The 144,179-nt window shown below is 44.6% G+C and overlaps 1 protein-coding gene across 1 annotated transcript; it reads right to left on the minus strand.

The window, feature by feature from the left end:
* Nucleotides 1–16,730: 16,730 nt before the first annotated feature.
* Nucleotides 16,731–64,664, minus strand: GALNT11 (polypeptide N-acetylgalactosaminyltransferase 11). Its single transcript, XM_075587890.1, has 12 exons — nucleotides 64,492–64,664; nucleotides 40,017–40,337; nucleotides 33,786–33,909; nucleotides 31,669–31,835; nucleotides 30,913–31,038; nucleotides 29,890–30,139; nucleotides 26,818–26,935; nucleotides 25,199–25,351; nucleotides 24,000–24,218; nucleotides 22,469–22,573; nucleotides 20,157–20,294; nucleotides 16,731–18,195 (listed from the first exon to the last, which is right to left on the minus strand). The coding sequence occupies exons 2-12, from the start codon at nucleotides 40,297–40,299 to the stop codon at nucleotides 18,064–18,066; spliced, it is 1,815 nt and encodes a 604-aa protein (XP_075444005.1). The 5' UTR covers nucleotides 40,300–40,337; nucleotides 64,492–64,664; the 3' UTR covers nucleotides 16,731–18,063.
* Nucleotides 64,665–144,179: the final 79,515 nt, after the last annotated feature.

Here is a 144,179-nt window from a genome sequence, read left to right on the forward strand (position 1 = left end):
ATGTGAGCATAATTGTTTATTAACCCCATTTCTGCCAGAATAGCCAGCAACACATTGCAGTGTAGTATACGGGTAACAACCATTCCTGAGAGATGGTCTCACATTCCCCGCCCCCCCCCCCCACCCTCTCTTGATTGTCTAAAATTCTGTCTAAAATATGATGTGTAGAAAAGAAGCCTCTTGTCCCTCCTGACTGTCCCAACACCTCACTATGGCGTTCTTATATGAATCGCTTTACCTGTTTTGCTGCAGACCATGCTAAGTATAGGAAATGTATGTGACAATACTGGGTGTGTTCACAGGAAACAAAATGCACTAACATTTAGTCTTGCTGATCACGGTCTGGAATCCGTGTCACCTTGGTATGATATGAATGATTACGTCCCAGTGACCTGGAGAGCCGCGGGAGGCAGATACGGTACAGAAGAGCACAAAGGTTTAAGGATGACCTTTTAAGAATAAATACATGTTAAGATATCACGTATGTCCTGAGTGAGCATTTAGATGCATTCACATTTTTTAAGTAACTTAAAGGTGTATGTGTGTGTGTGTGTGTGTGTGTGTGTGTGTGTGTGTATATATATATATATATATATATATATATACACACACACACACACACACACATACACCTTTAAGTTACTTAAAAAATGTGAATGCATCTAAATGCTCACTCAGGACATACGTGATATCTTAACATGTATTTATTCTTAAAAGGTCATCCTTAAACCTTTGTGCTCTTCTGTACCGTATCTGCCGTATATATATAATGTGTGTGTGTGTGTGTATATTTAGCCCCCTGTAAACAGCACAGGCTATACCTATCTTCCTCCTACTGTGGTAAGTCCTGTTAATGACAGGCCCCAGTAGTAATCATGGGTTTTCCCCCTTCCTAGCCCTGCCCTGAGTGGTAGATGCAGGCCCCTGACTCTGCTTCAGGCAGGAGACAGAGGGGAGGTTCTGCTGACATCATAAGGGGTGGGGCTGACTCTATATTTAGCAGCCAGCTCCCGTAATTGACTGTCCTGTTCTGACCGAGGAGTTGGAGGAGACAGTGCGGTCTCACCTGTACAGGAGGAGAGGAGAGACTCAGCCACTTTGAGTAGAGCTTATAGTATCATAGACCCAGTGGACCAATGCCCCTCACCCCCAGGCTGGGATGATGGGGAGAATCCATTCCCCACCCCGAGGATAACCTCGGAAGTGGGCTGCGGGGTATTGACGCCCCAGCCCAGACCATCCTGTCGGAGGAGAGACTTGGAGGCAAGGAGAGGAGGAGAGTGCATAACGGGACTTTGCTGTTGTTGTTGTGGCTGCTGGTCACTACATTTGGAGTCGCTGATCTGACAAATAAAGAGACAATACTTTTATACAAAGACTGTTGTGTGAGTCTGGAGCATTCACCCTGGGACCAGGGTTCATTCTTCTGTACGGGTCCTATCCCATATCCCGGGGAGTATAGAAGATTGAGGCGCTGCACCACTAAAGCATGGAGGCTACCACCCCCAGAAGCCTGGTCCTGTCTCCCCCATAACAACGCGGGAAGCTCGGGCCCTCCTGTTCCACGCAGGTATGCACCACCACTACGCATGAAATCTGCCCTCGCACCCTAGAGCCTGTGATACCATACACCTAAATTGCTGCAACCCTGGTCCTGACTAGCAAGATGCCCCACCCTGCACAGATGCCTACTAACAATCATATAAGTATATAAAAACTGGTATGAAACAGGATGATGGAGATATATAAAATTTATATACGTATTAATAATAAAAAAAAGTGAAAAATAGTGCAAACAAATGAATAACATATAATGTATCATAAATAAAAAATCTCAAAAATCTGATCATAAAAAATATAAAATGTTGAAAAGGAAAAAAAGTCTATGAAAAATGAAAAATAAAAATAAAATGTTCTGTGTCTGTGTGAGAAAAACCTTGAAAGGAAAAATGTGGTCCGGGCAGCTTCCTTCTTGGGGTCAACAACCTCCCAAACGATACCTATTAGAACAAAAGAAAAAGCGCCCGATCCATGTGTAAAATCTAATATAAAAGGTTTAATTTACCACGAACATAGACAATTGCACACTCACACTTTTTCAGTGTATTGATAGCGTTTTATGGGACAAGCCCATGCACCAGACAGACGTCAGACTGCCACTGTTTCCTTCCGTTCCATGTGGTTGTGTAAACCGCAAGGCTTTGCTGCTGCTGGTGTTACCGTCTCAGCGTCTCTCAGACAACACGGATGAGCAACTTGCGGTTCCTAGTCTGCACGGTTCTGCACGGTTCTTCCTCTGTACCATCAAGTGCATTTGTGATGCAGCATTTCTTAAATGAGGGCTCTACTATTGTTTCTGGTATTTTCTACCAAGCAGCGGACACCCATTCTGCAAGTTTTGATGCAGATGCCCTCTTAATTTTACCAGAAGGTGTCAAAGGCAGGTTTTCAGATAGCAACCATGCCTCATTCTCTTTTCTTAGATGATCTTTAAACGGTTTGTTCACAGAAACATCGAGGGGTTGAAGCTGGCTAGTCATGCCACCAGGAACAACCACCAAGTCACAGCGCATTCTGGCGAGCTTATTCTTTATCTGTTCAGATAAATGTCCACGAAATGCATCAAGAACCAACATACTGGGTGTGTTACGTAGGGCGCCTGGACGTCTACTCCAGACGATTTTTACCCAGTCTTCCATCAGCTCAGCTGTCATCCATCCATTTTTTTGTGCAAGCACAATTACATCTGTGGGAAAGATCTCATTCTTGGGTATGGTTTTGCTGTTTAAAATGATATAAGGCGGCAACTTTCGGCCATCGGCAGTAATGCATAGCATCACAGTGACCCGCTGCTTTTCGTAACCCGTGGTCATGATCTTGACCTCTTTAGCCCCTTTAGGATTGACAGTGTAATTTCTGGGCATATCGAAGTATACCGGGGTTTCGTCTGCATTTCCAATTTGGTTAAAATCATAGTTTTTTTTCTTTCTTAAGTCAATGACATATCGCTGGAAGTTAAGCAGCCTCTCTTGAAAGTCACCTCTACAGCCTCACAGCCCAGCTGATCGCGGGTCGCGCCGAGGGACATAGAGAGGGGGCGCGGTACTAACGCATGGGAAGAGGGGGTGCGGTACTAATGCATGGGACGAGGGGGTGCGGTACTAACGCATGGGACGAGGGAGTGCGGTACTAACGCATGGGAAGAGGGGGTGTGGTACTAATGCATGGGATGAGGGGGTGCGGTACTAACGCATGGGAAGAGGAGGTGCGGTACTAACGCATGGGATGAGGGGGTGCGGTACTAACGCATGGGAAGAGGGGGTGCGGTATTAACGCATGGGAAGAGGGGGTGCGGTACTAACGCACGGGACGAGGGGGTGCGGTGCTAACGCATGGGACGAGGGGGTGCGGTGCTAACGCATGGGACGAGGGGGTGCGGTACTAACGCATGGGACGAGGGGGTGCGGTACTAGCGCATGGGACGAGGGGGTGCGGTACTACCGCATGGGAAGATGGTGTGCGGTACTAACGCATGGGAAGAGGGGGTGCGGTGCTAGCACATTGGAAGAGGGGGTGCGGTGCTAGCACGTGGGAAGAGGTGGTGCGGTACTAACGCACGGGACGAGGGGGTGCGGTACTAATGCATGGGACGAGGGGGTGCGGTACTAGCGCACGGGAAGAGGGGGTGCGGTGCTAGCGCATGGGACGAGGGGGTGTGGTGCTAACGCGGGGGGGGCGGTACTACCGCATGGGAAGAGGGGGTGCGGTACTAACGCATGGGAAGAGGGGGTGCGGTGCTAGCACTTTGGAAGAGGGGGTGCGGTGCTAGCGCGTGGGAAGAGGGGTGCGGTACTAATGCACGGGACGAGGGGGTGCGGTACTAACGCATGGGACGAGGGGGTGCGGTACTAATGCACGGGATAAGGGGGTGCGGTACTAACGCATGGGACGAGGGGGTGCGGTACTAACGCATGGGACGAGGGGGTGTGGTACTAACGCATGGGAAGAGGGGGTGCGGTATTAGCGCATGGGACGAGGGGGTGCGGTACTAACGCATGGGAAGAGGGGGTGCGGTATTAACGCATGGGAAGAGGGGGTGCGGTACTAACACATGGGAAGAGGGGGTGCGGTACTAACGCATGGGAAGAGGGGGTGCGGTACTAACGCATGGGACCAGGGGGTGCGGTACTAACGCATGGGACGAGGGGGTGCGGTACTAGCGCATGGGACGAGGGGGTGCGGTACTAACGCACGGGACGAGGGGGTGCGGTACTAACGCATGGGAAGAGGGGGTGCGGTACTAGCACATTGGAAGAGGGGGTGCGGTGCTAGCGCGTGGGACGAGGGGGTGCGGTGCTAACGCATGGGACGAGGGGGTGCGGTGCTAACGCATGGGACGAGGGGGTGCGGTGCTAGCGCATGGGACGAGGGGGTGCGGTACTACCGCATGGGAAGAGGGTGTGCGGTACTAACGCATGCGAAGAGGGGGTGCGGTGCTAGCACATTGGAAGAGGGGGTGCGGTGCTAGCGCGTGGGAAGAGGGGGTGCTGTACTAACGCACGGGACGAGGGGGTGCGGTATTAACGCACGGGATGAGGGGGTGTGGTACTAGCGCACGGGAAGAGGGGGTGCGGTGCTAGCGCATGGGACGAGGGGGTGTGGTGCTAACGCATGGGACGAGGGGGTGCGGTACTACCGCATGGGAAGAGGGGGTGCGGTGCTAGCACATTGGAAGAGGGGGTACGGTGCTAGCGCGTGGGAAGAGGGGGTGCGGTACTAATGCACGGGACGAGGGGGTGCGGTACTAACGCACGGGACGAGGGGGTGCGGTACTAACGCACGGGATGAGGGGGTGTGGTACTAACACATGGGACGAGGGGGTGCGGTACTAACGCATGGGAAGAGGGGGTGCGGTACTAACGCATGGGAAGAGGGGGTGCGGTACTAACGCATGGGACGAGGGGGTGCGGTACTAACGCATGGGACGAGGGGGTGCGGTACTAACGCATGGGACGAGGGGGTGCGGTACTAACGCATGGGAAGAGGGGGTGCGGTACTAACGCATGGGAAGAGGGGGTGCGGTACTAACGCATGGGACGAGGGGGTGCGGTACTAACGCATGGGACGAGGGGGTGCGGTACTAACGCATGGGAAGAGGGGGTGCGGTACTAGCGCATGGGACGAGGGGGTGCTGTACTAACGCATGGGAAGAGGGGGTGCGGTATTAACGCATGGGAAGAGGGGGTGTGGTACTAACGCATGGGAAGAGGGGGTGCGGTACTAACGCATGGGACGAGGGGGTGCGGTACTAACGCATGGGAAGAGGGAGTGCGGTACTAGCGCATGGGACGAGGGGGTGCGGTACTAACGCACGGGACGAGGGGGTGCGGTACTAGCACATTGGAAGAGGGGGTGCGGTGCTAGCGCGTGGGAAGAGGGGGTGCGGTACTAACGCACGGGATGAGGGGGTGCGGTACTAACGCACGGGATGAGGGGGTGCGGTACTAACGCACGGGACGAGGGGGTGCGGTACTAACGCACGGGAAGATGGGGTGCGGTGCTAGCACATGGGACGAGGGGGTGCGGTGCTAACGCATGGGACGAGGGGGTGCGGTACTACCGCATGGGAAGAGGGGGTGCGGTACTAACGCATGGGAAGAGGGGGTGCGGTGCTAGCGCATTGGAAGAGGGGGTGCGGTGCTAGCGCGTGGGAAGAAGGGGTGCGGTACTAACGCACGGGACGAGGGGGTGCGGTACTAATGCACGGGACGAGGGGGTGCGGTACTAACGCACGGGACGAGGGGGTGCGGTACTAACGCATGGGACGAGGGGGTGCGGTACTAACGCATGGGAAGAGGGGGTGCGGTACTAACGCATGGGAAGAGGGGGTGCGGTACTAACGCATGGGAAGAGGGGGTGCGGTACTAACGCATGGGATGAGGGGGTGCGGTACTAACGCATGGGACGAGGGGGTGCGGTACTAACGCATGGGACGAGGGGGTGCGGTACTAACGCATGGGAAGAGGGGGTGCGGTACTAGCGCATGGGACGAGGGAGTGCGGTACTAACGCATGGGAAGAGTGGGTGCTGTGCTAGCACATTGGAAGAGGGGGTGCGGTGCTAGCGCATGGGAAGAGGGGGTGCGGTACTAACGCATGGGAAGAGGGGGTGCGATGCTAGCGCATGGGACGAGGGGGTGCGGTACTAACGCATGGGATGAGGGGGTGCGGTACTAACGCATGGGAAGAGGGGGTGCGGTACTAACGCATGGGAAGAGGGGGTGCGGTACTAGCGCATGGGACGAGGGGGTGCGGTACTAACGCATGGGACGAGGGGGTGCGGTACTAACGCATGGGAAGAGGGGGTGCGGTACTAACGCATTGGAAGAGGGGGTGCAGTACTAACGCATGGGAAGAAGGGGTGCGGTACTAACGCATGGGAAGAGGGGGTGCGGTGCTAGCGCATGGGAAGAGGGGGTGCGGTACTAACGCATGGGAAGAGGGGGTGCGGTACTAGCGCATGGGAAGAGGGGGTGCGGTACTAACGCATGGGAAGAGGGGGTGCGGTACTAACGCACGGGAAGAGGGGGTGCGGTGCTAGCATAGGAACAGATTCCCTTATCTCTGTTAAATCAGGGTTCATAATGATAACATCATGTTATCAGAATCACTAACGGATATTATGTTCCCGGAAGTTAACATGATTCTACAAAGCTAATTATATGCAAAGATAACAGCTGTTCGTTATCTCAGTATAGGCTTAATGCCACGTGACGTTAGCACTGCTTGGCGTTTGCTTCAAATAATGTGTCCCATCAAGACCATGAATGGGTATTTAAGTAAAATGTTTTAAAATAATTTTTTTTTTAAAGAGAGAGAAGACAGGAGAGGGAAAGAACCCCGTAAATAACGATAGATTAGTTCAATCATATCTAACCGTAGGACTTACACTTAATTACTCCTAGATAAGCTTTGACCTAACTAACATCTCGTCAAATCCTTGTATTAACTAGAATTGAGCTCTGTGTCGTTAGTAGCATATGGCAAGTGGATCATCAGGAAGCGCATACCATGTGGGAACATATAAAAAGAAAAATGCTTTTGGTGCAATATTGTGCAGACCACTGTCTGCACAATATTGCACCAAAAGCATTTTTCTTTTTATGCCCGCTTTTTATGCCCGCTCTGCCCCAAAACCGCACTAAGCCCCGCGTTAACTTCCTTTTCTTCTGTTTGTGCTCACACTGCTGGCTTTTTTTGCCGCCTTCGCTATTTTTGTTCCTAATCAACTACCCCCCAGGCTCACTAATGTCCGGAGCCTTCCGTGATCGAAATATAGGAGATACTAACCCGAAAATCGGCCTCAACTGGAATGTCATATAACTCTGACATCACAACCACCATGTCCACTGTTGGCTGGAGCTTCCCACCAACAAAATTGTCAACGAGGCATTAATAGAGGAACAGCCTCAGCCTGAATATCGAATATAGAACAAGTACGCTATTACAGACAACACTCATAATGCAAATAGAAACAAACTAATGTCTGGCGCACGGGGACAACAGGAGGTACGGCCACGGTGTACCTTCATAGTTGAAATAAAGTCTGTAAATAGTCTGGTGGTTGACCGGGACTTGGCCCAAAAGGTTCTGAAGCCCAAATCGGCTTGAGCCTCCAGCAGCGCCCGCACTTCCCACTCCAAATGGTACTGAAAGTCTGATTAGGAACTTTTCTGCTTAAAGTCCTGAGCTGTTCCGTGCTGTCTGCGCAAGGCTTCTGTGGGCTTGGAGTCACTTAAAACCCCTAGGACTTAGGATCTTGAGAACGTGGAAATCTTGGCAAAAACATTGAATCACCGGGAAGAAACCTGCTTGCTCTCTGGGCAGGCAACTCACTTTTTTATAACCTTTTCAAAGTCATCCCCGCAGTATTACAGCCAATCCGCAGCGTGGGAACGTCATCTCTATCCACTCGCACACTTTGCCAGGCTTGTGAAAGGTGGCACCTATGGCTTCAGCATGGCACTGGCCATGTGCGACAAATCCACCATCTTGCTTATTTGTCATGCACAGCTCCTGCACGGCTGGGGCCTCTCTGTCTATGAAGGTGATAGTTTGCCAGGGTGGCATGTATTTACACAACCATTTTATTTAAATGGCTTTCACACCCCTGGCAACCGGTGCCCCTTTAATCTAGGGACCTGGGGTTAGATTCACCGCCACCAAAGCCCAGGTGGCTAGGCCCCTCCCCCCCCCCTCACCCCCTGCCTGACAATGTATAAAGTTTAAACATATATTAAAACACTGCTGCTTAATAAAATATACTTTCGTACATTCTGCTGCTAAAATGTGTTAGTTCTTTGGTGTAGTAAATAAAGTGTAAATGAAACGGTTCCCCTTACACTAGCCTTTATTTCTTACACACAGCAAACTGGATCTTTAAATATTTTAACTTTACTTTCAAAACTCTCACAGCCTTAACTTAATACAATCCTGCTGGCGTAAACCCCCAAACCTTTATACTAGGTTCAGGGGATCTCGGCAAACACTGGGCACCCCCTCATTACACTGGGGACCCTGGTGTATGTTGCAGGGACACATTAACCCCTTCATGCCCCATTTACCTTTATTGTCATAATTTGCACACAGTCACAGTAATGCATACACAATACATGGGCCCAAGAGCTGACTCTCTAGGACCCCAAAACACAGTTCAGGGGCAACCAAGTGGGCTTAACCTTTATTATAAAGCCTGGTTACCCCCTCACTGTCACAGGGACACCTAACCCTCTCAAAACTATAGAACAACAAAAGGAGATGTCCCCAGCACTCATTGGGAATTGAATGAAAACACTGATCAGCAAATTTGCCAGAAAATATATAAGTTATATTGAAATTAAATATACAATACATCACTCGAAGGATGCTGCCATAATCTTAGGGAAAATCTATATACATACAAAAGCCAACAATTGTCGTGAAGGGAGGGGAAAGAAACAAAGGGAAACACAGGGAATAAGCTAGTGACAATAACCTGCCTGACAGCAAAAGGTGAAATAAATGTGATAAAAGCGAAAAGGAGCAAGACGCCCCTTCCTCTTCGGATAGCAGCCTTATACTGTCGAATCCTATCCTTAACGTGTTGTGTGGTTTCACCCACAACCTGATCCATACAGACATATAATCAATTTAGTCCTGACTGCAACAGGTCTTCCCTGAAACACCCTTATTATCATACAGACAACCTCATAATCTAAAGAAAATGATGGTGAGGAGTAAAGTATTCAGCAGTACAACTGAATGCGGGACAAGACCATGTCAGGACGCAAGATGCAAACACAGCGGACACAATACAAATACCCCACAGGAATCTGGAGTACAAAATCAAGGAAGGTTCACCTGTTCCTCCAGCAATGTCGTGTACCTCATCATGTGCATGAAATGCCCGGGGGGGCTGCTACTACATAGGTGAGACGGGACAGGGGCTAAACAAGAGAATTAATCTGCATTACCACAGCATCACACGCGGAACAAGAGACAGTCCTGTCGGCGAACATTTCACTGACTCTGGCCATAAGATGAACGGTTGGCCATTCCGTTACGGGCACGCGCAGGGACTACCTACACAGTGCAGCAACTAATTTGCACGGCGATCAGCTGCTCGCATCCCTGCTCCAGCCAGAGAGAGACCACAGCCGATACACACGGGCTGCGAAGGTCTCCTTGTCACGGGAGGGCAGGCCAAATACACATTTATATTTAAGGGATCAGTCACAAGGCAAAACAGGCAGTAAAATAAATTGCGGTTTATTCGGACAAGACCTCGCAGAAATACAAGAAACAGAGAATATACACACTTACGGGGGTCTGGGGAAGAGATCTACCCTTTCCTAGTTGCAAGGCGCCTGTTCAGCAAAGGCTTACCTTGATAGGACCTTGGGCTCCTGGACCGAAATCCAGCCTGCTGGCTAGGCCTCCCCATGCTTCCAGGTGTGAATAGCTCTTTCACAGAAGCATCAGAAGTGAGAGGCCTGCCAGCAGCTGCTTGTCTTCAGATCTCCAACAGGAAAAAGAGAGAGAGAGCTGCTTTTACTGCACGCTCTTATATAGGCTGAATTCCTATCTAAATCATTGAGGGGTGTAATAGCCAATTAAAGCAGGGATTGAAATTACGCATTCACTGATAGGAGGGATAAATTCAAAACTTGCCAATAGAAACCTTGCTTATCAGTTCTGAGATCCAGGGCCGTTTTCTTTTTCCCTGGCTCCGTGGTGTCTAGTAAGACAAAGACATCCCAATCTGAACATCCTGCTCACCAAATGGTTTCCCCCCTCTGCCATTCCTCTCCTCTTAGAACTATGGAATCTATGCAAACTAGCCAGCATATTAACCATATGCCTGTGCTTTCTGTGTAGAACCTTATATTAAACATTAAAACACAATATAAAGTACACTTCCTTACAGAATATACGCTGGGGAACCTTATACTTATAAGGGAAATAAATTGGGGAGATTTGGGCTTGGAAACCCTTTCTGAGCTGGGGCATTGAAATGCTAATCCACATGTAATCCACATGCTAATTCAGACTGCCTTTTGTCACCAACCTGGGTTTAAATCACAGGACAAACATAATACATTGCAGTTTTAAAACACAGAGAACCAACATTTGGACACAAGAGCTGACACTCTCAGCCCATACCATATGGTTTCAGGGGCAGCCAGCCGGGCTCCCCCTTTATTAAGGAAGGCCGGCAAAGCCTATCGCCACACTCCTGTTTTAGGTATTAGCGTTTATTCTCTGATTACAAGCTCCTATCATCATCACTATAGCTACCATAGAGTTATGCTATAACTGGTTGCTCCCATTCAATAATATGGGCAACAGGTTTTCACAATACCACACCGTTTACTAACTCTCTGTTAATCTAACTACATTATATTCATTACAGGGTACACTGCAGAGTTTGCCCCTGTCTGGTGACTTTACCTGGTGTGTTCACTATATACTATGCTAATTTGACTAAGGGGAAATATACTCCTACCAAAGATACTGAGCTTTCACGTATCCTGCACATATTCTTACCTTGCAGAAGCTTCACCGTCCTTATAAGGTCATCAACAGCTGGCTCTCTACATAGCATCTTATTATCTGTCGGTATGGGCTGAATGTGTCTGGGAACAAACTAGCTCTTGCTTTAATAGCCTCATACAGCAAGCAAGTGGCTTAATGTATATCCTTGAGAGCCACATACCATCTAAGCATGTACCAATAGATACATTGCTTTACATATTACCTACTTAGTATCGGATTACTATTGTACACACTAATTCAGCAGCAGCCACATATTACCTTATATGTACTACAATAGCTGGCACTTCATAAGTCACCAGGAGTATTCTCACACCATCTAAGTGCCCTGGGGTTTAACTAATTAACTACATATAAGCCCTCCTTTATTTGGCTAGTGGCAATATTAATTTATTAATAGCCACTCATCACATACATCTGCATGCACCTTGAATAGGTAGTGTCATGGGAGAGGGGGTTTGGCCCGGTATTAAAGGGGTTACACCCCATTTGGCCACCCCCTGCTCTCACTTGGGAAGCAAGGGGTTAACTGGACTGCGGTCCAGGAATGTGTTTTTACCCTGCTTCAGTCCCCAAATGTGTATTCCCCTGTAAATATGTATTGTTCCCATTCCAGTGTCTGCACCAACACATACACTGGGAATACTTGTAGATACTAAGAAATAGCGTTCCTAGAGCACCGTGCTCAGCTGTAGGAAATCACTAGATGCCAATCTAGTATGAAACCACTGAATGAGGAAGACAGGGAAACACCACTCTCTGCAAACACATGTGTAGTCTGTGTCTCATAGCATATCTCCTAATGTGTGGGGAACCTGTGCAGTAGGGCGAGTGTCAGTAAAAAATCTCTGACCTCCCAATGACACAATCAATAACGTCCCCCGGGAGAAAAGACACCAATAAGGTATAACACCCAGACCGTAGTGAACGGACTGGGGTACTCACAGTTGAGAGTTAACCTGTTTGGGTGAATCCCACGGCGTGCGTCACGTAGAGATGAACAGCAGAAGTATCCTCACGGGAAAAACGGAGCACAGCAAGTGAAAAATGAGGGGGCTAGATACCGGTTAATAAAAGTCATTTAATCCATGGTAGGCATCATGGCACGGGATATGTAAAAACCTCGGACGCGTTTCGGGCCATCGCCCTTTGTCAACGAGAATGTTTCACAGACTGCGGAGGGGAACTCCTATATCAGCTGCGGCAGCCGCAGTCTGTGAAACATTCTCGTTGACAAAGGGCGACGGCCTGAAACGCGTTCGAGGTTTTTACTTATCCCGTGCCATGATGTCTACCATGGATTAAAGGACTTTTATTAACCGGTATCTAGCCCCCTCATTTTTCACTTGCTGTGCGCCATTTTTCCCGTGAGGATACTTCTGCCATACACTGGGAATGATGCGGGAGGGAAAGGGTTAATAGTTAAGGAGTGATTATAGCCCTTTGTTCCATTTTCCCGCCTTTGCAGACTCCATTTTGCAGCTCTCCATAGGTCGCCATTGCAGCTCAATGCCATCCTATGGGGAAACTCGCGATTTTGGTCCATTTTCACCAGAAGACCTGCAGGTGGCGCCCGAGAGGAGGAGCGGCGGTTCCCCATTGTAAGTCAATGGAGCCATTCATTTCAATGGGGATTCCTCGACGCCGACCTCCAGGAACGGGTTGGCAGCCATCCAAACCAGAGACCGCAGAAGCGGATACAATATCTGAAAAAGAGCTTTTGATCAAGTTAGTTCAAGTTCAAATACAATTGGCGTGGGAAACTTTGGTTCTAGGGCACCCAGAAATAAAATTATTTTTGCCCCTAGACCCTAGGAACCCCCACACTCAACCACCACCGGGTCCGGGAATGAAGGACCCCCGTAAAGGGTTGCGCTCGCCACGAGGGTCGCGCCACTGACTCTAATGGGAGCGGAGGTCCCATTGACTCCTATGGCGGCGCCGGCCATATTGATTCTAATGGAGGAAAGCCGCGTGGCTTTAAAATGGCTAAGTCCAAAAGTGTAAAAAGGGTAAGCCCATATCTCCGGTTCTGTGAGGACCAGAGGGCTGGGATTTGGGTCGCATGTAGTCACTGTTCCGGCATGGCCATTTCCAGCCCTCTCAGATTAACCAGACGGAGTGTAGGCAAATGTGAAAATGGTAATTTTACCATTGACTTCAATGGCAGAGTTGCTCCATTGAAAGCCTATAGCGGAGCCCGTTGATTTCAATGGGAGAGTGAAAAGCAGAGATTTATTTTAGTTATAGCGGAGTATCCTGCATTAAAGTGAATAGGGGATTTTAACTTGTTTTTTGTATCTCCGGTTCTGGGGGTCATGGAAGGCTGATATTTGGCCACTATAGCAAGGGTCCTTCGGCATAAGGACCTGGCAAATTTCAGCCCGCTCAGACCCACAGAACGGATTATTTTAATATGTGTAACTATTAAAGAATGTATTGTATTTTGGGTCTGGTATAAAAATCCAGAGCCCATATGGTTTGTTAATGCTCAGGAGGGGGAGGCAAATGGTCTACAATAAACCCCCTGATCAAAGGCTCCCCCACCCTGCTTGTGTATGCTAGCACAAAGGAAAGCAGGACGTGGGTACTTGATGATAAGTGTTGTGTTTCACACCTTGGGACAAAGGGTTTCCTGGCCCAAGCAGACTCTCAGACGCCAGTCTTGTGGGAGGGGGGCTAGGGAAATAAGCCCGATTAGAATAATATCCACCCAGTGGGCAGGTATTACTGTGGCCCTCAAGTGAGGTGGCAAGGAGGGGTTGGGTGCAGATAAATGTCCTCCAATGACTTGCACTCAATGCCAGGGTATAGGAGTGAAACTACATATAAACAAGTGTAAGCTCTATGCCCAGTGGGCCTTTGTGTCTTTTCGTGATGTCTTCATCTGAACCTGTATTGCTGAATGAATTGCCAATCCTGTATCCTGATTGCTTCATTGTTCAACCCTTAAGTAAGTGCTAATTCTTGTCTGTTATTTGTATATCTTGTGTGTTCACCTTTTTTAAAGGAATAAACTATATTTATTATATCTAAGTCGTGTTCAATTCAACCCAGATATTTTGGTGTGTATTATCACTAGCTACCATGACAGGTAGATCATATACAGATGTACTTTTAGCACATTATCTAACTGTACATTCTTTTTCATGATCACATTTATACACCCGCTTTGAGGTATGCGGAACTTCACCATATATGAGTTACAATGGTAGATCTATAATGATCTTTAATAGGGAGATACATTTATTGGTATTCTAGTGTGGACACGAGTGTTTATTTCATTTATTTCAGCTACACAGCCAACCTGCCCACCCCCCCCCCCCTTATACCTAGTCAGACCACTTTCTAAGGGGTGACTGCATTACAGATCCCTTGTAGCTAACTGAACCAATCACTCAGTTACCTACTTTTATATACTGTGGATCCAGAGTGGCCAATACACTCGACATCGGATCTATAGTCAGCGTCTGGTGTCTGTACTTTTTAATCACCATTATTTTAATAATTAATATCAATAAAAATATTATCTTAATTAACTCATACCTACAGCTTTGGGAGGAAGAGTGCTTTAAGTTGGGTTTCTGTTCTCTGTACCATTATTACCTACCCATCAGAACCCGTCCCTCACAATTACATTATCTTATCATTTAGCTGCAGCGGGGCACCCATATATGATAGTATGTAACATAGAATGCACTGTTGACATTGGATTGACATAACATCTTTTGTCTGAAGATTTTAGGATCAAGAAGATTATCATCCATTGTTGGCAGAATTGCAGATACAATAAAGATTATACAATGCAACACCAGTTTTGATTTTTGAATTGGAGATTAGCTCCATTGAGTAAAACCCCTTTTCCAGATATAAAATAAATATAGTGGAGTTTCCGAGCCTCAGCTTCCAGTGTATTGTAATTCACAACAGGTCAACAACACCCGAGTTCCTGGAGGGTGGAAAAAAAATCTAACGATTTTAGACTTCATACCAATATGTGGATCAAGTTCATAGTGCACCTTATTTTCGCAAGTGTTTTTCATTCAACGTGTTTTGCTTGCTGGTATTTCCGTTGCTTTACAAGATGATCAATTGATGTTATGAGACCGGTGAACCTTTATAGGAGGACTGGCATATCCTTACCCTGCTTGAGAATTTGCTCTACATTAACGGCTGAAAAGAGCAAATTTCCCCATTGGTTTGTGTAATTCTCCTTTACATGGGTTTTACAAGCACTTTTTAATTCACATGCCTTTGTGACCAGGATTTTCAACTGGCGCCGTGAAGGGCCTTGATGTGACAATTGGACTTTCAGCTGCCCAAGTAACTAGCATGAAATTAGCAGGAGCTACTGTAAATGCAATTTGTCACACTAAGACACACTAGTACGTTAGGGTAATATAAATATATATTGTACAGCTGTTCAAAATGATAAGATTTCAATATTGTGCAAGCATTTAGAAGTATTTCAATGTATCTAAAATGACATTACAAGAAGCTTGGCGTCCAATACTCCTAAATGTTTACTGATCTGACCCCTTTGGAGAATGGTTCAAGAGCCCTGCTTTAAAGTTTCAGAAGGATTGAGACTTTGTCGGAGTTAACGTCAGTCAAAATCTTGTTTGAGATAGGCAATGGGATTTCTTAGAAAACCCTATCCATGGCACAAAATAATTTAACGTAACAGAGAACATGGTAAACTAGTATTAAATTAGAAGTTAGGATTTGCCTGATCCGAGATTACCTTGGCATGGTGGGTAAGCATATCGCACTTTAGCCAAAATATGTAACTAAAGTCCCAACGTAAATGAAATCGTAGAAACGATATCTATACACTAAACCTCTTACAATCAATGTTGTGTACTAGAATGCAGCAAGAACACAAAATAAAAACAGCTTTTTAGCCCAGAGCCGTCAGCATAATTTCTTTTATTTCAGACTTTATCTCCATAAAAAAAGCAATTTACATGATTTTTTCCCCCATCTATTAGTTCAATGCACAATGATAAGATTAGCCATTGTCTTGTCAGGAATTAGTACATGTACTTAGAGCCGTAACATACAATTGTAACGTTACTGTTAATGAGCATAAAATGCCAAGTACTTGAAGTGCTAAGGATTCACTTTTTCGTGGTCACTACACATTCAAAAACCAGGTGTTTGTAGCTCTCAGGAAAAAAAAAATGCTTTCTTGGCACTATTTAAAACGTTTAAGTTGCACAAAACGCACGGTTTTTGAATGTGTAGTACACACACACACACACACACAAAAACTAATCCTTAGCACTTCACTATTGTTTTGGAAGAGCTATAAGGTCGCAGGAGGCAGTAGTTATAATCTATTTTATAGTGAAACTTGGTACTGTAGCATATTTATAGTCAGGACTGTAGTCACATGAATTGTTACAGTAACTGAAAGCCTGTGATATAACAAACAGACATGATATTACTGCTAAATGCCTGTGTTCTTTTATTACTACATGCTGTGGTGATGGAGTGTATATTAACCTTTTTAGCAGCATGGAGGATCACACCTACATCTAATACCCCATGGCGAATTCCAGCACCATTTACTGGGTAACGGGGCCAACTGTTATAATCACCAGTGATCTGGTTAAATATGCAATTTCTTTATACTGGATATGACCCGTTTTAGTGTATTTCAGCTAAAACTGCAGAGGATGATAATAGCCCCTCTGTGAGCTAGCAAACATTATTTTATTAGACCATGGCTGCTTTGTTAGGGTTGCATTTCTGTGTATGAAGGGAGACAGCGGTCAAGTGAACACACGATTTTATACCTGCTATAAGGTGAAAGGTGAAAATACTATAGGTATATGCTACTAAAGGTACTAAAAGGAAATATGTTGGTGATCGTTTTCATTGAGCCAACACGAACCTCATTTTTAAACCTGTACTTTAAAAGACCTCTATAGCACAACATTTCCTGTAAAGAACTTGATGATACAATAAAAAGTATAAAAATAATTAAGATCCTGCATAAAAATAAAAAACTGTTGCATAAAACATAGTATAGTCTGAAATCACTGCAACATTCTTTCCGAAGAGGTACACAGTTGTGCTTGAGCAACATGCAATTATTATGCAGTATACAGAAAAATTACTTATGAGGTTGGCTTTTCCAACCCCAAGCTGGTAAACTTTAAAAAAAAAAAAAAACCTCATAAGAAAATATCATACTGCAGGCACATATTGATGTTTTATGACAATCAGGTAATAATAATTCCTTGACAGAGATCACTACATTCCAGCGGTTATTTCAAATACATTTTATACATGGAAACATTAGTGAAAATCTAGTTGACAATATATATTTTTTTCCCCACCTCTGAATAATTGGCAAAAATCAATGATATTCAATAACATTTGGACATCACAAATCTAATTCCTAAAATTAAATTCCATAAAAATGCATTAATCAGTGACAATGTCAATCATTTTTAGTAGCGATGCCTTTCAAAAATGTTGTTTAAAGTTAGAGTTCTGCAGAAAAGCTCAAATCACTTTAGAGAATATAACGCAAGTAACAGGATTTGATACTTGCCGACATAAGTTTAGTGTACTCCAATTAGCTCATTAAAATGTGAAATAAAATTAAAAACAGAACCATGAACAGTGTTTTAAAAAAGAAGCAACTTCTTTACATGTACCGAAAGGCAAGTCTAAACATTTAAAATATTTAATATACCATAGAACTCTATAGGCAAATATTTCCTTTTAAATTGCACTTCAATATGCAGATCCTAATTAGCAATGGCGCAGATGAATGTATTATGCATAACTGCATCTAAGCCGACAACCACTGCCAATGTGCAATGCCTACATGTACAATATTTCCATTAAGATACGTTTGTTAAAATAGCAGCATTGGGCTTGTAATGCCATATAGCTTCTTGTATAGCCTTTGCTGGCAGACAAACATTGTCCTCTTTGGGCCCATTGTAAAATAGCTTCAGTTATCCAGATGCCATTGTTGAGAAGGAGACCCATCGCAGATTGCCATGGAAACATATCCTTTATGGCTAAGTGGATCTACAAGCTTCATGCACTGCCCAACGGACACTTGGTACAGGCGGTTATTTTTCTGGGGGGGAAAAAAAATAAATAAAAATAAATGTTCTTTTCTTATTTACAAAATTAGACACTAAACAGGCAGCAATAAAAAGATCTCACACCTCATGAAAAGAAATACCAATAATGTATATAATAATACATGTGGAAAATAAAGTGACCCCTGCTTTTTTTCTATTTTCATGTTCGCTTGGCCCTAGAACTGTGAGATTTCTTGTGGATCAGTTTTAGGGGGGACATTTGGGTAGAAATACAATTATTTTGTTTGCAGGAGTTCGGGGGCCGAAGTTACAGGTAGTCCTTTAATTCTCCCTGGCGAGCAGGCATGATTTGCCGGTACGCGGGGTGAATTACACTGGGGCAAACCAGTGTCCCCCAGACTCTTGGATTTCGAGCCCAACTATCCCAAATCCATTTCCCGTACAAGTATACGTTCCCCCAATGTGTATACTTTAATAAAGTGTACTTCGTAAAGGTTTTAGACGTTTACTATAAGACTCTATACAGTCAGGGCATCAGCATAGACGTCGGCATGTCTGTATAGAGTCCGTAGTTCAAAGAGGAGAAGATGTTCAGAGCCGAGAAAACCATTTGGTGGGTGAGGAAGGGCGAATTGCCAAGTCCAGAGAACTAACGGCACCCTGTGTGGGACACGTTTTGTATCTGCCAGACTTGGTGGAGCCTTCCCAGCAGGTGGCAATGAGTTAGTTGGGGGAGATACAGCTCGTAGGCGCTTCTCCCATTGGCTAAATCATATTTCCCGCTCACCTGGCTTTGAGCCGGCTTGGCACGCCACCGACGTCAGCCCAAGGACAAGCCCCTATTCCTATTGGCTGGTGGGGAGGAATTCCCATTCTCTGATTGGTCGCTCCTCCCTCCAACCTCCATGCTAAAGATAGCTTAATGGAGTGTATGCAAGTCAGAGAACCAGTCCATCCTGTGGCTTGAGTCGATGAAGCTAGGGCGGGCTTTTCAAAGGTGCTCTGTCCGAAATAGCAGAGCAACCAGCTTCATTTTGAAGCTAGAAAAGCCTGCCTCGCAGAAACCAAGTCCCGTCTTTTGCGGCCAAGTTCTACAAATTGAAGTAGCGTTCGCGGTCAGGATTTCTTGCCAAAAACAGTTTCAGGAGTATCGGGACTAGGTCCCAGTCAGGAGTTGCTGCTGAATCTTGGTCCAAGATGTCCAGAACAAAGTTCCGATCAGTGTAAGCCCTTGCAAGCGGGCGCCCTGCACCTAGGAAAGGCTAGATCTCAACCCCCAGACCCGAGTAAGTGTGTATATTTCTGTATTTTATGTTTTGTTGTATTTCCTAGGTTTTATCCAAATAAACCCCATTTTAATTTCACTGCCTTGTTTTACCTGTTGAATGATCCCAAAAATATAAATGTGTTCAAAGACCTGGGCTACCAGGACACTAATTTTTTGACCGTTATGTCAGCTGTTGCAGAAGTCTGAATGAGACATTTGGTCGTGGCCATTTCGCCGTGACCAATTGGGCGCCGGCGCTTTGCCGCAACTCCCCCCATTCGCCACTTGAATCCCCGCCGCCTCCAAGGTAAGTTTTATTACGGATTAGGGGAGCGGGTTAATTTAAGGGGTTCTAGCACATAGGATAGGGAGTTAATTTAATGGGCTTTAGGGTAAGGCACTTACCTTAGCAGTGAAGTGGCCTGCGGCGGGGTGAGTCGTTGCAAAGTGCTGGCGGCCATTTGTTTGCAGCGAGAAGGCCGTAACTAAAATGTCCAAGACCGGCATAAGCGTGGAAAAGATTTTGACCAATTCTAAAATCAGCCGTACTCTGTCACAGAATAACATTCATTGGTATGGATTAGCTGCATTTCCCCCCACCACCATAATTGGATTGCACCCTTGTGATGGTACACGCATCCAAAAGTCATATTGCTTAAATGTAGCTGCCTTACGTACAAATACATACAGCAATGACTGGGGAAAATAGTTAGGTGACCCACTTACTCCAAGCACCCACTGCTGTGAACCTCCAGATCCATGGCATTTCATAAGACGAGGAGGATCTGAAGAACGGGTCTCGGACATATCCAAGCAAAGGAGATTACTTAAAATGAGCTCATGTTCTTCATTGTAAGACCATATCTGAAAAGGTTATCGAAAACAAAAATAATTTGTAGCTTTTTACTACTTTGCTGCCGGTGGGTAAAAGAAATGTAAAAAAAAACTGTACAGTACAGAAATACTCAGTCGCGAACGGGGCACACGATTCATATACGTGACAAGGATTAATACACACAGCTATCCAGCTGACACATTCATCTCCTGCAGGGTCCCTCAAATGCATAATATCTACCCTCATTATGTCACAATATATATCTGTATTCGCTACTACCAGGGACACAGAAAAATATTTTCTTAGTAAATAGGGACCAAGGACCCTAGCAATATGTATTTAGCACACACAAATCTATCGTAGCAAAATGTGTCTGAAAATATAATCCCTCTCTTCAAAATGTGCAAAGTTCAATCAAAGCCCAAAGTATTACTTACTAAACTTTAGATTTAATATATAAAAATAGTAGTGTGCTTAGATTACAGAAAGAGACAACTACAAGAACCTACTGTATAATAAATGCAGTTTCATCAAATAAAAAGGAGTAAAAATAGATTGAATTACGTTACTGCATAACATCAGATTGCTCGAAGTTGAAAATATGGAAATTCACATGTGCAAAAGACAAACAAACCCCTCTATGTTGAATTTCTAATTTCACATCTCAAATGCAGGGTTTATATTCTAAATTCCCTTAATTGAAACACAGCATAAGCCCACCTTCTGGGCGTAACCGTAAGCCCCCTTTCATCAATTTGCAGCCAGTAAAATGTTTATGACTTAACGGAAAAAAATAAACTTTTGAATAAAAAGCTGTTTGGACATATCCCTATTTCTAGAATACTTAGAATGCCATCTTCACTGTTGCGTGTGCCTAATTAAAATTCACGCATGAATATCAAACTTGATATTTTTAATACTGCGTTTGAGTGACAAATGGATAGCGCACATATGCAGCTTAACTAGTCTAGCATTTTTTTACTCAATTGAAACAGATGAACATGCTGGTTAAAAAATGTCGTTTTTAATCTTCTGCATCACGATACAAGATACTTTCAGTACAGAACGTAAAGCTAAATGGTGACCTGTTGGTCACCTATTTTTGCTGCTTACAGGGGGGAGATTTCAGGAATGTATACTGTAGTTTCCTTTGAGGCCAAATCCCAGGGTCTCCGGTGGATCTGGATACTATCACCGGACCTCCATAATATACACATTTCATTTAAAATCGCCAATCAATGATAATCCCAGGTCTTGCATGTCACCATCATCTTCTTGTTTTATGGGCCAATACATTCCTTATACCAATTAGCTTACAAAAATAAAAACAGGTCTTTTAAAAACGTCTGTTAACCCTTTGTTCAAGGTTAGTAAAATACTGTATATTGTTATTGTATTATCATGACTCTCCAACACAACATGTTGGATTTGCGCACAAGAGTGGTCTGCGAAACCTAAACTTATCTTCGGAATATAAATCTGACCACTTGAATTCCTATTCAATAATAATATGGGACCATTGTGCACACAATTTTTTTTTTAAAAATAAAATATATTTTACCAGGGAAAAAAAGTACATTGAGTTACCTCTCGTTTTCATGCGTGTCCTGGGACCAGAATATAACACACGTGTCTATATATTTTAATCGGTCCGCATGGAACTATTTGTGTATATGTTCGTGCTGAACCAAAATAGAGTATACTCAACCTAATGCAATTAAATAAACGGACATTTTAACTCATAACAGTAACAAGGCTTTATTTTGTTTATTTGGACAATGTTAATCAGATTAAGGGTGATTAGATATGTTTTTAATAAAGTAAACTGGTGAATTAATTTCAAACTTAATTGGCTTAAAAAGTTCATAAAAATAAAACCGTTTGTTCAGTTGGAGTAGGTGACATTTTTTTTAATTTGGTCTACAACTGTTTCCACAAGCCAACTGCGCAGGTATGTATTAAAAAAAAGAGAGAAAGAAATATACGTGTGTATTTGCTACTTGGGGACACTAAAGTGTGACAGCGATCATCACCCCAAGGTCGTTTTGTTTTCTCACGGTTCTCCCTAAAATGACCCGAGGCAGAGGAATGCAATGGTAGGTTATGAAATATTGGATCTTTCAACCCGTGCTTAAAATAAATAAATAAAATCTGTTTTGTAGTTATACAACCTTTAAAAAGAAATAAAACAGATGACACCCACCTGATCGGAATCATTAAAATCACACTCCTTTGCCACCACTAATCCTCCCTTATGACTCGGGTGACTCTGGGCAGAAAGACAGCGATTTGTTTGCAGGTTGATGAGCTTAAAAAAATAAAATAAAGTAAAAAAAGAAACGAAACTTCTTTTTAAACAGATAGCCAGACGCTTAACTGCAAAGCAAAGTATTTATTAGTAATGATAAACATAAGAATGACTGGTTAATATGGGAAATCTCCGGTCATGAAGATGGGGGAAGCTAATGAGGGAACATTTCAAGGACGATCATTTTTTCCTCTCCATAACACAAAATATCAAGGTGGTTTCAAAAGGAAGAGCCGGCCATGAAACATCGGTTACATGAGGTCATGATATTTTATCGTTTGCTGCAATTTGTGGTGAAAGCATTAAAACTGAGGCCCATGAAAAAGCTGAGATAGATTTCACTAGTTTGAGATATAGTGCGATAGTACAGCACATGTCCCATCCCTACTATACTCCCAATGTACTGGTGTGCACACATGCATTTAGAATATATAATTGATCACATTATTCAAGGGCAACTAAATGACATGACATTGTGTATCCGTAATGCCACACATACACAGGTATGGCTCTACTTTCCCAGACAGCATCTTTAGATGTAGCCTGCACCACAATGCCTACCAGGGTTTCCCCATCACAGAGAACTAGAGCTGTCTTTGTGCATAATTTGTCAATACCCACTTGGTTTTTCATGGCTCACCAATCACCATTTGCACTCAACCTGTACAAGCTCTGTGTAAAAGGTTCATAGGGTAGATATTAGTGCTTTTGGAACCGTGGAGGACTGCTACAGCTGGGTGCAGAAATGGTGACATTAATCTTTCCATGAGGGATTTGTATTTCAATAAAGACAAATTGCAAATGCATTGTGCAGTGTTTATTTTATCATGTGAGCAGACGAAAACAAAAAGGAAAAGTCCAGTGCAAGACAAGGTAATTTATAAGATAATGGATTAATATCAGATAACTCATCACATCCAGTTCTAGGAATATAGGGATCTGCCCTTGAGACATTTTGTCCTTGTGGAGCCAAGGAAGGCAGAAAACATAGTTAAGAGCCGAACAAGCAGAATCCCCATCACCGAACAATTTCAGGTTCAGGATATTTTCTTCTCAGTGTGCATGCTGCCTTACAATGGTGCCCATGAAACTAAACCCTCCTGCATATAGGGGCCTAAAATAGTATGAGTAAGTTTACCAAAAACATGTCACATCCCTGTACTTTGTCACATTTGTAGAACAGGATAATGAAAATATGCTTTCTAATGGACCATGTTAAATGTTTTCCTTGGAAACACTGAACGGATGGCACGCCCCCAAGTTTAGCTTTACATTTATAACTATAACTATATTGTATCTGCTTGCAGGCCGCTTTATGGCCATTCTAGTTTCCATATCTAATTCTAATAAAAGGATTGACAATTCATATTGAACATATAACCCAAGTCTTTCACATTTGTTTTGATAAAGTAGATTTGTTTCTTACCCTTCCGCGTTGCAAAATTTTTGGTCTTTTTGGGCCTCTATTAACAAAAACAGGTGGCTGAGCTTTGGCGTTGGGTCCAGAGATTTGCATCTCTGGGTATATATTGTCCAAATACCACTTAAAGGACTTGCAGTTTAATCTATTCCTTAAAGACAGGCGCTCGTTGATATCACCATAATTCCTGTTCCTCAGTTCTGGTCGGAGAGCAAAATACTGTTCCTATGTGGATGGGGAAAAAAAAGGGGGGGGGTAAAAAGGGAAGAGAGAGAAAGCATATTTCTAATCTATTCTTCTACTGGAAATAATGATGAAATATTTCATATATGACATTTTAACGCAAACACACAACTTCAGGAGGCATGAGCAAGATGCAATATTCTCTACTTGAGTTCAATATTCCAGTAGCTGTATTGCTTTTGGAGAAGTGTACATTTATTGCACTGTTGAATAGAAATCTATGATTTAAAAGCTTGCACACCCTAACCCAGTGTTTTACCAACCTGTCCTCGTGACCCACAGCCACGTCAGGTTTTTGAGACAACCACCTAACATGCCATTAGTATGCAGAAACCGTGCATTCACCTGGATGCAAGTGCATTGGTTATTCCCAAAACCTGGTATTGCCGTAGGTCATAGGGAGAGGTTTGGAAGACACTGCTCTAATCCATATACAGATGCAGTCTCCGGATCCAGCCCGTGTTCCAGGGACACTCCATGAGCTCTCCGCAAGCTGCCGGCGGGCGATTGTGCCTCCCCCCAAAACGAGACACATTCACCCGCTAATGCTTGAAAAAAAGCCAGGTGAATCGTGCGTGGCACAGATTCCCACGCCGGAGCCGCACGGAGGATCGGCCAGAACCAGAGATTTCATCCGTATAACGATCTGCGTGTCTTCCCTTCATTGCATCTCCTTTATTTGTTGTAAGATAGGACTGTGCTGTCCTGGTATCTCTTCTCACTAGAAAACGAGTTGAAGGTATGTGTATTTGTAACCCAGACATCCCATCGTTTGGTTTGTTGTTAAGCAGCAACATTAGGCCAAATACTTAGGTGTAAAAGACTTTAAAGGAGACAGCATCATTAGCACGTTAACTTTATCATCAAGGGAGCAAATAGAATACAAATACTGCAAACACACACAAGCTGTAGATTGCCTTTAAGTCTTCACTTTAACAACATGAACGGACTTTACTTCTTACTTTATATTCATCCATCCAGACATGCGCCAAGCGCAAAGAATTGTGGGCCATGGTGTCATGACCTCCAGGTGAGCCATAAGGACGTCTCTTGCGGAAAATATGCCCGACCCTAGAGCAGGGTATGATCAGAAGACTCCCGCCACACATCCAGATCTTCAAAAAAAGCATATACACATTGAAAGTAAACACAATGTACAACTATATTGAATGACCGGATTCACGGCTTATCACGTGCAACAGCTAACTCAGAATAAAAAAGGTGCCACTCGTTAATAAAAATCAAGTAGCCAGTTCTGAAGGACGTTCACAGTGTGTATATACAGTTTATATATTCCCTATAGGAAAAGAAGACTTGGCTCAAGAGTGAATACTTGCATCTAAAAGAGTTATGTTCAAGTACTCGTGGCGATAGGCTGCTTTCTTTTGTGACTTTGACAACATATCTACACTTTGCATGTGGCTTTAATAATGATATAGAAATGTGTCCTGAGTAATTGGGACGAGCTCTTAGCTAGTTTTTCATATTTTGCAGAACGGTTTACCTACCAACAGCACCTTTTCTTCTGTGTACCCGGAGTAATTGGTTGCTCAGTGCAGCATTACACACAACATTTTGCGATACATTTACTAAGCGGTGTTATTCCATACAACACCTTCCAGCCCATTCACTTGGGTAGGTTGTAAAGTGCCTTCCGGTGCCAGAAAGTCTTATGACATGGCACGGCTTAGTAAATATGGGCCTTTATACACACAACATGGGAACACATGGGGAGGACAAAAACCCTAATTCAAAATGCTGTAAAGGCACTTCCCCCTGCTGGAGAAGCGTTCAGCCCCATTAAATGGGAATGTAATATTTTTCAGCACAGGAAAGTGGCTTCCCTGCATATTCCATGTTCTAAGTGATTTGCTCAACATCAAACTGAAGTGTATGTAGCCCAGGCAAGAAATTAATTCAAGAGCAACGCACTGAAAGTGCCACCACCATTATTATTATTATAGCATTCTTTAACCATTCCGTTTGTTCCTACAATTTCTGACACCAAACACCAAAGCATACATCTACTGTACATGTCTCACACAGATTCTTTTGTGCCGGCTCCCTTATTATGGGTGGGGATACACACAAGACAATCACTTTATTTCAGCCATTTTTAATAGGCTCAGCCCCAAAGCTTCAGCTTGCTGATACAAAAATATATTTTTCAAACATTACACATATTGCAGGTGCAATTATTTTTCAGAAGATTTTTTTTTTTTAATGATTAGCTGTCCCAATTAATCAATCTTTAGATCAAATCCAATATATCGTCAACACTTCCATGAATAACGACTATCCAGAGCAAAAACAGATCAGGTGGTGGCCATGTAGTCACAAGAGAGAGGAAAAAACCCCACCCCCCTGAGGAGTGAGAGCTCTGCTATTTTGTCTATTCATTAAAAGCCTGCTTTTCTTTATTTAGTGCTGGTTAATCCTTTTTTTTTTTTTTTTTTGCTGTTGGATTATGCCTACTATTTAAATTTGCACACACGACAGATTAGGGCTCTTTGGATTTCTGTGTGTTCGCCTCCAAAGTTTTTACATTAAAAAAAAAAAAAAAAAAAAATCCAATATTTACCCGAAACGATATTTCTAGATTTTCTCCTCCCCAGATGTCCATGCCACCATCATACTGTCCTAGTGTATTAAAGTATTCTCTGTCCATTGCAAAAAGACCCCCGGCCATTGTTGGGGACCTGAAATATAGAAGACGGAAAACTTGGCTACTACATTATAACATGGCAATCTCACACGTAAAGTCACCCGGGAAAACATGCTCCATTACTGTCGGTGCACATCTCTGATACATCTGATCCCATCACTTGACACCAACTTCAACCTGGTCTCCCGTTTCCAGCCTCTTCCCTCTTTATTCCCTTCCACTTCCCTTTCAGTCTTCCTCTGTTACTGTCACTTTTCCCTCCCCAACTTCTGTCCTTTTTTTACCTTTCCGCCCTCTTTTCCCCCCATTCCCTTCTCCTGTTCATATTTCACCTTGTTCTTAAAACTGCCCCATGTTGTGCATTGAAAAAGCCCCCAAAACATTGCAAATTAAGAAACAGAATCTGAAGCAGCAGTTACTTGAAATGGCCAAATAAGTAATATATATTGTCCAAGGCCGCTGTGAAATAGGGTTTTGCACAACATGGTTCTGGAAAGTCAAAATCATTTCCACATTGCAGTACTAAATTTATAGGACTAAAACCATTCAGCCAACGAAAACCACAAAACATTTTCCAATAATCCATCCAGCTAAAATATTCAACTTGTATCTTTCTTGTGCAAAAATAATCCCTTAGATCCCACTGAGAATCTAACATTTATTAGTATTATAATACAATAACGTTGCCAGTACACACTAGGTGACCCCATTAGCCGCTTGTGGGACCTGAATGCATTCCTGTACCTTTCTATTCATCAAGAGAGTCAAGTCGGGAACGGCTTCATGCTTTATAAATTGTGGTGGTTTATACACCAGATCTGTACGGACAAATAAATACAAACACAATGGTCCTGTGTTTTATATTTATTTTGTACACTGAAGAGCTTCTTGAGTTTTTAGTTTTTCTTCTAAACATACCATATTTGTAAATAAGTTGCCCGCCAAGGCCGTTGGGGAGGTCTTGGTTTAGAACCAGTGACAGCTGCATATAACCTCTAGCACACAATACGGTTCAACCTTGCAGGGACAGGAGTTTGAGTGTATATTTTCTGAAATGCACTAATGGTGTGACACCCGTTTTATCTGGCATGCTGGATTTCTTTATAGTCAAAAACATTTTTGAAATGTCGCAGGTTAACACACAGTACGGCAGCACCTTCTCCACTGTGTACCTAGGGAGCCAAGAAACCCCCGGAGCTGAAATTAATGCTGTTGCGCTCCTGAGATCCCCCTCCTACCTAGACACGTAAACAAACATTAAAAAGGAGGAAGGGTTGTGGGGGGCCGGGGGAAAGGCAGAGTTATTGGCACCTAGAGAGAACTGCTCCTTTAAGTTTTCAATATCACATAGTATCCATTCGCAGTATTGGTGAGCAACAGGTAGCCCCCCTGCAGCCTGCTCTCCCTTTCTCCCCAGTGCAGAGGGAGTGGAGATGTAGCAAGTTCAGATCGTAGCTTCTTCTCTCGGCTGCCTAATGACAGCGCTAATCACAAATTGTAAGGAGAGGAGTGGGACAGTATTCACTATGCCACCATTAAGAAGCCGACTGGAGAGGATGGGGGGGAAGCTCCTATCCACTGCTACAGAGTTGTATGCATGCGACAAAATGTACAGCCCTTCAGTTCTTGAGGTATATCATGTTGCCTACCATTGACTTGCAGGAACGGTTTAAAAATGGAGGATTTTCAATTTTTAAAAAATATATATTATTGTTATTAGAGATGCAAGCCAACTGGATGAACATTTCTGTACTGTCAGCTCTCCACTTATTAATGGTGCTGAAAAACTTCTGGCACATGTACTGATTGTTGAGTGCAGGATATACTATAATTAAGGTGATCTGCATTTAGGGGACACACAGCTATTTAAGGGAGCTAAAACAAAAAAGTGTGTGTATTAATAAATAGTATTTGTGATGGTGATGTGTTTAATTAAAAATCAAAACACAATTTCAGTGCCAAAAACGCAAAGATGTTTGACTTAAAAATGCGTTGTTTAGCTATTTGCACTTCTATATTTATAGAAACACTGAATTCCGTGTGCCAGTCAGTGCGTGAGTGTGCCAGTCAGTGCGTGAGTGTGCCAGTCAGTGCGTGAGTGTGCCAGTCAGTGCGTGAGTGTGCCAGTCAGTGCGTGAGTGTGCCAGTCAGTGCGTGAGTGTGCCAGTCAGTGCGTGAGTGTGCCAGTCAGTGCGTGAGTGTGCCAGTCAGTGCGTCAGCAAAGAAGTTTCACTTAAAAACAACATTGGAAACATGTTAAGAGATTCTTGCATTTAACATGCATCTTTGGGCCAGAGATGTGAACACAATTGTACTGTGGAATATGTTGGCAAGTTATGAATATCACCACAAGCATGTCAGCTTTTTTTTTGTGATGCAAAGACTAAAGGAAAGTTTAACCATTACAGATGCAATGCTGGATGCACCCAATTACTCCTGGGGTAGCTACCTGCCCTGACTGCTCCAGCAAAATCACAACAACTACTCCTCGCTGTTACCACTGGAGCAAAGTTGATGTTAAAGCTCCTTCATACAGTACCTTCATGCAAAAGACCGCATCACTAAAAGTGTCAGTTTTATTATATATTAACATCATAGTCCCCACATACTCCACATAATACATATTATTTATAGTACTGTATACTACACACCAAACTAAGATGCACATACAAGTCTATGTATGAGAAATGTTCATGGGTTAGAGAGAGGGGGGAAAAAAAGCTTGCAAAATACTGATTTATTGATATCACTATAATAATTTACAAGCTATCAAAGTCAAATTAACACAAACTGAAGTTATTTTTAGCTCATGTACAATGCACTATAATGCAAGACTTCCCAAAATTGACAGGACATTCGGAAAAGATTGAATTACAGTTTAAACGTTAAAGACTATAAGCCGATAGAGGAAGGAATTCCATTCTATAAAAGGTTTTCCCTTGCACACAAACACAATTATATATATCTACAGTAACATAGTTCGTTTACCTAAACGGAGCAGTGGATCCCTCAGGCCCTCCTAACTCTGACAGGGGAACAGGATCCCACTTAAAGTGCAGACCCCAATTAAAACCCCCCCGTACGACCGGAGAGGAGGTGTAGATTAGCGTGTCGGCGCTGATGATGTCAATGACTGGACACACCACCGTTTTGCGGTTGTCCTTGATGGGCGCAAGCAGCGGTTGTAACCACATCTCATTCACCTCACAATGACTGTCCAGAAACACAAGCACCTCACCTGAAATGAAAGGGTTTGGGAAAAGGTAACGAGGTGAACAGGAGAATACTGAATAAATAATGAATGCCCGAGGAAGCATTCCTCCAACAAAACAGGAACAACTGCAGATACACAAACCTTTGCAAGAGTTATATTGTGACAAGTTTAAGAAATCAGCTTCGCTTGTGTATAAATGAGAATAGAGGGGAATGCCCTGGACCGTCTCTGGCACCCTCACTAAACGTCTTTTGGTCTGAAATTGTCAGCTCCGTCTGTTTTGCCGTTTAATCAAATAAAACAGATGTTTGAAATGTTTAATCACTTCACATGACCGGTGCAAAATGCCACCATCTTGTATTTTTATCTGGGTTTCCATGTCTCACACACATACAGATGCAGCCACCAGTATTAGAACACTTACATGTATCCGGGAAATTCTGGGGCAGTCTCACAGTAAATGCCTCAACATTCTTAATGGCCCATCGGATTGACACAGCAGGAGGTCCTTGCAGTCCCATTCAAACTGAATGGGACCCCTGCTGTGTTAATGCGATGGGCCATTAAGAATCTCAGAGAAATATTGAGGCATGTTGATGCATTTACTGTGAGACTGCGCCAGAATATCCCAGGTACATGTAAGAGTTCTAATACTGGTGGCTGCATCTGTATGCCAACTGGTCAAAGCGGTTGAAAAAGGAACATCCCCACCAAGCGGATTTGATTTATTTATAGTATACCCGATGTCTAATAAAATGATGAATAATAACAAGATCCCTTGCGATCAGCCTGCCTACCTGTAGCATGAGATGCCCCAATCATCCTCCCACGAATCAGCCCCTCTCGCTGCTTGTTTCTCACCAGTGTCACTTTCTTGGGAAGGTTCTCTTGGATATAATCATCTAGTCTCTTTTTAAGGTCATCTGAGAAAGGAAAAAACACAAAATGGAAGAAAAAGCTGTGCTTCATACCAGAGACCAAGGATGCAACGTAAAGTGCTAAAATGCCCTGCAAGCCCCAGGAAAATAATAATGATATAAATAAATGAATGCCCCTGTGGAATAGAACCATTTAGAAGTAGGATTACTTTGATAAAAGGGTAGAGATAAAGATGCTTTGTGGACATCAATAAGATCCATTCAAATGCCATTAGGGAACAGTTCATGGATGTCAATTTGATCTACTTCCTTCAATAACGTCCACGTTTTAACAATAAGCCAGAAGTTGCAACAAATACAATGGGGCTGGCCAAGTGACCAATAGCACTGATAACCCACATTCTTGGCATGCCCAAACTGATCACTGAGCAACGACTACGTATTTACCCTGTTATACAAAAGTACCAAACATATGCAGTTACTGACTCCTATTGTCTGTATGCCACCCACCATACTACCTTCTCCTCTAATGATGCCAGTGTTTACCTTCACAATTGTTGTCACCGATTTGATATCAGTATTTGACAGTTGTATTATTATGCCTTTACTAAAGACTAATGCCTGTGACCGCCTGTATGAGATCTGCATTTCAACAATCATAATGATGATACTCACCTAACTCACTGTTATCATCTACCAATACGATCTCTTGCAGCAGGTGAGGGGCTGTGCGGTCCAACACGCTGTGCACAGTTCGCATCAAAGCCGAGAAGGCTTCATTATAAAAGCAAATTACAATGCTGGCAAGGGGCAGACCAGCAGGGTAGGTCTTTTTAGCACACCTGCCAAGAAAACAACAAAGTACAATTTCGGGTCACAAGGTCTGGCTTTTTCAACATTGCAAAACAGATATTTATGTTGCAATCTGCAAAAAAAAATAAGTTTAATGGTGCAACAAGATGTAGGAACAAATTAAAGTGATATGAATAACTGGTTAAAAAAAAAACAAAACTATGTAGGTGATGTGAAAATGAAAATGAAATAGGTATACATGTATTACAATCTTTGAAAGCTTTCCTTGGGAAGAATGAAACATTGCAACCAGACATTTAGAGCAGGTTTTATGGTTCTTAGCTTCGCGATTCTAGATGGACATTTGATATGAGATGTGTGTACAGCCTTGTTGCTTTTGGTTTTAGAAATAAAAAAATAAATGCCATGGATTGGTCCTTAAATAGAACTGCTGCTGGGAGCAGAACCTATGGGGAAGGTTCTACAAAGTTTTAGAACTTGGGATACACGACCACCACTGAAATAAGCGCCGTGTTAATCACCTTACAAAATAGATGTTATAAAAGGTTTATGGCGTGCTGAATTCAGGAAAGTGTACAGTACAGGCATACCCCGCATTAACGTACGCAATGGGACCGGAGCATGTATGTAAAGCGAAACTGTACTTGAAGTGAAGCACTACCTTTTCCCACTTATCGATGCATGTACTGTACTGCAATCGTCAGATACGTGCATAACTGATGTAAATAACGCATGTGTAACAGGCTCTATAGTCTCCCCGCTTGCGCACAGCTTCGGTACAGGTAGGGAGCCGGTATTGCTGTTCAGGACGTGATGACAGGCGCATGCGTGAGCTGCCGTTTGCCTATTGGGAGATATGTACTTACTCGCGAGTGTACTTAAAGTGAGTGTACTTAAAGCGGGATATGCCTGTATTTGTATTTTTACCATTTGATGTGTTTCTCACAGTCTTCAGTGCTTTTATAAATAGAACATGCTTAGTCCTGGACGCTGAAGGGTGGGAAACCGGGATATGTAGATTGTGCAAGGGTGACATTGAATGACAGTTATGCAAGTTCATATCTACTGAAGTGTATTCAATATGATATTTGCCAAGAAAACTCACATTTAAAAAAATAAAAAATAATAAAAAATACAAATTGAACTACACTTGGTGTTTACCAAAAGAGCGCAAAGCACCGAATACTGGCAATAAACATTTTATCTGTAGTAAATATATGAAAAGGGCAATGTAGCAGCTTATCAAAAAGAATATAAGGGCAAACAGGAACATTTCTATGATTGTGTATGATATTCAAGGCTCAAAGGGATGGAGCAGCTGGGCCTGCAATGTTTCAGTATGCATCGTAAGCTGACAATTGCTAGTTACAATGCGACCGATGGAAACGTTCCCTTAATCTGTGTGCTTCAGCTGTTACACAGCTTTACTGCTCTGAATCTCACAAGTGACACATAGCAAAAAAGAAAGAGAAGAGAACAGGCCTGGAAACATTATCACAGCTGCTCCTTACCTGGCACGGCTGTCACTGATGACAAAAATGGACCAGTCTGTTGCTCAGTGCGTATGTAATACATAGAATGTACCCACGGTGGTAAAAGTTACCCCCTCCCAACAATCAACATGGAGCACCCCAAGTAAATAAGGAAAGCCTCCAACAGCCTGATTCTGTGTTATCCAAAGTGGGCGTTATAGGCGGTCTGTTTTTTTTTAGTATCCCTACGTAGGCGGATTGTGTGTGTGATGCATAATCCTGATGACTGGACCTGTTAACCTGTTTTAAGAACTATTAAATTCCACCCACTGGGATCCATATGATAAGCAACATGCATCAATAAATAGCTAAAGCAAGGTGTTGAAGACTCCAGTGGTATTTAGGGGGGGGGACAACATAATATTTTATTTAGCACATGTTTTCAGTGCCATCTTTAAATGCCAGTGAATGCCATGTCAGAAAACACAGACAGTATAAAGGGCATACTTGGGGTCTCTTGTATCTGGCACTTCTCTATGGTAGCCAAGTCGATTGCTAATCAGCATATTGAAGGCATGCTTCTGATAGCCCACATCTCTCACATCCTGATCGCGCTCATTGAATATCATGCCTGAAACAGAATGGATAACAAATCAGGTCAGCAATCCGAAAACTATAAAAACTCATGCATGCCGGCACTTGAAATAGCGATACATTCCTGGGTCTAAAACAATGTACACAGGGCTGGAGTAAATGCTTCGGCTCTGATAATGATACGGAGTTTGAATCTGGGGAGCCTGGTTAAAATCCACATAAAACAAAGGGAGCTCTCACCGCTCAGTCTGTATAGCACAAATGTGGCATTGCAGGTGCACCTAAGGGAAAATAGAGATAACTCAGAACAAACAGAACGATTCCCCAATGAATGCACTCAAAATGATGAAGTGAGAGTAAATGAAAACTTAAAATGACTATTTATTCAGTATAATATTGTAAAATATAGTTTGTACAGAGGGATGTGGTTATTTGATCCAAGACCACTCCCTTATGACACACCAATTAATCATTCCAAATAATAATTTATAAGGAAGAAAGACCCAAGGAGACACTAATCTGTGTAATACCTAATAGTTTGTAGGCTAGCACATACAAGGATTAAATCCTGAGGAAATAAATACAGCAATCAGTATTTTCTAAACTAACGGATAGGGTACTGTAGTACCCAATACCAGTACTGAATCCAAAAGGATATAATCTATTGCATAAAGTGTATGCCAAAATTGGCAGACCTATGATTCAAGACTAGTGTGTCGTGAAGGTACAAATGTGGTACGATGCATGGTCACTAAGCGAACTCAGACTGGTGAGAAATAATCACCTGCACATATAATCATAACACAACTGATAGATGGGTGAAGAACACCCTGAGAAGAAGGGATCCTATAAAGGGCTAGCATAAAATATGCAGAGAAAACGCCCTGAGGCACGGTTCAGTGACCGTATCCAGTCCAATAGGGTGACTTTGGCTACTTGAAACATATTTAACTAGCAACAGTTACCAACACTGTTGCAGCTTCTCAACTACTTGTATCATAATTACGATAAGTTCAGACCCAGGATCATCATATATATTGTGGGTAATATTAATCCACTGAACTTACTTGATACTTGTATCTGGGTTAGCAGTATCCTTTGGTTAACCACTTCCACTATACAACATTAAACCAAAGTGTTTTATATAACCTTTTTGCCAGCCTTTGTGTCTGGCTGTTTGACTTGTGAGCTGTAGCCCACTACAGTTCACCTACTTTTAAGCAACTTCTCGTTGCCATACAGACTGCATAGCATAACTGTGTGTTTTTTTGGGTACACATCCATGGTGATCCAGGTTTATTGTCAATTATATATTGTTCACAATAGACAGGAGGCTATAACTGGATACGGTCACTGAACCGTGCCTCAGGGCGTTTTCTCTGCATATTTTATGCTAGCCCTTTATAGGATCCCTTCTTCTCAGGGTGTTCTTCACCCATCTATCAGTTGTGTTATGATTATATGTACAGGTGATTATTTCTCACCAGTCTGAGTTCGCTTAGTGACCATGCATCGTACCACATTTGTACCTTCACGACACACTAGTCTTGAATCATAGGTCTGCCAATTTTGGCATACACTTTATGCAATAGATTATATCCTTTTGGATTCAGTACTGGTATTGGGTACTACAGTACCCTATCCGTTAGTTCAGAAAATACTGATTGCTGTATTTATTTCCTCAGGATTTAATCCTTGTATGTGATAGCCTACAAACTATTAGGTATTACACAGATTAGTGTCTCCTTGGGTCTTTCTTCCTTATAAATTATTATTTGGAATGATTAATTGGTGTGTCATAAGGGAGTGGTCTTGGATCACTTCACCACATCCCTCTGTACAAACTATATTTTACAATATTATACTGAATAGTCATTTTAAGTTTTCATTTACTCTCACTTCATCATTTTGAGTGCATTCAAGGGGAATCTTTCTGTTTGGTCTGTGAGTAGTCCCCTTATTCCTATTTGCACCTTATGATTTTCATTATTGTTATATATTATTCTACTGTTACTTAAGCTGATGCGGGAGCTTTACCCCCTTTCACCCATTCCCCCTTTTTATGGAAAATAGAGATAAAAGGAATTCCCAGAGGGGAAGGAGAAAACCAAGCCTCTTGCTCAATGCACAACTACTGAAGAAATGGGCACAGTTGTAATGGTGTGTATGGTTAACCATTTAAGAGCGTTTTCCAGCAGTTATGAGTGAAAGCAAAAATGCTGCGTAATCAGTTGAAATGGCATAAACTATAAAATAGATATCGCAGGTAGCTCGCGAAACGGAAGTGATTGCGCTATAATACGTAGTTGCTATTTATGGACACGTGTACATATCTTTAAAAAAAAAAATTTAAAACACTTTTCGGATAGTCTATCGGATATAACGGCACCTCCACAAGAAAGTATTAGCGCTTTGTGAACGCGCTGGATTAGTAGTTGCTGTATAGCAGTCAGTTTATCACTAGTGTATACTAGTTAGTGACTGCCTAAAGTACAAGATATTCTCTTAGCAGTAGTGCTGTTCGGTAGTTGAGAGAATAGTAGGTTCTGGTCAGTCAGGGATAAGGATAATCGTGACCCTAGATTTACGTACAGTATATCGCTGTTTAACAGCCACACTGAGAGTGCACGTTACTGCATGCAGGGATAGGAGTTGAAAGGTCCCAGAGTGGAACACTCTACTTATTATCCTACTCACTCCCTACTCCCTATACAGCAACTACTAATACAGCCACAAAGCACTAATACTGCTTATGGAGGCGCTTTCTTGTTCAACCGACTATGCGAAAGCGTTCATTCTTTACGGTTTATAGGTATGTATATTTGTCCATAAATTGCAACTAAATACAACTCAACCCTGTTATAGGGCGATCCGCTACAACGCGGTCTGAGCGTGGCTCCAGAGATTTGAAAACCTCTATTTTGCCGCACGAGGACTTACCGGCATCTAGATATCTCTCCTCTTTGCAGTCAGCTCTCTCCTCACTTCATAGGGCTGTGTCCACGTGCTCACTCCTCTGTAGCCGTCAGCTCTCGTGTGCGGCGTCGCAGAGGAGGGTCACATGACACAGCACACATGCAGGGATCGAACTCAGGACCTTCCATATACTGGTACCAATGCGTTACCTCTACACCACAGGCTTGGTGTGACAAGACAAACCCTATGTAGAGGATAAATATATTTATAGGGTCTGCTATGTCACACCAAGCCTGTTGTGTCAAGTCAAGTGTATTAGGACCTTCCATATACTGGTACCGAGTTCGATCTCTGCATGTGCATTATATAAAATGTATTAATGTTCAATTCCCACATGGTGTAGGTGTGTGTGTGTGTGTCCGTTAGCAATAAAGCATTGAATTGAATGTTTAAAAAAAAAAAATAAGTGTGTGTTGTGTCATGTGACCCTCCACTGCGACAGCGGCAGAGAGGAGAGCACGTGCACACAGCCCTATGAAGTTAGGAGAGAGCTGACAGCAAAGAGAGAGATCTAGATGCCGTTAAATCCTCGCGCGCCGAAATTTTAACGCGACCCCCGGTTATAACGCAGTCTCATTTTGTGGTCCCCAAGGACCGTGTTATAACAGGGCTCAGCTGTATTATTGTGCAATCACTTTAGTTTTGAGTGTTGTTGAAATCCCAGTGTTCGCTCCTTCACCTTGGGCAAGTCACTTTCAATTTGTATGCTCATCTGGGCAGGGGTGGTGTCTAAAAAATGCTTCTGCTCTGCGTACCGTGCACTATACTGTAATTGAAGTGCTTTGAGTCCCATTGGGAGAAACGCGCTCTAAAAAGTTATTATTTAGAAGAATGTAGCGGATCAGAATCCTGCAGCGGAGGACAAGAATGTGTGTACGGATGGGTACGCAGGGGCGCAAGTAAACCTGTACCTTAGTTTGCACCTTGGGGTGACAGACTAGTTTATTATGGCACGCCCCATTTTGGAACGGCCTCCCCCTTTATGGGAAATACAATAATTTAAATATGACTGTGTATCCCTAAACATCTACTGTGCATTAGCCTTTGCCGTTTTCTGCATTCAAATCTAATCACGTAATCGGTTGAACATAGAGAAAACCGCAAACGTAACAGGGTGCAGAAAATGTGGAGAAAATATGTGGACTAAACACAATCTCAATAATTAATTACTGGTAGATCAAAACAAAATTCCCAAAACATGCATGTTAAGGACTTTAAAAAAATCACTTCCTAGTTTGTATTGCTGCATTAAAGCATTACACTGAATTGTGTTTACGGTGACAGGTACAATACATTAGGTTTTTCTTTAAAATAGGGAAAAGCGATTTCTTTTTCCATGCACCAATACAATAACCTGGCAGGAATGGTCATGTCTATTTCTACAAAATTATGCCAGTCACAAGACACCACTTCAGTCTGTTGCAACTAGTTATGGATTTTCATTCCTTACTATAGAAACCAATAGTGCCCACTCTAGCATGGTACAGCACCATTAAATTGTTTTACTTTGTGTACCTGGTTTGTGGCCACTACCATCTTCACATTGCAAAACCAGTATAACCTTCCTCACACAGACCAAAATGGCCAAAAAGCTGTCTGCGAGTAGGTTTTACTGACCATGTGCTGAAAAGCTGTGTAATACGGCAGGCATAAGTTTATAGGGCACCATGTCAAAATAGACAAAGTAAAAGTTTTCATGTCCTTACCCAGAATCCCTGGCTGCAGTAGAAGCACTGTATGCTGGGAGATAATGGGGGAAAGTAGGGTTGCAGACCTGTCTGAGACATGTGAATGTGCTCACAAGTGATCTTTTTATTTGCTATACATGATTTTAGAAGTATTCAAGAAGCAAATTTGAAAAAAAAAAGACATGCTGTATATTAGTATGATGACTAAAGTCTGCTACGGAGAACACTAGTGCCACTTGAGAAGCACTAAACATCACAAGTAAAAAAAAACAAATTTAAATCATAATTTGTTGTCTATCTGAAGACTATTTTCTCTCAAAGGGGAATACCAACATAGCAGGTCAAAACAAAGCCGTTTTAAATAATGTATCAGTGTAATTGGCTTAAAATCACCCTTAAAGTAGCAGGGATCCACTGCTCCGTTTAGGTAAACGAACTATGTTACTGTAGATAGATATATATATTTGTGTTTGTGTGCAAGGGAAAAGAGTCTTTACTCTTTGATAAAGTCCCACCTCGGGACGAAACGCGTCAGTGTTTTTCTGTGATGTGCAGCATGTAATTCATTAAAGCTGATTTTATTTTATCCTTTTGGCTGAGCTCCAAGTTGCTGTGACCGCCATCACCCTATTTTTGTTCCTGTTTACAATCGGCTGGAGCACGCAGGCTTCTCACTACTACTTCTTCCAGTTTGTATTTTGGCGCCACCCCCTCGAGCGTGTAGACGCGCCGGAGCGCACTGAATGCCGGGACAACCTACGCATCGACAGCTCTACCTCCTTGCAGGAGACGGCGTTTGCCGGTTTGGAACCGGCTGGAGAGTCTACACTGCTATCGTGTCGGCGTGACGCCACCCCCTCGAGTGTGGAGACGCGCCGGCGCGTATTACATCCTGGGACCAACAGGTACATGACAAGCTCCTTATTCTCTCAACAAACAGCATCTGAGCTGCGTGGTTACCGACTACAAGGATTATACAGACACCGGGGTTGGGTAAGGGCAGCAGTTTGTAGTTTTTATTGGTTTCATGAGTGAGGTGTCTGCGGACACAATCTCTTGCTTCTATCTTCACTCTGCTCACTAGCCCCCCACCCAGGGTTAGTCTATCTACATTTTCCTTATTATGACTTCACACATATACACACATACATTATATATACATTATATATACATATATATATAATATAGTAGTGAGTTGCCCTACATTGACCTTTGTGGATTATAGGTTAAGACCAATTAGCCATATATGTGATTCTAGTAGCATCAGATATACTGGGTTTATTCCCTCTTTTTTCTACAATCATAGTAGGGATAGGACGTTAAATATTTTGAGATTTCAAGATCAAAACGTTTTTCATCAACACTTGTCCCCCACACACCAAAAATGTGGAAACCATTTATACAATCTTCCCTTTGCCAATGTCTAGGGTTCCAGTATGGCTACCAAATCCCTGAACGCCTGCCTGCCGCACTTGCTTACCCATTTCTGGGGAGAGATCTGCGTTGGTCTCTGCAGGCACGCCAACATGGTTTCCAAGCGAGTTCCCGACATTGCCGCTGCGAGGGCCATCAGGTAATCCGGCCGAATCACGGGGGTGGACTTTTTTCGGGAATGGTTTGTAGGGTTCGTGCCCCTTGATGGGCACATGTCTGAAACCCTGACTTTCCTCGCTAAAGTTGAAATAAATAAAAAGCAGAAGTGTCCAGGTCACGGATGTGAAAAGGCACCCACAGCAGAAACAGCGGAGTGCGGCACTGCCCATTGTACACCTAGCATTGCTGGAGATCCATTCTCAACTCCCTGCGGCAAGAAAGAGACGGAAAGCCAAGTATTAGGGACGAGCACAATACAGGCAAAGCTGCACTCTACGCTCCAATGTCACAATGCTGCCAAAATGAACAAAAGTTCAACTTAATAAATTACTGATTAAATACAAGGTAACAGACTTCGCAGAATAGAGAAAGTCTTTAAAATATTAATAGCTTTAGCTAGAGATTTATTTATTTGTAAAATATTTTACCAGGAAGTAATACATTGAGAGTTACCTCTCGTTTTCAAGTATGTCCTGGGCACAGATTTAAGACAAATAATACATGGTTACAAATACAGTTACATAAATGAGCAGTGTATACATTATATACAAGACATTGCATGCACAGTTAAAGAAAATATATATTATGGGCGTATGAAACAGTTACAGACCAGATTAAAATGTGAGACAGCCTTAGATTTGAAAGAACTTAAACTCAAACCATAATCCCAGGTATTTAAAACTAGTGACAGGGGTTAGGGTGGTGTTAGCGTTGGTTCTAATCAGGAGCTCAGTCGCTGGAAGCTTTAAAAATTTAGTCTTGGTCCCAAATACCATTGTTACAGTCTTGTCAGTGTTTAAAAACAGTTTGTTTTGGGAAATCCAGTTTTCGAGTCTCAAAAAGTCAGACTGAAGTATGTGTTCAAGGTCAGAGAGGCTATGGCTGTGTGCATATAGGATTGTGTCATCTGCATACATGTGTATTGAGGCTTCCTTACAAGCTGTGGGAAAATTAAAGCTGCAGTTCATGCAATATCCTGCATGTGTGTTTTTTTAAATAAATCAGTTCCGTTTAAAAAAACAAAAACTTTGAAAGACCAATTTTCTTGTATTCTATTTTAACAAGCATGCTTGTTCCTATAGCAACGATTTACATTCCCCATATTTAAAGATGTCGCCAAACTTTGCCGATCAATAGACGGAGAACGAATTGACCGGCAGCTATGCAGATTTTTTAGGTAAGTAGAGATTGCCCACATGAAACTATTGAAGTTAAAAAAAAAAAAAAAAAAACGGAGCCTGAACTGCAGCTTTAATGAACACTGAGAAGAGTAGGGGCCCCAGAACAGATGATATCCAGGGGGTTGGAGTTAGAGCCTAAGATGGACACATGTTGGGATCTTCCTGATAGGTAGGACTGAAACCAGTTTAAAAGCATGTTTCCCTATTCCAGAGCTCTGGAGTTTGTTAAGCAGGATAGCATGATCAACTGTATCAAAAGGCTTTGCAAAATCTAGGAATACTGCACCAGTGAGATGTCCCCGTTCCATTCCACACTGGATTTCATTGCAAACTTTTAGCAGGGTAGTTACAGTGGAGTGTTTGGGACGAAAGCCAGATTGGAATTGGCTAGGGAAATTTGTCTTAGTATAGTAAATCGCTTAATTGGGAGTGAACACATTTTTCCATGACTTTGGATAGAATTGGGAGAAGTGAGATTGGCCTGTAGTTTGAGACAGTGTTTTTGTCCCCACTTTTGAAGATTGGGACAATTCTGGCAGTTTTCCAGGTTTTAGGGATATTGTCTGCAGACAGGATAGAGTGGACTATGGAAGCAATTGGTTTGGCAATGGCTGGGGCACCAAGTCGTAGGAACCTAGATTGTAGTAAGTCAGGTCCGCATTGGCTGCTTAGTTATAGTTTGAGGAGCGCTTGTGTAATCTCTTCAGGAGGACGGCCAAATTGAAAATTGTGGGCAGTGTTGGGGCTATGTGGGTACTCCCAGGATGAGATTTGGGTTTGTGGTTTGGGCTGCATTTCGCTAATAAGTTACTAGCACACCCCACAAAGTAATCATTGAATGCATTTGCAATGTCAGTGGGGTTTGTCACGAGTAATATCCCCCTTAGTGATATTACTTGGTTGTTGATGGTTAGGAGGCGGAAATATATTGTTGATAACCTTCCAGAAGTTAGCTGGGTTTGATGTATTTTGGTGGAGATTGTCAAGAGTAATATTGTGCTTTTGCGTGCCTTGTTTGCCTTTTGCACATGTTCCGCAGGCATCTGTAGTGATTGAGATCCTTGGTAGTGCCAGTTACTTTGTAGCTTTTCCACAAGGTATCCCTGAGCTGGTAGAGTGCACCAAGGTCAGTTGTAATCCACGGAAGGTGGGCCCCCCGTACCCTTATTTTGCGTAGTGGAGCATGGGTATCACAGAGTTTTAAGAACTCGGATTGGAAATAGTCGAGCGCAGAATCAGGGTCGGGAATTAAATAGATTCTGTGCCATGGGCAGTTGGTAAGGTCATCCAGAAACTGTTGTGGGTTAAAGTTTTTAAATGTTCTAGTGAGGAGAACTTTAGGGCTTGAATGGGGCGGGTTAATTTTCCTTACACAGTACACTATTGCATGGTCACTGAAAATATCAGGAAGGATGCCAGAGGATTGGATTCTGCTGGGGTTTGAGGAGAGAATCCAGTCTAGCAAGGAATGGTTGTGCGATTTCAGGTTTGTCCGTGTGGGTTGGGAATTGAGTTGTGATAGGTTAAGTGACTTGAGTTGTATCTGGTGTGTCGTGTGATGGCCGTGTGTCAGAGGGACTACTGCTGCCAAATCTTTTCTTGCAACAATGTTATATCCCTGCTTCAGCACGGGTGGCTCAATCAGTCCCTGCTTCAGCACAACTGGCTCAGTTTTAGACAACCGCCTGTGCTGAAGCTGGGATATCCAGAAAACTTGACCTGTTGGGGGGGTGGGGGGCGCCTTGAGGACTGGAGTTAAGCGCCCCTGTTATAGTTCATGAAGGTTCAAACTTGGAGTATGGCTAATTTTAGCAGCAGTGTACATCTTATACAGGACTATTAATATTTAACCTGGCACCCAGGAACCCGTCATGATAATCTTTGAAATGCAGAAAATTCAAAACCCCGGCGTGAGCTTGGCTCAGATAAATGAAGGCCCCTCAATTAGTTTGCCATGGCCATCTGTTGCCAACCTGTGTGTGTCATGGCCAATATGTGAGATCTCCAGTAATTCCCAGGTTGTGAAGTCATTATTTGTAATGTACAGATGCAGCGGCCGTTAATCGAACATTTTACGTTTGTGTGCTCTGCTGTATTCCACGCGGCATTCACGCTGCCAATCACACCAGGCTCCCCAGTGTTTACCGCAGTTGATAGGTTTCAATGTGATGGTTTCGGATTTCTTTGGGTGCAATTCTTTGCGTATCCGCCAGGTGGCAGAAATGAATGAATTGTAATGTGTACAGTACTGGGCTACTGTGTCAATTTGCGATTGACCTGAGATTTTTTTTTTAGTATTTTTCAATGCTGTATAGCCCCGGTCCCCCCTTTAGTCCCCTCACCTCCGCTGCGGAAGGGAGCGAGGCTGGGTAGGTTGTGGGGAGAGTCTGGGAGCCGCCAGCGGAGCTCCAAGGGGAGCAAGAACTCAGGACGCCGGCATCTTGCATCTGCGTGCGCATGCGCAGTGTCTTCTCCTAGCGCAGCAGCCATTACAAATAGCGCACATGCGCAGAAGGTAGCGCAAGCGGCGGTCAATAGGGAAAGGCTCTGTGGGGACTACATGTCCCATGAGCCTCTGGGGCAGTGAGTCACATGGCGCGAACCAGCCAATAGGGCTGTGAGAATCCCCTGCTCAGCTATTGATAAATTTCGCGGGCAAAGAGACGCCAGGCAGTCGGAGCAGGGACATCAGAGGGTGTAGGTGCAGGGAGACAGTAGGTTCCTGCACTAGGCCAGAGACCCCCATTAGGCCTCAGCTAGGCCCCGACTCACAGTTTATGGTTGCTTCAGGGAAGGCCCCTTAGATAGGGACGCTTCCCCAATTACTGTCTAGTGTCAGGGACACAGTGTATGTATGTATGTATGTATGTATGTCTTTATTTGTATAGCGCCATAAAATGGACATAGCGCTTCACAGTAGTAATACATGTCATATAAATAACAAATATAAATAACACATCATGGGAATAAGTGCTTCAGACATACTGTAAAAGTAACATTAAGGAAGGAGTCCCTGCTCCGAGGAGCTTACAATCTAATTGGTAGGTAGGGAGAACGTACAGAGACAGTAGGAGGGAATACTAGTAAGTGCGTCTGCAGGGGGCCAAGCTTTGTGTCATGTGTCCATAATTATCCAGTGCTACTCATATGCTTCTTTAAGCAGATGTGTCTTAAGGTGGGTCTTAAAGGTGGATAGCGAGGGGGCTAGTCGGGTATTGAGGGGAAGAGCATTCCAGAGGTGTGAAGACAACGCACGGTGATTGCGGCCTGTGGTCTGGGTCCAAACTACCTCCTTGTGAGAAACTGCAAGGTGATATTACCCACACCGTAATTCACCCGACGCGGAGGCGGACGCCATCGTGGATCACAACGTCGGATCAGATGGATCATCTCTGTGTTAATCTGCATCACCTGGGTGCTGGAGCTCCCGGGCAGGTACCCAACTAAGTGCACCAACACTTCACAGAATAGCGCTTTCTCCTACACTTTGGGTGGGCCTTGACATTGGGAAAAGGGATATCAGGGTATTGGTGCCTGGCACCCAATGTACTTTGGGGACACTCACTGGTAGTATCAGGTTGGGGCCTATATTACTGTGTGGTACAGGGTACCGATATTATTGTGTTCAGTAAGGGTTGTTAGTATATACGAGTGTGCGTATTATTGGAATAGTTCCTGTAAGGGGCTTATCCCACCCGTTGGAATCCCTTGCAGGTGGAGGCGCTGTCACCAGACAAATCAGGTACACCCCAGGCTCCCAGCATTGGAGGTAAAGGCCTCCTGTGAGCCACAGGTAACACACCACACACTCACCGTATCCGCCATATCTCCCATAGGGTGGGGGAAAGTGCGTTACAGCTGATTATAAATCAATATTCATTTCTGATATGTATTGGAAAAATTCTACTTAGTGGTCACAACAGCTGCAGAAATTAGCTAAAAAAAAACCCCCGATACAAGAACAAATATGAGAGCAAGAGATCAGAAAACTTGCACTAGTTATAGAATAAGAAAAAAGAGGCAACACCATGTAAGAGGAAACGCGAAACAAGAAAAATACAGCAGTACAGCCAAGAAAAATCACAGAACATTATGGTTCCTCAGCATTTTACGGAAATGGTCAAAGAAACTCAAGTGTTGCTTAATAACTCAACAGAGCCTCTTTGTTTTAACTTATGGGTCTGTACGTCAACAGCCGAGAAGTAAAGGGTGGAATGGCTCCAGTTTCATATTTTGACTGAAACCAACAAAGACTGCATACTGCATGTGCTATGAATCCTTCTGGTGAAAACATGTACAAAATCCTTGTGTATTTTTCGAACGTTGTGTCAACTATGATGAAATATTGGTACCAATACCCTAACGCAAAAAAAATGGTAACAAATGGGAGTTGTGTACTTTAAATATGGTGACACTGAAGAAAACCAGGCTCGGAGCAGCTATTTTAGACTCCCAGGCCATGCTCTTTTACAGACCAACTTCTCAATGGCAGCAGCTACAGCAGGTGTGCAGTTTCCCACTGGAACATGGCAGGAGTGTGTTTTGGAGCAGCAGGTTATGCTCCCGAATATAACTCCACTAAAATGGAACATATTACAATATATGGCTACACGGAGTACACTGTCATCCGTTGTAAGCTCCCAGTGTCAGGCCCCGCCCTCTCTCTCCCCCTCCCCCCCCCCCCCAAAAAACCAAACCATTATGGGCTCCTTGCATACAGGGTCTGTGCACGTTAGTAAATTTCTATTGGTCAACAATTGAAGTTAGTGATCCCTCCTGCACCTGAAAATGACGAGTCTTAAGACTGTTCTACCTCCATTAGAGGCTAGGAGAGATTTTGCAGGTACAATAGTGTTAGGATTTGCAAAGGAGGGGATACCTTGGCATGGTTTGCAAGCTTGAAATGTTTGGCCAAAGAATTTAACTAAATGACCCTCACAGATATATAACTATATACATTCGTCATATTGAATACACCTCTGAGACTTTGTCTTTTGTTATATTACATGAGGTCATAATCCCAGTAGCACTGACATATATATGGTGTGGTGGGTTTGGGTTCTGAGCTTACAGGGTCTGTGAGTGTTGTGTGCCTGCGAATTATTACAGCTGCCGACTTTGGCTGCTCAGCTTTAACACCACCTATATAACTCCTACAGCAAAATAGCAACTTCCCTATTGCTTATTGTGAAATACAGGGCAATACGCCATCCTAACACAATGCCTTACTAGACAAACCAAGTTGTGTGTTGAGTATAACACTGTGTAATTAGAATATAATAATTATGTCCTATGTATGAAGCAGGAACCTTTAGGGGAGAGGTATACCGACATGCAATACCAGTATAAAGAGTTGTATTTAAAGCTGCAGTTCAGTCTTTTTTATTTTTTTACTTCAATAGTTTTATGTGTGCAATCTCTAATTACCTAAAGAACTGTATAGCTGCCGGTCAATTTGTTCTCCATGTATTGATAGGTCGAAATTTGGTGACATAATTAGTGAAGGGATCTGTTTATATTCTGCTTGTCTGTCAGTGGAAGCTCATGAATATTCATGAGCACTCCTGCACTGACATGTGCTAGAGGGAGGGCAGGGCTGACAAAGGGGTGTTCCAGGGCTTGTGACAGGACATGAAGGGGCAGTGCCTTAGCAAATGGCAGTTAAAATAGAATACAAGAAAATTGGTCTTTCAAAGTTGTTTTTTTTAAAACAGAAAATGCTAAAAGTATTTTTTCTTACTACAGAACTGATTTATTAAAAAAAACACACATGCAGGATATTGACTGAACTGCAAGCTTTAAAGTGACAAGGGCTGGAAATATGACTTCTGAAACACCAGTAGCTACTGAAAAGATTGATATATGCTAAGAAAAGACTGCTTTACCTCTAGTGACCTTCCCCAATAGGACAAGACCTAAGCTTCACTAAGCTAAAAAGCTGCTCACAAATCCAGGGTTCTACAACACAGCACTAATGTTCATTTGCAATGCAAGTTGAGCCTCAGCCTATCCATCATGCTGCAGGTAATTACAAGCATTCAATGCAAACCATTTTACCAACAATCTGCTTTCAGACAGAAGCTCGGGTAAAAAAAAGCTGTGTGTGCTGTGCACGCGCATAGTAAGTGAAACTTCTTTGACTTTTGTCACAGAAATTGTATTTGTATTGGTGATGTTTTAATTAAAAATCAAAATACAATTTCATTGACAAAACGCAAATAAATTTGACTTAGAACATGCGTACACATCCCTTGTATTTGCACTAAGCGTGAATTCCTCGTGTTTGTGTGTGTGTGTGCGAGTTGCTGTCTGATTGATACACTGATTCAGAAGACATCAAAAGTTGGTTACTTTAACAAGCTAAAGGCGTACTATTAGTACACACAATGTGAGTTCATATACTATATAGTTATAGAATATATCTCTATATATACAGTATTACAGTGTGTGTCCATTTCTCTATTTCCTCATAATATCCTGCTACCCGTGAGCCGGGGAGATATTGGGAATATCCTGTTGTCAGAGAATGTATGAGAAGTATACTGACATCAGACGTTTCTAAACAGTTTGGTTAAACTGATTAACCGAGATGCCCGTTTTACCTTACTAAATGTGAGTGCATTACCACCTCTATCTATATCGAATACATACAGAATTACACTATTGTGTTCTTTTTCTTTTATTTCCATATCATCTGGATGAGAGTGTGCATTGGATCCTCCTACTCTACGCCATCCTCGTGGTTGAAGAACCCACCTATCACCCTCTGCTGCACCTACCAATTTCCGCTACATCTTTAAATTGGGACTATAAGTATCCTATTTATATTCACAGTATATTTTTTTGCGCTCGTTTTTTCTTTTCAATCTGCTTTCAGGTCAATAAAACCACTGAATAGCAGTCTGCATGTGACTCGAGAGCTGCCAATTTTTACAAACCAAACTCTTCAGCTTTCACAAATAACACTTTTTTTTTTTAAACATAAAAATGGCCCAAATAGTATTTTAGAACCACCGAAGAGAAAGATCACTACATTGCATCTTTCAGACCCTAAAAAAGAAAAAAGCCTCAGCCTGCAAGTGAACCGCAAAATGTCAACCTCTGGGTATATGCTATATTTTATTGAAAGGTTTGTCTCAACCGCTTACACCGAGTAACTCATTTTCCCACACCTCTGGAATTCCCTTCCCCTCAATATCCGAATAGCACCCTCTCCATCCACCTTTATCTTAAAACACACCTCCTTAACGAAGCATACGAGTAGCTCCGTTGCTGATACGTTACACCCAATACATAAACATTGGCCCATTGCAGACGCACTTACCAGAACACCTTCCAACTGTCTCTGTACAATGTACAATCAGTCATACTGAGTCTCTAATTGAGCCAGCTATGCTGAAGTAGGGATATCCTGAAAACCTGGCCTGTTTGCGGCCCTCGAGGACTGGAGTTTGACATGCTTGCTGTACATCCTTCCTACTTACCAATTCGATTGTAAGCTCTTCGGGGGAAGGGACCCCTTTTCCTAAATGTCATTTTTATGTCTGAAGCACTTCTTCCCATTATGTGTTATTTGTATGATGGTCACGTGTATTACTGCTGTGAAACGCTATGTACATTAATGACACTATATAAATAAAGACATACATACGCCAATATCAATAGAAAATGCTACATAAATGCATAATAAAATCCAAAGTTATTCAGGGTTCTGACAGTTAATTCTTCCCGTGGGATGGAGTGTCCATTACAGATTGTCTCGAGTATGTTCGAACACTCATCTGTAAAACAGATGTCTGTGCATTTGACTGTTAAGCCCTTTTCAGGCTGTGGGAGGATGACACTGGTCACACAAGGTTTACAGAATGTATGAGGCTATAAACCAACATGATGAGCATATGAGCTTTTTCAAATCAATCTTCTTGTAAATAGGAAGGCCGCATTTCATAATATTAAAATAAATTAGACCAGATTGACCTTTTCAGAGCAAAAACATAGGTAACAATATACTTAAGACGAAAAACAAAATAAATTGTTAGCAGACCTATATCTATCAATGTACTATATCTATAGTAGGAGGCTTGAGGGCACACAGCAGCCTGAACCAGTAGTATTGATTTGTTCTACCCAGCTATTCATGGACTCTGAACATCTATCTATTACTATTGTTATCAACCCTCGTTACCCCACTGACGAGTGATACAATTTCACCAACAAGGTTTATGTACTCATTGGTATGTGACTGTATAAAGATTAGTATGCATTAGAGGTCCCTTTTGTTTTACTGTGCTTGAGGAGCTTTTTTTTTTTTTAAGCTACTCAGAATAATCACAAATTAAATACAAATACATAGCAGACGGCACAAACATTCACTATACTCCTCCAATGAACTGTGACCCGCTCAGTTACACAAACATGCAGCAAACGGACCAGTGATGGAACCAACCACCTTTACAGGTCATAAACATGCACTTTACCCTCAAAGCGACTACCAGACAGACCGTCATCGAGCTACTGTAAGAAGGCGTCTTTTTAAATACACTTGGATAGGTTAAGGCAGTGATGACAGAGAGACCATTTCCTTTCCCCAGGATAGTTGTGTGTCAACGTCTCCCCACTAATCTAAGGCAGAACTCATACACTCCGCTTACTTGCGAGTACGCGAGCGCTTACCGGGCCGTGCGGCTGTAGCACAAGCGATCTCTGCTCAGTGTTTCAGGGGATTGGTGTGTGGCAGAGGCGTGGCTATGACATAATGGAGCTGGTTCGCTGTAATTGGAAGAACCGCTCACGTGACGCGGCCGCTGCTTAAAGACATTTTATGCCTTTTCAAAATGCGGTCGCACCATCGCGCTGTCGTGCGCGCACTAGGAGCGGCCTCTAAGGGATCCTGCAATTTGTGCTTGGCGCATGCGCCATCGCAGAGTATATGTTCAGCCTAATTTTTGTGTCTGTGTTAAACGGAAAGAAACTGCAATGGGTTTGGTTCTAAGCGAAAAATGCTGAAATACATTTAAGGCATCACCAAGCTTTAGTCCCTATGTAGCAGAACTTGAGGATCCTCAGAGTTGTAAAGCATTGGAGTTACTAGCTGTAATTATTACATGAAGCTCAAAATATTTATTTGAGACGTCACCCCCGCGAAATCCTTAGTCAATTTTGTCGAGTGTCCCCACTTGTTCAAACTTTAGACCAGGGGTGCGCAAACTTCTTGAGCTGCGATCCCCTGCCCGGCAGCAACAGCGTTTGCGCCCCCCTCTCCAAGGACTCTGCGTCAAATGACGCCACAGGTCAAATGACGTCACGTCACCCCGCCTCGTCATTTGACGCCGCGTTGCCGAAGACCCGACAGAGAGCAGGTAAGGGAGTTAGAGGCCTCATCCGGCATGTAATTTAATTGCCTTGGGGAAGAGCGCAGGGCCTCTAACTGCTGCGCCCCCCCTAGAAATTCTTGCGCCCCCCAGTTTGCGCACTGCCGCTTTAGACAGTATTGAGCTGTGGATTTGGTTGTGCTTAACATTCATTTAGAAAGAGTGCACCAGGAATAAATTACTACTTTAAAACATATTTAACAGGCTGTTAGATATTGGATGGCACGGATTTGGCAGCCGATCTGCCTCAACACCCAAGCAAATATGTTTCTTTGCTTTGTCTAATGATTAAAGCATGGGCCCCCGAGGTCAAAGAATACAGCCTGGCTGTATGCTTTTACAGAGGGATTTAAGATATTCAACACCACTGTGAACAACAACGCTTATCTGGTCCAACTGATTTTGAACATTTATAGGGGGAAAAAATTAAGCAGAGGCTACAACGTCTGAGATTTGATATGTCATGTGTTGTTCATCTGAGGTTGTATTTACCTAATTTTTAGACTTGCTAAGGAACAGATGATTGTTATTATATCCTGATATGTAAAACCATAGAATTCAAAGAGGGTGTACAGGCAGTCCTCGTTTTACAACGCTTCGCTTTACAACGAATGGCTTATCCAACGCTATGCAATGCATACCTATATTCATTTTTACAACGCCAAAATGGCTTATCCAACGCTCTTACGACGCTTTGCAACGTTGTGTATGTGTGTATATATACAAATTCACATAAACAACATTGCAAAGCGTCGTAAGAGCGTGTATATATAATATTATACTATATAATATATTATTTATTATGTTATATTATATATATAATACAGTATATACACTATATAATTTATGTGTGTGCTGCATATCTTATTGCCTGCATAAAATATTTGGTGTATTTTAGTGTTAAAAATGCCTTCAGGAACGGAACCTTTAATTTAAACAGTGTTCCTATGGGAAAACGTGTTTCGCTTTACAACGTTTCGCTTAACAACGCCATTTTGAGTAACGCATTGTGTCGGATAACCGAGGACTGCCTGTACTTTCTTTTTCACACAACTGTTTAGGTATTTCACGGTGTATTTTTGTCACATTGGATGTTGCTCTGGACTTCTCACTTTTAGGATTGTATCAATTCGTTCTATGTAGTTTACAGAAATTGGGTTTTAGACTTCTCCATTTGATAAATTCATCGAAAGCACCTACCAAGCTTGAGTGCATGAAGCAAAACTAAAATTTGTATCAAACAGTAGGAGCAAAAAAACAAATCCATCCTTAAGAACCTCCACTACATAGCAAACTTTATTCTAAAGCCCAATATAATAATACAGCTGAACCCCGTTAACGCAGTTAATGTGGACCGCATTATAACCAGGATCGTGAAATGGCTGCCACGATCAGCGAGGACTTACCTGGCACCTGCAGCTCTCTCCTCTCCCTGCTTCATCAGGCTGCATAAATTATAATAAAAATAATTTATAAATTATACCATACCTTGCAGGAATTTAACCCATGACCTATCATATGCTAGTAGCAATTCTCTAGCTGCTACACCACAGGGTTTGTGTGATGAATCTGACTCTATAAACACACTTAACATCTATTGAAGTGATTGTCATAGTAGATGTTAAGTGTGTTTAAAGAGTCAGGTTTATCACACCAACCCTGTGGTGTAGCAGCTAGAGAATTGCTACTAGTATACGAAGGGTCATGGGTTTGATTCCTGCATGTGTATTATATAAAATGTATTCACTGTTGGGCTGTTATTGGTCAGAGAAGGGTCATGTGACCCTCCTCTGCGCTCGAAAGTAAAATCGAAAGCCGAGCTCGTGGACGCAGCCTGATGAAGCAGGGAGGGGAAGAGAGCTGCAGATGCCGGGTAAGTCAATAAAAGCATTGAATGTTATTTTAAATTTTTTTTTAAAAAAAACACAACCCCTTGTAGATGTTTATAAATCGGGAGCCACACTCTGACTGCGTTATAAGCAGATCTGCATTGTAGGGGGTTGATCGCTGGCTCGGACCTGTTAGATTCATCTCTAATAAAAATTAGAACAATGAAAAATAAGATGGATACAGCCCACCATCCTGAAACAACTAACCCTCTCTCCAACACTCACTGCGTTGCTCCATATAACTGCATCATACATCAAGCGAAGCACAATCGTGCCAAAAGTATCTTGCCACACTGGAGTCTATTCACCAAAATGCAAGTCCTTCAAGTGAATAGTTGCTTACAATGGATAAATGAAGTCATAAATTATTGACTAAATGCCAGCAATATTAAGCCACATATGCCAAATATTTTTCTTCATTAAAATTTTAAAGTCATAAAAAGGACCTGTGTACACTAATAAAAACGTCCACCAGTGTCCTCCGTTTAATCTTTTCCTTGTTGATTGAGCATTGTCATAGACAATGACATAGGATCACATTGTTCAATAAAAAATAAAACACTGTGTACTCCACGCCCCTCTACCACCAAAGTCTATATGCCCCTGAGCATGTCATGCTCTTTGTTTTTTATAAACTTTTAGTGCAGCAAAAAAAAAAAAAATTACACACACACACACCACACTTTCTTACAATTAATGTCTTTTCTCCTGGTCCCTCCATGGCAGTGCAAGATAGGAGGAGTTGAAGGTAGGACACAGAACACCTGAGACGTATATAAGCCCTCATACATTGCTCCTGGTCAGTTGTATATCTGTCTAACAGAGCTTACTGTTCACAGATACATACATCTCTCAAAGTAAAAAGAAATAAGTACGAGGAAACGCAACAAAATGTACCACAAAAATCCTTAAGACAAAGTAGGGCGGGAACTAGATATGAGCCGGCATTGAGGTACCAGGGGAAGTGAAATTAACGGTAAGAAACGTTTCAGTTTTCTCTCCTGTGCCTCCATATCAGCACAGGACATGAGGGAATGTCCTTAAAAAACAGCTTCTGATTGGGAGACATCCAACCGGGAATGCCTTGTAAAAGCTACGGAGTCATGACCCTGTGGTGGTGGCTTAACAAACTTGATCTGCTGATGTATCCTGCTTTACAGCCCAAGAAGTGCCCTTGTAGAATGAGTTTTGATGGCACCTGGGGGTGAGTCATTCCTGAGGCCTTGTATGCTTTTCATAATCAGGATCTTGATCCAACTTGCTATTGCAGCCTTAGGTCATTTTACCCTTTGTGATCCTGCAAATGAGATAAAAATGCTTCTGGTATTTCAGAACTCTTCTGCTCTAGATGTGTACGTCTTCAATGCTCTCACGATGTACAACGTATGCAAATACTGCTTCCTTTGGATTCATAGGGTCAGGACAAAAAGACGGAACAAGGATTACTTGATTAATATGGAAATGTGAGTTTTCCATGGAACAATAAAAAAAGGTGTAGTACGAAGAACAACTTTATCTTGATGAAAGGTGCATAATGGTCTATCACAAGATAGAGCTTGAAGTCGGTTCACTCTTCTGGCCGATATAACGGTTAGAGAAATGGCCTGTAGATTCAACCACCTAAAGAATACAGTGGGTAACGGTTCAAAAAAGAAGGTTTCTACAAAGCTTGAAAAATCAAATTTAGATTCCAAGGAGTAACTGGATCCCTCAGTCTGGGTCTTATTTTCACAAGGTCTTTGATAAATTCCTGAACATACTTGTGATTAGCAGTTGGATCTTGGGAGATTTTTTTTTTTTAACACCTTCCTAATGCCGACACCTGAATCTTTCAGAGGAGAATGGCGGGGGCCTTTATCAAGGCCTTCTTGAAGAAAATCCAGGATATTAAACTCTGGATTCATGTGGTTCTTAATGCACCAAAACAAAGATTCTCCAATCCCTATAATAGATTCTGACCCTAATCAATGGATCTGCCACTTGTGGCAAGAGATCATGGCGTGTTATGATCGCCCTCAGTCTCCAATTCCCACCATTTGAGAAAAACCCATGTCTTAGTAGTGAGATATATGCTCTGTGACAGGTCTCGAGTCCTTGTTCCAGGCGAGCAAAACAAGGTTGTGCTGCAGCTCTTAGGTGGAAGAGGACCAAGGGCACTACATCTGCAGCGGTCACCCTGTTTCCAGCAATGCCATATATTGCTCAGCTGTTGGGAGACGACAGGAACGTATGTTTTGACCTCTATGACGACTCACCATGTCTGGTGGGAACAACATCGAGTCGAACTTCTTCCCTCAAAATCTGAAGCATTGAGAAGGATTTAGGTCTACTCTTTTAGTAATTGATCAGTCACCCCAGCTTTTTTTTAGAAGTTGTTCTACTAAGCATACATGACAAATAAAAAACAAAAAGCCCCAATGCAACATCCAAATGATAAAGTATATAGTTAAATACTTATCTGTTCGACTTTTTAAAGTATAATGAAGACATTTCTCCCCCCATTAGACAGGTAAATGAGAATGTTCAGTGTTAGGACCTGCAAAGTGGTCATGCTGTGATATGGCTGCAGACTTAGAACGCCTTGGCCAAAAGGAGTTTAACTAAATGACCGTGCGTGTTTATACATGAAAAATGGCCTCTGTTCTCGAGCTTGCCCTTAAAAAGGATGTTATCTAAATAAGGGACCAGAAATATCTGCCATTGTCTGATGCCATTGTGACTGCTAGTACCATCATAACACACACAAAGGGCTGTGGAAAACACAAAGTGCCAGAAACGGACAGCCCAACACAGAATCTCTGGAGAGCCTGGTGATTAGGAATATGCAGGTAGACAGCATTGAGATGCCTTGCCGCTACGAAATCTAGTGGTATTATAATGCTGATAATTGACCTCGGGGGATTACATCTTGAACTACTGTATCTCTTTCTGATGAACTTGTTCAGATCTTTGGGAGGTCCAGTACTGGACAGAAAACCCTCCTTTTTGGGACCATGAACAGGATGTAATAAAAAACTTTTGCCTCTGACATCTGGAAACGTCTATAAATCCCTTCCTATTCTAGAAGATTTGATACAGTAGGCACTGTTTCAATGCTTGCATTTGTGGATTTGGAGGAATGGTAAATGCAAGAAGTCTTGTGCTTTGGAGCTTTTCTACTAATTCTATGACATAACCGCCATCTATAATTTGAAGCACCCAGCAGTTTGTTGTACTTTGCATCGATTCCTTCCTGAACCACCTGAGCCAGCCCCCAGGAAGGATACCCGCAGGATTTTAGAAAGGAGAGTTTTGGGGAAAGGACTGGCCTGTGCCATATCTGTATCTGCTTGAATACTTTGAGGCTGTGCTCTCCTGCTTGATAGGCACTTGGCCTGTGGATCGTCTGGTCCCTCAAATGGACTGCCTCTTGCATCTAAAAGGAAGATGGTTTCCGTATTTAAACCTGCGGTAAAAAGGATCCTTTTCTTCCAAGAATTCTGTTTATTATGGCCTCTAGCTCCTAGCAAAAAAAGTGCTTTCCCCAAGAATGGTATAGAAACCAATTTGTTCTTGGAGGAAACATCTGCTGCCCACCGCTTCAGCCAAAAGACTGTGTGTCACCACCAATAGTGCTGACGAAATTGGCAGCAGTCTCGTTCCATCAAAAGGAACATCACATAGGAAATCCAATTAATCCAATAGAATTTCGTGACAAAGTTCCTGCCTCTATAACCTCTTGCAACTTGGACAACCAAATCTTAATTGTCCTGGCTAGGCATGCAGCTGCTAAAATGGGTTTGTAGGTGGTCCAGTGTAGTGTAGGGCAATTCCAGATAACCTTCCATCCATTGGATCGCTAAAGGATGTTGCACACTCCAATGGACATGTCATTCATCTGTTGAATCTGGCTACTGCAGAGTCCACTGTGGGTTGGTTTTCCCAATGTTCTTTATCCTGCTCCTTAAAAAAGGATACATCCTAGCAAACGTGTTTGTAGTACCACTCGTTCCTATCAGGATATTTCTCGTTGATCAGCCTGTCAATACCTTCAATATTACAGCTAGAGCATTCCTCCTTTGCCGAATAAGAAAGAGGTGGCGAATAAGAATACGTCTGATTCAATATCAGAATCTGCTCCAGAACTATCTACATCTTCAATGTCATCTGTCATGAACGATTGAATGAACCGTGAACGGTTTCCTACTTCAAATGACAACCATGGATGCCTTAAAAAAAAAACACCATGTCAGAATTCTTACCATCTGCGCTGGCGCTAGAGCAACCTCAACAACCCATGCAATTAAGAGGCCAAGGCCAGGTCCATAGTGCCTTCTCCCGTGCACGGCCGTGACGTTACCCGCTTGAAGCGGGTGCTTTTTGGCCATGGTACGCGCGCCGTCCATGGGCGTGTCTAGGGGCGTGCCAGTGACGTCACGGAGCTGGCTCATCCTCATTGGGTGAACCACTCACGTGCCCTGTCTGTCGCGCGGAGAAATCAGTTTAACCAATTTCTCACAACGCGCGTCCCCTCCTGCTTCCGGAGCCCGCACGCCACAGGACGTGAACACTGCCTTAAGGTAGTCTGGTCGCACAGCGTGCGGACACCTCCGCACGGTCTGCAGTACCATGGCCCCAGCCTTAGATATCATCGTACATATTTCAGTAAGGGCTCAGGCTTATTGCCAGAAGGGGATCAAAGGGTTAATGTAGACATAAGAAAAGACATCTCCAGAGCAAGTACAAGAAGAAGATAACAGAATATATAGAAGAGCGCGCTCAGCTCACTAATTTCCCTCCTCAAAACACTGTACCTCCAACCAGAAGGGGAAGAAAACACCTCCTTGTAAGCTCCTCGCCAGGGACTTTCCGGTCCCCACCTCCTGAAGCGCTATGATGACATTAGCGCCTATGCTTGATAAGGGCCTTGTGGCGTCATTGTGGGGGCAGAAGCACATAACGTGCAACCCTTCACCCGGAACCAGCTCGCACCCCACCGTGCAAGGCTGTGTGGTACACAAGGCCTGCAAAGCTCAGAAGGCAGGCCATGCTGAAGACTCCAGAAAGAGAGAGCCTTTCTGCGACGGAGATGGATTCTATCGCTAGATTGGCAGCAAACGGGTGGAGGGCGGTGCGATGGTGGCCAGTGGATGCGCTCCATCACTAGAGGACTCCTGGAGCACATGGAAAGCAGCTCCATAAGCAAGTAAAAAGAAACATGTCCACCTCCAGCATAGATAAATAGAAAAAGCAGGGCACTACGGATTTAGATAGTGAATTTATTGCCAATAAATCGTTGTTTTGGCCTCAGTAGGCCTTTTGAGTGCCACTCATTCTTGAAAAAGGCCTGAGGCCGAAACGGCGATGTATTGGCAATAAATTCCCTATATCTAAATCCGTAGTGCCCTGCTTCTTCCATATTGATTTGGAATATCACAGATATCCCTGGAACAGGAGCACCGGTAGTTTTAGATTTTTGTTTTGTGTTTATAGGTGTGAAGCATTTCCCTATTCACCTCCTAATAGTACATACAACTAGAAGGAGGACTTGTATAGATCTATAAAAGAGTCAGGTGTTCTGTGTCCCACCAACAACTGGAAGAAACATATCCCTCATGTCATGTGCTGTCAGGGAGCAACAAGAGAGAAAAACCCTGATTTTCTTAAGCTCTAGCTTCTGAAGTTACCATGGCAACCTTTAGGAAGCACTGGGCTCAGAGGAGAGCTCCATTTTAACCTTTTAAGACACTCAATATTTCAAACATCTCCTGAAGGGAGGATTTTAGAAATAAAAAAACAAGGGAAAGTGTGAGAAAATATCTTTTAAAAGTTAAAAATAAAATGCAAATAGTTATCAGAACGTACTGCTCCTGTAACAATCAAAGAGATGCTTCTAGTTTTTGTATGCATGGCTCATTTCATAGTGTGGAGAGACTACACCAGTGTTTTCCAACCTTTTTTGGTTAAGGAACCCCAACCCTCTCCAATTTATTTATAAAATATTTTACCAGGAAGTAATACATTGAGAGTTACCTCTCGTTTTCAAGTATGTCCTGGGCACAGAGTTAAAACAAATAATACAGTACATGGTTACAAATACAGTTACATAAGTGAACAGGGTATATATACAAGACATTGCATGCACAGTTAAAGAAAATATATATTATGGGTGTATGAAACAGTTACAGACCAGATTAAAATGCGGGACAGCCTTAGATTTGAAAGAACTTAAACTGGTGGTGGATGTGAGAGTCTCCGGTAGGTTGTTCCAGTTTTTGGGTGCACGGTAAGAGGAGGCGGAGCGGCCGGATACTTTGTTGAGCCTTGGGACCATGAACAATCTTTTGGAGTCTGATCTCAGGTGGTAGGGGTGAGGAGCTTGTTCAGGTAGCTGGGTAGCTTGCTCATAAAGAATTTAAAGGCAAGACAGGAAAGGTGAACTTTGCACCTAGATTCGAGTGATGACCAATCTAGTTCTTTGAGCATGTCGCAGTGATGTGTGTTGTAGTTGCATTGGAGAACAACACGACAAATTGAATTGTAGAGGGTGTCAAGTTTGCTAAGGTGGGTTTGAGGTGCTGAGCCATATACTATGTCTTCATAATCAATAATTGGCATTAGCATCTGCTGTGCGATACGCTTTCTGACCAGGAGACTTAGGGAGGATTTGTTCCTGTAAAGTACCCCTAGTTTGGCATAGGTCTTGGTTGTCAGGGTATCAATGTGCACCCCAAATGTTAAGTGGGAGTCAAACCATAAGCCCAGGTATTTAAAACCAGTGACAGGGGTTATGGTGGTGTTAGTGTTGGTTCTAATCTGGAGCTCAGTCGCTGGAAGCTTTAAAAATGTAGCCTTGGTCCCAAATACCATTGTTACAGTCTTGTCAGTGTTTAAAAACAGTTTGTTGTGGGAAATCCAGTTTTCGAGTCTCAAAAAGTCAGACTGAAGTATGTGTTGAAGGTCAGAGAGGCTATGGCTGTGTGCATATAGGATTGTGTCATCTGCATACATGTGTATTGAGGCTTCCTTACAAGCTGTGGGAAGATCATTGATGAACACTGAGAAGAGTAGGGGTCCCAGAACATAGCCTTTGCAGGACACCACAGGTGATATCCAGGGGGTTGGAGTTAGAGCCTGAGATGGACACATGTTGGGATCTACCTGATAGGTAGGACTGAAACCAGTTTAAAGCATGCTTCCCTATTCCAGAGCTCTGGAGTTTGTTAATCAGGATAGCATGATCAACAGTATCAAAAGCCTTTGCAAAATCTAAGACTCCTGCACCAGTGAGTTGTCCCCGTTCCATTCCACACTGGATTTCATTGCAAACTTTTAGCAGGGTAGTTACGGCAGAGTTATACACCATCCAGACTCTTGCGTTCTTCTCAAGGATGTCTTCTTTCTACCCCCTTTGTATCTAAAGCCCTCTCCCGCCTTAAACCTTTTTCATTGACTGCCCCTCACCTCTGGAATGCCCTTCCCTCAGTACCCGACTAGCACCCTCTCTATCCACCTTTAAGACCCACCTTAAGACCCACTTGCTTAAAGAAGCATATGAATAGCACTGTGGCTATTCTGAACACATGATACATAAAGCTTGGCCCCCTGCAGACGCACTTACCAGAACTCCCTCCTACTGTCTCTGTACGTTCTCCCTACCTACCAATTAGACTGTAAGCTCCTCGGAGCAGGGACTCCTCTTCCTTAATGTCTAAAGCACTTATTCCCATGATCTGTTATTTATATTATCTGTTATTTATTTGATTACCACATGTATTACTGCTGTGAAGCGCTATGTACATTAATGGCTCTATATAAATAAAGACATACAATACAATAGCCAGATTTGAATTGGCTAGTGAAATTTGTCATAGTATAGTAATCGCTTAATTGGGAGTGGACACGTTTTTCCATGACTTGGATAGAATTGGGAGAAGTGAGATTGGCCTGTAGTTTGAGACTGTTTTTGTCCCCACTTTTGAAGATTGGGACAACTCTGGCAGTTTTCCAGGTCTTGGGGATATGGCCTGCAGACAGGATAGAGTGGACTATGGAAGCAATTGGTTTGGCAATGGGTGGGGCCCCAAGTCGTAGGAACCTAGATTGTAGCAAGTCAGCTCCACATTGGCTGCTTAGTTTTAATTTGGGGAGCGCTTGTGTAATCTCCTCTTCGGATACTGGGCCAAATTGAAAGTTGTGGGCAGTGTTGGCAGGGGGTGGGGCTATGTGGGTACTCCCAGGACGAGATTAAGGTTTGTGGTTTGGGCTGCGTTTCGCTAATAAGTTAGTGGCACACCCCACAAAGTAATCATTGAATGCATTTGCAATGGCAGTGGGGTTTGTCAGAATATTATCCCCCCTAGAGATATTACTTGGTTGTTGATGGTTAGAAGGCTGGAATATATTGATAACCTTCCAGAAGTTAGCTGGGTTTGATGTATTCTGGTGGAGATTGTTTTTGCGTGCCTTGTGCACATGTTCCGCAAGCATCTGTAATGATTGAGATCCTTGGTAGTGCCAGTTACTTTGTAGCTTTTCCACAAGGTATCCCTGAACTGGTAGAGTGCTATAAGGTCAGTTGTATCCCATGGAAGGTGGGACCCCCGTACCCTTATTTTGCATAGTGGAGCATGGGTATAGCAGAGTTTTAAGAACTCGGATAGGAAATAGTCGAGCGCAGAATCAGGGTCGGGAATTAAATCGATTCTGTGCCATGGGCAGTTGGTAAGGTCATCCAGAAACTGTTGTGGGTTAAAGTTTCTAAATGTTCTGGTGAGGAGAACTCTAGGGATTGAATGGGGCGGTTTAATTTTCCATACACAGTAAACTATTGCATGGTCACTGAAAATATCAGGAAGGATGCCAGAGGATTGGATTCAGCTGGGGTTTGAGGAGAGAATCCAGTCTAGCAAGGAATGGTTATGCGATTTCAGGTTTATCCGTGTGGGTTGGGAAATTAGTTGCGATAGGTTAAGTGACTTGAGTTGTATCTGGATTTTGTGTTTTTTAGGTGTCAAGCCAATTGAAGTTGAAATCCCTAAGAACTAGCAGCTCACTCTTCTCATTCAGAGAGGAAATGGAGCCAAGAAACTGGGTGATAATCAGTCAGGGATTGTAGAGGGGCTTTAGGGGAGCGGTAGATGCCAGCAAGCAAGATGGGCTTAGAAAAGGGGAGCCAGTTTTTGCCAACTAGAATTTCAAAAGAGGGTGGGCTTAGCGCATCTGAGATCAGACGCATTACAAATTATTCAGAATTTGGTACAATTTCAAAATGACCTGAAAATTACAGGGAACCCTTTAGGAATGCACAGGGAACCCAAGGGCCTGGTTGAAAAACACTGAACTACACATTCAAAAATATCTTTCCAAATTATTTTCAAACATAATTTTAAATAGCTTTCTTCCTATGTACTCAGCAGTTATTCTACCAAACCCCGTTGTGTGAATACTACAAAATTAACAATAAATCTAATGTTAATGAAAAGCCAAATGTATAACCATGCTTTATTAACACACCCGGGTAATTATCACCTACATGTAATGTCCACTCAAAATCCCGTCTGCCAATTGTGGCATTGCTCAGTGTACCTGCTGACAGTTCCGCGACTGGTCCCAGCCCCACCCCCCTAACCAAATTAAAAAGTAAGCTACATTTCGTAGTCCAAGGCTGCGTCCATACTATGGCAGACCGCACGGACACGTCCGCACACCGAGCGAACAGACTGCCTTAAAGCAGTGTTCGCGTACATGCGTCGTGTGGGCACGTACGCGCACAGGCAGGCGGGGCGCGCGATGCGCGAGAAATTAGTTAAAACTTATTTCTCAGCGTGACAGGGCGGTCCCATGAGCGGTTCGCCAAATGAGGTCAAACCAGCTCTGTGATGTCACAGGGAATGCCACCACGGCCCGGGAAAGCACCCGCTTTCCCTCAGCCTCCGAGCGTCCCTGCACGGGCTGCGGCACCATGTCCGCAGCCTTACAAATCTAACTCGCTATTTCAAAGCATCCAACAATGACAACTAAATAACGTGCAACTTATTGCTTTGTAGCATGTGGCCATTTGCACCTGTGCGGTTTCTGCACAAGGTACACACAACCGATTTCTGTTATCTACAGGAGACTTGTGATAGTCTCCCTGCCACATATGGCTCCTGTGCCACTTGCTTGTTTCCACGCACCGCCCTACATAATGAGCACATTGTATATAGCACATCGCTCCTCTCCTTGCATTTCCCGGTGCCAAATCAGCACTGCATACATTAGGGGCTGCCGTCCTGCCATTACTGTATGCATCTCCTGTACCAGGCGCCCATGATACACGAATGCGAGTTCCCCTCCCCCTGCTTCATACTGCTAATGACATGGCTATGTCCCCCCCGTTGAACACAGCAGGCTGCTTTTGCTGGACTACATGTCTCCTGCCCCCTGCGTGCCCCACGTTTTACACGTCTCTCCTGCCCCGTGCGTGCCCCACGTGTTACACGTCTCTCCTGCCCCGTGCGTGCCACACGTCTCCTGCCCCGTGCGTGCCACACGTCTCCTGCCCAGTGCGTGCCACACGTCTCCTGCTCCGTGCGTGCCACACGTCTCCTGCCCCGTGCGTGCCACACGTCTCCTGCCCCGTGCGTGCCACACGTCTCCTGCCCCGTGCGTGCCACACGTCTCCTGCCCCGTGCGTGCCACACGTCTCCTGCCCCGTGCGTGCCACACGTCTCCTGCCCCGTGCGTGCCACACGTCTCCTGCCCCGTGCGTGCCACACGTCTCCTGCCCCGTGCGTGCCACACGTCTCCTGCCCCGTGCGTGCCACACGTCTCCTGCCCCGTGCGTGCCACACATCTCCTGCCCCGTGCGTGCCACACATCTCCTACCCCGTGCGTGCCACACATCTCCTGCCCCGTGCGTGCCACACATCTCATGCCCCGTGCGTGCCACACATCTCCTGCCCCGTGCGTGCCACACATCTCCTGCCCCGTGCGTGCTACATGGCTCCTGTCCCAGGCATGCTACACATGTTACATGTCTCCTGCCCCATGCATGCTACATGGCTCCTGTCCCAGGCGTGCTACACACGTTACATGGCTCCTGTCCCATGCGTGCTACATGGCTCCTGTCCCAGGCGTGCTACACACGTTACATGGCTCCTGTCCCATGCGTGCTACATGGCTCCTGTCCCAGGCGTGCTACATGGCTCCTGTCCCAGGCGTGCTACACACGTTACATGGCTCCTGTCCCATGCGTGCTACATGGCTCCTGTCCCATGCGTGCTACATGGTTCCTGTCCCAGGCATGCTACACACGTTACATGGCTCCTGCCCCATGCATGCTACATGGCTCCTGTCCCAGGCATGCTACACACGTTACATGGCTCCTGTCCCATGCGTGCTACATGGCTCCTGTCCCAGGCGTGCTACACACGTTACATGGCTCCTGTCCCATGCGTGCTACATGGCTCCTATCCCAGGCATGCTACACACGTTACATGTCTCCTGCCCCATGCGTGCTACATGGCTCCTGTCCCAGGCATGCTACACACGTTACATGGCTCCTGTCCCATGCATGCTACATGGCTCCTGTCCCAGGCATGCTACACACGTTACATGGCTCCTGTCCCATGCGTGCTACATGGCTCCTGTCCCAGGCATGCTACACATGTTACATGTCTCAGGCATGCTACACATGTTACATGGCTCCTGCCCCGGGTTGTCACAGTGCTGCCGCCTGTGTACATCTCACAGCATTGTCCCCTGTGCCAGCCTGTCACAGGGCCAGTCTGTGTATGTGCCCCCTGCATAGGGTTACACGGAGCATCCCTCCTGTCTGTGCTCCCTGTATAATAAGGTGACACTGGGGCTGCGTCTCATAGTAACCATAGCTTCCCCCCTCTCTGCGTCTCCTCCTCACACTCCCCCCATCTCTCCCCCCTCCCGTGCCTCACACTCACCCGGCGGTGCGGGCCGGCGCGGGCCTCGCTCAGTGCGGCATCTCCCCGCTGTATCCTCCCGCAGTGAGGCGGCCGGTGCCAGCTCAGTGCGCGCTCCCGCGGAGGGATACACACACACACGCAGCTCGCTGCGTCACCCGCCTACTGGCGCCTCCGGCGGGCGAGCTCTGCACCACGAGCACGTGTCGTCATGACGGCCCAGCACGTTTACGTCACTCATTCCTCCCTCCAACCTGTCAGCCCAAACGGGCGTCTCCCCACTCCATGCCTATCATTGACACGGCGCGCTGATTGGGCGGCCGGTAGATCAGGGGCGGGGTCAGAGTATGAAGCGGCTCCTTTCGGTCCACGTGAGAAGCTTTGCAACTTGTGCTGCAGTTCCAAGGCTGAGTCCCCCTTTCCCTCCTCTATCCCCCCTCTCCCTTTCCCTCCTCTATCCCCCCCTCTCCCCTCATCTGCCCCCTTTCCTCCTCTATCCCCCCTCTCCCTTCCCTCCTCTATCCCCTCCTCTGCCCCCTTCCCTCCTCTATCCCCCCTCTCCCTTCCCTCCTCTGCCCCCTTCCCTCCTCTATCCCCCCTCTCCCTTCCCTCCTCTATCCCCCCTCTCCCTTTCCCTCCTCTATCCCCCCCTCTCCCCTCATCTGCCCCCTTTCCTCCTCTATCCCCCCTCTCCCTTCCCTCCTCTATCCCCTCCTCTGCCCCCTTCCCTCCTCTATCCCCCCTCTCCCTTCCCTCCTCTGCCCCCTTCCCTCCTCTATCCCCCCTCTCCCTTCCCTCCTCTATCCCCCCTCTCCCTTCCCTCCCCCTCCCTCCTCTATCCCCCATCTCCCTTCCCGCCTCTGCCCCCTTCCCTCCTCTATCCCCCCCTCTCCCTTCCCTCCTCTGCCCCCTTCCCTCCTCTATCCCCCCCTCTCCCTTCCCTCCTCTGCCCCCTTCCCTCCTCTATCTCCCCCCCCCCCTCTACTCTCAGCCCTGCTCCCCCCTTCCACCTCTCTCCGCTAAATGTGGTGGCGATCTGGGGGGCGCCCCTGTAAACGTGGTGGCGGTCTGGGGGGCGCCCCTGTAAATGTGGTGGCGATCTGGGAGGCGCCTCTGTAAACGTGGTGGCGGTCTGGGGGGCGCCCCTGTAAACGTGGTGCCAGTCTGTTGGCGCCCCTGTGATTGTGTCTCTCGCTGTAATCCGCTCAGTGTTTATTCTGAGTTCTCAGACAAGTCCACGGAGCTGCAAGTGACAGCACATATTAAGACAGACCCTCTCCACCCCCCATTGGTCAGAGCAGGTTCATGTGATCCTGCTCTGAGCTCCAAAGACAAATTCCCTTGTCTCCCCAAACACCAAGCTGGGGAGAGCGTACGCGCCCGCAGTGTGAGCGTCGACAGAAGGATAAAGATTTTAATACCGCGCTCAGCGCCAGTGTGGACTCAGTGCGTTCTGTGACGCGTGCCTGGCGGGGGGGGGGGGTGGCGCGTGCACAGCGCTAACCGTGATCTGCAGTCTGAGGGGAGAGAGGGAGCTTGCGACGGGAGGGGGCGTGGTCGGGGAATTGCGGCGGCGTGGCCATTACGTCACGCGGCTGGTTTGCCCTCATTGGGTGAACCGGCGGTGGGGGCGTGGCCACGCCTCCGTCGCAAGGTTTGAACTCAATTTGATTGAGTTGTAAAAAACCTTGCAGTACGGCGCGGCTGCACCTTCAGCGGGACGGTGTCTACTGGACCCAGCCCCATTGAGGGGCGGTGCTTACACGCACAGCGCACACCGCGCCGTGCGCAGGCAGGTACTGGAACCGCAGCCTTAGGTCCCGTCCAGGAAGCGCTCACGCTGGCCGCTCTGAAACACATTGAGGCAATGTGTGTGGCCAGCGTGAGCAAGCGCCTGCGCATGCTCGGCGCTTAGATGCTTGCAGAGCAAGCAAATTTGATTTTGCCGCTCGCAAGCGCGTCACGTGAGCGGTTTGCCCAATGAGGCGAACCAGCTCCGTGACATCGTGGCCACGCCCCCAGACAAGCCACTAATCGCCCGGCCAAGCAGGGCGCAGCGCACGAGCGCCAGCCCGCTCCCTGCTTGGCCGCAGCCTTAGATCAAAGTGATATCTAATGCCCAGATGTGTTCGTGGTTAAAGGGCAGTATCTCGTGGGATTAAAGTGAATTGATGCATCAGGAATGCCTAATAGGTTGAATTTCAAAGATTGACACAATTGTAGTATTTGTAATCTTTTTTTTTTTTTCAGACTTCCTGACTTTTTCTTGATAGATCTGGTGCAGTTCCCCCCTCCCTTTTACAGCAGGAGGACTGATAAATCACACCCTTGGTGCAGTGCAGAACGACCATATGGGTAACCAAGGTTGCCACCATGCCGGGTTTGAGACTGAGACTACGGGTTTTTCGCACCCAGATTACTCGGTCCGTTTCCTAAGGCCTCGTTCAGGGTGCCGGCTTCGGAGGAGGGGCGTGCTTATGTGCGGGCGGACGTTCGATACAAATTGTTTAAACTGAATAGCAGTTTTCAGGGTAGCAGCTGCCCTGTCTCCGAAGTACGGAGTTGACGCTTTCTACAGTTTCAATAAACAACCCAAGTTGTTTTTTGAAGCTGCAGCAGCGTCACTGGTACTTTGGCAGCCAATGAAATCATTCTTGAGAATGATTTCAACACAGCAACACCGATCCCTAAGCTGCTGTCTGTCGCCCCGCCTCCTGAAAGCTTGAAAAGGTCTGCTGGGGTTTATGTGCACACATCGCCCAGCAGACTGACGCCCGCACACGCGAAAGCGCGCCCTCCACCTCCTGTCTCTGGCACCCTGAACTCAGCCTAACACAGAAAGGATCAATCCAGTCGCATACCGACTGTTGCTGCCTTCTTCAATGAGGATTCCGTCAGTCTTTCATGTTTCCTTACTCAAGACAGTTGTCCAGAATGTACACTCGGTTCCAGTTTCACCTACTTCTTCTCACATGGTGCAAGGTCAACCCGAGTACGAGATACAATCCATTCTGGACTCCAAGTTTTCAAGAGGTTTGTTGCGTTCTTGTACATTGGAAGGGTTTTGGCCCGGAGGAAAGATCCTGGATTCTGAGCCACCGTGTTCACGCAGCTAGTTTGGTCCGTATCTTCCATTCAAACTTTCCAAACAAACCATCATGGAGTCGTCCGGACGTCGCTCCTAAAGGGGTCGCGGGGGGGTACTGTGAGGATTCACCATTCTGGCGACTGGAGACCTTCTCCTCACCTGAGAACCCTTGCCACGACAGACGGCCAGGATGCGCGATCTCATGGTCCTGTTACGCGCGTGGAGTGCGCGCAGTCAGTCTGTCCTCCTGCGGATTCCGTCTCGAAGCGCCGCCTCCGCACAGGCGTGCGGCACGCTCGTTCACCCAGCCTCTCCTCTAACCTCCTTCCCAGTCTCCGCCCCAGCTCCTGTGACTGGCAGGCCCGACGCGGGAGTGACGCACGCACCGGACTCTGCCCCCCTGACCCCGGTGATGTGCACGGATCAGTGCGCGCTCAGTACCGCCTCCAAGACTTGATCACGCTCTGCAGAGGGGCATGCGCGGTGCGCAAGTGACGCGCGACCAGGTCGCCAGTCCTCCACGTTGGTGACGCACGCAACACGTAGCTCTGCCTCCGCTTCTAATCTGGCTGTGTCATAGGGCACACCTGTGTTACCCAGCAGCCTATCGGATTCCCCTCTTCTGCTCCGCTCTGGCTCTTCATTGGTTGATGGCTCCTTAAATATCTGCCTTGCTCATTCACTCATTGCTGAGCATAACCTTGTGTGACGCTGTGCCTTGCTACATCCCTGCCTTGTACCTTGTTATATCCTGCCTTGTTCCTGCTACTGCCTGACCCCTACTTCGTATCTGGACTCCGCACCTCTCCTGACCCGGCTTACGTACGACCATTCTGAACTCTCTACTCCTGACCTCGGCTATCCTCGCAACGATTACTCTCCACTCGCCAATCCTGACCTTGGCAAAGTACCCCAACGATCCGCTACTCTCCAATCCAGACTCGCCAAGTATAAACGACTACTCTACCTTCTATCCTCGCGTCGCGTTTGGTTTGTGGTGAGCTACGCATTACAGGTACCTATACACCAAGTGCACCAACATGTAAACCTCGCCTAGTGGGCAGCGCTGTCTCACACATTGGGGTTGGGTGTGGTACTCTCTGTGGACACGGTGAGGGGGAACACGGTGGTGGGTTAAGGCCCTGTGAGGCGAAGGGGTAGTTGTACCAATTAGTAACCATTAGCGCGTTAAGAGTTATTCCTGTGCCAGTAAATTTTATTGTTTTATACACAGTGTGTGATTATTGTTATCGGGTCCTGTGAAGGGCTCCTCCCACTACGCTGGGATCCCTCACTGGTGGAGGCGTTGCACCGAGAGTATTGTATTATATCACCCGGCTCCCCGTGGCGGAGGCTTAGGCCCCTGTGAGCCAACAGGTAAAGGTATAAGAAAAAATCGGGGCGCTTACTGTCGTGAGATGCAATAAAGAGATAAGTAAATGCACAATACTACCTTACAGTAGACCCCTATAGTTGCTGCCACTGAGGGCCACTCTTGGGGTATCAAAATCCTGATGCTCATCCAAAAGGATCTACCTGGATCCTGTAAGGGATCGGGGGACACGCGCCTCTCAGCGGGTCTCCGTCACCTCTGCCTAGCTGTGAAGGGGGGGAGGGTCCGAGCTGTGAAAGGGGGGCAAAATCGCACATGTGAACGGGGGGGGGGGGGGTGGAACACAGCTGTGAAGGGGGGAGGACCGGAGCTGTGAAGGGGGGGAGAACAAAGCTATGAACGGGGGGGAATGGAGCTGTGAACGGGGGGGAATAGACCGTTCGGGGGGGGGGGAATCACCGATGTGAAGGGGTAGGACGGAGCTGTGAAGAGGGAGAACAGAGGTGTGAGCGCGGGGGGGATGCTGGAGCTGTGAACGGGGGGGGGGTGCAGCTGTGAAGGGGGGGCCGCATTCATGTGCAGGGGGGGCCCAGATTGCTGTCAACGGGGGAGAAACAGACAGGGGAGAGAAAAGGGAAGGGGGGAGACGGAAAAGGGGAGAGAGAGAGCAATGGGGGGAGAAAGAGAGAGAGAGAGGGGGGGAGTGGAGAGGGGGGAGCGGAGAGAGAGGGGGAGCGAGAAAATTAAATCCCGGCCAACGCCGGGTATATCAGCTAGTCTATATATATATAATTCACAAGTGTTCGTTATGCTCCGGGTCTCCTACCATGATTTTTTCCCATTCAGTCCTTCTGTACATTGATAGAAAGCTCTACACAACTAGTTCCAAAAGTGACATCTTGTGCACATGTGCAGGGCAGTGTCAGTCGTCATATAAAACTGGGTTGTATGTTTGGGACAGGGCTTTTGATTGTCTAGGAGGAGATTGGAATGAGCATGTCAGCGTTTTACAGACTGAGTATTATCACTACATATGTAGCAGACATTATTACTCTCATTAACGAGAGCTAAAGCTCAAAATAACGTGTTAAATAATACGTGTTATCTCCGTTACCATTGCTTTCAATAGCACTACCGTTAAATAATGTTCCAGCATTACCGCAACTCATTGCATTAACGCAGCGGTGCGCAAAGTGGGGGGCGCGACCCCCAGGGGGGGCGGGAGATTGTGCTTCGGGGGTCGCGGGCAGTTGCAGAAGCCCCTTGCTCTTCCCCCAGGCATTTAAATTAAATGACGGGAGATCGCATGAGGGCCCTGCAACTGTTTACTTACCGGGATTCAGCCGTCTGTGTTGCGTCGCCACGGCACCATGTGACCTGACGTCACACGCCCACGCAGCGTCATCTGACGTGGATGAAGATAGGCAGGGGGGAGCGAAAGCCGGGGGCAGAGAGACTGGGGGGCGCAGCACAAAAAGTTTGCTCTCCCCTGCATTAACGGGTGCAGTAACGCCTGCTAGCTTTTTGCGACGCAGAATTCAGAAGGTAATATGATCTAATTTGGGGAAAGCAAGAAAGATTAAGATCATTATTTAATCCTCTGAGTTTTAATGTGTCCTGCTCATTATTCTACCGGACTTGTTTTTGTGAAGAAGCGGAAAATGTCAATTCTACGCAACAATTTGGTACTGCAGATACGGTGCTATTTACAATGTTGCGTTCTTTATGTTTCTTTCTTCTCCCTTAATATTATTCTTTTAAACAGTGTAATACTGCTGCGGCGCATCTGAGTCTAACACATCACCGGTTTGTCCCTGGCTTTTTCCTGGAATGCGACGCACTTCACCTGGAGCATGCCGCGTTCATTTTGCGTTCTCAGCCACGGGTCATGCGTGGTTGACGCGCGGTTGATGCGTTTATTGAGAATGGTTCGGATTTAATAGGTTGCAATTCTTCGCATGTCCGCCAGGTGGCAGATATTCATGAATTGTAATGCGCATGAGCTTCAGTAATGTGTCGACTTGCAGGTGTTTCGTTTAAAAAAGATACCACAGTGTGCTATTGTAACTTGGCATTGAGACTGAAGGAAGAGGTTGCAAAAATGTATCAATTTAGGCTTTTCATATTAAAGAAAGACAAAGACCAGTTTCTGTTAGAGTATTCTCCAGAGAGCCGCCGCCATGAGTGTTCAAGTGCAGCCAGTTTTCCAAAAACCCGACAGAACTTACGCGTATTTGATATGGGCCGCGATTAATGCAACAGATGGCAACAGTTGTTCAAATTTATCAGTATTTTATCGAAAACTATGACTTTTACAAATTTTCGCCAGCTCCTCATACGTGGAAGCGTGCAATAAGGAAAAGGTTATGTAGCGATCCCTGTTTTTATCATATTGAGCCACAATTTATTGGAGGGTATTGGTGTGTATTACCGGCTTTTTCCTGTATCTATGATCGTGCAGACGGCAAAATGCGAAGGGTCGTGTTAAAACCAACTAAGAAACGACAGTCGCTGCCAAGCAATGCACCAGCACCGGCTTCCAATAACAGTCCCACCGTCAGTGACAACCCTCAGCCTGAGACGGATTTCGCGTGCAGTTTCGATCAAGCTTGCATGTACCTAAGCAATTTCCAGCCTCATCAGCTGACTACAGGTGGACTAGTCCCGCTGCAAACTATCAACGTGGATGATCAAGAACGCTGGACTGGCAGTGGACCGGCACCGGCGCCAGCTGAATGGGAAATTCTATGGTGAGTATTGTTGCCGTATTATTTTCTGTGTTTTGTTTATTTTGACAATACAGTATCAATATTGGTGCGATTCAAAAGTCAAGCGATTCTCCTGTAAGCAATATTATTGGCTGAGCGGCTTCTACAGTACTGTACTGCAGATACTGAACTATTGGTAGAACGCTAGGCGCATGCGCATTGGAACCTTCTTGAAACGCATACAGTATGCGTGTCATTACATCGACGGTAGACGCATGCGCATGTGAACAGGAGACGCCCCCCGAGAAAATTATTGGTGGGACTGGCTGGTAACTTCTTTAGACCATTACAGTAAAACTTTTTTCTTTTTGTTTTTCCTCAGAAAAGAAAACGGCTAATGGAGGGATTTCGATGGATAATATCGCTTTGTGTAACAATGCCTGCACATTGCTGAATCGGATTTAAAAACCCACGTACCGGAGTCTACAGTTTAGTGGCTGATGTACACTATGCTGATGTTTACAATACTTTTTTATAAACAGTATACTGTGTAATAAACACGAAAAAATTTAAACTATCCATTTATTCAACATGTATTACAGTACTGTACATACAGTACGAGGTAGGAAAGGCGGATGGTCACTACTCCTAGTAACACTACAAGCTAGTAAAATAAAATTACTTTATTAAGAAAAAAAGGTAGGACATCATAGTAGAACCACTCTAACGCGTTTCATCCCTAGCATGGGACTTTATCAAAGAGAATATGGTTCAGTACACAGACACAACTTATATACATGTGAGCCACATCTGATTGGTCAAAACCAAATTGGACACAGCAGATAGTAATAAACACATGAAATGAAAAACATATTAACACTGGCATGTCTGTGGTGCAGCGAGAAACTTCATAACATATGATGAACTATATAATCTACTAACCAAAAAAGGGGGGAAGGAAAGAAAAATAAAAATAAAGATTATATATAAAGATTAAAAACAACGAACATATTATAATGTCAAATACCCAAATGTTGGAAATTCTAAATAAGGAAAAAAGGAAAAGACTATCATGGAAGAAAAGAAGAATAAGAAAATAATCATGGGAGATAAAAATCAACAATGCATAATTGGTACCATTAGGTATTAATGCAATTGTACAGGTAAGTACAGATAATACAGTAATACAAATAGGTATTATTCTTAATAAAATACATTTCATAACTTATTCAAGTTGTTCTGTTATTATTTCCTGAAATAGCAATAAGTAGCAGAAGGTATTATACCAATGTCCGTAGTAAATTGATATAGACATAATACAGTGTTTTATAGTATTATTCATACCTCTATAAAAAATGTTTCAATTCCCAATCGGAGTTCATTCCGGAGGGATAGAGAGTATTGAGAGTATAAATCCAATACATTTCTTTCTGATTTAATGTATTCTCCCTGTTACCGCCCCTGGGGTGACGGGGTATATGTTCAATGGCCATAAAGGAGAAATTGCCAATACCTCCTCTAGGGCATTGGGTGAAATGTCTGGAGACAGGATGGACCAAGTCTTTCCTCTTGATCAGACGGGTATGTTCAGCTATGCGTAACCTCAAGGATCTAATTGTGCGTCCCACATATCTATGGCCGCATGCGCATAGAAGAACATATACAACGAAGGATGTATTGCAATTCAAAAAAGTCTTAATATAAAACTTCCTTGACCCATTTGAATAGGTTATAAATTTAGAAGGTAATGCGTATTGACACATTGAGCAATTTGCGCATTTATGGAAACCTTTAGGTATGGTGCTAATATTAGCAGTTTTTAATTTGGAGTCAAACAGACTAGGAGAAAGATGAGAGGCTAGGGTTTTTGCCTTACGGAAGGTAAATCTAGGGCCACTAGATAATAGAGGGCCAATATCCTCATCAAGGAGAAGAGTATGCCAATGTTTAGATATTATCTTGGAAATAAGTTGAGATTGAGCACTATAGGTAGTTACAAAGAATGGAGTCTGTGTATTTTTAGAAGATATATTGTTAGAATTAGTTGCTTTCAAACCTGTTCTTTGAATCAAAGTATCTCTATCCATAGAGTCAGCTTTATTGAATGCTGACTCTACGTCTTGTGTGGAATAGCCCCTGGCTATGAATCTGTCAAACATTTCTTTTGATCTTGACAGGAAAATGTCATTGGTAGAACAGAGTCTTTTTAGTCTCATAAATTGAGAACCAGGAATATTCCTTATCAATGAGCGGGGATGACAACTCCGCGCATTGAGAAGCATATTCCTGGAGTTCTTTTTGCGATAAATGTCGGTTTGAATAAACATCTCATTGTCAATATACAAGGTTAGATCTAAATAATGAATGTGATTAATATTGTGCTCATATGTGAATTTGATATTATAGTCATTAGCAGTGCTTGACAAATCACCCACAAATCTACTCGCCGAACCAAAAAATCTACTCGCCACCTAGTCCCGCCCCAACCCCGCCTCTAGTCCTGCCCCTAGTCCCGCCCCCAACCCCGCCTCTAATCCCGCCCCCAGCCCCGCATTTAAAAAAAAACATAAATGAAATAAATTGAATAAATTCCTAGTAAGAACATTCGTTTTTGACATAAGTTTATTTATTGTATTACATTATACTACAATTAGTCCTTGGTGTGTGTGTGTGTCTGTATGTGTGTATGTGTGTGTATGTGTGTGTGTGTGTGCGTGCGTGCGTGCGTGCGTATAAAAATGTAAAATCAAGAAAAAAAGCCAGATGTGAATGACTAGTTCCCTGCACTCCTTAACCAGTGCCTGGACGTCCCCGCTTCACAATATTTAAAGCAGCAATCCCGCCTGGAATCTTACCTGATCCGCAGTCAATCAATGTCCAGGTACCTCATTCCCGCAATGTTATACATTGAAGTGGATGTGTTCCCTACCTGTCTTCTGGGTTAGGGAGGGTTCCGATGTCTCCTGTGTGAAGCTTGAGTCAGATCTGGAAGAAAGCAGTATAGGTTATTTCGGTGTAGTATAGGGCAGTTAAGATATACAGGGTAAATAAGATATCCAGATCCAGATTGTGAGACGGAGAGAGAGGGTGAGAGAGACGGAGAGAGAGGGTGAGAGAGACGGAGAGAAAGGGTGAGATGGAGAGAGAGGGTGAGAGAGACGGAGAGGGCGAGAGAGACGGAGGGAGGGCGAGAGAGACGGAGGGAGGGCGAGAGAGACGGAGGGAGGGCGAGAGAGACGGAGGGAGGGCGAGAGAGACAGAGGGAGGGCGAGAGAGAGGGTGAGAGACAGAGAGAGGGTGACTGTGGGGGGATGGGGTGACTGGGTGGGATGATTGGGGGTGTGGGGTGACTGGGTGGGGTGATTGGGGGTGTGGGGTGACTGGGTGGGGTGATTGGGGGTGTGGGGTGACTGGGTGGGGTGATTGGGGGTGTGGGGTGATGGGGGTGTGGGGTGACTGGGTGGGGTGATTGGGGGTGTGGGGTGACTGGGTGGGGTGATTGGGGGTGTGGGGTGACTGGGTGGGGTGATGGGGGTGTGGGGTGATTGGGGGTGTGGGGTGACTGGGTGTGGTGATTGGGGGTGTGGGGTGACTGGGTGGGGTGATTGGGGGTGTGGGGTGACTGGGTGGGGTGATTGGGGGTGTGGGGTGACTGGGTGGGGTGATGGGGGTGTGGGGTGATTGGGGGTGTGGGGTGACTGGGTGGGGTGATTGGGGGTGTGGGGTGACTGGGTGGGGTGATTGGGGGTGTGGGGTGACTGGGTGGGGTGATTGGGGGTGTGGGGTGATTGGGGGTGTGGGGTGACTGGGTGTGGTGATTGGGGGTGTGGGGTGACTGGGTGGGGTGACTGGGTGGGGTGATTGGGGGTGTGGGGTGACTGGGTGGGGTGATTGGGGGTGTGGGGTGACTGGGTGGGGTGATGGGGGTGTGGGGTGATTGGGGGTGTGGGGTGACTGGGTGGGGTGATTGGGGGTGTGGGGTGACTGGGTGGGGTGACTGGGTGGGGTGATTGGGGGTGTGGGGTGACTGGGTGGGGTGATTGGGGGTGTGGGGTGACTGGGTGGGGTGACTGGGTGGGGTGATTGGGGGTGTGGGGTGACTGGGTGGGGTGATGGGGGTGTGGGGTGATTGGGGGTGTGGGGTGACTGGGTGGGGTGATTGGGGGTGTGGGGTGACTGGGTGGGGTGACTGGGTGGGGTGATTGGGGGTGTGGGGTGACTGGGTGGGGTGATTGGGGGTGTGGGGTGACTGGGTGGGGTGATGGGGGTGTGGGGTGACTGGGTGGGGTGATGGGGGTGTGGGGTGACTGGGTGGGTGGGGTGACTGGGTGGGGTGATTGGGGGTGTGGGGTGACTGGGTGGGGTGATGGGGGTGTGGGGTGACTGGGTGGGTGGGGTGACTGGGTGGGGTGATTGGGGGTGTGGGGTGACTGGGTGGGGTGATTGGGGGTGTGGGGTGACTGGGTGGGGTGATTGGGGGTGTGGGGTGACTGGGTGGGGTGATTGGGGGTGTGGGGTGATTGGGGGTGTGGGGTGACTGGGTGTGGTGATTGGGGGTGTGGGGTGACTGGGTGGGGTGACTGGGTGGGGTGATTGGGGGTGTGGGGTGACTGGGTGGGGTGATTGGGGGTGTGGGGTGACTGGGTGGGATGATGGGGGTGTGGGGTGATTGGGGGTGTGGGGTGACTGGGTGGGGTGATTGGGGGTGTGGGGTGACTGGGTGGGGTGACTGGGTGGGGTGATTGGGGGTGTGGGGTGACTGGGTGGGGTGATTGGGGGTGTGGGGTGACTGGGTGGGGTGACTGGGTGGGGTGATTGGGGGTGTGGGGTGACTGGGTGGGGTGATTGGGGGTGTGGGGTGACTGGGTGGGGTGATGGGGGTGTGGGGTGACTGGGTGGGGTGATGGGGGTGTGGGGTGACTGGGTGGGTGGGGTGACTGGGTGGGGTGATTGGGGGTGTGGGGTGACTGGGTGGGGTGATGGGGGTGTGGGGTGACTGGGTGGGTGGGGTGACTGGGTGGGGTGATTGGGGGTGTGGGGTGACTGGGTGGGGTGATTGGGGGTGTGGGGTGACTGGGGGGGTGGGGTGATGGGGTGTCTGACTGGGTGGGGATTACTGACTATGACTGACTATGACTGACTGGATGGGGGGGGTGACTGACTGGGTGGGGGGGGGGGTGACTGACTGGGTGGGGGGGTGGGTGACTGACTGGGTGGGGGGGGGGGGGTGACTGACTGGGTGGGAGGGGGGGTGACTGACTGGGGGGGTGACTGACTGGGTGGGAGGGGGGGTGACTGACTGGGTGGGAGGGGGGGTGACTGACACGGTGGGAGGGGGGGGAGAGCCGCACAAGCCGCGCTAGCACCGGAGGGAGGGGGGAGTGACACACAAGCCGCGCGGGCACCGGAGGGAGGGGGGGGGAGAGCCGCACGAGCCGCGCAGGCACCGGAGGGAGGGGGGAGATACACCCGAGCTGCGTGGGCAGCGGAGGGAGGGGGGGGAGAGCCGCACGAGCCGCGCAGGCACCGGAGGGAGGGGGGAGATACACCCGAGCTGCGTGGGCAGCGGAGGGAGGGGGGGAGTGACACACAAGCCGCGCGGGCACCGGAGGGAGGGGGGGGAGAGCCGCACAAGCCGCGCTAGCACCGGAGGGAGGGGGGAGTGACACACAAGCCGCGCGGGCACCGGAGGGAGGGGGGGAGAGCCGCACAAGCCGCGCTAGCACCGGAGGGAGGGGGGGAGTGACACACAAGCCGCGTGGGCAGCGGAGGGAGGGGGGGAGTGACACACAAGCCGCGCGGGCACCGGAGGGAGGGGGGGGGAGTGACACACAAGCCGCGCGGGCACCGGAGGGAGGGGGGGAGAGCCGCACAAGCCGCGCTAGCACCGGAGGGAGGGGGGAGTGACACACAAGCCGCGTGGGCAGCGGAGGGAGGGGGGGAGTGACACACAAGCCGCGCGGGCACCGGAGGGAGGGGGGGGAGTGACACACAAGCCGCGCGGGCACCGGAGGGAGGGGGGGAGAGCCGCACAAGCCGCGCTAGCACCGGAGGGACGGGGGGGGAGTGACACACAAGCCGCGCGGGCACCGGAGGGACGGGGGGGGAGAGCCGCACGAGCCGCGCAGGCACTGGAGGGAGGGGGGGGGGAGAGCCGCACGAGCCGCGCAGGCACCGGAGGGAGGGGGGAGAGACACCCGAGCTGCGTGGGCAGCGGAGGGAGGGGGGAGTGACACACAAGCCACGCGGGCACCGGAGGGAGGGGGGGGGAGAGCCGCACAAGCCGCGCTAGCACCGGAGGGAGGGGGGAGTGACACACAAGCCGCGCGGGCACCGGAGGGAGGGGGGGGGGAGAGCCGCACAAGCCGCGCTAGCACCGGAGGGAGGGGGGAGTGACACACAAGCCGCGTGGGCAAGCGGGAGCACCGGAGGGAGGGGGGTGAAGCACCCGACCCACGCGGGCAGCGGGAGCACCGGAGGGAGGGGGGAGAAACACCAGAACAGTACAGTATATATAAATATTTATTACAGTGCATTAAATTCCCCCCCACCTCAAGCATCTGTCCACATCCTCTCCATGACCGGATCAGTGCAGGTCTTGTAAGCAGGAGGTGACACAATTATACAGGAGGATATATAGGAAGAGGAGGAGGAGCAGCAGCAGACACACGCGCGCGCACCCCCAACCCCCCCCCCCCCCCCCCCCCCATTACTTACCCGTGCAGAGAAGGAAGGGCGGTTTGAAGTCCTGGCAACTCCAAGCCGCGTCACAGCCAGAGGGATTTTTTTTTTTTTGCGAGCAGGGGATTTTGTTTTTGCAGAGCAGGAGAAAAGCTACTGGCCACGAGCCAATATCCGATCGCAGCTGGCGAGTTGGCGACCGGGTTTGTCGAGCACTGGTCATTAGTATTTAAATAGTGAATAAATGAAAATAAAGAGTGCTCATCACCATCCCAAATTAATATAAGATCGTCAATATATCTCTTATAAAAGATGATATTTTGACGAAAGAGATTGTTAGAGTGATAAATAAATTGTGCCTCCCAAAAACCCATAAACAAATTAGCATATGAAGGTGCAAAACTCGTGCCCATTGCAGTGCCTAATTTTTGTAAATAAAAATGTGAATCAAAAAGAAAATAATTGTGCGTGAGTAAAAAGAATATTGATTCTTGTAAAAAAGTGCAATGTGAAATTGATAATGTGGATAAATCGAGAAAATATCGTATCGCTTTAAGACCGTGGTTGTGATCAATAATGGAATACAGGGAGGAAACATCTAATGTCACCCACCTGTATTCCTTGTGCCATGTAACAGCCTGTAATTTGACAATGAGATCTGCTGTATCTCTAATGTAGGAAGGAAGTAGAAAAACCAGGGGCTGTAAGAATTTGTCCACATACCGCGATAACCCATCTCCCAAAGATCCAATGCTCGCCACTATTGGTCGTCCAGGAGGGTTGACTAGCGATTTATGGATCTTTGGGAGATGGTGGAATACCGGAATCACGGGATGTGGACAATTCAGAAACTCACATTCCTTGTAACTGATAACATTTAGAATTCTCCCGAGGGACAACAATTCTGTAAATTCTAAGGCATATTTTGAAGTAGGGTCTTCTTTTAAAGGTTGATAGAATTTAGCATCATATAGTTGTCTTAATGCTTCTTGTTTGTATTGGTCAGAGGATAATACAACCAAAGCTCCCCCTTTGTCTGCATTTCTTATTACAATGTTATGATTTTTCTTAATGGAATCAATTTGTTGAATCTCTGTATATGTCAAATTGCCAGTATTAACATTGGAATAGGAAAAGCCTTGGGAAAGTAATTTTAAATCTCGTTCGACCAAATGTTCAAACGTGGTTATGGATGGGCCTCTGTTGTAATTTGGGCAAAATAAAGATTTTTTTCGATATCCAGAGTCTTCAGACCCAAAGAATGGTTGAACAAAAGTATTTAAAGGCTCTCCTTGTGACTCTAACAAATTTTCCATGTCAGTAATAGCACAATGTTCTTGGAAATTGAGTAAATTTATGGTCTTATTATCAAGTTGTGAAGATTCTGAGGGAACCACATCAACATCTGTGCCCAATAAACGATTTCGTGTGGAAAATAGTTTCTTTAAGGAGAGCTTGCGAGTAAATTTTTGGAGATCAATTACTGTTTGGAATAAATGAAAGTTCTGCGTGGGGGCGAACCCTAAACCTTTGTTCAAAAGTTTAAGCTGATCCAAGGAAAGATCTACATCTGACAAATTGATAACATTATCAGGGGAATTTATTCGTATTTCTTCCTCTTGGATCTGCCTCTGCTTTCGTTGTTTTCTCTGGGACCTTCGTGTTCTCCTTGGCCTCTGGGGTTTGACTGTAAAAAAGCCGAGGAGGGTTGGCCAGATGATTTTGGAGCTTTGGACTGAAACATAGTAGTTTGAGCTCTAGATTCATAGCCCGTTGCTCCACGATCATCCCTAGAGTGTCCTGTAAATCTATCAAAGGACACTGATTGGGACCTTGCCTCGTAATCTGAGACATCTGAGTCAAAACTAGACGTCTCCCCTCTAGTGTTCTTTAAGATAGATTTGTTGGGATTATTATTAGACCAGTTTTTTGACTGTTTTTGTTTGCCCCGTGGTGTACTGGAACCTATAAATTCCTTAGTAGGCTGTGGTTTTTGCCAACAGTATACTTGGCTTTTGATATAATCAATGCGGTCTCTCTCAAATTTAGAATGTTTTTTCTCACTAATAGTCTCTTCAATAGAATCCACATTAGAAGAAAGAGTTTTATCATTCTTGATAAATTGATCCATTTTGGAAAATGGTTTAAGCTTATTTTGAAGAGTCGCTATTTCTTCCATAAGTATAGTTTTTTCTGATGTTTTATGTTGAATAATCAACTCCATAAGCTGTATGGAACATGTATCCAAAATTTTTACCCATTCTTTCTCAAATTTATTACTAGTGAAACCAAATGAGGGCACCTTTTTAATGCGTAGACCTCTGGGAATTCTATTAGATCTAATATAATTCTCTAGTGAGGTAATATCCCACCAGAGTCTTATATTCATAACAAGTAATTTTTCCAATTTTACAAAATAATGTGTCAAATCTGACGGTTCATCACAAGTGATATCTAAAATACCATCAAAAAGGTGCGCAGCTTTCCTGGAGCGTTTAGTGTTATCTCCACAGGAACGAACATATGTATCAACTTCTTCTTCTAATAAAACAACAGCATGATCTTCAATAGATTCTTCCATGATAATTCAGTTATATTTTAAATATCTTAATGAAAATAGATTAATGAAAAAATGTAGTAACCGCTTGTGTGAATTATCCTGTAAAGTAAATTGCAAAGGAAATCTGTAAGTATATATCATAAACAATATCTTGATAGATTAAATGATATCATATAAATATAATTATAATAAGAGTAAATATTATATGATGAGCAAACAGAAAAAGTCTATAGTAGAAAAAATGGAGAGTGAACTCCAATGTTCCAATGCTGCAATCATATAAAACGCAAAAAAGAAAAATGCAATCACTGTCCAGGAGTAACTAGGAATGTCTTTAGGCAGGTGTGAGATAATAAGTATAATGAAATAAAGTCAAGATGGCTATGAAGGTATGGGCACACCAGTCGGGGGTTAATATGCAAATGTGAACCAAAGATACAAAGCAGTGAGACCGCAGCCACATCAACTATTGATCAATAATAGTCCCAATAATGCTAACCTGACCCGACTGGTAATCCTGCCACCTATTCAGCCGTGTATTGCAATGAAGCAAAAAATCCCCTCCAACCTGTATGAGGCAGGGGAATCCCAGCTGCAGAGGAATCAAAGAACCAGGGTGCTCCTTTGCTGATCTGCCGATGGACACCGCAACTCATCTGCTGCCTGGCGTGTATGCCAAACCCTCAGCTCACCGATGTTGATGACGTAGGGGCTGCGTCTCCGAAGGCCACGGCCGCGCTGTACTGGGGTCCCACGGGTGGTGCGATCAAGCCCATAGATGACACTGGGGCTCCATACCTCGAGGCAACCAGCCGAGCTGTGACTCAGGCAGATGACGTGTAGGCCGTGTCACAGGGTTCGCCGGCTGTGTTGCACTGGGGTCCCCGGGTAGAGCGCTCCAACCCTCCGATCACACTGGGTCTGCCTCCAGAAGGAAACGGCCGTGCCGGGACTTAGGGTACTGCATGCAGGGTGTTGCTGTAGCGCAGATTAGCTGGATACCGCCTCCGTTCAGTGTTGATAGTAAACACCTGTAGCCTCAGAGACTGCTGTGTGCTCCATACCAAAAAGGTAATACGAGGTAGGAAAGGCGGATGGTCACTACTCCTAGTAACACTACAAGCTAGTAAAATAAAATTACTTTATTAAGAAAAAAAGGTAGGACATCATAGTAGAACCACTCTAACGCGTTTCATCCCTAGCATGGGACTTTATCAAAGAGAATATGGTTCAGTACACAGACACAACTTATATACATGTGAGCCACATCTGATTGGTCAAAACCAAATTGGACACAGCAGATAGTAATAAACACATGAAATGAAAAACATATTAACACTGGCATGTCTGTGGTGCAGCGAGAAACTTCATAACATATGATGAACTATATAATCTACTAACCAAAAAAGGGGGGAAGGAAAGAAAAATAAAAATAAAGATTATATATAAAGATTAAAAACAACGAACATATTATAATGTCAAATACCCAAATGTTGGAAATTCTAAATAAGGAAAAAAGGAAAAGACTATCATGGAAGAAAAGAAGAATAAGAAAATAATCATGGGAGATAAAAATCAACAATGCATAATTGGTACCATTAGGTATTAATGCAATTGTACAGGTAAGTACAGATAGTACAGATAATACAGTAATACAAATAGGTATTATTCTTAATAAAATACATTTCATAACTTATTCAAGTTGTTCTGTTATTATTTCCTGAAATAGCAATAAGTAGCAGAAGGTATTATACCAATGTCCGTAGTAAATTGATATAGACATAATACAGTGTTTTATGGTACTACTACTATGTTTCAGTCCAAAGCTCCAAAATCATCTGGCCAACCCTCCTCGGCTTTTTTACAGTCAAACCCCAGAGGCCAAGGAGAACACGAAGGTCCCAGAGAAAACAACGAAAGCAGAGGCAGATCCAAGAGGAAGAAATACGAATAAATTCCCCTGATAATGTTATCAATTTGTCAGATGTAGATCTTTCCTTGGATCAGCTTAAACTTTTGAACAAAGGTTTAGGGTTCGCCCCCACGCAGAACTTTCATTTATTCCAAACAGTAATTGATCTCCAAAAATTTACTCGCAAGCTCTCCTTAAAGAAACTATTTTCCACACGAAATCGTTTATTGGGCACAGATGTTGATGTGGTTCCCTCAGAATCTTCACAACTTGATAATAAGACCATAAATTTACTCAATTTCCAAGAACATTGTGCTATTACTGACATGGAAAATTTGTTAGAGTCACAAGGAGAGCCTTTAAATACTTTTGTTCAACCATTCTTTGGGTCTGAAGACTCTGGATATCGAAAAAAATCTTTATTTTGCCCAAATTACAACAGAGGCCCATCCATAACCACGTTTGAACATTTGGTCGAACGAGATTTAAAATTACTTTCCCAAGGCTTTTCCTATTCCAATGTTAATACTGGCAATTTGACATATACAGAGATTCAACAAATTGATTCCATTAAGAAAAATCATAACATTGTAATAAGAAATGCAGACAAAGGGGGAGCTTTGGTTGTATTATCCTCTGACCAATACAAACAAGAAGCATTAAGACAACTATATGATGCTAAATTCTATCAACCTTTAAAAGAAGACCCTACTTCAAAATATGCCTTAGAATTTACAGAATTGTTGTCCCTCGGGAGAATTCTAAATGTTATCAGTTACAAGGAATGTGAGTTTCTGAATTGTCCACATCCCGTGATTCCGGTATTCCACCATCTCCCAAAGATCCATAAATCGCTAGTCAACCCTCCTGGACGACCAATAGTGGCGAGCATTGGATCTTTGGGAGATGGGTTATCGCGGTATGTGGACAAATTCTTACAGCCCCTGGTTTTTCTACTTCCTTCCTACATTAGAGATACAGCAGATCTCATTGTCAAATTACAGGCTGTTACATGGCACAAGGAATACAGGTGGGTGACATTAGATGTTTCCTCCCTGTATTCCATTATTGATCACAACCACGGTCTTAAAGCGATACGATATTTTCTCGATTTATCCACATTATCAATTTCACATTGCACTTTTTTTACAAGAATCAATATTCTTTTTACTCACGCACAATTATTTTCTTTTTGATTCACATTTTTATTTACAAAAATTAGGCACTGCAATGGGCACGAGTTTTGCACCTTCATATGCTAATTTGTTTATGGGTTTTTGGGAGGCACAATTTATTTATCACTCTAACAATCTCTTTCGTCAAAATATCATCTTTTATAAGAGATATATTGACGATCTTATATTAATTTGGGATGGTGATGAGCACTCTTTATTTTCATTTATTCACTATTTAAATACTAATGACTATAATATCAAATTCACATATGAGCACAATATTAATCACATTCATTATTTAGATCTAACCTTGTATATTGACAATGAGATGTTTATTCAAACCGACATTTATCGCAAAAAGAACTCCAGGAATATGCTTCTCAATGCGCGGAGTTGTCATCCCCGCTCATTGATAAGGAATATTCCTGGTTCTCAATTTATGAGACTAAAAAGACTCTGTTCTACCAATGACATTTTCCTGTCAAGATCAAAAGAAATGTTTGACAGATTCATAGCCAGGGGCTATTCCACACAAGACGTAGAGTCAGCATTCAATAAAGCTGACTCTGTGGATAGAGATACTTTGATTCAAAGAACAGGTTTGAAAGCAACTAATTCTAACAATATATCTTCTAAAAATACACAGACTCCATTCTTTGTAACTACCTATAGTGCTCAATCTCAACTTATTTCCAAGATAATATCTAAACATTGGCATACTCTTCTCCTTGATGAGGATATTGGCCCTCTATTATCTAGTGGCCCTAGATTTACCTTCCGTAAGGCAAAAACCCTAGCCTCTCATCTTTCTCCTAGTCTGTTTGACTCCAAATTAAAAACTGCTAATATTAGCACCATACCTAAAGGTTTCCATAAATGCGCAAATTGCTCAATGTGTCAATACGCATTACCTTCTAAATTTATAACCTATTCAAATGGGTCAAGGAAGTTTTATATTAAGACTTTTTTGAATTGCAATACATCCTTCGTTGTATATGTTCTTCTATGCGCATGCGGCCATAGATATGTGGGACGCACAATTAGATCCTTGAGGTTACGCATAGCTGAACATACCCGTCTGATCAAGAGGAAAGACTTGGTCCATCCTGTCTCCAGACATTTCACCCAATGCCCTAGAGGAGGTATTGGCAATTTCTCCTTTATGGCCATTGAACATATACCCCGTCACCCCAGGGGCGGTAACAGGGAGAATACATTAAATCAGAAAGAAATGTATTGGATTTATACTCTCAATACTCTCTATCCCTCCGGAATGAACTCCGATTGGGAATTGAAACATTTTTTATAGAGGTATGAATAATACTATAAAACACTGTATTATGTCTATATCAATTTACTACGGACATTGGTATAATACCTTCTGCTACTTATTGCTATTTCAGGAAATAATAACAGAACAACTTGAATAAGTTATGAAATGTATTTTATTAAGAATAATACCTATTTGTATTACTGTATTATCTGTACTTACCTGTACAATTGCATTAATACCTAATGGTACCAATTATGCATTGTTGATTTTTATCTCCCATGATTATTTTCTTATTCTTCTTTTCTTCCATGATAGTCTTTTCCTTTTTTCCTTATTTAGAATTTCCAACATTTGGGTATTTGACATTATAATATGTTCGTTGTTTTTAATCTTTATATATAATCTTTATTTTTATTTTTCTTTCCTTCCCCCCTTTTTTGGTTAGTAGATTATATAGTTCATCATATGTTATGAAGTTTCTCGCTGCACCACAGACATGCCAGTGTTAATATGTTTTTCATTTCATGTGTTTATTACTATCTGCTGTGTCCAATTTGGTTTTGACCAATCAGATGTGGCTCACATGTATATAAGTTGTGTCTGTGTACTGAACCATATTCTCTTTGATAAAGTCCCATGCTAGGGATGAAACGCGTTAGAGTGGTTCTACTATGATGTCCTACCTTTTTTTCTTAATAAAGTAATTTTATTTTACTAGCTTGTAGTGTTACTAGGAGTAGTGACCATCCGCCTTTCCTACCTCGTATTACCTTTTTGGTATGGAGCACACAGCAGTCTCTGAGGCTACAGGTGTTTACTATCAACACTGAACGGAGGCGGTATCCAGCTAATCTGCGCTACAGCAACACCCTGCATGCAGTACCCTAAGTCCCGGCACAGCCGTTTCCTTCTGGAGGCAGACCCAGTGTGATCGGAGGGTTGGAGCGCTCTACCCGGGGACCCCAGTGCAACACAGCCGGCGAACCCTGTGACACGGCCTACACGTCATCTGCCTGAGTCACAGCTCGGCTGGTTGCCTCGAGGTATGGAGCCCCAGTGTCATCTATGGGCTTGATCGCACCACCCGTGGGACCCCAGTACAGCGCGGCCGTGGCCTTCGGAGACGCAGCCCCTACGTCATCAACATCGGTGAGCTGAGGGTTTGGCATACACGCCAGGCAGCAGATGAGTTGCGGTGTCCATCGGCAGATCAGCAAAGGAGCACCCTGGTTCTTTGATTCCTCTGCAGCTGGGATTCCCCTGCCTCATACAGGTTGGAGGGGATTTTTTGCTTCATTGCAATACACGGCTGAATAGGTGGCAGGATTACCAGTCGGGTCAGGTTAGCATTATTGGGACTATTATTGATCAATAGTTGATGTGGCTGCGGTCCCACTGCTTTGTATCTTTGGTTCACATTTGCATATTAACCCCCGACTGGTGTGCCCATACCTTCATAGCCATCTTGACTTTATTTCATTATACTTATTATCTCACACCTGCCTAAAGACATTCCTAGTTACTCCTGGACAGTGATTGCATTTTTCTTTTTTGCGTTTTATATGATTGCAGCATTGGAACATTGGAGTTCACTCTCCATTTTTTCTACTGTACATACAGTATGTGTCTTCTATACAGTGCCAGTACATACAGTACAGTACTTTATGTGTCTTCTATTTTTTTTAATACTCTTGTACTGAGCATGCCTAAAGTATACAGTACAGTATGCCTGGACAGTAGTGTACATTCTAGAAACACTGTATTTTGTTACAGTAGCAAAGGAGCCAATGGAACAATGTAAAACAAATCAACATGTTCTTTTATTGGTGGAGTAAGTACAAAAACATTTATTTACAAATACTGTACAATGTAGAAACATTTTAAGTGCACAGCAATTCAAAACATCAACAGGTGTATGGTTTACTGCTACAGTTGTGAAAACATTTATGTTTAGATGGGATGGTGAGCACCAGTACAGTCCTCGAGGGCAGCAGACAGGCCCAGTTTTCAAGACAACCTTGAAAACCGTGCCTGTTTGCGGCCCTCAGGGACTGGAATTGTGCAGGTCCTGTGTGTGTGTACAGCAAGTTAAAACATTTCTGTATAAATACAAGTTAAAAAACACACAACAACATCTTCTTTATTTAAGTACAGCAGGACAAAACATGTACAGCACAGTTCAGCACAACAGTAAGGTCTTACAGTTCCCGTGATTAATCCAGAAAGTCCACCACATTGTCCATCCATGGCCGATTCCTTGCATGGCGCAAAACGCCATTAATGCAGTCTCGAACGCCTTTCATTACAGGATCTGTAATTGGATAAAAGCGCCGCATTTCATCCAGAATGTTCTTTCTTAAATTGGCAGGAAGCGCCTTTTTTACGCGATTTCTGTCGTAGTTCACTCTGAAGGCCCAGTCACAGTACAATGAGTAGGGAACATGGTGCTTAAAAAGTAACAAGGCATACTTGTGGGGTGCACCAGCACTCATCACCCTATACTTCTCCCTGAGCGCCGGTGGCAGATCGCACAGGGTGATGTCGGGCACCGTATCGATGCGAGCGAATGTAGGTCTTCTGCGAGTGGGTGTGCTTGAGGCGACGGGCGATGGTAGGTTGTCTGGGAGGAAGCTTTCCTCCGGTCTAGGTCGCCGTGTTGTCTCCTGGCGTGGTCTTGACGGGGTTGTCATGTCCTCCTCAACGGCATACATGTACACTACATCTTCTGGTGGAGGGGGTGCGCTTGGTGATGGATGGGGGTAGATGCTCCCATTCATCACATCCATGTCACCACCCTGCTCCGGCGTCGGGGAAACAGGGGCATTAACACCAAGCAAACGATGTATACCCGCTATGTCAGCCTCTATCTTCTCCATCCGTCGATCCATCCGTTGATCCATATGTAGCATCCGTTGCTCCACATTTTGCATGTTCTCCAGAAGCAGATCTATCTTTGCTAGCACAATAGAGTTCCCGGGGAGATCCACACTTATCCCATTCATCATCCGGTCTAACGAGCTGCTTCTTGTGCATGGCGTGTGGACATCTGGGTGGATGGGTGCAATGGAGGATGAGAAGGGGGGAGGAGGTGACCTGTGGATATCCGGTAGAGGAGAAGCGGCAGCATCGTCGAAGAGGGATGGAGAAAGTGACCTTTGGATTTCCGGGCGAGAAGCAGAGTCGTCTAAGAGCAAAGGAGAAAGTGACCCATGGATTTCAGAGGCAGCAGCGTCGTCGGATAGAACCGGAGAAGATGGCCTGTGGGTTTCCGGGAGGGTGGCGAAAGCGTCGAGGACGAGGGGTGGAGAAGACGGGCTGAAGATTTCCGGGACAGCGGCAGCAGAGTTGTCGAAGCGTATGGGAGGAAGTGGTCTGCGGGTTCGATGGGTTGGCTGCGTCGAGAGTACATCACCGTATATCTTCTTGACATACAGTAATAAGGCTGACGTCTATGAAAACCCTTAGCCTTTGGGGTCAGCAGAAGGTTTTCTTTATTGTCCTTAGCCTGTCGCTTTTGCCTTGGCGTGGAAACGGCAACCGCCTTTCGCTTTTTCTGCATGACAGGCACGGCAGAGGCGAGTGGGTTCCTGCGTCCGTAGAATCGGGGTTGCTCCATGGAAGCAGGTGGCACAATGCAGTATCTGGACAAGGGCAAGTTCAGATAAAGGTCATTGAGTGGTTTGCTATGCAAAGTGTGTAACCTTTTATGCAGGTGCTGAAAGTGGGCGTACTCTAATATGAGTCATTACCGTATAAATACACCATCCATTTTGTGGATTCACTGCACATTGAATACACATCGACTAAACATCGAATATACATTCTTGTGTTTGTATTTCTTTCTACTCGCAGCAATGCCTGTTAAAAAGATTTCCAATGATCTGAGCATGCGAATTAAGGAGATGTACACGAGCGGACACCGAAATGCTGCTATCCAACGCTGGTTAGCTTCTTCTGGCCTCGTTGTGCCAGCAACCACCGTAAGCTATCATGCACACGGAAAAAACAGAGAACGCAAAAGGGCACCATGGGTAACTAACACGTAAGTATATTTATACAACTTAAAAAAAAATTATATAAAAAAATGTACTGTACATCTACAGTACTGCATCTAATAATTTTGTTATTTCTGTTGATTTATATTACAACAGTATATATATTTTGTATCTTTATATTTATATTACAACAGTATATATATTTTGTATATTTATATTTATATTACAACAGTATAAATATTTTCTATATTTATATTTATATTACAACAGTATATATATATATTGTATATTTATATTTATATTACAACAGTATATATATTTTGTATATTTATATTTATATTACAACAGTATATATATTTTGTATATTTATATTACAACAGTATATATATTTTGTATATTTATATTACAACAGTATATATATTTTGTATATTGCTGTATATTAAGAGAACAATATATTGTATCCTGTTGATCTACTGTCTCTAATATTTTTACTTACCGGATTGTTTTTCTTTACATTGTAGGGAGACAACTCTTCTGGTGGACAAAATAAGTGAGCAGAATGATGAGAAGAGTGCATTAAGGGTCAAATACACTCTGCAGGCAAATCACAATGTCACTGTATCCGAGACCAGCATAAAGAAGATTAGACGCAGCATTGGATGGAAATATGGACGTGTGAGGTTAGTACTGGATAGTACAGGAGGTAAAAGTGTTGTTTAGGAAACTACTGTACCGCTAAAATTATTTATTCCTTGTCATTACAGAGCGTACCCCATGATAAGGGATACAAACAAAATCAAAAGAGTGGTCCAGGCCCAGGCATGGATCGACAGTGGGGAGACTTTCCAGGATTGCATCTTCACTGACGAGTCTACTGTGTCGCTGGAGAGATTTGCAAGCTTTGCATTCCACAAAAAAGGCCGCATATCTTTGAAGCCGCGGCCAAAACACCCCGTGAAGCTGCATGTGTGGGGTGCCATCTCTAGGCGTGGACCAGGATGCATTGTCATCTTTGAAGGTAAAATATACAGTATGAAATATAATGTAGCCTTATGCACTGTACTTTACTAGTGTAGCCTTACTGTATGCACTGTACTGTACTATTGTGCAGTTTTTTGAGCACTTTTCTTTTCTTGCTATAGGAATCATGAATTAAGCTTTCTTCCAAGACAACATTGTCCCTGAGATAGTGCAATACATCACACGCGAGTTCCCGGATGGTCACCGTTTCTACCAGGACAACGATCCGAAGCACACCGCGTCAACAGCACATATCCTTGAGCGCGGTATCAACTGGGTGAAGACGCCAGCGGAGTAAGTGCGGTAACCGTTTCTCATTTTTTCCCCACTATTTTTACTGTGTACTGTATCTCTTAAACTAATTGTCCTTTTTTCCAAATGACAGATCGCCAGACTTCAATCCGATCGAAATGGTCTGGCATCAGCTGAAGGACCATATCCGGAAAGTGGCGAAACCCTCCAAAAAGGACGAGTTGTTGAAAAGCATAATGAGTTTTAGGAACGATGTATTGACCGTGGAACGCTGCAATAAATATATAGACCATATTGCCACTGTGTTGCCCATTGTGATCGCGCGTAACGGGCAAGCATCAGGAAAGTAGTACTGTGCTGTAGTATTGTAAGCACAGTATGATACAAGTAAGTATGGCACAGATTTTTTCGTTCCTAATAGTCAGAGTATACGGTACAGTAGGTACAGTTTTTTCTTTACAGAGAGAGCAGCACCAGCCATCTGGTTACATAGTATTTAACAGTAGTCAGAGTATACAGTGGTTCCAGTATAGACTAGTTTGACAGTAGTACAGTAACTGCCTACTAACTGCTAAATTTGTTTCTTTCCAGAGAAAGCAGCACCAGCCATCTACAGTAGTACCACACATCACACAATGCCATAATACAGTACGCACATAACTGCACTAATTTTTTGTTTTCTTGTCATTTCAGGAAAAAAGGGTGGCCTGGGGGGAGGTGGGGTGTTGTGTCCAGTCTAATCTGTTTGTACAGTAAAATGTACAGTATATAAACAGCAGTAATGATGTACACAAAACCTCTCCTCTCTCAATGAACTACTGTACTGTACACAGAATGAGGAACAAGATAAAGACGGAAAAGATAATATTACTATATATATACTGTATATTATACATTACAGTATATATTATTAAATAATAGTCTTTTAAATGTGCATTATTCATGTTTCCCCATGTTTTACAAATGTTTTCTAAATGTTTATCCAATTTCAATCTTCCAAAAGAACTTAATAAAGACTGCATTATGTATTATTCATGATTATTTTTATATTTGTATTTTTTGGTTCCTGATAAAATAAAATAAATATTTATTCACATTTTCCTGCTTGTCATAATCATTGACAACAACCACAGTACACCAATGAATAAGAATGAATGACAAAACAACATGAATCAGTTAATGGTTTTTTTAACTCTCAATTCTCACAATGCTGTGCAAATCGGATTTACATTTCAAAATCGAGAAGGGATTTTCCAAAGCGTTAAGGATTAGAGTACATGCAGGCACAGTGAGGCGATTGACGCTCAGCAAGGGACAGATTAAAAACATAATGACTGTGGAGGTGTCTATCGATGAGAGTTTGTGTGTGCGTGGGGGAGGGATGAAGGATTAGAGTAGAGTAGAGTACATAGAGTAGAGTACAGTACAGTAATTTCAAAAGGCAGTTCATCATAATACTGTAAATTGATCCCTACACTCCCCAAATACAGTACATAAAAAGCACACAAATCAACCATGTGCAGGCAAACGCACAGATTTAATATCGTAATATCAAGATTGTTTTTGCAGGCTTGTGGATAAAATAACAGTTAATAAATCATAATTAAAAAAGTTTTGGGGGGCACTCAAGCAAGCACTGGTGGGTGAAGTTACAGGCGCATGAGCAAGAATCAACTAGCTCCCATCCGAAAGAGGATTACACACAGGCGCACAGAGAGGTGATGCTCTGTGCAAATCAAATTCAAGAAGGGATTTTCCAAAGCGTTGCCGTAAACAAAGCCTCAAAATTCCCATCTCAAAGAGAATTACACGCAGGCGCAGTGAGGCTTTGTAGCTCGGCTATGGACGGATTCAGAACACAATGGTAAGATTCAGTAAATTAACGACTCTGGAGAGGGGGGGGTTGGGTGACTCATGCGCAGTAAGCAGCTAGCTCCCATCTCTAAAAGGATTACACGCAGGCACAGTGAGGCTTTGTAGCATGGCTATGGACGGATTCAGAACACAATGGCAAGATTCAGTACATTAACGACTCTGGAGAGGGGGGGGTTGGGTGACTCATGCACAGTAAGCAGCAAGCTCCCATCGCTAAAAGGATTACACGCAGGCGCAGTGAGGCTTTGTAGCTTGGCTATTGACGGATTAACAACACAATGGCAAAATTCAGAAAATTAACGACTCCGTGGAATTTCAAATCCTTGAGCTAGCATTCGTGGGGGAGGGGGTTACAGGGTACAGCTGCATGAAGTTCAAAGCTAAAGACATACTTTAATTTCAAAAGGCAGTTCATCATAATAATACACCCCCAAATACAGTACGTAAAAAGCACACAAATCAACCATGTGCAGTCAAACGCACAGGGTCGCAGTCAAAAACTACAGCACAGATTGAATATCGTAATACAGTAAGATGGTTTTTGCAGGCTTGGGGAGAAAATAAAAAAATTACAATAAAATTGTGTTTTTAATTTTTAATTTTTTTTTGGTCACTCGCCCAAGCAGTGGTGGGCGAAGTTACAGGTGCATGCGCAGTAAATTCCTGCTGTCAAGCAGGAATGTGATTGAAACCAGACACACGTTCAAAGGAATGGTGTGGGAGAGATGTACTGCATTGCACAGAAGATAAGAAGTTGAAATACCCTGCAGTGCAGTTAATTATCCTGAGTGAGGGGAGAGAGCTGTATATGCCGAAATGTGACACTGTTACAGTACTGTACATGCCTATGCGTTTCAACAATTTTCAAATGAGACATACTGTACAGCAGCACAGCACTGCAAATGCATGTATACTTTAAATATGCAATTTACAATTACTGCGCGCGCACACACAGACTGTGTACTAACGTAGGTTGAACAACGAAGGTATTAGACTTCCAAGACAACAGCTCGCAAACGCCCCCCTGAGTTTTTACACGGCATTGCCGTATTGCAGACGGCGAGAATAAAATGCTAATATCACGAGCGCGAAAATAACGCAGTTCACTCCGGGCGAAAACGACAAAAAAACGCACCTAACCGGGATAATCTGAGAGCCGCGGATCTAGCCGATTTAGACTCAGATCGTCCGCCACTGTAAAACATTGGATGCTAGGTAGAATTAGTGGCTCAGTGTGTGAAGACACTGACTGTAAATAACGACACTGTTTGAAGCAGGGGAACCTGGTTCAATTCCCAGTGTGATCTGGTGCAAGTCATGCTATCTCCCTGTGCCTCATGCACCAAAAACACATAGATTATAAGCTCATCTGGGCAGGGACTGTGTCTAACAATCCTATGTGCTGTGTACCACGCATTATACTGTAATTGTGAAGCGCTTTGAGAGAATTGGGAGAAAAGTGCTATATGAAATAAAGTTATTATTTAGACAGACTTTAAAACATATAAATCCATGTTATATTTATAAGAACAGAAAGAGTTCCTCTTGACCATGAAGAAGAGAGATCAATTTAACCCTTTTCGGGTCAGAGAGGCAAAGCAACGCTTTCCTACGGCAGGGGAGAGTTACATTTGTAAGTGAAAAAAGTAATGGTTACTGTAGTATCTTGTGTAATCAAATTTGTTTCCAGTACCAAAATAGCAGAGTTACTGTAATGGTCGACATGTCAGTGTAATGTCTTTAAATTCTCACCAGATGGCGACAAAATCAAAGCAATTAAAAAGAATTGTGATACAAAATGAGTTAGGCCTTTTTTCGATGTAGCCAGGATTCCCCTGGGCTACTAATCCTCTGCCTAACATGTAAGTCCTGGTACCAGCGCAGGCAGTGTTAGGGTTAAATCTGCCCATACTTGCTGCAGTAAACAACTCCCTTGAGTGACTGTGGGGGGTGGGCCTAAGGCCGGGGTACTACCCTATCAGGGGCTCAGACCAAGGACCCTCCCCTGGGTACAAAAGGGGATGCAGCCTAAATTCTAGTCTGTTCTGTGCAGAGTTGGAAGTGAGGAGCCAGGGCTCTGGTTCCCCTTCCATCCCCTCACTCAGGGGAGTGGGATCAGCTACCACATATTCCACCAGGGAGTGTGGGAGTCAGGGATTTGGGGCCTCAAGCCCTGGGGGTTGAGTCCAGGGACAAAGAGAGCAGCAAGCTGTGAGGTGATCTTCTGCTGGGTTATGTAGGGTCCAGTGGAAGTAAGTCTCTCTTGCTGAGAAAGAGTATGCTGTGATGTGTTGCTGTATACTGCTGAGAAGAAATAAACACCAAGTTGCTGTATATACTCCTGCCTGTGGCGGCAGTTTCTTCAGGGAGGGAGTGAATGTTTTCCACAGGGGACTGCACCTATCCCTATAGGCCCTGTGGGAATGGAGGCGCTGTACCAGTGAGAAAGAACCACCCAGCACTGAAAGCCTGTCCTGTTATTCCCCAAACAACACCGGTGTATGCTCAGGACCAGGTAATCGTAGATTCTCCCTTAGGCCGCGCTTATAGTGCGACGTCGCCCCAAAACAAATGCATTGCCGGTGCCGCGTGCGCTTATAGTAAGCGCGACGGCGACAATGCGACGGAGCGACGTTGCCATTGCGAAAACTGGTGGCCGGCAAAATTTGGTTTTTCAAGGGCTGTCGCCTCATGTGACAGCTCTTGAACCAATCAAATGTCAGGAAACCCGCGACGCAGCCGCCCAGCGAAATATAACTTTCACCTGTGGCGGCGGTGACGTCACCTGTCGTGTGGCTGTTGCCATCAATGGCACTATAAGCGCGGCCTTAGGGTGGGGGAACATGGGTTACATCTAACAGACAACAAAATCCACAATACAGTATGCGATAATATCAGGGATGGGCAACTCCAGTCAAGTGTCACAAAAGGCCAGGTTTTCAGGATATCCCTGCTTCAGCACAGGTGACTCAGTCCAAAACTGCACCACCTGTGCTGAAGCAGGGATATCCTGAAAACCTGGCCTCTTGGTGGCCCTTGAGGACTGGAGTCGCTCACTCCTGGTCTACATTATGGTGCCCAGGTTGCCCAAAACGTAGTGACTCACTCAGAATTGGCGCCTCAGGTAGACTACATAACCTGCAATAGAACTACGGCCCATGCAGGTTCCCAAGAGCTGCGGCAAAACCAGACTCAGCGTATTATTTATCACTTACTTCTATAACCGTACAGATATACCAACTACCGGGAACAGCTACAGCAAAAGGGTACGCAGAAAAACCTGACTCGTGGCTTTGCCACCAAGGCCTGCCCGGATCAGTTGCACTCTGCGGAGGAGCTTGTTGGTAATCACATTGTAAATACATCTTAATTATAATAACTTTGTTTTCCCCCCGCAGAGGAGCTATTTAGCTTGCGGCAGGGAAGTGCGTCACCGGACGTCCGGGAAATCCCATCAGATGTTTGATGAAGTTTTATTACGGTGACTGTAAAAGTTGATTGTGTTTTACTTTTGCCATGGTTACCTGGTAGGAGATATTTGTGTAGAAATAGTATGTTATAATGGGACCGGCTGCAGGGAGCAGTAATACTGCAGTGTACAGCGACATGGCGAAGACAATAACAATGCATTATAGAGGCAAACGCAATCACATCCGCGCTCTTACTGAGCTATTTCTAGAGTTTCCCATTGGTTACAGCTTCAGTAATTTGTCATTGTACCACTGTGTTCCGCAGCACCGCACCTCTGCAGCTCCGCAGCTCCTCACCTCCGCACCTCCGCACCTCCTCACCTCCTCAGCTCCTCAGCTCCTCAGCTCCGCACCTCCTCACCTCCTCAGCTCCGCAGCTCTGCAGCTCTGCAGCTCCGCACCTCCGCACCTTCGCAGCTCCGCACCACCTCACCTCCTCACCTCCGCACCTCCGCAGCTTCGCAGCTCCGCACCTCCGCACCTCTGCACCTCCACAGCTCCACAGCTCCGCACCTCCACAGCTCCGCACCTCCTCCGCACCTCCACAGCTCCGCACCTCCACAGCTCCGCACCTCCTCCGCACCTCCACAGCTCCGCACCTCCGCACCTCCTCCACACCTCCACAGCTCCACAGCTCCGCACCTGCGCACCTCCGCACCTCCACAGCTCCGCAGCTCCACAGCTCCGCACCTCCACAGCTCCGCACCTCCACACCTCCACAGCTCCGCAGCTCCACAGCTCCGCACCTCCACAGCACCGCACCTCCACAGCTCCACAGCTCCTCCACAGCTCTGCACCTCCACAGCTCCACAGCTCCGCACCTCCACAGCTCCGCACCTCCACAGCTCCGCACCTCCACAGCTCCACAGCTTCACAGCTCCGCACCTCCGCAGCTCCGCACCTCCGCACCTCCACAGCTCTGCACCTCCACAGCTCCACAGCTCCTCTACAGCTCTGCACCTCCACAGCTCCACAGCTCCTCCACAGCTCCGTAGCTCTGCACCTCCACAGCTCCGCACCTCCACAGCTCTGCACCTCCACAGCTCTGCACCTCCACAGCTCCGCACCTCCTCCGCACCTCCACAGCTCCGCACCTCCACAGCTCCGCACCTCCACAGCTCCGCACCTCGGCACCTCCGCACATCCACAGCTCCGCACCTCCACAGCTCCGCACCTCCACAGCTCCGCACCTCCACACCTCCACAGCTCCTCCGCACCTCCACAGCTCCGCACCTCCACAGCTCCGCACCTCCACAGCTCCGCACCTCCACAGCTCCGCACCTCCACAGCTCCACAGCTCCTCCGCACCTCCACAGCTCCGCACCTCCACAGCTCCGCATCTCCACAGCTCCGCACCTCCACAGCTGCGCACCTCCACAGCTCCGCACCTCCTCCGCACCTCCACAGCTCTGCACCTCCACAGCTCCTCCACAGCTCTGCACCTCCACAGCTCCGCACCTCCACAGCTCCGCACCTCCACAGCTCTGCACCTCCACAGCTCCACAGCTCCGCACCTCCTCCGCACCTCCACAGCTCCGCATCTCCACAGCTCCGCACCTCCACAGCTACGCACCTCCACAGCTACGCACCTCCACAGCTCCGCACCTCCGCACCTCCACAGCTCCGCAGCTCCGTACCTCCACAGCTCCGCACCTCCGCACCTCCACAGCTCCACACCTCCACAGCTCCGCACCTCCACAGCTCCGCACCTCCACAGCTCCTCCGCACCTCCGCAGCTCCGCACCTCCACAGCTCCGCACCTCCACAGCTCCGCACCTCCACAGCTCCACAGCTCCTCCGCACCTCCACAGCTCCACACCTCCACAGCTCCGCACCTCCACAGCTCCGCAGCTCCACAGCTCCGCACCTCCACAGCTCCGCACCTCCACACCTCCACAGCTCCGCAGCTCCGCACCTCCACAGCTCCGCACCTCCGCACCTCCACAGCTCCGCACCTCCACACCTCCGCACCTCCACAGCTCCGCAGCTGATGAAGTTGAAAAAAATATCCATCAAGTGCAGCCTGTGCTAAATGTTACGACAGATACTTTATCCTGTATTTGTATTTACCGTGTTTTGATCCGGAGGGTCGCGGCATTACAGTTGTGATCAGACCTCAAATATAATAGGTTTGTGATCAATTAGAGTGCAGGACTTTCTGCTTCACTGTGGATCATGCTTGTACCTATTTATTTTCCTTATTAGGTGCTCTTGTATTTTATTTTCTCAAGAGCAGGAAAACGCAACGCAAGCAACCAGCAGTAGTTTTTAATAAGGCATGGGAAGGTGTTTTTAATTTGGCTAATTAAAAGTGTCTATTTGTGATAACTGTAGGTTGGAGACTGTAAATACATTATACTATGAGGCTTACTCTACAAATGCTACATGGTAATCGGCTTGCCAGCTTCCTGCTCTCCTCCTGCACCCCTCCTCGCAGACAGATTTCCCGGGCCTAGGACTAGAGTTATGATGGGCTGGAGACCCCCCCAACATGTCAGCAGTCTTGCAAGCCCCCCCATTTCACACCTCGCGAGCCCCCTCTATTCTCCCCCCCTCTTCCCATGTATTTCTCTTCCCTCTGTCTCATTCTCTCTCCCTCACTCACCCCCTCTCCTCTTACTCTCCGCCCCATCCATCAATTACCCCACTCTCACTCAATCCCACCTCCTTACTCATATCCCCCGTCCCCACACAACCCCCCCCCCACAAAATACATACCAAAAAACCCCACCACCAAATAAAAAAACCTTCCCACACCCCAAATACATATAAAAAAACACCCTCAAATAAATATATATATTTTTTAAAACACCCCCGAATACATATATAACCCCCACATCCCAAACCCCCCCAAAATACATATTTAACCCCCCCAAATACTTATTTAAAAAGCATCCCCCAAATACATATAAAAGAAAAACACCCCCAAATATATATTAAAAAAAAAAAACACCCCAAATATATATAAACTTTGTTTGGGAACGGTCTCTCGGCTGCCGGTCCTCTCGTCGCACCTGGCTAGGCCTGGCTCTCCCCAGCTGCAGACCTCCCTCACTGCCTGCTTCTGACGTCAGCTCGTGTCGGACCTCCCTCTCATGCCGGTGCGTGCCGGAAGCTGAGGCCCAACTTGCTTCCGGCGCGCCGACGGCAGAGAGGCCTGGCATGCACCAGTGTCAAAAGCTCGGCGTGGGGCAGTCAGTGAGGGAGGCCCCACAGCTGGGAGGAGAGCCGGGCCTGGCACGGGTGACGACAGGACGCCGGGCCTCCCGCAGCCACCGGGCCCGGGACAAGTGTCCCGGCTCTCCCCCCTGTCGGTGGCCCTGCCCCATCTGCACCCATGTGTTCCTTTTGTTGGTTGACAAAACCAGGAGATCAAGGCTCAAGACCTCGTGCACACTCCGCAATCCTCGGACGAACCTCATAGCATTCAGGTTTGTGCAGCTCTGCTCTCATCATGGCTGCCCGCCCCCCCCCTTTTAAAAGGCTCCTCTCCCTCTTAGTCCCACCTCTCCTACAGCCGTTATCATTGGCTGCTATCAGGTCCATTACCAGCCACATGTCGATGGCACATAGGAGAGGAACCTTACTTGGGGGCAGTGCAAGCGTGTGATTGCATTACACACAGGGGGGGGGTACATGTTATTTCAGTGTTATCAGTTGCCTGTGAGAGCTCCTCCACTTCCTCCTTCTTCCCATTGTTACGCCGGTGCTGCCCGCAGACCAGACCCGTCCCCTGTGCTGAGGTGGGACGTAGGGATACACGCACCCGCAGCAAAGGGAGCGTGTCCGGAGTGTGGTGTTTTTGTTGCCAGGCCAGGTATAGTAGTGAAGACAATACTTGCCGGTACCGGTAGTAGAGAAGGAGTAGTTATTGCCGTTGCCAAGATCAGGGATGCCAGAAGTCACGAAGTCCAAGTAGAGCCAAAGTCGAGAGCCAGAGGGGGTAGTCGTCCAATCCGCGTCAATACCTGAGGAGTCACTGAGTGAATAGTCAAATGCTTCCATACAGAACTATGTCGAGCGACGAGTGATGGGAAGCACAGGCATAATAAAGCTGGGCAGGCCAATGGGAAAAGGGGGCAGGCCTGGAGGACTGCAAAGAGTCCTCCCTGATAGGAGAGAGGTGTTACAGCCCAGCTGAGTGTAATCATTGATTTGCCTTGAACTGTGTGATGCTTGGGGGCGATGCCTCACTGCAGCAGCAGTGGTTAAAAGTGCTCTGTTAGGCGTGTGCTCTGTAAACTGAGAATGCATGCACATAACGTCTGGGGCTGGCGTGCGTGTAGGAGGGCGTGGGCGCGACCGGCGCTGAGCAGAGGAATCGCCGAGGGGAGTGATCCCGCGACGGCGGCAGGGGCAAGGAGCCGTGGACACCGGTAAGGTAGGATTGTTTATTGTGTCCAGGGACTCCTTGCGGAGAGGGAGTGCTTTGTGTGAGAAGCGAGGAGAACGCCGATTCCTGACAGTACCCCCCTCTTCAGGAACGGCCTCAGGACGGTCCAAGAACGGTTTCTCTGGAAACTTTTTCCTGAAGGACTTAAGAAGAGCCGGGGCATGAATGTCCTTTGAAGGTACCCAGGATCTCTCTTCAGGGCCAAAGCCCTTCCACTGCACCAAGAACTGAAGCTGACCCCTGGATAGGCGAGAATCCAAAAGGGAGTGAACTTCGTATTCCTCGTTATTTTGTACAGTAATGGGATCCGGTTTACGAGTCTGATCCGGAAAGAAGTGACTGGAGATAAATGGTTTTAAGAGGGACACATGGAAGACATTGGGAATCTTCATACTGGGTGGTAGTTGGAGCCGGAATGCCACAGGATTGATTTGTTCACAAATAGGGAAGGGACCCAGGAACTTAGGTGCCAGTTTAGGAGATGGTACCTTGAGGTGGATATTCCTAGAGGAGAGCCATACCAAATCCCCTGGTTTGTAACTGGGCGAAGAACGACGACGACGATCGGCCTGTCGTTTCGATCTGCGGGAGGAGTTGAGAAGGGTAGACTGAATCCTGGACCATGCGGTTTGGAGGGAAGAAATGCGTTCATCTACGGCTGGTACTCCAGAAGAAATGTTGGGGATGGGAAGACAGGGAGGGTGGAACCCATAATTTATAAAGAAGGGAGACTCCCGGGTGGACTCGTTTTTTGCAGAATTGACGGCATACTCTGCCCAAGAGAGGAGTTGAGCCCAATCATCCTGGAAATTGGATATAAAACATCTCAGGTACTTCTCCAGGGATTGATTGATTCTCTCCGTTTGTCCATTGGACTGAGGATGATAGGCAGAAGAGAAGGAAGAAGAGATGCCCAATCTCTTCGTGAAAGCTCTCCAAAATTTGGATACGAACTGAGAACCTCTGTCAGAAACAATGGACGAAGGAATCCCATGAATCCGGAAAATCTGCTCCGTAAAGATATCAGCAAGGGCGGGGGAGGTGGGTAATCCTTTAAGTGGAATGAAATGGGACATCTTCGAGAACCTGTCCACGACCACCAAGATAGTGTTCATTCCTCTGGACTTGGGCAACTCCACAATGAAATCCATAGAAATGTGGGACCAGGGGCGGTCAGGAACTGGAAGGGGTAACAGAAAACCCTGAGGCTTTTGACGGAGAGTCTTGCTTTGAGCACACGTGGGGCATTCTTGGCCACCAGAAATTCCGACGAATGAGATCAGTAGTCTTCTTAAAACCTGGATGACCTGCAGATTTAGAGGAGTGACCCCAAGACAGGACTTCTGGAACAAATTTGGATGGTACAAAGAGTTTGTTGTCGGGAACGACCAAGTCCTTGGGAATGCGTCTCTGGGAGTGCAAAATCTTGTCAAGATTCTTGAAAGTAGACGTGGCGAGAATCCTCTCATGTGGAAGGATAGTCTCCAACGATTCCTCTGGCCTCTCCTCAGAAGAATGTATTCGGGAGAGAACGTCTGCCTTTACGTTCTTGGTCCCGGGGATATAGGACAGGTGAAAATCGAATCGAGAAAAAAAAAGAGCCCAACGAGCCTGTCGTGGACCAAGGCGTCGAGCATTCTCTATGTAAAGAAGGTTCTTGTGGTCCGTGAGAATAGTAAACGGCTCTTTCGACCCCTCCAGCAGGTGTCTCCACTCTTGAAGAGCCATCTTCACGGCCAGAAGTTCCCTGTTACCCACGTCATAGTTCCTCTCGGCAGACGAGAATTTCTTGGAAAAATATGCACAGGGATGTAACTTATCTTGGGACGTGAGTCTCTGAGACAGAACGGCACCAGCGCCGCAATCAGAAGCGTCGACCTCCAGTACAAAGGGAAGTTCAATGTCGGGATGACGGAGAATAGGTGCGGATATAAAGGCTTCCTTGAGTGTCTCAAAGGCGGAGATGGCCTCGGATGACCAAGCAGAAGGATCAGCTCCTTTTTTGGTGAGCGCAGTAAGGTGTGCCACAATGGTGGAAAAACTCCGTATAAACTTACGATAATAATTAGCGAAGCCTAAAAAACGTTGTATGGCCTTGAGAGAATTGGGTCTTGGCCATTCAGTGACCGCTTGAAGTTTACCGGAGTCCATCATAAACCCCTCATCTGAAATGATATACCCCAGGAACGGAGTAGAGGTCGTATGAAAGGTGCACTTCTCCAGTTTAGCGTATAAATGGTGCTCACGGAGACGGGAAAGGACGTAGGAGGTGTGGCGTATATGGTCCTGGAGATCTTTGAAAAAAATCAGGATATCATCCAAGTATACAATAACAAAAATATTGAGTACCTTACGAAAGACGTCGTTGATGAAATCCTGGAAGACAGCGGGAGCATTACATAAGCCGAAAGGCATTACCAGATATTCGTAGTGTCCACTACGTGTGTTGAAGGCCGTCTTCCATTCATCCCCCTTCCTGATGCGCACCAGGTTATAGGCACCACGTAGATCCAACTTGGAAAAAATCTTGGCCCCCTGTAATTTATCGAACAGTTCGGTAATAAGGGGAAGGGGGTAACGATTTTTAATAGTGATGTGGTTTAAACCCCTGTAGTCGATGCAAGGCCTCAACGACCCATCCTTTTTCTTGACGCAGAAAAACCCAGCCCCTGCTGGGGAATTGGAGTGACGGATAAAGCCTTTCTTGAGATTCTCCTGGATATATTCATCCATAGCGTGAGATTCTGGTAACGACAAGGGGTAGGTCTTGGTCTTGGGTAGGGAGTAGCCAGGAACTAGATCGATTGGACAATCGTAAGTCCTGTGTGGCGGCAAGAGGTCTGACTGTACCTTATTGAAAACGTCCCGGAATTGATGGTAAACGGAAGGTAGAATAACTTCAGGAACAGAGGTATTGGCCAGCAGTTGATGAGTATTGCCTGACCTCGGCCTCCAGGAAATGGGAGCGGAGGAAGTCCAGTCAATGAGAGGATTGTTAAGCTGTAGCCAAGGAAGACCAAGGGTGATGGGCATCCCAGGAGCGTGAATGGCATCGAGAACTAAGGTCTCCTTGTGTAGATGTGAAGACAGAAGCAAGGGAGCCGTCTCTAAGGAGATGTGGGCCGGGGTAAGAGGACGTCCATCGATACCGACGAGTGCGATGGGAACCTTCTTTCTCACTAGTGGTATGCGGTTAACCCTGGCGAATTCTAGATCCACGAAGTTTCCTCCAGCTCCTGAGTCAATGAAAGCGGCGGTAGAAGTCTTGAACTTATCGCCTGAAAGGAAGACTGGAAATGTAAGTTTTTTAGGGAGATCACCTTTAAGAAGGGGACGTGGAGACATTACACCCAGAGAGAGCCCCTCTGTACTCACTGGGTGTTCCCGTTTCCCAGACACAATGGACACTCCCGAACCCGATGTTCCATGGATCCGCAGTAGAAACACAATCCCCCGGCGTGGCGGAACTGCCGTATCGGTGTGCGGATGCGTTGTACCCCCAATTGCATTGGCTCTGGCAACTCCAGTGCAGGACGAAGAGGTGTGGTAGCACTTGAGGGAGCAGGAGTGTTGCTGGGAGTACTGGAGAACGGAACTGGAAAGTTAGAGAAGCGAGTGCGCTGACGCTCTGAGCGGCGTACCTGGATGCGTTGATCCACTCGGATGGCCAAATCAATCAGGACCTCCAGTTGATCCGGCCTGGATTGGCGAGAGAGTTCATCCTTGATGGGATCTGCCAGGCCTTGCCAGAATACGGAGACGAGGGCCTCTTGTCCCCAGTTAGTCTCGGCTGCTAGAGTCCGGAATTCCACAACATACTGCGACACCGTTCGCCGTCCCTGCGTGATCTGGAGGAGAGAAACAGAGGCCATCTCCCGACGAGCGGGGGAATCGAATACCCGTTGAAACTCGGCTTTAAATGCTGGGTAATCTTGGGTAAGGTCAGAACGTCGCTCCCAAACTGGGGAAGCCCAAGCCAGGGCGCTGCCAGTGAGGAGGAGATAAATGTAGGCTACTTTCTTGCGATCAGTATTGTAGAGATGGGGAGCCATTTCAAACTGCACCTCACACTGGTTTAGGAAACCCCTACAATCTTGCGGTTCACCTGCATAAGGCTTGGGAGGAGGAATCCTTACATCTGAGCTGCTAACTGCGCTTGCGGAGTGGGGGCTTACATCTGGCGGGGTCACGGTCGGTACCCTGTCTGAGAGTACTGCGACCTGGCGTGTAAGTGCCACAATTTGATCCGCCATGGCCTGGTTTTGCTGAATCAGATTAGAGAGAAACTGCTGTAGTTCGGACTGGTCTGCGTCTTGTGGGCTCGACATAATGTTACGCCGGTGCTGCCCGCAGACCAGACCCGTCCCCTGTGCTGAGGTGGGACGTAGGGACACACGCACCCGCAGCAAAGGGAGCGTGTCCGGAGTGTGGTGTTATTGTTGCCAGGCCAGGTATAGTAGTGAAGACAATACTTGCCGGTACCGGTAGTAGAGAAGGAGTAGTTATTGCCGTTGCCAAGATCAGGGATGCCAGAAGTCACGAAGTCCAAGTAGAGCCAAAGTCGAGAGCCAGAGGGGGTAGTCGTCCAATCCGCGTCAATACCTGAGGAGTCACTGAGTGAATAGTCAAATGCTTCCATACAGAACTATGTCGAGCGACGAGTGATGGGAAGCACAGGCATAATAAAGCTGGGCAGGCCAATGGGAAAAGGGGGCAGGCCTGGAGGACTGCAAGGAGTTCTCCCTGATAGGAGAGAGGTGTTAAAGCCCAGCTGAGTGTAATCATTGATTTGCCTTGAACTGTGGGATGCTTGGGGGCGACGCCTCACTGCAGCAGCAGTGGTTAAAAGTGCTCTGTTAGGCGTGTGCTCTGTAAACTGAGAATGCATGCACATAACGTCTGGGGCTGGCGTGCGTGTAGGAGGGCGTGGGCACGACCGGCGCTGAGCAGAGGAATCGCCGAGGGGAGTGATCCCGCGACGGCGGCAGGGGCGAGGAGCCGTGGAGACCGGTAAGGCAGGATTGTTTATTGTGTCCAGGGTCTCCTTGCAGAGAGGGAGTGCTTTGTGTGAGAAGCGAGGAGAACGCAGATTCCTGACACCCATCTCCTTTGGAAGAAGTTCGCTGTTCCCCCTCCCCCTGTCACCAAAGATTTCTGCACTTCTTAAAGTGGCAGTACCTCCTAGGACAGGGTTGGACATCTCCAGTCCCCAAGGGCCACCATCAGGCCAGGTACTGTATGAAGGATATCCCTGCTTCAGCACAGGTGGCTCAATCAGTGGCTCAGTCAAAGACCGCCTGTACTGAAGCAGGCATAACCTGACCTGTTGGTGAAGTTGCCCACGCCTGTCCTAGGACAAAAGTAAAATAATGGAAGTGAAGTTCAATAAGTTCAATGTAGGCGGTTGGCACCATTTTTTATACACATTAAATAAGTTTAAGTATTTCAAATATGTTTTTCAATGTTTAATGTCTCCACAGTAACCTAATGCCGGCACACAAGCCCCCCCCCCCCGAATCTATTCCATGATAAGATCCTGTGTAAAAGTGTTGTATATACAGTGAGATTGTTCATCCAGAGGAGGAGTGGCCAACTCCAGCCCTCAGGCCCCACCCCCCCACACCCCAACATATCAGGCTTTGAGGATATCCCTGCTTCAGCACAGGTGGCTCAATCAGTGGCTCAGTCGAAGACGGCACCACCTGTGCTGAAGCAGGGATATCCTGAGAACCTGAGTCCATGGTGGCCCCTTGGGGACTGGACTTGGCCGCCCCTGATCCAGAGTTTTCCCCTTTATGTTTTGTGCCGGCAAATGCTCACGGCGCCATTTTCTTTTTTTCAAACAGATGAAGCAGAAAGAACAATAACGACGAGGTAACGTTTCAATGAAGAGAACACAGCAAAATAGAAACGGACTCACGTGTGACACAAGAATCATATCAGTTAAAATCTGACTTTAGGGCCAATTTATTTGTCTAAGAAAACCAATTACATTGACAGGTTATTTTTTTTTAAACGTGTTTGCTATGTGGGACTGCAAAGTAGAAAAAGCGACCAGGAAAAAGCCATTTGGGATACCCCTAAGTCCTGGGGAACAAGTAGAAAAATAAGCTGAAACGGATGGGTGCTAAAGGCAGAGAATCCTAGTCAAGGAGCAGCATAGTGATCAGAGGGAGCCTCGCACACCAAAAGAGGAACGGAATGATCTCTTTGCATTAAGTTTATCTTCCATCCCTCTTTTGGTGTGCTTGGCTCCTTCTGTTCACTATGTGGCACTGCCCCATTAATGGGTGTTTCATTGATTTATTGTAAAATGGAATTTATTTAAAAACACAATTATAATGCGGATCTGAGCGTGCTCACCTTTAGTTATGTTCCACTATGTTCGGTTTGATTGTATGAATTAAAATAAAGAATAAGTCCATCTGCTTGTCTCGTGAAATTGTTTCTCCGGTTCCCCCGACTCCCTACGCGTAGGGTTGCCGGGGGACCAGTTTCGGGAGAGCACGAGAAACCGGAAGTGACGCAGAACGCCGGCGGTGGGAGTCGTGGGAACCGGAGAAACAATCTAAAGTGCCTCCAACTGGCCTTTCCGTGTGTTTTACACTGTCATTGTAAGTGTGCCCTGATTTTTAAATATAAAAGTTGGACTTTTAATATAAAGTCTTCTGAATCCTTCTGTGACATCGTGGAGGTGGAGGAGCCAAAGAAACCTTTACGTGCCTGAACGCAGGCACAAGCATGTAAGTGCATATCTCACCATTCATTCCGCACACACTATATTGTGAACTTGCTTCACTATTGTGCTTTTTCTTTCTCTTCTTTTTGTCTTCCCTATGATGAGGCGCGCTGATCATCTTTGAAATCCATTACTATAAAGAATTGGGAACAGTTCTTTTTTCAAGCTGCACCGAAATATAACATCAAACTGAGTTTAGACAACATTAAGTTTAGAGTGCTTCCTTTTAATGCTATATAATTGCAGCTAGAGACAATTAGTCAGTCTCCACCTGGCTCACGAGACAGGTAGAAAAGCCTCCTGTTTGAACGGCAGGAGATCTCTTGAGCACAATGGGACTGTGGTGCCAGCAAGAGACTCGCAGAAACAGTTGTCTTGAGCACAGAAGGACTGTGCTGCCAGCAAGACACTCTGAAACCAGACTCTCTACATCCAGGGTGCAGTGGACCCTGGAACCCACCAGAGGGAGGCCCCCAATGGACACTATCCAGAGACTGAAATAAAAATCCCCCCTGCTTACAGGTACCTCTTTGGACTTTGGGGTCATAGGTTGGCAAGAGGCCTATTCTGTCAGCCCTGCAGATAGGGGCTGAAAAGGTGAGATTGCCCTAACAAACGTATATGATGTTTGTTTATTTGGTTGCTTCCTTAAAATGTATTGTTTAAAGCTACGGGCTGAATAAAAGCCATGGTTTATTTTCCCCAAATATATCTCCCTGGTCGTACCTCTGCACATGTCTCTTACATATGGTTGCTGAATCCCGCCTGGGATTTTTTTTTGCATGCTTTTGCCTGCTTACAGTTCCTGCAACAGCTTGAACAACAAAACCAAGGACAACAGAATCACACGCAGAAGTGACCAGAATTAAAAGGCTACACATCCAGTGTGAACGATTGAAACAAGAGATAGAAGCTGACGCCAAGCTACAGAGTGTTCTGCTCACACTCACCTCTGACTGTTGGACTGTGATGAACGCTGAGCTTCACTTACACAGTGACTTTGAAGACCTGATGACTGAGCTGAAGACATCAAACACTATTGGGCAAGAAACCGGGCAAGAAACCCGACCCACTCGGACAAAGTTGTTGCTGACATGTAGCAGAAACAGGAGGAGGCTCAAAAGAAGGCCCTCGGTCTCATTGTCGAGCTTGGACTATCTCATAAAGAGTCTCTTAGTCTCGGTGGTAAACTCGGAGGCTCTCGAAAAGAGTTTGACAGCCTCAGTACGGAGCTTGAAGTCTCTCGGATAGAGATTCGCAGCTTTCGTGCCGAAGTCTCCCAGAAAGAGTTTCACAATCTAGGTACTGAGATCTTCCAGAAAGAGGTCCATAATCTCCAATATAGAGCTGAATGTCTCTAGACAGGAAGTCAACAGTCTCCAGACAGAGTTGGACATATCGCAGAAAGAGGCTCATACTCTCTGCATAGAGCTGGATGCCTCACACCAAGATCTCAGCAGTTGAAAAGCAGAGAACATAATTGCTCACCTGAAACAGAAGTATGAGGAGGCACTGAATGGGATTAGAGTCTCTCTGCAAGAGGTTCGGAACTGCCATAGAGAGTTGGAAATCTCTCAGAATGTGGTTCATACTCTCCGCATAGAAGTGAATGCCTCACACCAGGAGGTGAACAGTATCCGGGCAGAGGTGGACATATCGCAGAATGAAGTTCCTATTCTCTGCATAGAGCTGCATACTTCACACCTAGAGATCAGCAGATGTCGCACAGAATTGGAAGTCTCTAAAAATAAACGTCACAGTCTCGCCGAGGAGCTGGGCATCTCTCAAAAAGCCATTCACACTCTTAGGCTACGGCCCCAGTCACTGCGTGCACGCGCGCGTAGGAGCGCCTGGCGGCGTGTGCCCCAGTAAAAGCTGCAATCTGCGGTCTAGGGTTAGTGATGTGAGGGGGGCATGGTAATTATAGCGGGGGTGCAGCTATGACTGGGGGCGAGGCCATGAGAAAGTTCTCGGGGATAGCACTACCATTGCTATGGCTACGCCTCCCCGTCGCTGCTGATGTCAGTCCACAGATCACTCGGCCAACAGGCGCGCGCGACGCCATGCGCTCCCTCGCGCGCGGTCCAACTACATCCGAGGCTTAACACTTCTTTATAGCATCCTCAGTTTGCTTTCCTGGGAGTATCATTACAATGCCATTTCCCTCCACAACATGACAGAGAAGTGTGTAATTAATCCTGGAGCTATCTAAAACAGATTGTGCTTGTGTCTCTCCCGTTCTCTGTGTTGCTCTGCCAATTTCTGAAAAAGAGGTCATAGTTTATTCTCATCCGTGTACAAAATCATAGTATCTAATGGATATGGCACAGAACAAACCTAATATGTTAATCCCAGGATACAATTATCAAAATAGTTTGAAGCACTGAACGGCACAATAAAATGTGCTGCCGTGATATTCTATTATTACCATTTCCAATCAAGCAAAAGGCCTGTCAGAGAGCCGCTCACAGTATAGTAACCGCGCTTCTGCAATTACAATCATGGACGCTTCAAAATCAAACACTATTCAGCCCCTTTGGAAATACACAGACTTATCTGAAGATTAATTGTTGGTTTGCAATGCAGAGCGGTTATGTGCTATAAGATGAGTCTCCTGTGAAGGAGAATTATATGCAGTGTGTAGCAGGAACAAGTACAGCTAAACCCCGTTATAGCGCGATCCGTTACAACGCGGATCCGCTTATAGCGCGATGCAAGCATGGCTCCCAATTTTCGTATTTATGAATAATTTACAACACGATTATTGGTATTTTAAACACTTTATTGTACAATGCATACAATTGTACATTATTTCTAATGCGATCCGCTTATAGTGCGATGTGATTCTTTGGACCCCCAAGCACAGCTTTATAAGGGGGTTGAGCTGTACCATTATACACTTGCACACACTATTTCTGATTAAAGAACAGACTAAAGCATTCGTGCGATAACTCCTGTAACTCCATGTCTATTGTATCATTTTTATTTATATGTGCCGACAACGTTCCCGGACAAGTGGTCGGATACAGGTGGCTGCATCTGTACACAGTGCTTTACATGAACAAGACATACAGTGCAGCAGTTGGGTATAACACAAGTATTATATAAGTATAATCAGAACAGTATTGCTCAGGAACTCGCATTGGAGTCAGTTTGGATTTCCATGTGATTGTGCCTGATCACAGATTAATTAATTACCACCTTGGAGACAGTAGTACATGGAATTGCAAAACTTGTAAGGTGTGCTCAATACGAGTAGCTGGTCAGTGTAGTTGAGCTATGTAAATGTTCCATTTAAAAAGGTGAGTGTTGGGAAGACGTTTTCTTGAAGTTGGGGCTCATTGAGCAGGTACTTATTTGTGCAGTTTGGGACCAGGAGAGGGTTAGGCCTTACTGTTGGTTTTGTCGGCTTTGTAACTTGTGCCTGAATCCTGTCCTAGTATTTACAGGTGCAGATGCCGCAGAGTGCTGCCAGAAGCACCAATAAAGTACAGCAGACATATAGCCAAGAAGACCCCACCGTGGCAGAAAGGTCAGCCAAAATATATCAACTGTCCACAGGGGGGTAACATGGTCCTACTGGAAGGTCGTCTGGGAATGAGGGTGTTTTGCTGCCTTTTCAATCATATTGTGAAAAAGACATAAGAGAACAATTTCTTCACTTTGGTTTATTTAGTTGAACAAGTCAAGCATACAAATCCACAGACAGTTGATAAATTACATGCAAACATTTATTGTTTGCACTGTGAATATATTCCGTTGAAAACAATATTCCACTCTTAAAAAGGACAGTCAACTAAGATGAATGGGACAACACAGGGAGTGTCAAATAATAGCACTGGAGAAGTGACGGACCAAATGTATGAAGAAGACATTGACTACCGAGAAGTAGGAAGCTGCACCATCTACAATGCTGTCTCTGCTCAGGATATAAACTATGTTCCTGGGTAAAGGAATATTAAACCATGAGAGCCAATGCTTTGCAAAGACCAAAGAGGGACAGAGGCAGGCAGGCATAACAGCTGCTGACCTAAAAACAATATCCTATGAGGCAGCATAAAATGATTGCACTTTGTCATAGAAAGATAAACTGCTTTTGTAAAAAGCTCCCGCTGATGGTTGGGATCAGGGATATGGTGCAGAAAGATATATTTTTGCACTTCCCAGCGCTGCAAATGATGGGAGTTAAGACTATCAAAGAAAATGAATAGGAACCTACTGGAGATCAAATCGGTACCATGAAAGAGTCCATAAAGCACCTGTCAATTGATATCATATAACAGGGGCGGCCAACTCAAGTCCTCAAGTTCCACCAAAAGGTCAGATTTTCAGGATATCCCTGCTTCAGCACAGGTGGGTCAGTCGAAGTCTGAGCCAATAATTGATCCACCTGTGCTGACGCAGGTATCGCCTGAAAACCTGACCTGTTGGTGGCCCTTGAGGACTGGAGTTGTCCATCCCTGTCATAAATGCTCATATTTAAGAACCCAAACTTTGTAATTAGCTCCAGTGTGACCTGATATAAGGTGTCCATGTTATTATTTTTATATTATACTGTAGTTTAACATTAATGCACAGATTAAAAAAACAATAAACTGCCCAACAAATGTGTAAAATTGTGATGTTAAAACTAATAGTGAGTGAATATAACAACCTGATAGATTGATATAGTAAAAAGTGCACTAATAAGGTTTTAAGGGGAACACAAACGTGTATTCCTAAAAGTGTTAAAGCAATAATATATATATAATAAAGATAAAATACAAAAACCTTTAACAATCAGAGTGTGCAGCTTGTTAGAATGGATCGCCCATCATCACACGCAGCACGTGTAAGAGAGAGAAAGAACAACGCGCACGACTTTCACAGGGTAAAAAAGTCACGATATTGTGACAATAATAAAGTGTAAATGATTGCACGTACAAGAAAGACTAATCATATAAGCAGGGCATGTTTAGGGTACATGTTACCACTATGGAAGATGGGGACTTGCTTCGTGGGGCTCCTTCAGCATACACTGCTCCTGATTCAGTATATTAAAGAGCAGCAGGGGTAGCCAAACTACGCTAGCAAGTATTGTCCATAACACAGTACCCAATAAAGGTTATAGTAAAGAGACAAATGGAAACAAATCTCTCCTGCTCCGTCCGATCCGCTTCAGCTCAAAGTCCGTCAGGGAACTGCAAAGCTTCCGACTCGCCACACTCACAGACCAGGACTCTGACGTCACCTCAACACGTCGTAGGTCCACAACGGGACCAGTGATCAGTGAAGTAAACGAGAGTCCCGTGGGTAGCGCAAGCAGGATCAAAGACGCCGGTAGTATTGCAGGAGAGTGTCCAATTTAGTATACACAATCCTACATGTTTCGTGGTGATCCCCGACGAAGCAGTTCCTGTTACTTAGCTGAGCTCTGGGCTTCAGGGCATTGACTGAGTCCTCTGACATCCAGAGTTACTTTAGGTCGATTACCAGATGTTGTTTCCTCGATTGCCTACTGGCTGAGTGAGTACGCTCTCAAAGTGCAGAATCCGTTCGAATCACAACGTGACGGGTCATATTCACTATAATTTGTTTCATGACCCCCAAGGCAGGATTACCTAAGAATTTAGAGCAAGGCAGTGTTCCAAGTACATGATTGTGCTGCTTTAGGTAACAAGTGTGTACATTATCCTGTACTTTGCCTGCATTTCTGAGTACGGGGAACATCAACGTTACTCATTATTGATTCCACATGGGCTTTGCTGTACACTGTACGCATACATTGAATAAGAAATAATCAGACCACGGACTCAATAACTACACACGAGTGTGTTCAAACTTCCAGATTTATTAGATACACACTCGCGAGTGAGATATTAGACTGATAGATGATCGCACGGTTGAGACAAACAATCCTTCTGATCAACTGTACATAGGTCTGAATGCCTGTATACAATGAGCTACTCTGACCTCTATACACTGCTCAACAGTTAGATCAGATCATCATTGCAGCTCCCTATTCCCTCTTCTACCTACACTACATGCTGACCCTATTGAGGGGCCGCTTCACAGTGGGCGACTAGGTACATTACCGGTCACCCACTATTATGGTCAGGACCCACAGTATACACTGTACTCAGCACTAGATCCACTGTGCATTCAGTTTGTCATTTTAACAACCAATATTTTAGTATGTTGTATTAAATAAACTATTACTATCATTCATCAATCAGAGCGTGAGCTGGAGTGCTTGACTTGGGTCACTATCTTTATGCTATTACTGCTCACAAATAGTTAACAATTAGAATATATCAATGCCATACTGCTCAGAGTGGCAATGGGTGCAACCTATGCACTATATATTAAATATTTACAAATTAGAGGATTGGCTGGTATTATAACAGCAAGTCCGCTACAGAAAGTACCTTACCATGGTGCACTCAAGGCTAATTTAATTTTTATATATTTATATGCTTATGTGATAATATGAAGTGAAAAAGTGATTCGTGAAATAAAATATCAATATTAAAAGTGACACATGGTGTTGCTGGATCAATCGTAGCTTATTGCAGCTGGTCTCAGCTGTTTTTGGGAGGTTAGTGGCCCCTCCCCCCAAGGTTTAAGCTCGCCCCTCCCAACTTTCCAAGTTGGCAGGTAAGTTTCATTTTGCTGTGTTACGACAGATCCAATGCAGATCATTCTTCCTCTAATTATACAGGTTAATAAGAAGTTTAACTCGGGGAGTGTTAGGACCTGCTACGGGTCAGGCCTTGAAGTGGCAGCAGGCTTAAGACGCTTAGGCCAAAGGGTTAAACTAAATTACCCTTTTTCAAGAGAATATATAGGTATTGCACTGTGTATTTTTGTCACATTGGAAGTAGCTTTGGGCATCTTTGTTTGTTTCTTGTTGTATCAATCGGAGCTTGCTGCAAGAGATATTAACCGCTATTATAGTGAAAAGATGGCAAATTCCACACATTTAACAAGGCATAGTAATAATCCCATAAGCAAAACCCTATAAGAGAATAGGGGAAAAGGGAGGCCCCTGTTGTAGCACTCCCATTTCAAATGTAGTGATGAATTAATTAAAATAAAACTTTTAATAGTATCAATAATTAAAATAAGATTGGACAAACTAAAAAAAAACAACCACTGTAATGATGCTCCTGCAAAAGTGCTGGTATGCACATGGGCTGCTGGATTAACGTCAGTAATAGGATTTAGTCAATAGTCCTAATGCCTATTATCATCCATATGTATCAAAAATGTGTAGAATACCAGAAAGCAGCTTACTGTATAATTTAGGGAAATCCAATGGTGAGATGAAAGTCTCCTCGCTGGTCACTGCTGTGTTTGAAAAGCGTGTGAGGCTCAGCAGCTCACTGAACGTCATGGAGAGCGAAATATCAATAATAACTGCGGGTGGAGTATCAAAATATGCAGGTATATAACCACTCTTAGTGTTGTAGGATTACGGTACTTATATTATCCTATTACATCAATGAAGACGAGATAAAAGTTCCGTAGTTTACCATATATTGACCTTAGTTCAGCTGATATTAGATGCTGAAGTGATAATGGACTTACATTGAGCCGTGTGGGATATATCAGTGTGTGCTAAACATTGTAATAAATGGATAGTCATCAGGGGCAACAATTAATCATTAGTTTGCCAAAAAGTGCACTTCCCACTGTGTGTAGAGTGAGGTGTCTAAAGATACACTACGTAACATTGATGTTACTAGTGAGAGTGTTGTATGAGCGGTTCCAACAGTGTATAGAACATGTATCAACAGTGTATTGAACATATATCAGTGTGTAGACTTTGTAGCAAAAATCTTTCTCCTCAAAGTGTTGTATTGTTGGTATAGGATAGCTTCCAAGACTAACAAGGTGTGCATATTCATATATACCAGCTAACGCTGCGTTGGCTAAGCGATAGTCTGCTAATACTTCCTTATTTTAGTAGCTAATCAGAGACCTGAACTGTCATCAGGTGTTTTAGGACTTGAATTGTGATGCATGAATATATACGTAACGGAGAGATCTTAGACAATGGTTATTAACCAGGCATAAAAAACTCAGATTGAGAGGTTGTGCAAAAGTGCTTAGAGTTAGTCCACACTAATCCCAGCCGATATACTAGGAGGTTTGTTTATTTATTTATCAAATGTTTTACCAGGAAGTAATACATTGAGAGTTACCTCTCGTTTTCAAGTATGTCCTGGGCATAGTTAATATGACAAATAATACATGGTTACAAATACAGTTACATAAATGAACAGGGTATACATTATATACAATACAGTACATTGCATGCACAGTTACAGATAATATATATTATAGGCGTATGTAACAGTTACAGACCAGATTAAAATGTGAGACAGCCTTAGTTTTGAAAGAACTTAAACTAGTGGTGGATGTGAGAGTGTCCGGTAGGTTGTTCCAGTTTTGGGGTGCACGGTAAGAGAAGGAGGAGCAGACGGATACTTTGTTGAGCCTTGGGACCATGAACAGTCTTTTGGAATCAGATCTCAGATAAGTGCTGCGTGTGGTAGGGGTGAGGAGCTTGTTCAGATAGCTGGGTAGCTTGCCCAGAAAGTATTTGAAGGCAAGACAGGAAAGGTGAACTTTGCGCCTAGACTCGAGTGATGACCAATCTAGTTCTTTGAGCATTTCGCAGTGATGTGTGTTGTAGTTGCATTGGAGAACAAAACGACTAATTGAATTGTAGAGGGTGTCAAGTTTGCCAAGGTGGGTTTGGGGTGCCGAGCCATATACTAGGTCTCCAAAGTCGATAATTGTACCCATATACCCATATACCCATATATATGTACCCATATACTAGGTCTCCAAAGTCGATAATAAAGGTCTCAAAAGTGCAATACGCTTTCTGACCAGCAGGCTTAGGGAGGATTTGTTCCTGTAAAGTACACCTAGTTTTGCATAGGTTTTGGATGTCGGGGTATCAATGTGCATTCCGAATATTAAGTGGGAGTCAAACCATAAGCCCAGGTATTTAAAACTAGTGACAGGGTTTAGGGTGGTGTTAGCGTTGGTTCTGATCTGGAGCTCAGTCACTGGAAGCTTTACAAATTTAGTCTTGGTCCTAAACACCATTGTTACAGTCTTGTCAGTGTTTAAAAACAGTTTGTTGTGGGAAATCCAGTTTTCGAGTCTCAAAAAGTCAGACTGAAGTATGTGTTGAAGGTCAGAGAGGCTATGGCTGTGTGCATATAGGATTGTGTCATCTGCATACATGTGTATTGAGGCTTCCTGACAAGCTGTGGGAAGATCATTGATGAACACTGAGAAGAGTAGGGGCCCCAGAACAGAGCCTTGTGGGACGCCACAGGTGATATCCAGGGGGTTGGATTTAGAGCCTGAGATGGACACATGTTGGGATCTACCTGATAGGTAGGACTGAAACCAGTTTAAAGCATGCTTCCCTATTCCAGAGCTCTGGAGTTTGTTAAGCAGGATAGCATGATCAACAGTATCAAAAGCCTTTCCAAAATCTAAGAATACTGCACCAGTGAGTTATCCCCGTTCCATTCCACACTGGATTTCATTGCAAACTTTTAGCAGGGTAGTTACGGTGGAGTGTTTGGGGCAAAAGCCAGATTGGAATTGGCTAGGGAAATCTGTCTTGTTATAGTAATCGCTTAATTGGGAGTGGACACGTTTTTCCATGACTTTGGATAGAATTGGGAGAAGTGAGATTGGCCTGTAGTTTGAGACTGTGTTTTTGTCCCCACTTTTGAAGATTGGGACAACTCTGGCAGTTCTCCAGGTCTTGGGGATATGGCTTGCAGACAGGATAGAGTGGACAATGGAAGCAATTGGTTTGGCAATGGGTGGGGCCCCAAGTCGTAGGAACCTAGATTGTGGCAAGTCAGGTCCACATTGGCTGCTTAGTTTTAATTTGGGGAGCGCTTGTGTAATCTCGTCTTCGGATACTGGGCCAAATTGAAAGTTGTGGGCAGTGTTGGGAGGGGGTGGGGCTATATGGGTACTCCCAGGATGAGATTCTGGTTTGTGGTTTGGGTTGCGTTTCGCTAATAAGTTAGTGGCACACCCCACAAAGTAATCATTGAATGCATTTGCAATGTCAGTGGGGTTTGTCAGAGTATTATCCCCCTTAGTGATATTACTTGGTTGTTGATGGTTAGAAGGCTGGAATATATTGATAACCTTCCAGAAGTTAGCTGGGTTTGATGTATTCTGGTGGAGATTGTTTTTGCGTGCCTTGTGCACATGTTCCATTCCACACTGGATTTCATTGCAAACTTTTAGCAGGGTAGTTACCGTGGAGTGTTTGGGGCGAAAGCCTTATTGGAATTGGCTAGGGAAATTTGTCTTGTTATAGTAATCGCTTAATTGGGAGTGGACACATTTTTCCATGACTTTGGATAGGATTGGGAGAAGGGAGATTGGCCTGTAGTTTGAGAGAGTGTTTTTGTCTCCAGTTTTGAAGATTGGGACAACTCTGGAAGTTTTCCAGGTCTTAGGGATATGGCCTGCATACAGGATAGAGTTGACTATGGAAGCAATTGGTTTGGCAATTGCTGGGGCACCAAGTCTTAGGAACCTAGATTGTAGTAGGTCAGGTCCACATTGGCTGCTTAGTTTTAATTTGAGGAGCGCTTGTGTAATCTCCTCTTCGGATACTGGGCCAAATTGAAAATTGTGGCAGTGTTGGGAGGGGGTGGGGCTATACGGGTACTCCCAGGATGAGATTCAGGTTTGTGGTTTGGGTTGCGTTTCGCTAATACCACACCCCACAAAGTAATCATTGAATGCATTTGCAATTTCGGTGGGGTTTGTCAGAGTAATGTCCCCCTTAGTGATATTACTTGGCTTGTTGATGGTTAGAAGGCTGGAATATGTTGTTGATAACCTTCCAGAAATTAGCTGGGTTTGATGTATTCTGGAGGTTAGTAATAGTTCCCCCACAGATTCGAGCAAAAAGGGTTCGAACACAAAGGTGTGTTTCACAAAGCAGCAAGCTGGATCCGTATGCACCACGTGATGTGACGTCACCGTGTCACTGCGTACTACGCGTTTCTTTCCTCTACTTTTCCCTGACGAAGTTCCGTAGAGGAAAGAAATGAGTAGGGGACAGTGTTGTATGGAAATTTCTATCTTTTCACTATAATAGTGGTTCATATCTCTTGCAGCAAGCTACGATTAATCCAGCAGCACCATGTGTCACTTTTAATATTGATATTTTATTTCATGAATCACTTTTTCACTTCATATTATCACATAAGCATATACATATATAAAAATTAAATTGGCCTGGAGTCCACCGTGGTAATGTACTTTCTGTAAAGGATTTGCTGTTATAATAACAGCCAATCCTCTAAGTTGTAAACATTATTAAGGTAGCGTTATTAAGAGATTTTCGTGTGTGTTACTAATGCTAGGGCAAATCTTGTTAGAATATTGAGAAATGTATCATTTTTACACATGACCTTTTCCCACTTAATTATATGGTATATAATGTAGTCATGATTGTATAAAGTGTGGGTGTACAATAATGTATATCCATACATACCTCAACAATATTAATATTCCATTTATATTAATGTACAATTAAAATAAATGAAGGAAACCCATCCTTCATTTATTTTAATTGAACATGAATAAAAATGATATCATATTGTTGAGGTATATATAGATATACATTATTGTACACCCATACTTTATACAGTCATTTTTACATTATATACCATATTAGTTCAAGTAAACGTATCACTTTAATCACTAATAACCATACTATAGTTTATGATGTGTTTCAGACATTTATTTGATCCATAATATATATCTTTGTATGACACATGTAACTGTTTGTAATGAAAGGGTTAAGTCCTATACTCATTACGTGGCTTTTAGGCTATTCCCAGAGATAACTCAGTGGTAATCAGGGTCTGGATGTGAGTAAGAGCAGCTTTTGGAAGATGCTAAATACTGCAGCGTTATAACCATGATCTAACATGGTCTGGGGGTCTCCGGTGGTTAGGAAACTGCTCATTACCATACGATTTGCATATGAGTAAGCCTAAACTCCGTAAAAATGTAAGGATCCATTATTTTTACGGTAAATGCCAGCACATCGCAGTGCTGAGCACCTTTGGGGATACGCGCTACGGGTACGTTACATTGAGATAACGGAACGTTGCAAAATGAGCAACTTTCTGAGGATCCAGCCCTTAAATCTTAACCTTCGCATGCCTGAGATAACTAAACTTTGTTACCAAAATGTTTGATCTTTTTCATTGTAATCTGCACGTGCAGAATGACGTGACAACTCTCTCTACGTAATAACTAAAACAAATATACAAATAAATAATAACAATAACAAGTAACACCAACCAGATAATGTGTTGCATGCCATTATCAGGAACATTGTGGCACCCCTCACTGTCAGGAATATAAAGTAGCACTTAATCTGGGATATATCCCTGCTTAGCAGAGGGCCACAAACCAGCACCTCTAAAGGTCCTTCATTCTATCCTCTGATCGCTTTCTTTAAGGGACTTGCTACTGTCTTGCTTTTAAGGTAATATAAACCTAACAAGTAGCTGAACCGAACATTTGTCAACGTGGGATTGATTTGTCTTCTGATCTGTATTAAGAACTGATGGAAAAAATAGCCCATCTTGCCAACGTGGAGCAGTTTATGCCAAGAGCATCATGTAGATTGTGTAGAGCGCAAACCATGGTGACTGACCAATGAGAGAGGAGGAAACATAGCACCACAGAGACATTGCGAAGCAACAAATAGACACGTATGGTTCAGCAACCAGACTGGTAATACAGTGGGGAACTCTTTCATGAATGTAGATACCTGGAATTCAGAAAGGACACATGTTTCATTCTGTACTGTCAGGAATCGGCGTTCTCCACGCTCCCCACACAGAGCACCCCCTTCCCGCAGGGAGCCCCTGGACACACAAAACAAACCTGCCTTACCGGCCTCCACGGCTCTTCGCCCCTGCCGCCGTCGCGGGATCACTCCCCTCGGCGATTACTCTGCTCAGCGCCGGGCGCGCCCACACCCTCCTGCACGCACACCTGCACCATCCACTGGCTCGGTTCACGCGCGTACACGAGTTACGGAGCACGCTCAGTCTGCACACTCTTCTTCCCGTCCCCCGGACCTCAGGCTCCGCCCCCGCACACTGCACGGGCATACTCAGGTTACCAACAAGACTCACCTGGCCTGTTATGCCTGCACCAATCTGCAGTGTCTCCCTGTAGCTCTTCCTGTCCCGCCTCCGTTCCTAATTGGATCTTCCTGCTTTATCTAGCTCCTCTCTGCTCTCAGTCTTTGCTCGACATAGTCTCTGTATGGAAGTACTTCTGGATTCTCTCAGTGTTTTCACAGGTTCTGACGCAGCTCGTACGACTACCCCCTCTGGCTCTCGATCTCGGCACCCCTTGGACAATGCTCACTCTGGTAACCCCTTGAACACGGCTTGGACAACGACCTATCTCCACTCTCCACTCCCTGACTTCGGTGAGGCATCCTTCACTCTATCTCTACAACCGGTACCGGCAAGTATTGTCTTCATTACTACACCTGGCCTGGCAACGCTTCATACCACACTCCGGACACGCTCCCTTTGCTGCGGGTGCGTGTATTACCACTTCCCCCTTTAGCTCAGCGGACGGCTCTGGTCTGCGGGCAGCACCGGCGTAACATGTACATATTGCAAACTTGTGGAGAGGAAACGTTTTTTTTCCAGAATAAGATCCTGATACATGAATACACAACGGATCCATAGGATCACATGTTAAATAAGTAATTAACAAAAAATGTGTCTGCTGATTTAATAAGATGAATGAAGTTGCAATCGTGTCTCACGAAAGACCTGCGAGTAGTCCGAAACGTGGATCACCATCCAATTCATTTTTGTACCATTTTTAACAAGACCACATGAGTTCAACTTCATTCAGATTGGATTGTCGAGGGTTACCGCTTCACCACGGGACCACTGTTGTTGCACACTGGTGACAAGTATTCCATTCACGTGAACTGCTGTTTTAATAAAAACATTTTATTAGTTCCCTTATACTTCTGCCTTCCAATGTATATTAAATCTGTATTTTCTATTAGTGTGCCTCATACCTGTACTTTATTAGTGTGCCTTATATCTGTACTTTCTATTAGTGTTCTGTATAGCTGTACTTTCTATTAGTGTGCCTCATACCTGTACTTTCTATTAGTGTGCCTCATACCTGTACTTTCTATTAGTGTGCCTTATACCTGTACTTTCTATTAGTGTGCCTCATACCTGTACTTTCTATTAGTGTGCCGTATGCCTGTACTTTCTATTAGTGTGCCTTATACCTGTACTTTCTATTAGTGTGCCTTTTACCTGTACTTTCTAGTAGTGTGCCTTATACCTGTACTTTCTATTAGTGTGCCTTATACCTGTACTTTCTATTACTGTGCCTTATACCTGTACTTTCTATTAATGTGCCTTATACCTGTACTTTCTATAAGTGTGCCTTATACCTGTACTTTCTATTAGTGTGCCTCATACCTGTACTTTCTATTAGTGTGCCTCATACCTGTACTTTCTATTAGTGTGCCTTATACCTGTACTTTCTATTAGTGTGCCTCATACCTGTACTTTCTATTAGTGTGCCTTATACCTGTACTTTCTATTAGTGTGCCTTATACCTGTTCTTTCTATTAGTGTGCCTTATACCTGTACTTTCTATTAGTGTGCCTTATACCTGTACTTTCTATTAATGTGCCTTATACCTGTACTTTCTATAAGTGTGCCTTATACCTGTACTTTCTATTAGTGTGCCTCATACCTGTACTTTCTATTAGTGTGCCTCATACCTGTACTTTCTATTAGTGTGCCTTATACCTGTACTTTCTATTAGTGTGCCTCATACCTGTACTTTCTATTAGTGTGCCTTATACCTGTACTTTCTATTAATGTGCCTTATACCTGTACTTTCTATAAGTGTGCCTTATACCTGTACTTTCTATTAGTGTGCCTCATACCTGTACTTTCTATTAGTGTGCCTTATACCTGCACTTTCTATTAGTGTGCCTTATACCTGTACTTTCTATTAGTGTGCCTTATACTTGTACTTTCTATTAGTGTGCCTCATACCTGTACTTTCTATTAGTGTGCCTTATACCTGTACTTTCTATTAGTGTGCCTCATACCTGTACTTTCTATTAGTGTGCCTTATACCTGTACTTTCTATTAGTGTGCCTTATACCTGTACTTTCTATTAGTGTGCCTTATACCTGTACTTTCTATTAATGTGCCTTATACCTGTACTTTCTATAAGTGTGCCTTATACCTGTACTTTCTATTAGTGTGCCTCATACCTGTACTTTCTATTAGTGTGCCTCATACCTGTACTTTCTATTAGTGTGCCTTATACCTGTACTTTCTATTAGTGTGCCTCATACCTGTACTTTCTATTAGTGTGCCTTATACCTGTACTTTCTATTAGTGTGCCTCATACCTGTACTTTCTATTAGTGTGCCTCATACCTGTACTTTCTATTAGTGTGCCTTATACCTGTACTTTCTATTAGTGTGCCTCATACCTGTACTTTCTAGTAGCGTGCCTCATACCTGTACTTTCTATTAGTGTGCCTTATACCTGCACTTTCTATTAGTATGCCTCATACCTGTACTTTCTATTAGTGTGCCTCATACCTGTACTTTCTATTAGTGTGCCTTATACCTGCACTTTCTATTAGTGTGCCTTATACCTGTACTTTCTATTAGTGTGCCTCATACCTGTACTTTCTATTAGTGTGCCTCATACCTGTACTTTCTATTAGTGTGCCTTATACCTGTACTTTCTATTAGTGTGCCTCATACCTGTACTTTCTATTAGTGTGCCTTATACCTGTACTTTCTATTAGTGTGCCTTATACCTGTTCTTTCTATTAGTGTGCCTTATACCTGTACTTTCTATTAGTGTGCCTTATACCTGTACTTTCTATTAATGTGCCTTATACCTGTACTTTCTATAAGTGTGCCTTATACCTGTACTTTCTATTAGTGTGCCTCATACCTGTACTTTCTATTAGTGTGCCTCATACCTGTACTTTCTATTAGTGTGCCTTATACCTGTACTTTCTATTAGTGTGCCTCATACCTGTACTTTCTATTAGTGTGCCTTATACCTGTACTTTCTATTAATGTGCCTTATACCTGTACTTTCTATAAGTGTGCCTTATACCTGTACTTTCTATTAGTGTGCCTCATACCTGTACTTTCTATTAGTGTGCCTTATACCTGCACTTTCTATTAGTGTGCCTTATACCTGTACTTTCTATTAGTGTGCCTCATACCTGTACTTTCTATTAGTGTGCCTCATACCTGTACTTTCTATTAGTGTGCCTTATACCTGTACTTTCTATTAGTGTGCCTCATACCTGTACTTTCTATTAGTGTGCCTTATACCTGTACTTTCTATTAGTGTGCCTTATACCTGTTCTTTCTATTAGTGTGCCTTATACCTGTACTTTCTATTAGTGTGCCTTATACCTGTACTTTCTATTAATGTGCCTTATACCTGTACTTTCTATAAGTGTGCCTTATACCTGTACTTTCTATTAGTGTGCCTCATACCTGTACTTTCTATTAGTGTGCCTCATACCTGTACTTTCTATTAGTGTGCCTTATACCTGTACTTTCTATTAGTGTGCCTCATACCTGTACTTTCTATTAGTGTGCCTTATACCTGTACTTTCTATTAATGTGCCTTATACCTGTACTTTCTATAAGTGTGCCTTATACCTGTACTTTCTATTAGTGTGCCTCATACCTGTACTTTCTATTAGTGTGCCTTATACCTGCACTTTCTATTAGTGTGCCTTATACCTGTACTTTCTATTAGTGTGCCTTATACTTGTACTTTCTATTAGTGTGCCTCATACCTGTACTTTCTATTAGTGTGCCTTATACCTGTACTTTCTATTAGTGTGCCTCATACCTGTACTTTCTATTAGTGTGCCTTATACCTGTACTTTCTATTAGTGTGCCTTATACCTGTACTTTCTATTAGTGTGCCTTATACCTGTACTTTCTATTAATGTGCCTTATACCTGTACTTTCTATAAGTGTGCCTTATACCTGTACTTTCTATTAGTGTGCCTCATACCTGTACTTTCTATTAGTGTGCCTCATACCTGTACTTTCTATTAGTGTGCCTTATACCTGTACTTTCTATTAGTGTGCCTCATACCTGTACTTTCTATTAGTGTGCCTTATACCTGTACTTTCTATTAGTGTGCCTCATACCTGTACTTTCTATTAGTGTGCCTCATACCTGTACTTTCTATTAGTGTGCCTTATACCTGTACTTTCTATTAGTGTGCCTCATACCTGTACTTTCTAGTAGTGTGCCTCATACCTGTACTTTCTATTAGTGTGCCTTATACCTGCACTTTCTATTAGTATGCCTCATACCTGTACTTTCTATTAGTGTGCCTCATACCTGTACTTTCTATTAGTGTGCCTTATACCTGCACTTTCTATTAGTGTGCCTTATACCTGTACTTTCTATTAGTGTGCCTTATACCTGTACTTTCTATTAGTGTGCCTTATACCTGCACTTTCTATTAGTGTGCCTTATACCTGTACTTTCTATTAGTGTGCCTCATACCTGTACTTTCTATTAGTGTGCCTCATACCTGTACTTTCTATTAGTGTGCCGTATGCCTGTACTTTCTATTAGTGTGCCTTATACCTGTACTTTCTATTAGTGTGCCTTTTACCTGTACTTTCTAGTAGTGTGCCTTATACCTGTACTTTCTATTAGTGTGCCTTATACCTGTACTTTCTATTACTGTGCCTTATACCTGTACTTTCTATTAATGTGCCTTATACCTGTACTTTCTATAAGTGTGCCTTATACCTGTACTTTCTATTAGTGTGCCTCATACCTGTACTTTCTATTAGTGTGCCTCATACCTGTACTTTCTATTAGTGTGCCTTATACCTGTACTTTCTATTAGTGTGCCTCATACCTGTACTTTCTATTAGTGTGCCTTATACCTGTACTTTCTATTAGTGTGCCTTATACCTGTTCTTTCTATTAGTGTGCCTTATACCTGTACTTTCTATTAGTGTGCCTTATACCTGTACTTTCTATTAATGTGCCTTATACCTGTACTTTCTATAAGTGTGCCTTATACCTGTACTTTCTATTAGTGTGCCTCATACCTGTACTTTCTATTAGTGTGCCTCATACCTGTACTTTCTATTAGTGTGCCTTATACCTGTACTTTCTATTAGTGTGCCTCATACCTGTACTTTCTATTAGTGTGCCTTATACCTGTACTTTCTATTAATGTGCCTTATACCTGTACTTTCTATAAGTGTGCCTTATACCTGTACTTTCTATTAGTGTGCCTCATACCTGTACTTTCTATTAGTGTGCCTTATACCTGCACTTTCTATTAGTGTGCCTTATACCTGTACTTTCTATTAGTGTGCCTTATACTTGTACTTTCTATTAGTGTGCCTCATACCTGTACTTTCTATTAGTGTGCCTTATACCTGTACTTTCTATTAGTGTGCCTCATACCTGTACTTTCTATTAGTGTGCCTTATACCTGTACTTTCTATTAGTGTGCCTTATACCTGTACTTTCTATTAGTGTGCCTTATACCTGTACTTTCTATTAATGTGCCTTATACCTGTACTTTCTATAAGTGTGCCTTATACCTGTACTTTCTATTAGTGTGCCTCATACCTGTACTTTCTATTAGTGTGCCTCATACCTGTACTTTCTATTAGTGTGCCTTATACCTGTACTTTCTATTAGTGTGCCTCATACCTGTACTTTCTATTAGTGTGCCTTATACCTGTACTTTCTATTAGTGTGCCTCATACCTGTACTTTCTATTAGTGTGCCTCATACCTGTACTTTCTATTAGTGTGCCTTATACCTGTACTTTCTATTAGTGTGCCTCATACCTGTACTTTCTAGTAGTGTGCCTCATACCTGTACTTTCTATTAGTGTGCCTTATACCTGCACTTTCTATTAGTATGCCTCATACCTGTACTTTCTATTAGTGTGCCTCATACCTGTACTTTCTATTAGTGTGCCTTATACCTGCACTTTCTATTAGTGTGCCTTATACCTGTACTTTCTATTAGTGTGCCTTATACCTGTACTTTCTATTAGTGTGCCTTATACCTGCACTTTCTATTAGTGTGCCTTATACCTGTACTTTCTATTAGTGTGCCTTATACCTGTACTTTCTATTAGTGTGCCTTATACCTATACTTTCTATTAGTGTGCCTTATACCTGTACTTTCTATTAGTGTGCCTCATACCTGTACTTTCTATTAGTGTGCCTTATACCTGTACTTTCTATTAGTGGGCCTCATACCTGTACTTTCTATTAATGTGCCTTATACCTGTACTTTCTATAAGTGTGCCTTATACCTGTACTTTCTATTAGTGTGCCTCATACCTGTACTTTCTATTAGTGTGCCTCATACCTGTACTTTCTATTAGTGTGCCTTATACCTGTACTTTCTATTAGTGTGCCTCATACCTGTACTTTCTATTAGTGTGCCTTATACCTGTACTTTCTATTAATGTGCCTTATACCTGTACTTTCTATAAGTGTGCCTTATACCTGTACTTTCTATTAGTGTGCCTCATACCTGTACTTTCTATTAGTGTGCCTTATACCTGCACTTTCTATTAGTGTGCCTTATACCTGTACTTTCTATTAGTGTGCCTTATACTTGTACTTTCTATTAGTGTGCCTCATACCTGTACTTTCTATTAGTGTGCCTTATACCTGTACTTTCTATTAGTGTGCCTCATACCTGTACTTTCTATTAGTGTGCCTTATACCTGTACTTTCTATTAGTGTGCCTTATACCTGTACTTTCTATTAGTGTGCCTTATACCTGTACTTTCTATTAATGTGCCTTATACCTGTACTTTCTATAAGTGTGCCTTATACCTGTACTTTCTATTAGTGTGCCTCATACCTGTACTTTCTATTAGTGTGCCTCATACCTGTACTTTCTATTAGTGTGCCTTATACCTGTACTTTCTATTAGTGTGCCTCATACCTGTACTTTCTATTAGTGTGCCTTATACCTGTACTTTCTATTAGTGTGCCTCATACCTGTACTTTCTATTAGTGTGCCTCATACCTGTACTTTCTATTAGTGTGCCTTATACCTGTACTTTCTATTAGTGTGCCTCATACCTGTACTTTCTAGTAGCGTGCCTCATACCTGTACTTTCTATTAGTGTGCCTTATACCTGCACTTTCTATTAGTATGCCTCATACCTGTACTTTCTATTAGTGTGCCTCATACCTGTACTTTCTATTAGTGTGCCTTATACCTGCACTTTCTATTAGTGTGCCTTATACCTGTACTTTCTATTAGTGTGCCTCATACCTGTACTTTCTATTAGTGTGCCTCATACCTGTACTTTCTATTAGTGTGCCTTATACCTGTACTTTCTATTAGTGTGCCTCATACCTGTACTTTCTATTAGTGTGCCTTATACCTGTACTTTCTATTAGTGTGCCTTATACCTGTTCTTTCTATTAGTGTGCCTTATACCTGTACTTTCTATTAGTGTGCCTTATACCTGTACTTTCTATTAATGTGCCTTATACCTGTACTTTCTATAAGTGTGCCTTATACCTGTACTTTCTATTAGTGTGCCTCATACCTGTACTTTCTATTAGTGTGCCTCATACCTGTACTTTCTATTAGTGTGCCTTATACCTGTACTTTCTATTAGTGTGCCTCATACCTGTACTTTCTATTAGTGTGCCTTATACCTGTACTTTCTATTAATGTGCCTTATACCTGTACTTTCTATAAGTGTGCCTTATACCTGTACTTTCTATTAGTGTGCCTCATACCTGTACTTTCTATTAGTGTGCCTTATACCTGCACTTTCTATTAGTGTGCCTTATACCTGTACTTTCTATTAGTGTGCCTCATACCTGTACTTTCTATTAGTGTGCCTCATACCTGTACTTTCTATTAGTGTGCCTTATACCTGTACTTTCTATTAGTGTGCCTCATACCTGTACTTTCTATTAGTGTGCCTTATACCTGTACTTTCTATTAGTGTGCCTTATACCTGTTCTTTCTATTAGTGTGCCTTATACCTGTACTTTCTATTAGTGTGCCTTATACCTGTACTTTCTATTAATGTGCCTTATACCTGTACTTTCTATAAGTGTGCCTTATACCTGTACTTTCTATTAGTGTGCCTCATACCTGTACTTTCTATTAGTGTGCCTCATACCTGTACTTTCTATTAGTGTGCCTTATACCTGTACTTTCTATTAGTGTGCCTCATACCTGTACTTTCTATTAGTGTGCCTTATACCTGTACTTTCTATTAATGTGCCTTATACCTGTACTTTCTATAAGTGTGCCTTATACCTGTACTTTCTATTAGTGTGCCTCATACCTGTACTTTCTATTAGTGTGCCTTATACCTGCACTTTCTATTAGTGTGCCTTATACCTGTACTTTCTATTAGTGTGCCTTATACTTGTACTTTCTATTAGTGTGCCTCATACCTGTACTTTCTATTAGTGTGCCTTATACCTGTACTTTCTATTAGTGTGCCTCATACCTGTACTTTCTATTAGTGTGCCTTATACCTGTACTTTCTATTAGTGTGCCTTATACCTGTACTTTCTATTAGTGTGCCTTATACCTGTACTTTCTATTAATGTGCCTTATACCTGTACTTTCTATAAGTGTGCCTTATACCTGTACTTTCTATTAGTGTGCCTCATACCTGTACTTTCTATTAGTGTGCCTCATACCTGTACTTTCTATTAGTGTGCCTTATACCTGTACTTTCTATTAGTGTGCCTCATACCTGTACTTTCTATTAGTGTGCCTTATACCTGTACTTTCTATTAGTGTGCCTCATACCTGTACTTTCTATTAGTGTGCCTCATACCTGTACTTTCTATTAGTGTGCCTTATACCTGTACTTTCTATTAGTGTGCCTCATACCTGTACTTTCTAGTAGTGTGCCTCATACCTGTACTTTCTATTAGTGTGCCTTATACCTGCACTTTCTATTAGTATGCCTCATACCTGTACTTTCTATTAGTGTGCCTCATACCTGTACTTTCTATTAGTGTGCCTTATACCTGCACTTTCTATTAGTGTGCCTTATACCTGTACTTTCTATTAGTGTGCCTTATACCTGTACTTTCTATTAGTGTGCCTTATACCTGCACTTTCTATTAGTGTGCCTTATACCTGTACTTTCTATTAGTGTGCCTCATACCTGTACTTTCTATTAGTGTGCCTCATACCTGTACTTTCTATTAGTGTGCCGTATGCCTGTACTTTCTATTAGTGTGCCTTATACCTGTACTTTCTATTAGTGTGCCTTTTACCTGTACTTTCTAGTAGTGTGCCTTATACCTGTACTTTCTATTAGTGTGCCTTATACCTGTACTTTCTATTACTGTGCCTTATACCTGTACTTTCTATTAATGTGCCTTATACCTGTACTTTCTATAAGTGTGCCTTATACCTGTACTTTCTATTAGTGTGCCTCATACCTGTACTTTCTATTAGTGTGCCTCATACCTGTACTTTCTATTAGTGTGCCTTATACCTGTACTTTCTATTAGTGTGCCTCATACCTGTACTTTCTATTAGTGTGCCTTATACCTGTACTTTCTATTAGTGTGCCTTATACCTGTTCTTTCTATTAGTGTGCCTTATACCTGTACTTTCTATTAGTGTGCCTTATACCTGTACTTTCTATTAATGTGCCTTATACCTGTACTTTCTATAAGTGTGCCTTATACCTGTACTTTCTATTAGTGTGCCTCATACCTGTACTTTCTATTAGTGTGCCTCATACCTGTACTTTCTATTAGTGTGCCTTATACCTGTACTTTCTATTAGTGTGCCTCATACCTGTACTTTCTATTAGTGTGCCTTATACCTGTACTTTCTATTAATGTGCCTTATACCTGTACTTTCTATAAGTGTGCCTTATACCTGTACTTTCTATTAGTGTGCCTCATACCTGTACTTTCTATTAGTGTGCCTTATACCTGCACTTTCTATTAGTGTGCCTTATACCTGTACTTTCTATTAGTGTGCCTTATACTTGTACTTTCTATTAGTGTGCCTCATACCTGTACTTTCTATTAGTGTGCCTTATACCTGTACTTTCTATTAGTGTGCCTCATACCTGTACTTTCTATTAGTGTGCCTTATACCTGTACTTTCTATTAGTGTGCCTTATACCTGTACTTTCTATTAGTGTGCCTTATACCTGTACTTTCTATTAATGTGCCTTATACCTGTACTTTCTATAAGTGTGCCTTATACCTGTACTTTCTATTAGTGTGCCTCATACCTGTACTTTCTATTAGTGTGCCTCATACCTGTACTTTCTATTAGTGTGCCTTATACCTGTACTTTCTATTAGTGTGCCTCATACCTGTACTTTCTATTAGTGTGCCTTATACCTGTACTTTCTATTAGTGTGCCTCATACCTGTACTTTCTATTAGTGTGCCTCATACCTGTACTTTCTATTAGTGTGCCTTATACCTGTACTTTCTATTAGTGTGCCTCATACCTGTACTTTCTAGTAGTGTGCCTCATACCTGTACTTTCTATTAGTGTGCCTTATACCTGCACTTTCTATTAGTATGCCTCATACCTGTACTTTCTATTAGTGTGCCTCATACCTGTACTTTCTATTAGTGTGCCTTATACCTGCACTTTCTATTAGTGTGCCTTATACCTGTACTTTCTATTAGTGTGCCTTATACCTGTACTTTCTATTAGTGTGCCTTATACCTGCACTTTCTATTAGTGTGCCTTATACCTGTACTTTCTATTAGTGTGCCTTATACCTGTACTTTCTATTAGTGTGCCTTATACCTATACTTTCTATTAGTGTGCCTTATACCTGTACTTTCTATTAGTGTGCCTCATACCTGTACTTTCTATTAGTGTGCCTTATACCTGTACTTTCTATTAGTGGGCCTCATACCTGTACTTACTATTAGTGTGCCTCATACCTGTACTTATGTAACGGTGTTTCTGGCCCGGCCTGACCCACCCAATCTCACATTGGCCCCTGTGGTCTAACCGGCCCCCATTACAGTGTGGTAGTGTCTGGTGGTGCACCTGTTGGCAACAGGACTCCTGAGTCTCCCGCATGATGGTGTGTGGGGAGGACCCGTCCAGACAGGCAGCTGAGGTAGTGTGCTGAGTCTCACCTAGTTCCAGTGCAGCGCCTCCACCTCATCAGGGTCCCTGCGTCCGCAAGGGGATGATCCTGTTGAGGAACTCCTCCGTGGTGCTCCTCTCTGTACATTCACTCCACACATGTACACGAGAGGGTTTCTGAATGAACACATCTTTATTGAGTGATGTGGGCTAGCTGCCCCTCGCAGTTGAGATCTAGCCTCTCATGATTATTCACTCTGCTTCCCTTCAAAGGTGATTCTCTCCTTAATAGGGATTCCCTATCCCCGCAGGGATCACTGCCCTGTGCCAGGTCCCTGGACACAGTCTCCTCTGGAGTTACTATAACATAACTAACACTCTGGCAGAACTTGAACTTCTCTCAGACTACTCCTCTAGCACTCCTGCTAGACTTGGAACTCCTTCCTCAACTAACTTTAGAAAACAGTGCTGTGCCTTATGTAACTTCTGAGGCTGACACACCTCTGACATCACTAACCATGGAGTCAGAGCATGTGACCAGTCCCATCCATACACAGGGCACCCCACCAGGGTGTGAGGGCAAACCTCCATAATTACTGCTGGCATGCCCACAACTTACCAGGCCTTACTGTCAGCAGGAGAGATGACTGTAGCCATTTTACATGTCCGCTACATTCTCCCCCTGGTGAATCCCATCGTCCTCGCTGGGACCTAAATTTGTACGCCTTCTTCCAGGAAGCACTGTAACATATGACATAATCATGTTAACGTTCACATACAAATTTTTCATAATACCATAACAAAATGACTACAGTACATTCCGCCAAGCCCGCCCCGACCAGCAGCCACAAACCCGCGTAATGTATCAGTACCTCCTAAAAATAGTGATTCGGGTCAGGCTTCTTGACCTCTCTCCCGCCCATATCTATGACCGTGACGTGATAATGCCTAGGCAGTCCCCTCTCAGGCCTATATGTCACCCTGTGCTTATAGATATTTCGGCCAATGCCCCATACCCGCACTAAGTGCTCTATGCGCTCCTCAGCCTTCTTTCCTATCACGGAACTCCCTCTCCCCACTAGGTGCATTTCTATGGCCTCCCTAAGCCACCTATCCCGGTTGTCCTCTATCTCATCCATGAGAGGCTCAGGGACATACGGGTACTCCAACCCGTGGGAAGATTTATACCGAGCCATTATGGTTCTCTCGGCCCTACTAATTCTAGTCAGGTCAGCCTTACCTGCCCTCCCAGGCAACACCCATGATAGGGGCTCATCAGGATCCACGGGGTCTGATAGTATGCTAGGACCCATAGGCTCTATTTCCCTATTCTCAATCTGCAGCCATCGCTCCTGCTGCTCTCTGTCCCTCTGTTCTGGGGTAAACTCTCCCACAGCCCACCAGTAGTCCACTACATCCTCTCGCCGGATGAGGAACCGAGTGCGGTCCATCCAGGCGGAGTACCCTTCAAATAATGGGGCCCACCAACGGCTCTCCTTAAATCTATCTGACCTCCCTGACTCCCTATCATCGTCTATGGAAAATATCCCCGATGACCGTGCGGATCGTGGCAGGAACCATCTGGATGACCCCGGGGCCTGTACCGCTTGTACGGGTGCTGTCGTGGCCACTCTCAACTCTCCCCCTCCCCGAGAATCACCCTCCGTAGCGCCACTGCGCTGTCTTTCCCCAGTCCGTCCTTCTTCCCCCCTTGGTGATAAGTCCACAGATTCCAAACTAGGCGGGGAACCCGGGGACCGTGTAATTGGGGCAGGGGTTTTAGCTAGGGCGGGGTATAGGGCGGAGGGGCAAGGGATTGGACCCCACGGGGTTACGACCCGTTCCTGGCTGTCCGTAGACTGGTCCAATGAGGATATCTCACCCTCCTCAGTCCTTGGATCGCCCCTCCAACTCCTGGGCCTTGTAGGTGATCGGGGACCTTCCCCCGATCGCCGAAGCGTCGCTGCACTCTTCCTTGGGGTTCCGCTGTCGCCACCGGAAGTGATGTCCTCCCCGGAACCGGAAACACCGTCATCGCGGGTTGGACCCCCATTCGGGATCTCATCCTCAATAACGACATCCGGAAGCTCCGCCGTCGTCCTCACCGGAAGTGATGCCGTCTCTCCACGTGCGCCTGCGGCCTGGCATGGCCTCTCCGCTCATACACCGTCTGCTGGGGCAAGGTAAGTGAAGGGACTCCTCTTACCCGTCCGCAGGGGTGCCGGCGTCTCTCGTCCGTCGCCGCCACGTTCTGAGGCGGAGGGACTCCGTCTCTCGGCTCGCCGATCTGCGGGGGACGTTCTGTCTTTTTGACAGCTGCTAGTACCACGGGGTGTCGTCCTCCCCGGTTCTATCCTGGGCCTCGCTGTTACCTCCGCTAGTTCCCGGAGATCCTCGTCCGAGTATTCTCCCCTCTCGGTGCGGTCAGGAGGTGCCCCGACTGCTGCGGTTGTGGCCGACCCAGCCGACTTGACCGGCTCCAGTCCCCTTTCTCCGGGACTCGCACGTCCTATCCACAGTGCGCCAGGGGACTCGGCAGTTCGCTTAGCCTGGTCCCCCTGGGGGTCAGCCGATTGTATTGGAATAAACGTTGGCATAGGCCATAAGTACAGTGTCCCGCAAATGGGGCAACGTGCCGCCGTGTTGACCGTGCCTCCGGGCAGCCCGCATTGTAGGCAGAGCCCGACCACCGTCTCGGTGTTAGCCACCCTTACTACCAGTAGCCCGCCGGGTACTAATTAGGGCTGAGTGGAGACCATAGTTCCCACAGCGGAGGGGCAGGCCATTCTTTTGGTAGGGACCACTTTCAGTGTGGGTCTCTCCAGGTCAGTGGTTCCTCGCAACTGACCGGTAGAAGCTTCTGGGCCAGCCACTTCCTGCCTCGGCTCCTCCTTTCGCTGACATAGTTGGAACCCGCCCCCAGGGGTTGCAATTATGGGCGGGTCCCACAGGGGAATATCATGCCCCTTAATTAAGGCCGCGCCTCTCTCAGTCCTGGTGGGCGCGGTCTGCGTTTTCGCGCCAGTTTCCTCCTCAGAGCTGGATTCTTTTCCCGCGGCTAGTTCCCGCCTTCTCCTTGCAGCAGCTTTGTGTGCAAAATATCCCTCTTTCTTGCAATTCGTTTCCGCGGCCGGAACTACTTTTTGTAGTGGCGCCGTCTGGATATCAGTCCCTGGGCCCAGTGGGTGCATTCCCACAGGCCATAATTGAAAGTCACTCCCCCTGGTAGAAATCAGGGGAGGGTCCCATAGACTAAGCGGTTGACTCAGCACCGGGGCTGAGTTAGTTACTGTCCATGCAGGTGCAGCCATAGCTTTCGCGCCATGCCCCCCATCAGGGTGGGGCTCTGCTGTTCGCACCATTCCCGGCCAGCTCTTTGCAAGTTCTACATCGGCCATTTCTCCTGTGACTGTCCCATGCGGTTTCCCTAGCAAGCGGGACCCCCATTTTGGTTGGCTTTTAAGCCCAAAAAGTCATTTTGTTTGCTCTCCTCGCGGGGTTCTCCCCCAATTATGACAATTTCCTCACACTCTTCAAGGGTGGCCCCTCGGTGTCCCAGACAGGATAAAAACGGGGCAGCCACGGCCTTCGCTCCGCTCCAGAGCAGACTGGTTAATGATAACTCGGCGACTGTTTGCTCTTCAGTGGGGTGCACACCACGGGTGCCCTCCCCATCAGCCTCTGGTCGCCATTTTGGGTTCTCCGCACCACGCGGATCCTCCATTCTTTGGGTTGTCTCACTCTCGTACCAATTATCGTACATGGGGCTCCGCTCTGCGGGGCAGCCTCCACATCAGTACAATAAAGAGTTGCTCAGATGCACCACCACATGTGTACCTGAACTAGGCTGGACTCATGTTGCACTACCTCAGGCTAGGCTCACTCTCTCAGTGTCTGCTGTGACTCCTTCCTCCCAGTCTGTGCTCCCTACGGTGAGTGTCTGGAATGGGCTAGGTACTCTGGCTCTGCCATGCAGTACTTGGGGCGTCTACCTCTCTTGGTCAGCCTAGCGCAGACCCTCTCCAGGATTCCTGACCAAGTTAACAGGCTATCCCTTCTGGCATCCTACCAACTAGCACTGCCTCAAGGTGACTCGGTCAGCTATAGCCTGGCTCCAAACCCCTCACTCCTTTCAGGCCCCTAGGTTGTCCCTGCGAACTGACAATATCCCGTCAGCCCCTGACCACCCCTAGGTCCGTCCCTACGCAGCACAGAGTGGCAGCAGACTCTATCCCTGTTTCCCAGTGTGCCTAGCTAGAGCCTGTCCTGATGACAGATCTGATCTCAGCAGCTCGCCTCCAAATGTAATGGTGTTTCTGGCCCGGTCTGATCCACCCAATCTCACATTGGCCCCTGTGGTCTAACCGGCCCCCATTACAGTGTGGTAGTGTCTGGTGGTGCACCTGTTGGCAACAGGACTCCTGAGTCTCCCGCATGATGGTGTGTGGGGAGGACCCGTCCAGACAGGCAGCTGAGGTAGTGTGCTGAGTCTCACCTAGTTCCAGTGCAGCGCCTCCACCTCATCAGGGTCCCTGCGTCCGCAAGGGGATGATCCTGTTGAGGAACTCCTCCGTGGTGCTCCTCTCTGTACATTCACTCCACACATGTACACGAGAGGGTTTCTGAATGAACACATCTTTATTGAGTGATGTGGGCTAGCTGCCCCTCGCAGTTCAGATCTAGCCTCTCATGATTATTCACTCTGCTTCCCTTCAAAGGTGATTCTCTCCTTAATAGGGATTCCCTATCCCCGCAGGGATCACTGCCCTGTGCCAGGTCCCTGGACACAGTCTCCTCTGGAGTTACTATAACATAACTAACACTCTGGCAGAACTTGAACTCCTCTCAGACTACTCCTCTAGCACTCCTGCTAGACTTGGAACTCCTTCCTCAACTAACTTTAGAAAACAGTGCTGTGCCTTATGTAACTTCAAAGGCTGACACACCTCTGACATCACTAACCATGGAGTCAGAGCATGTGACCAGTCCCATCCATACACAGGGCACCCCACCAGGGTGTGAGGGCAAACCTCCATAATTACTGCTGGCATGCCCACAACTTACCAGGCCTTACTGTCAGCAGGAGAGATGACTGTAGCCATTTTACATGTCCGCTACACTTACTATTAGTGTGCCTCATACCTGTACTTTCTATTAGTGTGCCTTATATCTGTACTTTCTATTAGTGTGCCTCATACCTGTACTTTATATTAGTGAGCCTCATACCTGTACTTTCTATTAGTGTGCCTTATACCTGTACTTTCTATTATTGTGCCTTATACCTGTACTTTCTATTAGTGTGCCTCATACCTGTACTTTCTATTAGTGTGCCACATACTTGTACTTTCTATTACTGTGCCTCATACCTGTACTTTCTATTAATGTGCCTTATACCTGTACTTTCTATGTGTGCCGTATACCTGTACTTTCTATTAGTGTGCCTCATACCTGTACATTCTATTAGTGTGCCTCATACCTGTACTTTCTATTAATGTGCCTTATACCTGTACTTTCTAGTTGTGTGCCTCATACCTGTACTTTCTATTAGTGTGCCTTATACCTGTACTTTCTATTAGTGTGCCTTATACCTGTACTTTCTATTAGTGTGCCTCATACCTGTACTTTCTATTAGTGTGCCTCATACCTGTACTTTCTATTAGTGTGCCTCATACCTGTACTTTCTATTAGTGTGCCTTATACCTGCACTTTCTATTAGTGTGCCTTTTATACCTGTACTTTCTAGTAGTGTGCCTCATACTGTACTTTCTATTAGTGTGCCTTATGCCTGTACTTTCTATTAGTGTGCTATATACCTGTACTTTCTATTAGTGTGCCTTATACCTGTACTTTCTAGTAGTGTGCTTCATACCTGTACTTTCTATTAGTGTGCCTTATACCTGTACTTTCTATTAGTGTGCCTTATACCTGTACTTTCTATTAATGTGCCTTATACCTGTACTTTCTATAAGTGTGCCTTATACCTGTACTTTCTATTAGTGTGCCTCATACCTGTACTTTCTATTAGTGTGCCTTATAACTGTACTTTCTATTAGTGTGCCTCATACCTGTACTTTCTATTAGTGTGCCTTATAACTGTACTTTCTATTAGTGTGCCTCATACCTGTACTTTCTATTAGTGTGCCTTATACCTGTACTTTCTATTAGTGTGCCTTATACCTGTACTTTCTACTATGTGCCTCATACCTGTACTTTCTATTAATGTGCCTTATACCTGTACTTTCTATTAGTGTGCCTCATACCTGTACTTACTATTAGTGTGCCTCATACCTGTACTTTCTATTAGTGTGCCTTATACCTGTACTTTCTATTAGTGTGCCTCATACCTGTACTTACTATTAGTGTGCCTCATACCTGTACTTTCTATTAGTGTGCCTTATACCTGTACTTTCTAGTAGTGTGCCTCATACCTGTACTTTCTATTAGTGTGCCTCATACCTGTACTTTATATTAGTGAGCCTCATACCTGTACTTTCTATTAGTGTGCCTTATACCTGTACTTTCTATTATTGTGCCTTATAACTGTACTTTCTATTAGTGTGCCTCATACCTGTACTTTCTATTAGTGTGCCTCATACTTGTACTTTCTATTAGTGTGCCTCATACTTGTACTTTCTATTAGTGTGCCGTATACCTGTACTTTCTATTAGTGTGCCTCATACCTGTACATTCTATTACTGTGCCTCATACCTGTACTTTCTATTAATGTGCCTTATACCTGTACTTTCTAGTTGTGTGCCTCATACCTGTACTTTCTAGTAGTGTGCCTCATACCTGTACTTTCTATTAGTGTGCCTCATACCTGTACTTTCTATCAGTGTGCTCATACCTGTACTTTCTATAAGTGTGCCTTATACCTGTACTTTCTATTAGTGTGCCTTTTATACCTGTACTTTCTAGTAGTGAGCCTCATACCTGTACTTTCTAGTAGTGTGCCTTATACCTGTACTTTCTATTACTGTGCCTTATACCTGTACTTTCTATTAGTGTGCCTCAAACCTGTACTTTCTAGTAGTGTGCCTTATGCCTGTACTTTCTATTAGTGTGCCTCATACCTGTACTTTCTATTAGTGTGCCTCATACCTGTACTTTCTATAAGTGTGCCTTATACCTGTACTTTCTATTAGTGTGCCTTTTATACCTGTACTTTCTAGTAGTGAGCCTCATACCTGTACTTTCTAGTAGTGTGCCTTATACCTGTACTTTCTATTACTGTGCCTTATACCTGTACTTTCTAGTAGTGTGCCTTATACCTGTACTTTCTATTAGTGTGCCTCATACCTGTACTTTCTAGTAGTGTGCCTTATACCTGTAATTTCTATTAGTGTGCCTCATACCTGTACTTTCTAGTAGTGTGCCTTATACCTGTACTTTCTATTAGTGTGCCTTATACCTGTACTTTCTAGTAGTGTGCCTCATACCTGTACTTTCTATTAGTGTGCCTCATACCTGTACTTTCTATTAGTGTGCCTTATGCCTGTACTTTCTATTAGTGTGCCTCATACCTGTACTTTCTATTAGTGTGTCTCATACCTGTACTTTCTATTAGTGTGCCTTATACCTGTACTTACTATTAGTGTGCCTCATACCTGTACTTTCTATTAGTGTGCCTCATCCCTGTACTTACTATTAGTGTGCCTCATCCCTGTACTTACTATTAGTGTGCCTCATACCTGTACTTTCTATTAGTGTGCCTCATTCCTGTACTTTCTATTAGTGAGCCTCATACCTGTACTTTCTATTAGTGTGCCTTATACCTGTACTTTCTATTATTGTGCCTTATACCTGTACTTTCTATTAGTGTGCCTCATACCTGTACTTTCTATTAGTGTGCCACATACTTGTACTTTCTATTACTGTGCCTCATACCTGTACTTTCTATTAATGTGCCTTATACCTGTACTTTCTATGTGTGCCGTATACCTGTACTTTCTATTAGTGTGCCTCATACCTGTACATTCTATTAGTGTGCCTCATACCTGTACTTTCTATTAATGTGCCTTATACCTGTACTTTCTAGTTGTGTGCCTCATACCTGTACTTTCTATTAGTGTGCCTTATACCTGTACTTTCTATTAGTGTGCCTTATACCTGTACTTTCTATTAGTGTGCCTCATACCTGTACTTTCTATTAGTGTGCCTCATACCTGTACTTTCTATTAGTGTGCCTCATACCTGTACTTTCTATTAGTGTGCCTTATACCTGCACTTTCTATTAGTGTGCCTTTTATACCTGTACTTTCTAGTAGTGTGCCTCATACTGTACTTTCTATTAGTGTGCCTTATGCCTGTACTTTCTATTAGTGTGCTATATACCTGTACTTTCTATTAGTGTGCCTTATACCTGTACTTTCTAGTAGTGTGCTTCATACCTGTACTTTCTATTAGTGTGCCTTATACCTGTACTTTCTATTAGTGTGCCTTATACCTGTACTTTCTATTAATGTGCCTTATACCTGTACTTTCTATAAGTGTGCCTTATACCTGTACTTTCTATTAGTGTGCCTCATACCTGTACTTTCTATTAGTGTGCCTTATAACTGTACTTTCTATTAGTGTGCCTCATACCTGTACTTTCTATTAGTGTGCCTTATAACTGTACTTTCTATTAGTGTGCCTCATACCTGTACTTTCTATTAGTGTGCCTTATACCTGTACTTTCTATTAGTGTGCCTTATACCTGTACTTTCTACTATGTGCCTCATACCTGTACTTTCTATTAATGTGCCTTATACCTGTACTTTCTATTAGTGTGCCTCATACCTGTACTTACTATTAGTGTGCCTCATACCTGTACTTTCTATTAGTGTGCCTTATACCTGTACTTTCTATTAGTGTGCCTCATACCTGTACTTACTATTAGTGTGCCTCATACCTGTACTTTCTATTAGTGTGCCTTATACCTGTACTTTCTAGTAGTGTGCCTCATACCTGTACTTTCTATTAGTGTGCCTCATACCTGTACTTTATATTAGTGAGCCTCATACCTGTACTTTCTATTAGTGTGCCTTATACCTGTACTTTCTATTATTGTGCCTTATAACTGTACTTTCTATTAGTGTGCCTCATACCTGTACTTTCTATTAGTGTGCCTCATACTTGTACTTTCTATTAGTGTGCCTCATACTTGTACTTTCTATTAGTGTGCCGTATACCTGTACTTTCTATTAGTGTGCCTCATACCTGTACATTCTATTACTGTGCCTCATACCTGTACTTTCTATTAATGTGCCTTATACCTGTACTTTCTAGTTGTGTGCCTCATACCTGTACTTTCTAGTAGTGTGCCTCATACCTGTACTTTCTATTAGTGTGCCTCATACCTGTACTTTCTATCAGTGTGCTCATACCTGTACTTTCTATAAGTGTGCCTTATACCTGTACTTTCTATTAGTGTGCCTTTTATACCTGTACTTTCTAGTAGTGAGCCTCATACCTGTACTTTCTAGTAGTGTGCCTTATACCTGTACTTTCTATTACTGTGCCTTATACCTGTACTTTCTATTAGTGTGCCTCAAACCTGTACTTTCTAGTAGTGTGCCTTATGCCTGTACTTTCTATTAGTGTGCCTCATACCTGTACTTTCTATTAGTGTGCCTCATACCTGTACTTTCTATAAGTGTGCCTTATACCTGTACTTTCTATTAGTGTGCCTTTTATACCTGTACTTTCTAGTAGTGAGCCTCATACCTGTACTTTCTAGTAGTGTGCCTTATACCTGTACTTTCTATTACTGTGCCTTATACCTGTACTTTCTAGTAGTGTGCCTTATACCTGTACTTTCTATTAGTGTGCCTCATACCTGTACTTTCTAGTAGTGTGCCTTATACCTGTAATTTCTATTAGTGTGCCTCATACCTGTACTTTCTAGTAGTGTGCCTTATACCTGTACTTTCTATTAGTGTGCCTTATACCTGTACTTTCTAGTAGTGTGCCTCATACCTGTACTTTCTATTAGTGTGCCTCATACCTGTACTTTCTATTAGTGTGCCTTATGCCTGTACTTTCTATTAGTGTGCCTCATACCTGTACTTTCTATTAGTGTGTCTCATACCTGTACTTTCTATTAGTGTGCCTTATACCTGTACTTACTATTAGTGTGCCTCATACCTGTACTTTCTATTAGTGTGCCTCATCCCTGTACTTACTATTAGTGTGCCTCATCCCTGTACTTACTATTAGTGTGCCTCATACCTGTACTTTCTATTAGTGTGCCTCATTCCTGTACTTTCTATTAGTGAGCCTCATACCTGTACTTTCTATTAGTGTGCTTCATACCTGTACTTTCTAGTAGTGTGCCTCATACCTGTACTTTCTATTAGTGTGCCTCAAACCTGTACTTTCTATTAGTGTGCCTCATCCCTGTACTTACTATTAGTGTACCTCATACCTGTACTTTCTATTAGTGTGCCTTATACCTGTACTTTCTATTAGTGTGCCTTATACCTGTACTTTCTATTAGTGTGCCTTATACCTGTACTTTCTATTAGTGTGCCTCATACCTGTACTTTCTATTAGTGAGCCTCATACCTGTACTTTCTATTAGTGTGCCTTATACCTGTACTTTCTATTAGTGTGCCTTATACCTGTACTTTCTAGTAGTGTGCCTCATACTTGTACTTTCTATTAGTGTGCCTCATACCTGTACTTTCTATTAGTGTGCCTTATACCTGTACTTTCTAGTAGTGTGCCTCATACCTGTACTTTCTATTAGTGTGCCTTATACCTGTACTTTCTATTAGTGTGCCTCATACCTGTACTTTATATTAGTGTGCCTCATACCTGTACTTTCTATTAGTGTGCCTTATACCTGTATTTTCTATTAGTGTTCCTCGTACCGGTACTTTCTATTAGTGTGCCTTATACCTGTACTTTCTATTAATGTGAATATACCTGTACTTTCTATTAGTGTGCCTTATACCTGTACTTTCTATTAGTGTTCTGTATAGCTGTACTTTCTATTAGTGTGCCTCATACCTGTACTTTCTATTAGTGTGCCTCAAACCTGTACTTTCTATTAGTGTGCCTCATCCCTGTACTTTCTATTAGTGTGCCTTATACCTGTACTTTCTATTAGTGTTCTGTATAGCTGTACTTTCTATTAGTGTGCCTCATACCTGTACTTTCTATTAGTGTGCCTCAAACCTGTACTTTCTATTAGTGTGCCTCATCCCTGTACTTTCTATTAGTGTGCCTCATTCCTGTACTTTCTATTAGTGAGCCTCATACCTGTACTTTCTATTAGTGTGCCTTATACCTGTACTTTCTATTAGTGTGCCTTATACCTGTACTTTCTATTAGTGTGCCTCAAACCTGTACTTTCTATTAGTGTGCCTTATACCTGTACTTTCTATTAGTGTGACTTATACCTGTACTTTCTATTAGTGTGCCTCATACCTGTACTTTCTATTAGTGTGCCTTATACCTGTACTTTCTAGTAGTGTGCCTTATACCTGTACTTTCTAGTAGTGTGCCTCATACCTGTACTTACTATTAGTGTGCCTCATACCTGTACTTTCTATTAGTGTGCCTCATACCTGTACTTTCTATTAGTGTGCCTCATACCTGTACTTTCTATTAGTGTGTCTCATACCTGTACTTTCTATTAGTGTGCCTCATGCCTGTACTTTCTATTAGTGTGTCTCATACCTGTACTTTCTATTAGTGTGCCTTATGCCTGTACTTTCTATTAGTGTGCCTCATACCTGTACTTTCTATTAGTGTGTCTCATACCTGTACTTTCTATTAGTGTGCCTCATACCTGTACTTTCTAGTAGTGTGCCTCATACCTGTACTTTCTATTAGTGTGCCTTATGCCTGTACTTTCTATTAGTGTGCCTCATACCTGTACTTTCTATTAGTGTGCCTTATACCTGTACTTTCTATTAGTGTGCCTGATACCTGTACTTTCTATTAGTGTGCCTCATACCTGTACTTTCTATTAGTGTGTCTCATACCTGTACTTTCTATTAGTGTGCCTTATGCCTGTACTTTCTATTAGTGTGCCTCATACCTGTAATTTCTATTATTGTGCCTCATACCTGTACTTTCTATTAGTGTGCCTCATACCTGTACTTTCTATTAGTGTGTCTCATACCTGTACTTTCTATTAGTGTGCCTCATACCTGTACTTTCTATTAGTGTGTCTCATACCTGTACTTTCTATTAGTGTGCCTTATACCTGTACTTTCTATTAGTGTGCCTCAAACCTGTACTTTCTATTAGTGTGCCTCATCCCTGTACTTACTATTAGTGTGCCTTATGCCTGTACTTTCTATTAGTGTGCCTCATACCTGTACTTTCTATTAGTGTGTCTCATACCTGTACTTTCTATTAGTGTGCTTCATACCTGTACTTTCTAGTAGTGTGCCTCATACCTGTACTTTCTATTAGTGTGCCTTATGCCTGTACTTTCTATTAGTGTGCCTCATACCTGTACTTTCTATTAGTGTGCCTTATACCTGTACTTTCTATTAGTGTGCCTCATACCTGTACTTTCTAGTAGTGTGCCTTATGCCTGTACTTTCTATTAGTGTGCCTCATACCTGTACTTTCTATTAGTGTGCCTTATACCTGTACTTTCTATTAGTGTGCCTTATACCTGTACTTTCTATTAGTGTGCCTCATACCTGTACTTTCTATTAGTGTGTCTCATACCTGTACTTTCTATTAGTGTGCCTTATGCCTGTACTTTCTATTAGTGTGCCTCATACCTGTACTTTCTATTAGTGTGCCTCATACCTTTACTTTCTATTAGTGTGCCTCATACCTGTACTTTCTATTAGTGTGTCTCATACCTGTACTTTCTATTAGTGTGCCTCATACCTATACTTTCTATTAGTGTGTCTCATACCTGTACTTTCTATTAGTGTGCCTTATACCTGTACTTTCTATTAGTGTGCCTCAAACCTGTACTTTCTATTAGTGTGCCTCATCCCTGTACTTACTATTAGTGTGCCTCATCCCTGTACTTACTATTAGTGTGCCTCATACCTGTACTTTCTATTAG

Source organism: Ascaphus truei, chromosome 2, assembly GCF_040206685.1.
Source record: "Ascaphus truei isolate aAscTru1 chromosome 2, aAscTru1.hap1, whole genome shotgun sequence".
NCBI classification, from domain to species: Eukaryota; Metazoa; Chordata; class Amphibia; order Anura; family Ascaphidae; genus Ascaphus; species Ascaphus truei.

Bases quoted from the DNA above. Each gene is read 5' to 3' on its own strand.
- GALNT11 (XM_075587890.1), bottom strand. From the start codon at position 40,299: ATGGGCAGTGCCGCACTCCGCTGTTTCTGCTGTGGGTGCCTTTTCACA. The intron at 26,936-29,889 runs GTAAACGAACTA...TCTATATTTCAG, and splicing joins GGATCCACTGCTCCGTTTAG to GTCCCCAACAATGGCCGGGG. The intron at 18,196-20,156 runs GTAAGTGGGTCA...TTTCCCCCCCAG, and splicing joins CACAGCAGTGGGTGCTTGGA to AAAAATAACCGCCTGTACCA.